The sequence below is a fragment of the Falco biarmicus genome, chromosome 7, assembly GCF_023638135.1.
Source record: "Falco biarmicus isolate bFalBia1 chromosome 7, bFalBia1.pri, whole genome shotgun sequence".
NCBI lineage: Eukaryota > Metazoa > Chordata > Aves > Falconiformes > Falconidae > Falco > Falco biarmicus.
In genome coordinates this window covers 33,753,500-33,897,678 of record NC_079294.1, presented here as the reverse complement: position 1 = coordinate 33,897,678, position 144,179 = coordinate 33,753,500, and the positions used below count along the sequence as shown (strand labels likewise).

Sequence of the window (144,179 nt, the reverse complement as noted above, 5' to 3'; positions counted from 1 at the left end):
TAAATATAAGTAGCATCCAGATTCTTTTATACCTTTGTCCTTATCTGAACATTCATCACAGAACTTTAAGATACCTCTGTAGGGGCACAGCAGCTCTGTCCCCTCACAGTGCCTATACTAGTAACACTCTACTCTAGCTGCCTTTAAATGAATAATGTGACAGAGTCTTTTCCTCTCCATGTAGGTGATTATTCCAAGGGGTGGGGTGTGGGGTGGGAATTCTGCCTCAGGTAAGGTGTGGTTGTTTTGTTATGGTTGGTTGTTTTTTCCTGGTATTTGTTTTTTCTTGATTCTGCCTTTCTATATTGTATTTTTATATAAAAGTACTAAGTATCATTCCCTCAAATAACCTCCTTTCAGAAAGTCTATAGCATGTTACCATGCCTCCTAAATTGAAGCCAGATCTTGAAACCCTAATTCTTCTAACCTTTCATCCCATAAATTATTACTGGTTTTCAATCCAGTACAATTGCTCTCGTGAAGCGATAATCCTTCCAAAATTGCCAGTACCTATCTGGTAAGGAGTTTGCCAGAAGCAAGCCAAGTAATTTAGGTGTGGCATGCTAGAGCTGTGTAAGAAGAACATATTGCTGCCCACTCTTCTACTTATTCTGTGGCAATGGAGTCCCTTCTACTCTCTCTTTTCCATTATTTCACTTAATCCTTGTGATAACTTGAAATATAAGTCATTTAAAAACAAATCAGGAAAATATTCAGGTTCTGTGTCAGCTTGTTTCGTGGTGTATGTAGTGAAAAAGTCTTAAAAAATCAAGGAGATTCTTCCCATGTCAAATCCAGTTGGACAGGAGCCTAAGGACGAACTGTCGATGCTACTGATTATGCAGCACAGCCCCAAAGTACCAAATCACCGTATAAAACCACACTGATGCATGATGTTCACTCACTGAGGTGAATATGATGGCTATATAGCGTAGTAGGTTCCTCTGTTGGATCTGCATTCCTGTGGGGATATTAACATTTGGAATTGCATTGAAAAGTCATTCTTTAGCTCTCAAGGGCATATGTCTGAAGTTGTATGGAAGATCTCATCCTTGCATTTTTCCAATGATGAATGAGCATGGTGTAATGAAAATCATAATATTTTTTATTGGCAGCCGCTATACTGGCAAAATTTTATACTGCAAGCTCTCTCCATGAGGTAGCATGCATTCCACCCTCATTTGAATGTGGTCAGAATGTTATGAGGGGTTAAGGCTTTCTCTTTTAATGGAAATGTTTTTAACTATGTTTACTTTAATTAAGAGCCAAAGCTGAACAGCTCCTTGACAATGCCTTGAACTCTCATTTTTTGTGCTGAAGATGATAGTTAAAGTTATCTGCTCTGCACTTTAACTGAATAGATGAAAGAAAACGATAAGGTGCTAACTGCTGACATCATTTACTGTTTCATTTCCAGATTTTGTTAACCTTTGTGTGCCAGCAGTCCAGGGAATGCATAGGTAGGGAAGTGAATCTCAGCTTTTTCTTTATTCTTTTCTTTTCTTTCCCTTTCCCTTTCCCTTTCCCTTCCCTTCCCTTCCCTTCCCTTCCCTTCCCTTCCCTTCCCTTCCTTTCCCTTCCCTTTTCCTTTTCCTTTTCCTTTTCCTTTTCCTTTTCCTTTTCCTTTTCCTTTTCCCTTTCCCTTTCCTTTTCCTTTCATAAAAAAATGAATGCATTTCTATTAGTGCAGTCAATGGCAACATATTTTGACTCTATGCAAAACATTCTGAGGACCCTGAAGGACTGTAGTGGTGTTTATTCATTTCCAGTAAGGTATTAAACTTAGTGTGTGGCTGGATTTTATCATTTTTAAAAATGGCATGTGATAGCTCATTCCCCAAAGAGTTCTAATGAGTCAGTGCAGATCCTCATAAATATTACACATCACTAAGAACAGAAAAATTAACTACTAAAATCAAGGTACTAATCAAGGTACAAAAAAGAAAGATGAGGGACAGACCTTTCTGAGAATATCTGTGAAATATTTGCTCTTTTTATTCACCAAAATTTTATATAGGAACATGCTGACATTTGCACCCAACCCCACAAAGGACGAGATTTTTACAAACTTAAAGATTCAGCTGAGTATGAATTCCAAGTACCTTGTATGAGTGCTCAAAACGATGGAAAATCAAGACATTTGTGAATAACCAAGAAACACACATTAAATCAGTGCTACATCCAAGTGCTACATCATTGTCATTATTAATGTATGGCTAAATGCAATGTATTCAACTGTGCTCAGAAAAATATGAATTACTGGGATGCTCAGAGCTGGAAAGATATTTGACTATTCGTCTCACTTTTTATTATGAATATTTTCAGTTAAGCTTTACAGCAACATCTCTAAAACCAAAATATTACAAGATGCCAAAGATGAACAGGAGCCTGTGAACCTAGTAATAAGAATTGGGCAGAGCAGACAGGATCTATCTAGCCACATCTGTTTGTATATTCTCTGTGATAAGTCTCTTATAAAATATTTTCAGCATTGTCTTTCTGTTTGGACAGCCTGAAAGCATATGAACATCCAAGAGAGTTACTCCTGCCAGTAAGATGCAGACTTTTGATGCATAGGTGGTAACTGGATATTTAAGTAGTGGACCTTTCTTTAATAGTTCTTGGTGCGACTTCCAATTCTTGATCCCAAGCTCAGACCTGAAAAAACCTGAAAGCACCTGAATGCTTCTACAGCAGGCCAGATCATGAAAAATGTAATGGGCCAACATTCATGTCTCAGGAAAGCCATTGTAAAAAAAGCTTCTTGTTGGTATGCTCCTCAGAATTAGCAGCAGCGGCAAAGGAAATCTATTTGTCGGAGGAGACCCTCCAGATCCGACTCAAGGAAGACTGGTAGAACAGGATAGAGGATACCAGCTGTTGAGTTCTGTTGTTTTTTAATCGGTAAACAGTGGACACCCATTTCCAATCTGTTAATTCAGTGCCTTTCACAGGCACTAATCACATTAAAATAATGTAGAGCAATGCTTTCTATTGAAATAGTATCATTCAATATATCAGAGGAATGCATTTGCTTTTCATGATTTTAGTTTATATCCTGGCAGCAGAGCAAATGTGATTTCTTTGACTGATGGCTTGTTGCATTTGTGTGCATATTTAATCAACAATAGACTCAAGATATAAACAGTATATATATCTATGGAGTTACAGCCAGCCACACTGCTGTCAGCTAAGCCAGGGTAATTCAATAATAAATGCCACTGAAATCAGTGGGATTTCTCTGGATTTACAATGAGGTAACAGGGAGCAGAATCTGTTCCCTTCTCTTTAGCTGCTGAAATGCAACCACAGCATACATGAATAAGGGCACCAAATTAAAATCCTTGGTCTTTAAGTACATTTGAATTTCCTACATCTACATTTTGGCTTTAAATAATTTAAAAAGATGAAAGAATTATGGTTTAGGTTAGTGCTTCATAATGATTTTAATAAACTAATTAACTGGGGGGCAGAGGGAGATTATCCTTTGAGTTTCTAAGGCACAAACAGCACAAGCCCTGGTGGCTCCATCACCTTTTTTTGGGGGGAAACTGTTCCTGATGCCTCCCTGACTCTCCTCAAGAACAAACCAGGTCGAGGAGTCAAAAAGCCCACTCCTTTCAGCCTTGCAAGCACAACTGGCAGAGCGAGGATGGCAATAAGTCACAGAGGGGATGTAGCACTGACTTCACTTCCCCTCCATCTAGGAGGTAGTATTTTTCCCCAAGAAAGGGATAAAGACTGGCCCTGAAATTGTGTTGTCCTTAAGTAGAACAACTTGGCCTTTCCTTTATTTATTTTAGAAGTGAACTTGAGCCATGTCTTGTAGCATTTTACCATGAAGCACCAAGCACACTGAGTGTTTTATAGTTCTGCAGCTCTACATGCTTTTTTAGTTCCAGTGCAGGCTGGTTCAATAAATTCCTTTTATTCGCTCCCAAGATTCACACTTAGCTATTCAATAAGGGCTTTAATGAAATGTTTTCATTGTAACAAATAAAAAAATAATAATGTAATGGGTATTGAGATATAAAATCCCATTTTCCATAATAAGGTCATTCAAATAAATCTAGCATGAAAGAAAGTAACTACTCTGTGAAGCCCCAGCAGGAACTTAAGAGGAGAGTTTGAGTTTACAGAACTGGTCTACATTTCTGACTGAAGTGCGATGTCTTCCCTTGCCTCACCCAAGCAGAGAATGTTTACTGCAGTGCTTACAGATCTGCCAGACACTATTTCTGGGTCTGGGTAGAGCAGGAGTTTCAGCTATTGATGTGTCATCTGTAAACAAAAACTTGCATTAATGGATGGATTGAGCAATTTATGTTGCAAAGTTAACCCTCTACAGGGAAGTCTAAATATCTTTAGAATTTTAGGTCAGCCATGACACAGTTTCTCACCAGCAACCAGCCCTCCCTGCCCTTTTCTAACCCTGCAACTCCCCCTCCTTCAGAGCAGAAACTTACAGGTGTAGAGAAATGAAGGCAGTGGGTTGATTAGGATTGATAACATGCATCTGTGGCCTTGCCTCAGCGGCAGTGGGTTGATTGACATGGATGATGTGCAGCTGTAGCTCATTCCTGCTAAGTGGTTAAATAGCCCTGAGGAGTGTGGGAGAAGGTGGTCAGATGGGGGAGGAGTGGTGTGGTTTGACCTCTGGAGGAAGGGGATACAGCACAGACAGTAGAATCTGACCAATGGTAAAAGCCTTGTTGCAGTCTACTGGTTTGATTGTACTGCAACATACAGACATATAAATGTGTGATAAAGTCTTCTAGCAACACTGATTTGTTAAGAACAGCATACTTGCATGTTTTCTTAGTGATTCAGTGGTACAGACTTCACTTAGTACCATTTTTAAAAGTCTTTGATGCAGACAAACATTGAAAAGACTGCACCAGGAAAACTTTCAGTGTCGTGGTGTCTATCAGAACATGAACACTAGGAAGTCTGTGCAGGACTCAGGCTTGATACCTTACATTCAGGCAAGTATGGCAAAAATAATTCTGTCCTGGCTTGAGGAGGGAGGGTGCACAAATAGTGTTCCTTATGCTTACCCTAGCTGTGATTTATTTACTATGTTTCTGGATCCAGGTTAACACACTTCACACAGCATGCAAGCAATGGGCCCTTGTGTGAAAAGATTTTCTGCACTCCAGTTATGCCTGATCAGTGCTTAACCAGCATCTGTCACTTTATCTTTGTTAGTGTCTTAGGTATGCCCTTGGTTAAAACTTTCCTGAACAGAAAATCAGTGTAAGTAATACTTTTCCGAGAACCAGATGAATTTATCGAGTGTTTCTAACACTTTCTTTCCCATTGTATCTTGTGCTTTTTAAGCTGGCACTCTAAAATACTGTAGTGAATGCTGCAGGGATTGCAAGCCTATTGCTCTACAATCTAACTCCCTCCTGAATCTAGATTTTAACTGTAAAATTTAATACTAGAGCTCTGTGAATAGATGCCTAGAGTATTGCTTTAGGGTACAGTGTTATGCCATGCTGATATGCCTTTAATGTGCTTATAGTGGCTAATGATCACAAGCTATATGTCAAAAACATCTTTACTAACGAATCCAAAGTGAGCCTGGCATGCACTGCTGTCCAGCTACTTCATTTTTCAGAAATGAAGGAGAGATCAAATATCTCATCACCCTTCTAGTCCTTGTCCTGACTGGCTACACATTTTTGCCAGTAGGACTCAACAACTTAGAGAAAAGTGAGAGATATAGATAAAACAGTATTCGTACTCCATCTCTTCTGTGTGGCACTGGCACTGTAGTGCCCATCTTTTCTGGTGAAAGCATCTGCCCTTGCTCCAGACTGTTGTCGCAACTGACTAAGCCACCCTCACCCTTCCCAGATCATGAGATCATAAACATTGGAAAACCACATTTCGGTTCCTGCTTTGTGAGTAGCTTATGTATGGGGGGACTGCACGGTTAAACAGATGATGCCACAAGATATCTGGATGCAGAGAAGTGAGGTTGGAGAAGGAAAAAAAGGACACAGAGGAGGAACCTGTAGTGGGGAACTGGATGTTGCATTTATTGTATGGCCAGTTATGTCTTCAGTGTCCATAGACTGCAGGTTATGATGCCATGATTGTATCCTGAGAGTAGACAGTAGTCAATGGAGAGCAGTGTTACTCCACCCACACATGCAGGAGAGGTCACACTCAGGTGCAGGATCATTCACTTACTGTACTAAAAATCTTAGGGTTTTGTTAAATGCCGCTGAGGTAGGTGTTTGCTTAAGACAAGTTTCCTCTCTTTTTCTCCCTCTCCATTTTATTAATTTATTGATTCACTATTTGAGGAGACTTGCCAAAAGATTAATCAACATAGTCCATATTTCTCATATATCGAGGATGATGTTGGCAAGGCAAATGGAGACAAATTGATACACACAAGCTTTGTAAAGAGGTCAGCTGGAAAAAGGTTGCATTACTCAGGAAGATATGTGATACTCCGCTCACCTCCCTTTTCAGAGAAAGGCAACTTCTCAGAAGTATGAAAACAAGAGCCATTGCACAGGTAAGCGAAACATTTCCTAATGTGAAGGTTGTTTTTTACTTATGCATAATGAATGCCATTAATTTCTTCTTTCTTCAGTGAAACATAAGCATCCTTCAATATTCTAGCAGGAAATCTTATGGAAAAGTTCCCTGAAGTTCTCTAATGACTTTATTTGAAGATTTATTTATTTGCAGCAACAGAAATCCAGCACATTGAGCCACTCTGGCTTTCTCTCAGTTAGGCCTTTGCCAGCATCATTCTTCGTGCATAGTGTGTGCCAGTTCTCCTCTACCTCCCTGGCTGACATACTTGATTACCTGCAAAATGTAATACCTCTACCTTCTCTCCCTCCTTTATCAGCCCTAGCAAATAATAATATCTCAGCACCTATGAGCTCACCTGGGGACTTAATTTTTTATGGTGCATTTCTCTGTAGCAAGAAGGTTTGCATTGACATTTCTTCTTCATATGTCTAGCTGAGTTGCTTTGTGTTAGTTTGGCTTTTTTGTTTCTCATTTGTTTTGTGACTAAGAAGAACAAAATGCACAGATTATGTCAAAATTGGTCATGCTGTCAACAGTGTGGTCTCCTCATCTCCACCAGTTTGTCCTCTTTTCACTGTCTTCCAGCAAAAGTTAGTCTGATTACTCCCCCTCTGATAATGTTTTACTTGATTGCCAGGTATTTTATGTATGGTTTCTTCAAAGCTGGTTATTCCCTGGATTAGTTGAGCATGTCACTAGCACTCACGCCCTCTGAGTCACCTCTGCTTCCAGCTTTTGTGGTGCTTCTAGATCGTGATAGTGCTTGGCATTGCTTTTCACTAAGCAAAGCATGGTCCCAAATCTTATGGGTTCCATGGAGCTTGTACTGTGTGAAGAGAGTCCAGAAGAAACTAATTCTGTAGCCCTGAAAGCCTTGGAAACACAAGGAAGATGCAAATCAAAAGGGTATGGTCTAAGAGGAAGGAATCCCAAGTTCCACTGATTTAAGGGATTAAAAAGCAAGAGAGAAGGGTCTTGGAGTATCTCTGGTTGTAAAGAGGCAGATTGCTGCTGGAAACTGTTTTGCACTGGCACCCGAAACCTTTGCTATGAGTTCTAACAGTCTGCACAGACTGAGGTCCAACTGCAAAGGCCTAAAATCCATCTAAACACTCACTGCTTTTTACCACAGCCTCTTGCTTTGCTTGTGCCTTCTGAATCCCTCAGAAGCGTTTAGCTCTCTTCACTACTCCAGCACAGGGTCATACTCAGAATACAGTCAAATATTTACATGTCATTCTGCCTAATTTTTGGATTTTAATGGCCATCATTTCCTATACCCATGTACCCGTTATTCTGAGATCAATGTGTGACCTCAAATTTTAAGGCCAGAAGGAGCTTTTAGATCATCCAGTCTGACCTTGTTTATGATTCAGACTAATTTCATCCCATTCTCCCTGTATGTGAAAGCGTGATGCACATTCTTAAGTAATTGCTATGCATAACATGCAGTGCTATGTAATTTAATAAATAATAATAAAATATATCCAAATAGTACCTCAGTATAAAAGAAGGCTGAATTCACCTTGCAATATTATTGGCCAACTGAGAATTTTAGGCATTTGCTGGAAAGTTTAATGCAAGCTTTGAAATTTGGAAAGCATGTTTCTTTGTGTAAGAAATCCTCCATTTCTCATCATGAGTTTCTCAGAAACCATTAACATTTTTTATTTAAAGTAATAAGCTCAGAAGAAGGGGATATAGCCATGAGATAATAGCCTTTGTGAAATCACTAGGTGTGCTGAGGTGAATCCATTGGTACTCAACATAATGACAGGATCATCAGCTAATGCCTACTTTTATAGAGTTTTAATATTCTAATCACTTTTCCAAGAAATAATCTTTATATTTAAAGGTATAAGGACAGTCTTAGAGCCAAAAATGTTAAAATAATATTATGTTACTCTACGAATCTTGTAGACAATTAGTTTTAATAGAACCTAATACACCAATCTGATTCACTAAGACAGTAAGGTTTTCAGCTAGAAGAATTACAGAGGCTATGCCTGCTCATTATATTTCAGCTCTAAGCCAATTCAGCTTCTCTTCCTCAGAGTCCTCAGGCATCTCTGCTTGGTGTCTTGATTAGGATGGCAAGGGAGCCCGACAGTCCCTTGTGGCTGGCATTATGATTAAGCCCCCGCTGTGGCTGTGGTTCCAGCATGACTGTGGAAATCAGGGGACACACATTTGACTCCAGACTCTCACTCACCTTCCATTCCTATACAGGTATCTCTATTCCTACCCATCTAAAAAACAGAGATTAAGCCATGCCTGAGTGCCAGAAGTCTTAATGAAGTGATGATTGTGCGGAATGTTTGAGACTGCCACCAATACAAATACATGTACAAAGCGCTGTCCTTAGGTGGCCTGCAAGGAAAAAGATGTTACTATTGAAAAATAATTTCTTCAAGCACTGCTAGTTTCTTGGCTGCTAGGGAACTGCTAAGGAGTTAACAGAATCTCACTGTGAAAAGGGGAAAGTAGAGTTTGAGAATACCAGTATATGCAACATATACAGCAGAACCTACTGTGTCAGAGCAAATACTTCCCCACTTTGCCAGCCATTTATTTCTTGCACGTGGGAGTTCACTGTTTTTGACAACTAATGCTGTTCAAACTACAGAGAAAGTAATTTTGCTAGTTTGCATGTTTTCTTGGTGTAGATGTGCTGTTTGGCATTCACTTATCCCAGGACAGTCCCAGAAATATCAGATGTACAGCTCACTGATTCTATGCAGGTAAAATATCTAACCTGATTTAGAGATGGACATCTCCAGTGAATATGGCATCTCTACCTGTTGTTATGTCTCTAACACAAGTGGGATAAATAGCTGCTTGAATAGCCTAGCAGGACTAAGTTAGATCAGCTGCCTAACTTTTAATGGGTATAATTAGGTGAAGGGAATATTTTAATTTTTCTTGAGGTCATGGTACCTGAAAAAACACTCTCACCTAGACCTACAGGCAAATCTCCAAACACATCAGTACATGCTACGTCTGGTTTAAAAGAGCTGTCAGAGATTGTCCTCATATATGAGACATTTCCAGTTTGTCCAAATAAGCTTTTGGAAAGGAACTAAGTGCTAAATTCATAAAACTACTAGTCAGGCTATAACCATTTCGCAAGTATCTAATAAATACAACTGTTAAAAATAAGAAGATATTTCAGGATGAGCAGGCAAACTTATTCTCTCATCATTTTGCAGATCACAAGATCATATAAATTTTCAAACAAGGAAGTTCACTGCATCTGGGATAAGGCTGCATATGACAGCACAAGAAAACATGACCAAGTAGGAGGGGTTTATTAAATGTATTCTATAACAAAGCTACAAAGTCATTTTTACTCATGTGCTTTCAGATATGATTAAATAGTAGCCATGGGGTTATTTTCTGATTATTTCTGACTGAAAATCCAAACATTTTCTGTATTATAATGAGGATATTACTACACTGCTTGTGATGTTACTGAAATCCAAGTACCCTTGTATTAAAGTAAGCAAGAAACATAATGTTACTCAAGTTACATTTTCCGCATGAACTGGCAATAAGATTGCGCATTCCTAAGCCACAAGAATAAAATCTTTGGAAACTAAAAGCTACCAACAGTACATACTGGGATATCAATGATCCATAAAGGCTATATATAGATTTATATAGCAGATAAATACTATGCTGTCATTAGACAGCAAGTAAGAGTTTAATATTTGGATCCTATGTCAGATTTCTGCAGAACATTACTCTCCAGCAGAGAGTATAAAAACCTCTTCAGGAGGACAGCAAATCAAAAGAGAGCATTCTCAACATCCAGGCAGCCAAGTCAACCACACAATTCAATGTTGGCCCCACAGGGGATCCAGTGAGAAGCTGGAGATGTAAAGGGATCAAGGAAGTTATCTCGATCCATTATGACAGTTCCTGGTAAAGCTAAGAGAGCAATACCACCAGTTCATGCCATAGCTGGCATTGCAAGTTCACATTAGGTGCTCAGGAAAAGTCATCTCTGTCGCTGCAGTATTTTTGCCCTGTATTCAGCGTCAGTTTATGGTTGCTTCCTATTATAGAATTAGTGACTGTCTTAAACAATGAATTCTTCTTTGGGCTTTTTCCCCCCTTTTCTGGCAATTTGCTGTGGGATTTCCCATTGTCCATTATGACTAAATTAGGGAGATATGCAGAGACTATTTCTGTTTTCCATAACCCAAAAGGGGTTAAGAAAGCTCATCACTGTAAAGGGTCAACCACTTAATTTATTTTCCTTCTATGAATATAAGCCCAAATCAGACTAATTTTTCCTTTAAGTTTTTCATTCTTCCTGTAGGCTGAACCACCCTTGCTGCCATGCACAGAAGATCCAAACAAATGTTGCTTTCATCAGGACTTTGTCTCCTGTAAATACTAAAAGACTTCTTTCTCTTATAATATGAGATGGCCAAAATTCTATTACCGAACACTCTTCCAGCTGTCAAACAATATAGATGCACGATCTTTGCTTCCAAACAGTGTACACATCCTAGTATTCCCCTATCTCTATTTAAACTATACGCATAGTGAGCAAGATGGTGATATCATGGGCTTTAAATGTACCAGTGGCTAAATTTTGTAGGCATCCTTGTTTCTGTTGTCAAACGTATCTGCCTCCTAACCGCTGAAGCTCACTTCGCTCCAGAAAGGTTCAGTTTGTGACTATTACATAATGCCTTTGCTATGTTCTATTTTGAGCTGTGGTCTCTGGGCTGTTTTCCATAGAAGATGTAAGCCTTGCAGAAGGTCTGCCTCTGTCCTACGCATGTGTTCCTGTCTTCCAGCAGTGGAGTCATTCTCCTCCTTCCTCACTCTTCGTTGACCTTATGAACCTTTACATAGCTTCCACAGGGAGATGGGCAGAGATCTTGTACTCAGAGCATTCCTACTAAATTACCCCTGTCTGAACACTTTGCAATACTTCTCAAGGGTATGGGCTGGGGAGGGGAGAGCCGGTAATTTTGTTGTTCAGAAAGGTCAAGCTGAATGTAAGAACACATGCTTTTACTGAGATAGTCTGAGTGTTAAAAACTAGCAATCTGGCTACAGGGCTATATTCCAGTAGTAAAGAAGGCCAACTATGCTGGCCTGGAGACCAAGGACTCTACCCTGTTCCAGGGCCACTTTAAATACTAGTTTAAACAATTAAATGGATCCTAACCAACGCATATAGCCTTGGCTGGTCTATCACACAGAAATCTATTGATGATGTACATAACGCAAAAGTTATTCTAGAACTATAACTTGAAGGACCTACACATAAGCCTTTTGCCATCATGTGTTGAAATCTTATCCCTTATCAGTGTTACCCACAACTGAAGTTAAGGTAATGGCATAATTTATTACTCATTTCCTGAACCAGTAACAAACCACAGACCAATACCTGGACAAAGCATATTTCACGGTTTGGTAATCAAGAATAGTAGTGTCACCTGGGCCTCACACATAGTCAAAGCTAAAAATCCCAGTCTGAAAGTGGTTAAAAAGGTGGAGGGAGATGAAGAGAATAAAAGCTTTCATGTTTTATCATTTGCTGCTTTAAAATGTAGGGTTTTTTTTCAGGAACAAAGTACTGAATTCCTTGACCTTTCACTCTGTTGTAAGAAAGATTCTTCACATTTAAGTGCTGAATCTATTTCTTGAAAGAGTTAAACATTGAATAAAATGAAAATGTAAATTATTTCCATTTTGTTTTCAAGTTATTTTGTTTTGCTGTGATGCATAAATCTTAGGACAATCAAATCATCATTTGATTCCCATACATTCACACACCACCATTTTGATTTGTGTTTCTTCAATGTACTTTTAGTGTCATATCAGAAACTATATATCTATTACTTAGATGCAGATTATCTCATTGATTACTCAGCTATTCTATCACCTCATGCAGCACCCTCAGTGCAGTAATACATGCTTATCAATACATCAATAAATACTCCCTGAGAAATTATTTCCCCCCTTTAGAAAATTTTACCTTGTCATCATGAAACCAAACCATATGTTTTAATCAAGACTTCTAAGACAGTAAGGTTTTGTTTTCTCAATTAAAAAAATCAAAATCTGAAGTTTGCAATAAGGTGTCTTTAATTTTAATATCCACATTGCCTCCACTGAGAATTAGTTTAAGAAAACTAGGAAGAGCCCACAATGTGAAATGCTAGATACGTCCACTTTTCTCTAGTAATATAGACATGCTGCTCTCTAAAATGCATTCTTTATTTCTTGGTGTGACATGGGTTGCGAACTTTGAGTAGGCAGGAAGGGATTATAACATTTGCTTCTCTCCCCTTAATTTTGTTTCTTCCAAAGATCAGGCTTTTGCTTAGGAATACACACTTATCTTCAGGATATATAAATAAAGGGCAAATAGTCCCTGAGTGTGTGACTCTTGCATGGTGAGGTCAGCACTAGCTGAAAGCTCTCATTGATATGTTGAGTCAGGCTGGAGAGTATGAAATTCCTCTTAAGTGTGAGCCAGCACCCTTCCATGCCCTCCAAAATCTTTGCCTTCAGTGAGCACTCAAAATAGGGAAAGATAGGCAAATATTTATGTAAATAAATATATATTAAATATCTTTTACTAACATACACTGAATAAACTTTATTCCCAGTTATATTTGTTATCAGAATTTCTTGATTAATTCATTATTTTTACTACATCCTATAAAAGCAATTCACCGCTCACATAACTAATAGAGGACTATTCACTTCCAAAACAGAGGAATTTGTTTGCCTATATAAACACTTCCTTTCCAGCTCACTATGTTACTAGTTTGTGTTATTATACAATTATTATATTATAATCATGGTCATTTTCAAAAGAGGTTGCCCTTTTACTTAGATACTGGTTCAATTTTAGACCTCTGGCTTTGGAACTATTTTTAAAGTTCTGGAATTTTTCAGAGAATTAAACCATGAAGGAGTACTGGGAATATGGACTGTGAACTAGTTATACCCAGTTTACTTTTCCAAATTTCTGAGTCATAAAGAGCAAACAAAGAAAGCTGTCATCATCATACCCCCATGTGGTCCCAGTCACTATATTAAACAAAATAACCACTGTTATCATTATATTATTATTAACTGAGGCACTATTTAGAGATTTGAGCAGAGAATGGGCAGTATTGTGCCATGTGTTGATGAAATAAAAATAAAATGTTTAAGGTTATGGATTTATTTTTTTAGAACATCCTTTTTTAATAAGAAGCCAGTAGTTTAGCTTTTTAGTCTCTATGTTCTAGTCTGAATCACCTAAACGTATTTAATTCAGATCATTTCCTGAGAGAGTTTTTTTTTGTTTGTTTGTTTGAATTTTCTGAGGTTTTTTAAAAGGAAGAAATAGATGGGGTTGTGGAAGCTGGAGGTTGCAGTGACCATGAAGTGGTGGAATTCTGGATCCTGAGGGAAGAGATCAAGGAAAAGCAGGATCACAGCACTGGACTTCAAGGGAACAGACTTTGGTCTGATCAGAGATCTACTCAGAAGGATCCTATGAGCTGCAGTCCTACAGAGAAAAGAGGTCAAGTAGAGCGTGTTGATTTTCAAGGATCACCTCCTCCAAGTTCAGGAATGGTCCATCCCTATGTACAGGAGGTGACAGGGAGCGGAATCAACAGGAAGCTCCAGAAAAATCTTCAGACATAAAAAGGAAGCATATATGAGGTGGAAACGGGAATGGGTGATGCAGAAGGAAGATAGAGACACTGTCTCAGTGTGCAGGGAAAGGATTAAGAAAACCGAAGTCCATCTGCAGTTAAATCTAGCATGGGATGTGGGGGGCAATAAGAAGGGCTTCTTACTTATATACAAGTATATAATCAGCAAAAAGAAACCCAGAGAAAGTGTGAGTCCACTGCTGAATGGGACAATTGACCTGTGATGAAGGCCACAGGAAAGGCCAAGGTATTCAGTGAATTCTTCATCAATGAACGTGTTTTTAGGAATTCCAGTCCTGAGAACAGTGAGAAAGTCTGGAGCAAGGAAGACCTACCCTCAGTGGAAGAGGATCAGGTTAGGCAATGTTTATACAAACTGGACATACACAAGTCTGTGGGATTCAAGAGCATGCAGCCACAAGTGCTGAGGGAGATGGCAGATATCATTGTGAGGCTGCTATACTGTCTTTGAAAGGTCAGGGTTATGAGGAAATGTTCCTGAGAACTGGAAGAAAATAAAAGTCACTCCTGTCTTGCAGAAAGGCAAGCAGAAGAAACTGAGGAACTATTGGTCTGTCAACCTCACCTCAGTCTTATGTCTCAAAAAATTCTGGAAGCTGTTTCCAAACTTAAGGAGAAGAAAAACACATTGAGGACAAGGAAGTGATTAGAAGTCAGCATGCATTTAAAAATGGGAGATAATGCCCGATGAACCTAATAACCTTCTATGGTCCTAACTTGATGGAAGAGGGAACAGTAGATGTTTATGTTGACTTCTAAGTCTCCCATAATATCCTCATAGACAAATTATAATGAAGTCCTGCTTGACTAACCTGATCTTCTATGACAAGGTGACCCACTTAGTAGATGAGGGAAAGGCTGTGGATATTGTCTACCCAGACTTTAGCAAAGCTTTTGACACCGTTTCCCACAGCATTCTCCTGGAGAAACTGGTTGCTTAGGGCTTGGGTAGGTATGCTCTATGCTGGGTAAAAAAATGGCTAGATGGCCAAGCCCAAAGAGAGGTGGTGAATGGAATTAAATCCAGTTGGTGGCCAATCAAAAGTGGTGTCCCCCAGGGCTCAGTACTGGGGCCAGTCTGTTTAGTATCTTTATCAGTGACCCGGACAAGGGGATTGAGTGCACCCACAGTCAGTTTGTAGATGACGCCAAGCTGGGCAAGACTGTTGATCCGCTTGAGGGTTGGAATGCTCTGCAGAGGGATCTGGACAGGCTGGATCAATGAGCCGAGGCCAACTGTATGAGGTTCAACAGGGCTCAGTACCGGGTCCTGCGCTGGGGTCACAACAGCCCCAAACAGTGGTACAGGCAAGAGTGGCTGGAGAGCTGCCTGGTGGGAAAGCGACTGGGGGTGCTGGTTGATGGCTGGCTGAACATGAACCAGCAGTGTGCCCAGGTGGCCAAGAAAGCCAATAGCATCCTGGTTTGTATCAGAAACAGCGTGGCCAGCAGTACCAGGGCAGTGATCATTCCCCTGCACTGGGCACTGGTGAGGTCACACCTTGAATCCTGTGTCCAGTTCTGGGCTCCTCACTACAAGACCGACATTGAGGTGCTGGAGCATGTCCAGGGAAGGGCAATGAAGCTGGTGAAGGGTCTAGAGCAGAAGTCCATGAGGAGCAACTGAGGGAACTGGGGTTGTGTAGTCTGGAGAAAAGGAGGCTCAGGAGAGACCTTATCGCTCTCTACAACTACCTGAAAGGAGGTTGTCGACAGGTGGGGGTAGATCTCTTCTCCCAGATAACTAGTAACCCAACAATAGGAAATGGCCTCATGTTACACCAGAGCATGTTTAGATTGGATATTAGAAAAAATTCCTTCACTGAAAGGGTGGTCAAGCACTGGAGCAGGCTGCCCAGGGAATTGATTGAGTCACCATCCCTGGAAGTATTTAAAAGATGCGTACGTATGGTACTTAGGGATATGGTGGATATGGCAGTGCTAGGGTAATGGCTGGACTTGATCTTAAAGGTCTTTTCCAACCTAAATGATTCTATGATTCTAAGTATTGTCTAGATAAGTGGGCAGTGAGGTTGACTGAAAACTGAACTGCTGGACTTGGAGGGTTGTGATCAGCAGCATTAAGTCTGGCTGGAGGCCAATCACTGGTGGTGTACCCCAGGGCTCAACACCAGGTCCTGTACTTCAGCATCTACTAATGTGGCCTCCTGGGCTGCATGAGGAACGGCATTTCTATCAGGTTGAGAGAGGAGAACTGTGCTCAGCAGATGTGAGACATCTGGAGTGCTGGGTCCAGTTCTAGGCTCCCTAGTGCACGAAGAACATGGACTTACTGGAGCAAGTTCACTAAAGTGGTGCAAAGTTTACTAAGGGTCTGGAGTATCCTTTATATGAAAAAGACTGAGAGAGCTAGGACCGTTTATCCTTGAGAAGAAAAGGCTTGGGGGTAATCTTATCAGTGTGTATAAATACTTGAGTTAGGGCGGGGAGCAAAGGCAGAGCCAGACTTCTCAGTGGTGCTCAGTGAAAAGAGAAGTGGCAACGGGCACAAGATGAAATGTAGAAAACCCCATTAATCATAAGAAAAAAGCCTTTTTTACTGTGAGGATGGTTGAACACAGGAAAGGGTTTCCAAGGAAGGTTAGGGAGTCTTCATCCTTGGAGATATTCAAAACCTGACTAGACACAGCACTGGGAGACCTGTTCTAGTTGACCCTGCTCAGTATAGGGGTTGGACTAGATGATCTCCAGAGGTCTTTTCCAACTTTGACTGTTGTATGATTCTGTGATACCCCCTAGGAAGTTTTAGTGCTAGAAAGTCTGATAGGATTTTTAAATGAGAGCACTGTGAACTTTGCAATATTTTCCACTTTAGGGAGGAAAAGGGAAAGAAAAATGAAAATGAAAAAAAAAAAAAAAAAGAAAAACAAGACCACACCATCACCACCCTCTTGGGTGCCTCTCAATTAAAAACTGATATTTGTTTGAAGTAATTCTTTCAGAAATCCCAGTGTGACTGAGGCTATTATAAAAGCTTTTGTTTACATGCATTAAATTACAACAGTTTTCCAAGAAATCTGTTTTCATTCAGTTATTTATTCTCAAAAACAGGTTTTTTGAGACCAGGGAGAAGGCTGCTTGTGACCATACGGAATCCTCTGACCATCACAACTTCCCCTTAGAAGTTCCCATCTACCTTTTGCAAATGCTAATAAATCTGACTCTGTAACACTTTGCAAGGCAATAAAAATTTATAATGCATTTGGAGGCTGCTACACAGGAGATATGAATACTTTCCCACCACATTCCCCCTTCTGTTTCACTCCCCCAAGCAAAATGAAAAAAAAAACCCAACACTATACATTTGTACTTGAACTAAAATGATATTGATGGTTACATGAGAGTGGAAAAGAGTCCTGGAATTGGAGCTAACTCCAAGCATTTAATGGTCATAAGTACTACGCAAGCCTGTAAATTGAAGTGTATAACTCATAAAGTCAGTACCCCCCTCCCATCTCTCTCTTTTTTTCTTTTCTTTTTTTAATTGAAGCCAAATTCCACTTTCAACCAGCAGAGATTCCCTGCTCCCACCACCCCATTGCTGGGAATCTCTGGAAAGGCCCGATGTTGGTGGCAGCAGTTCAAGGGATGGAGGAGTGCCTGTAGGATTCACTGCCCTCCGGAGGAGAGGAGTGCAGCTGTACCGCTGGAACCCTTCCGCCTGCGCGGGCTATAATGCATTGTATGCTTCTGTTGTGGTTTTGCCTAAGAAGAAATGAGGATTAAAACTGGAAACTACTTAATGGTGCAAAAAATTAACATAACCCCTAAAGGCTTGGAAATTTAAATCTGAGTTTGTACTCACTGATATTCTGTGGTGTGTCACGTTAATTCATGTCCTAATTTTATGTCTTATTATGAGAAATGTTGCTTATTATAGAAGGCAAAAATCTGTCAGATATGATCAATGTCTTCATGTCAAAGATAGTACCCTTGCTGTAGCCACACAGGCCTCAGATTTAAGAGAAACAAAGTTTGTAGGGAGACGGAATTTCTTCTGTTTAAAAAAACTGGCACAGGTGGAAAAAGCACATGCTTTTCAGGCACAGTTCTCTAGTTTTAAAATTCCGAGGTAGTGAAATGCATACAGATGAAGCAGGGCATAACTGATGAATATCTGTACTCATGTACTCAATAAACTGGAGGACCAAATTCAAACTTAATTTTTAAATAAAGATCCCCACACTATAAAAAAAGTGGAAAAACAATGAATGATGAGCAAGTCCTAAGTTGCTGAACAACTGTAAAATGTCATAACTCTTCAGATTTACAGAAATATTTTCAGGTACAAGTAAACCATAGTATTTCAGTTTTACAAATATAATTGTAAGACCACAAACAAAAAGTGTTTCCATATTTTACTTTTAAGTGCGGGTTCAAAAATTTAAAGAGGCAAAACTGTGTTACCAAATTGTAAGCCAAAGATTCCAGTATTGTTACATGAAAACTTAAGAGATAAATTGACTGTAAACAGTAGTAAAAATGATTGGCCTCTCTTTCATTATGGTAGATAATGAACAACCAGCACAAACGGCAGAAAAGAAATTTGATTTTTAATTTTTTTTTAAGTGACAAATTTTCCTAATTGCTATGAGTTAACATAAAAGATTTTCTTAAAAAATCATAGTCCTTGAAAAATAACATATTAAATATCCTGACAAACAAGATCTAATGAAAGGCATAAAGCCCTCTGTTTCATCCAACTTTGAAGTCATCCGTCATGATCCTAATACAACATATTAATAGAAAGCGATCTGCTCTGGTAAGGTCTAACATTTAAAACAGATGACTTGTACTGAAACTTTCCAAGATTCAATCTCTCAATCATGCTTCCCTCCCTCCGTTCCTGAAGCCTTTTTTAACTGATTGTGCAGATAAATGATCCACAAGCAACTTAGGATTCAACAAGATATATACAGCCACCAAGAACAGTAATACTCCCTCTCTCTCCCAAAATCTGCATGGCTTCTCTGTGGTTCCTTCTGCAATGCAGAGCTCTACTGAGACCTCATGGACCACTCCTACACACACACTGCTCTCCAAAACCTGCCCTGGCCTTTCTGGTTCCTCATCCACCATGCCTTTACTAGCTTCCCTCAGTCCTCAACACCTCCCTGCACACACTCCTTGAATATTCGGTGTCATTATCACAAAATTCAATTTTGCTCTTGGGGGAAGCCTTGGAAAAGAGGAAGTAAATGTTGCCTCCACAAGTGAAAAGCCTTGAGTGGGTCCTGATACTACATGAGAAATTGTATCATTCATTGAGGAATGAGATCTGAAGAGCCCCATTCAGTCTACGAATCATTTACTCAAAAGACTACAATAGACGCCAGGCAGAAATAGTATGAATAAAAAAAAAGTAGAAAAAAAAAATGGCAGCCTCAATCTTGCAAACATTTATGCGTGTACTTAATGTAATGTGGATGAATATTGATTTCAATGGGAGTGCTTATATGCATAAAGCAAGGCATATGCGTGCTTATAGGATCAAGGCCAAAATTGTTAAGTACTGCAAGCTGAGCTTTAATGACTGATGAAGCAACTTAGAAATACACAAAAATATGTCAAAGAAATATTCAGGATGCCTGGCTGGTTTCAGTGCTTATAAAATGGCATCTCTGCTTTCAGTTTGAACTAAGAAAAATAATTTTTTAGTAAATTAATGACAATCACTTAAAATTAGAATATAATATAATGTATAAGCAAAAGGAACATACATATGTGGCTGAATAATTCTACCTCCTGCTAGAATGCATCCATTTCTGTTAATATGGCAGCTATTGAAAAATGCACAAAAACATAACAGTTTATGTCAAGAAGGTGAATGATCCTCCCATTTGCAACCGCTAGGGAAAATTAAAGATGGAATGGAATTGCTCACAACAGAATTCATCCTGCAATTATACAGACTGAGAGTTGTGAAGCCAATGGGTGCTCATTTTAGGCTCCACTGTACAGCTCAAACAAGCTCAGTTTTAATGTAGGTGGACAGACTGGCCATACAAATTACCTCATGCTCTGTGTTGTACAACCTGAACCACTGATCTAATGTTTTACCAAAATTGATTTTTTCTTCAGCCTTCTATAGGAAAGAATGGATGCAAAATGCTTTGTGGAAATGCACGCTCTGGTTTTATTTTTAAATGTTTTCATGGAGACTGTCCAATTGCATAACACCAAAATGACAGTGCGGGACAGGGACTGGTAACTTAATGCTAGAGAAAAACCTTAGTCTTAGTTCCCCACTTGGTAACAACACAACTAATTTAGCAGTTATTAACATGGAAAACAGACCCTCAGCTCAGCCTGAATGCCTAACAGATACTGTTTTCAATTATGGTGACTGCTCTGGTCTTTAACGATCCTGAGAGAGAACGCAATGTTTGTGAGCAGTGCTGGATTGACAGTGGATGATATTTCAACTTTCCAAACCCTACAAGACACACACCTAAATTTTTTTAGAAGTATACTGCGTATTTCAAAAAGCCCAACTGAGGGGAACTCAAAGAGTAGCTCACGGGAAGGCAACAACGTCAGTGTCCCAGGGACAGAGGCTTGGCTGAGCACTTAAATAACGTGCACAGAGAGCCCTGTGATGAAAAGGCTGTGCTGTCTCGAGCCCTGAAGTTAGGTGGTGCAAGCTGACAAGCGGTGTGGTGCCCACACTGAATATAGTTCGGAGCTGTCAGGGAGGAATCTTGTCTAAATGTGAGATGATGGGTAGGTGTTTCTTCAGATCTGGTCAACTCTGCTACCACTACCAGTGACTATCAGTAGCTGGTAAACTTCAACTCCAGAAATTCCTCAGGGAACTACAGAAGACCAGGACTCCTGCACTCTGTCCACTTTGCTCCAGGATGACCAAAATAACAATAACCAAACATTGCAACAATTTGCTAGCTTTCCACCTACAGTGCCTCAGCATCGTTGGCCAAGGAGGTAGAATGTCCTCCACTGCACAGCCTGCTTATTCTTGCCTATCTAGGGGACTATTGTAGAGGCATACACTCATTTGCATTATTTTTGGCTCAAAGCTCTGGTCTCTAAAGACCTCAGAGCTGTTTGCACTCTGACTTATTTTTTCCCCCTGTCCCTGCCATGTGCCCTCTTGAGGACATTTCTGATTTTCCTTATTTGATTTAACAACAGCACAACTCTGTGACTGCTATTTATGTCTGCAATGTGGTGAGTATAAATATATATTAAAAAAAAAAACATTTAAAGGCAGAAAAGATCATGCTTTTCTCAGTATGCAAAGTGGCTACTCTAATAAAATTTTGTACTTCCCAGTGCAGAACTGCGGTGCTTTTCTTGTGAATCTACACTTTAACATAGTGTTCTTTGCCCTGGCCCTACAATTTTCATTATGTCTGTATTCTTCAAGAACAAGAAAAACATATAAGAACAATGCAGTGAAACTAAACTGTTACCCCAAAGAAAAAAGAAAAAACAACAACAAAAAAACAAACAAACCAACCAAACCCCACACCAAAAAGCAACCAGAACCTGTGAATTTTGAGGATGGGACTTCAAAATACTTATGTGCACTTTAAAACCAGATCTTTAGCTAATGAAAATCAGCATGCCTCCGCTGAAGCAAATGAAATGATGCCAAAACACGCCAGGCGAGTATTTGACACTCAGTTGTGCACAGCAGTTCCCTGGTCTGTGGCCACTTTAGGAACAGTTGAACTGGCAGTTTGCTCAGGCAGGTTTTCGACTTGTCCGTGGAACTGCAAGGATTTTCTCACCTCTTGTCAGAGTGGATCTGCAGCCAACATCTTTAAAAATCCATCCCAATCTTATTCAGCTCAAAGTTGTATATTGGAATAAGGCAAGCCCTGAGATGAATTAGAGGTGAAAGGCCTCATTGCACACTTGAACTCTATGTGCAGCTTTCGTTGACATCAGTGTGAGCTGTGTCTGCAAATCGGTGGCCCCCTTTTGTTATGGAGTAACAAATCTTTAGCACACAGCCTGCTTCTCACAGAGCCAAAGTCTTCCTTTGAACAAGCACATTCTTCCCTTAGATTCATGCAAAGACATCAACCAGCGTTGCCAGATGACACGCCCGGAAAGTCAGGATGCTGTCTTGGACCAGTAGGACAGAGACTGACTGACAAGGACTGTGCAAATCTGGAAGAATCAAGACTTTTACTACTTGTATGAGATATCAGGAAAAATACCACCAAAATAAGAACACCCTAATTTTGGTCATGGTGACTAAATACTAACACTAACTGATAGAAAGAGCAGTACAACAGAAATGTGTCTCAGGTATAGGCAAAGAGTAATGCAGGGTTGTAATTCAAATTTCTCAACACATATAGTTAAAGCCATATTTTGCAGGAACTCATTTAAGCACTTATAAAAGGATAGGATTTTTCAAGCATGCTAAGCATCTGAAAACTTCTGTTCCGGCTTTGTCCATAACCAGGTTTTCTGAAAGTCTCTGTTTCCCAGTGCTGAGAACTTTTGCAGAACTGAGTCTCCGTCTTAACGTTTCTGCAATGCTGACTGTATAACGTAACTTGCTCAGTCAAGAAAGGTCCATAGTACTGCTTTGGAGTCTGGGAAGTAAACCCCAGTCACAGAGCACACACTACTTAAATATAAAGAAAATCCATTTTGTTCTCTGAACTTCTAACCATTAAATGGTTAAAAATACTGAAGGGCCAGAACTACTAGCACTGAGAGAGAGAGAGAGAGAGAATGGAAGGAGTGTGGTGCTGCACTTTGCAAGCTCAGCAGTTCTTCAGATGTGGTCTGGCATCTAGTTCTTAAAGTCAAGCAAATTGCTCATTTCAGTCATATATACAGACACATATGCACCAGCAGAGATATATACATAGATTTTAAACTCTCTGAAGAGTAAAATAAAGCACTGTCGTGTGCATCTTTAATAGGTCAGCAGAAACAAATAAATGAAGTTTTAAAAAAAAATATTTTTTTTTTTAGTATTTCAGCACAAAAACACTAGCTGAGTTTCAGGTATGTGACAGCTAGGATAGGCATTTTCTAAGAGGAAACTGATGATGATATAATTTGAACTTTCTGCTTCACTTTGAGTTTCTCATGATTATATTTTTTACTGGAATTGATAGGAAAATGTTAACAGAAAATACCTTAATCCAAAACCCACTGTTTTGTCAGAGCACAGTAATTTCATTGAAACAGAGTAATTTGAATTTTTTTTGGCTAGAAACTTTTTGAGGTCTCTCTTGTTAATTCTGATTAGTGAGAGAAAAAGAGAAAAGCAGATGGAGAGAAAGAAAACCAGAGGAAGAGAGAAGGATGCATGTGCACATTCATGTAGGAAAAAGAATTTTGGCATACTTCTGGGGAAATGGATGAGAGATGAAGAAGCAAATTCCAGAATGTTGAAATACAGGCATGAAATTGGATTTTTCTCCCTAGGTCTGCTTCAGTTTTATCTTATTGGAGTGCAGGATTTCTCCTCCTCTGTGTTCTCTCTCTCAAATTTTCCATGGAATGTTGGATTTCTTGCATTGTGCCAGACTCAGTGATGCCCATGCAACCAGACATAACACAAATGTTAGGTTGGCCATAACGGCTATCTAGAACAAGTCACAGCAAGGACAGAATTTTTTTTTTTTTTTCGCCAGTGTGTGGCAGGAAAAAAAAATGTTCAAGTCTTAGAACTGGATAATAGGATTTGAGGTTATGACTTGGGATGGTCTTTTTCTAAGCAATATGAAGATATCCCAACTCAACAGTGGGGGATTTAGTGACAGACTATGAGGTGAACAGGTAAATCTCTGCAGGTTGAGAAAAACATTGGCTTATCAGTGTAGACAGTAGATCTCATTCCCTTTGCCTTTTGTCAAATGAATAATGAAAGAGGCATTTTTTAATACATAAGAAAACAAGATGTTTGGTAGATCCCTCTCCAGACTGGAGCTCTTATGAAAGATTTAGACAGAGTGAAAACGTGTGTGACTTTCTCAGTCTGCATGAAGCAGCATTTGATTTTTCACACTATATCATGCCAACTTAGAGTAATAAGAACCTATTGTTTCTGCAGAAAGTGGAAAATAGTATCTAACAACAAAATAAATGCATCTTTGGCTGAGAATGCCCACTGCCATGTTTTGGGTCATTCACGTCAACAAATGTACAGTCTTACACAGCCCTTCTGTAGTCTGTTGTTTTCTACCTGCTTGAAGCTGAGTGGTTATGTTATGCTATCTAAAGTAAATGTGGAAACTCAGAGCATCTGCACTTTTGGCATAGATGGGCCCAAGGGAAGACAAGTAAGTTCTGTCCTGCTTAAAGCAGGTTAGCAACTATGATGAGCCATAGCCATTTTTCTTACCTACTCTATCTATGCTGAGCCAGGCCAGATCATGTCTGGTTTTTCAGGGCCCTGAACCCTTCATGGTGTTACAATGCACACTGATGATGTCAATGGTGATGCCATAGCCTTAAAGATCAGTTTAGGAAGCTTGCTAAACCATGCCATCCTTTATCGCTCATGATTCGCACTTCCACTGCACAGGCCATAGGGCGAACATCGCTCAGGGCCAAGCTGCTGTAGCACAGGGGAGCTCAGACCCTCTGTAGACCCTCTTCCCTTGCGGCCTGGGACTGGGACTGCTGAGTCTTAAGACACTACAGGTTTCTTTCTGGCTAATACAGAGTGCCCTGCTGTCACCACCTGGGCAGGTGGGGTAGGGACAGACGGGCAGTGCAGGGGGAGGAAAGACCATGGCTGGACAATGCGAGGTGGTAATGAAAACCAGCCGAGGCATTCCTCAGAGGTTACCAACCTCCTGGACTTCAATCTAAGCCTGTGTCCAACCAGTGTTGAGATCAAATTCAAAATACACACGGCCTTCATCCTAAAACCTCTACTTAATTGTAACTAATGACAATTTTAAATCTAGTGTTCTGTGTCTTTCTACTTGATGAATTACCCTCTTTATTACCAGATTGAGATCCCCCATAAACTAGCTGCAAATTATCTATTGATACTTTCTTTTTCTTCTATTTCTTTTCCCCTGCAATGCAATTCTCTGCTGAACAGCAATTGTATTTTCCTGGGACTATGGAAAGAGTTAGGTAAATCAATTTTAAGCAAACCATATATTGTATGCTTATATAGTTTCATTTCCAATAAATAACCTGGAATAGCTAGTCAACTTTACATGCAATCTTAATTTGAGTTTCGTATGCATAACGGGAGCAAGGAAAAATGGGACAGACTTGAGAAGGGAAGAAAGATTGTATGGCTACAAGCATAGTGCGATGTAAACTCATTTACAAGGGCATCTGCATCTGTATGTCCAGTCAAGTGGCACAGTGAATTGCGAGGGGATTATTGATTTCAAAATGACTTAACTGCAGTCATGCAGTACTGAGAATACCTTATTGCTTCCCTTAGCCTCATGTACCAATTTGATCATATTTTGTGTATGTCTCAGCAGTCACACATGTAAGTTCTGAAAATAAGGTGATTAAAAGGGCAGCAACCACCCCCACCCCCCCACCCCCCACAATTAAAAAAAAAAAAAAAAAGAAGAAGAAGAAAAAAAAATGAAGGAAAGCAGCCTCTCACCACATAAAAGATCAGGTTTTCTCTTTATTTTCAAAAGCCAAAGATAGCATACTTACCTTTTTGGATACCTCTCTTGAAACAATTAAAATGCAACTTCGTACAGCAACGCTAAGCGTGAGTCCTCTGAAAATCAGCTCTCATCCAAACTGGAGCCACCCAAACAAATGTATGTCACTTTTAAGGTTTGAATTTTTAACTTCCAAAGTCAGTGATGAGTACAGCTTTCTGAATGTGTGCATAACATGGAGCTAAAAGAACTTTGGAGTAGCCCATTGCAAGCTTTTAAAACACACATATGCACCCCGGCCCGTTAACTTTTAAAAACTATATTTCAAGAGAAGAAGCAAGAAATAAACATCATCTCCCCTAACATATGGATTAAAATTTTTACACTGAAAGTAATTAAAATACCATGACAAATTAAGAGCTGATAAAAGGCCACAGCTAAAGATTTATGATTTTTTTTTAAAGCATCTTTAAGCTTTACCAAATGTACAGTGCTCCATCTACTTCATCTCTAACATCTGAATCCAGTTAGCAATGATTTTCAACTAACAGGGTGTTCCTTTGCATCAAAATGTGTAGCAAGATCTCTGTGTTACGCATGTCATCTTATGACAGTCAGTTAGCTCTCTTGCTGAAGTGCATTAGGAAACTGTTTTAAAGAGCTTGCACCTTTTGTCAGAGTGGTTAAAAAAAAAACAACATTGTTTAACAGCCCTGTATGTCTTACCGTTATACTCTCCACCTTTTGCAAAGGTCAGGGAAGTGTCATTTTGTGACTGTACTAATTTATTCAGAAAGCACAGCTTAACTCTTCCTGTGACTTGTTAAAATCATGACAACACCATATCGGGTGGGGGGAGGCAGGATTCAAAAGTGTAGACAACGCACGTTTAGTGAGTAGCTTTTTACTTGTGTCTTACATCAATCACTCCTGACATTTTCAAGGAGAAATCCTATCTGGACCCTAAAAATCTATTTCCTTTTCTTATGACAGCTGTGATTAAGGCAGGGCAGTTTGTACCACGCGATTCTCTGATGATGAAGGCAGCCCTTCATGTCAACTTCTTAAAGTAGCAGTTATCAGAAATATTCCGATGTGAAATATATCCCCTTTTATTTGTTCTGTGCACATTTCCAATGAAAATAGCTCTATCCGGATGGGTTACAGAACTGTCCCCAGAGGTCCACTGCAGCCAGTAAGAAATCAAACCTTCTGGTTTCCAAAAGGTAAAGCTGGTTGCCTCTCAGCACGGCACCTGGTATTTCTAAGGAATAGAAAAGGAACCGTAGTGTCAACTTGTCATCTGGAGCCACGCTCGCACTGCTTTGTGTAATGTGAATGGGACATGAGTGCACTTCAGTGCTTCGTGGTATATTAGTGTTCTGCTCAGGGCAGTGTAGACTCAGATCTCATTAAATATGGTCATTTGAAATGAATTAGGCATTGAATGGCATTGGGTCTGTACTATCAGCACTTACAGTAGGTCCAGAGCTCATTGTCTGGGTTGTATCAATGCACAGTTTCACTACCTTTTTTCACTTATCTGAGAAATACCCACACTAGTTAAAATTAGAAATGCTTTGACAGTGGATTATCTGCTGCTCACTCCTACCCACAGGTGATGGCAAAAAAGCCTTGCTTTTTATTGAGTTAATAATTACTAATCTTTTGGGGAAAGAAAATGATCTATCTTTATATTTCTGATATAATCCAACACAGGCTTCCTTGTCACGTGATCCAGCACTCAATAAGTAGACTTCAGGAGACCAGAAGAAGTACTGTGCTACATTAGAACTCAGAAAAGCTCCCTCCTTTCCCCCTCAAGTCTTGCTAGGCTACCAGAGTTTACACTGGAGCAATCCCCTGGTTACTGAAAACTTTCCAGCATTTAAGCTTCAGAAGTTTTTTCTCCTCTTTATGAAGGGCACTGTAATTCTGTCGGGCCTCAGAACGGGTTTTCAGTGTCAACCTGATGTCAAGTGTGTGAATCTCAAGACAAGATCAAGACACATCTGGAGGGCTGTGCATTACTGTCCTACCCTATTAAAAAGGAGCAACAACAGCAACTGCTTAGGAGTTCCTGGGGCTGAGCCTGACAGCGAAAACAGATGGATCACACTTCAGGATTTAATTTTCAGATGTTTCCCCCATGCAGATGAATGGTTGCCACAATTTATGATCTTAAAACAGGTTAATTTTGAAAAGTCAAATTCTGTTCTAAGATGTACGAGATGTCATAAGAAATTGTGATCGTCTCTTGTGTGTGACATCCTGTACTGCGGATCATGAACTCTATGTGGTGCAACATCTCCGTTGGAATAAACTCACAGAACCCCACTAGCTGTGACAATTTGGATAGTTGCTGACCTGGCTGCTCACCTTTCACCTATATAATAGAATTGCCTCCTTTTACCCATTAGGGCAAGCAGCGAACCAAAGCTCATCAACATTATAGCATTTTCATAAGTAACTAATAATTCTGACACAGTTTTAGACAATCAAAACTGAAAATAGGAAGCAAGAAAATATCCATACAAATGATTACATTCTGAGTGACTAGTTCACATACTTGCCTCCTTACATGTCGGTCAGAAAAGTTCTGTATTGCTTATGGAAGAAAGCCAGTGCCTTTTAAACGTTATTTATAACAAAATTCAACCTGCCAGTCAACCACATACCACTGTGCAGGTGAATTTAAAGCCTAGAGCTTGCACAGGTTTTTTGTTGGGTTGAGGTTTTTTTCCTTTTGGTTTATTTTTGGTTGTGGGTGGGGTTTCTGGTTTGGTTTTGGTTTGTTTGAGGTTTTTTGTTGGTTTTTGTTTTTTGTTTTTTTGTTTTTTGGTTTTTTTTGTGCTAGAGCTACGTACATGCTGAGTATAAATATCTAATAGAGAGACTGCTTGCTTAAATTCACCTATCACACTCACACCTACACATATACACCATGCACACACGCTGCTGCATGCATCGTTACCATACCATGGGGTAAGAAAAAGAACAGTGTGAATCTCTATGTATTTAACTGAAGAAATTTGGCTTATTTCATAAAATCCAGCAATTTATCCTGATGAGTGTTCTGCACTGTATTTCAAATTAGGTGCCCTAATGTTTTCTGAAGTTTCCACTCGTTCTTGATTAGAATAATTTTTTAGATCATGTTTTATTCACTTAAATACACTTTCCTGAAAGTTGTGCAAATAGGAAATATCAGATCAAATTCCTTATGTCTTTGGATTTTACAGTGACACTATAACTGCCATTTTTTTGCCTAATACTCACAAGGTCCTGGAAGCCAATGTGCATGCCTTGCACTTTGGTAAAATTGGTTCGGCTGTCATGCACACCTGTGTAATGACTGTTGGAGAGATGAAAGCACAGATGAGACATAAGCAAAGTCTAGATCTATAATCCCTTTTTTTTCCTGCTTCAGTTCTGCAGTAATTCAGCTCTCCATGACTCCATCCTGTTTTTACAGTGGCCCATGTGGAAACGCGAACTATTAAAACACTCAGATCCATATCTGTAGTTGCCTACCTTTCAAGTCAGTCAAGGGAAGCCAAAACGCAAAAATAAACAAAAAGTATCCAAGAAACTAGTTTTTGCAGCAGGCTAAAGGAAAGGATTATAATTTTGTTAACAGCAAGGTCTATCAGTTGTCACTTAAAAAAAAACCAAAAAACAAAACAAACATTTGTCAAAGAATTACCATCTGGGATATGCACTTTTAAACAGTCATCAGTGCGTGAAGAGTCTGTATAATCTTAACTCCCTTCAGTTTATCTAAGCACTATCACACTTGTATTGGATTTAAGGTGAAACAAGTCTTTTCTAAGTATTACCCATTATTCTTCATTTCCCGTTGTACCTGGTACTCCTTCAATTAGCCACATGTGTCAAAGCTAGACATAATGATAGCTAATCTTCAAGCAATGTCTGTTAATTTTATCTGTCTGTTTCTGGATCAAGACAGAGAGCAGGGAACTTCCCATTAGCTAATACATCTTTCAAGCTCAAAAGCTGAAGAAAAAAATACAAGAGAGAAATAGACTCAACTAAGGTTTTGTCATTTCTATCGGAGATCGTAGTCTCTGCTGCTGAAGTAGTATCATGTAATCATCTGCTCCAACCTGCATGAAATAGAAAGAAACAAAAATAATTATGAAGTATAATAAAAAAGGAATCTTGTTTAGTCAAATAAATAGCCAGAAAGTCAAGGCTTTCAGACTATATATTTCTTTTCAGTTTTCCCCCAAGTTTCCTATAGGAGAGGGAGTATTCCCAGTTTGGAGAAAGAACTAACAATTAAGGGAAATATCTTCAAGGTTTTTGTTATGAAAAGGAAAGGAGCTTTTCCCCTGTTTTCAAAACCTCTGGTATGGAGGTTGCATGAATAAGAAAATCAAGGTAGTCACAGAACTCCTCAACCTGCCACAAGTATTGTTCCCCAATGTAGTATTAAAAACAGATGTAAGTAAAATTTCTTTAACAAAGCACAATCATTCCCAAGCATCACTTGCAAATTGTTGGTGTCAACCCAGAACAGCTAAAGTCAAAGTCAAAGTCCCAAAGGCCTGCATAATCAAATTAATACCAAATCTATCATCTTTGCTCATGGTAAGAGTCTATCTTCTTCTGTCTGGAAGTACAGTATATTTTGTGGATTAGGTACAGTGAAATACAAATATATTTTGTGGATTCGCACATATTTCATGTAAAGTCTAACACGACAGTATTTATGAAAACCCCTATGTGTCTGAATGTTTGCAGTACTTGTTGCAGTTTGAAAAGAAAAAAAAAAAAAAAAAAGGAATTAAGGATCCACAAGACATTTATTAAAATTTAAGATGCAAATAACATCCTCAAACTTTTGTTTTCCTTGAGATGACATTTATTCTCATCAACAATAATATCTCACCAAGAATGCACTAGACATATGGCACTAAGGCAGAAGAAAAATGTCTTGTCCCTACCAACAATACAGTTTTACATTCATAAACCAGAGATAGACAACATTTTCTGAAAATAACAAACAGCTCCAGGTACCCAACTTGTGACACTGAAAAAGAATATGATTTTAAAAGTGCAGGTGCTCAAAGTCTTAAATTGCCTCCTTCCTCCAATCTCAGCCACCTCAGAAATGAAGTGCTCCTAGCTTATTTATCTACATTAAAAATTGTGCTCAAAATCACTTCCATCCCAGTTAATTTGGAAAGCAAGTTATTTGCAAGGCAAGTTGTATATCACAGCTACACCACTTAACCCTTAATTTTACAATGACAAACACAAGATATTTCTGACCTGCATAGAGTGGGCTCAAACCCCTCATATATCAGAACTAGGCTGGGGAGTTAGAAATGCACACGGCTGCATTTGATAAAGGGTTAGAAATAAACTGTTGCTGAAACAATATACCTGTGCAAATTTTCCAGGACTTATAGTTCTCTTGAAGGACTGCAGACATTAAGTATCTTCAGCTAAATTTCTCGGGCAGTAAAAGCTGACTCAAAGTGAGAATTAATAAATACACACCAAAGCAGACATCGTCTTGCCTATGAGCCCACTCAACATTTTTTCTTCCAGCTGAGCAATTCCTGTAAAGAACATTGTGACTTGCACTAATTAGTTAAATTGTCTCTCTCCCCTCTCTGTCTGTGTGTTGAAGTAGTTGCTATATTGTAAAGTAATTGGTTCAGGGGTTAATCCCTGGCTTCCTTTCTGTCTCAGAGGCAAGTGTATACAAATATGTCCACTCCTTAGAATGTTATCACAGTGCCCTCTCTTGTCAAAAGTAAATCAAGAGGGACTAACAACAGATAAAGGGTGTGCTTTTTTTTTTTTTTTTTTTTTTTTGGTGAGGGGGGAGGAGGGAGAGAGCTGTTTTGTTTTGGTTGGCTGTTTTCTGAGTGTTTCTTACACGCCAGATTCAAATGTAACTTTCTCTCTGAAGACTCACTAAGCAGAGACACCTTAATGAATTGCTCAAATGTGTTGCTAAGCTGCATATGAACAGACATTCAGGAAACTGACACCAGTATCACATATGTTTCATAGCATCACATTTTATCCTTAACCCTGAAATTCAATTATTTCCTTTAAACTGGAACAATAATTATGAGATTAATCCATGCCTATGATACAAATTCACTTAATTTGTCCACAGTTGTTTAGGAAATCATAAACTTTCAAGTGTATAAGCAGTTGTAAATGCTGGTAATAATTCAAAGACTGGTGGTTTGGAAATTTCCGTGTCAGTAGGTTATGTCAGAGAATTTAAAAGGAAATAAAGATAACTACAAATACCCATTTTCTTTTAGTGCATATAAACAGCAGAGTTTGAAACCAAAAAGAAGACTTTTTTATTTGTAAATTCTGCAAGGTAAACTTGCCACAATGATGACGTGTAAAATGAGAAGGAAGATAGATAACATGGAGTGACACATCTGAAGGAAACAGCTCCCTTTATGGAGAAATGAGGATTTAAGGTATAGTCTTTTTCCTGGGTTTCTGTTGGAATACAGAGAGGTGGACATGATTGAAATTTGCATTTAAATGGAAATGGTTAAAGGTAAAGGCACAATGTTTAGAAAAATGAGAGTATCCATTTTTCTAAGAGGGAGGCATACTGTTATTGTATACCATTAAGGTGTCAGAGAGCCTAAAAATGTTTAGAAATATTAGACACTGCTACAGAACAAAGAACAGCAAAATGCCATTTGCAAATGACTATACACTGTGAACAAATCTGTCCGAATACTACATCATATACAATTGTCTTTAATGCTTTCTGCTGCCATTACCTAATGTGAGTCCTGTTCACTAAACAGTAGAAGATCTATTAGATAGCTTTCTGATACTTTTCAACTGCAATAATATTCCAGAATCCATTCATCATTCTATCCTGGTGATTTCTGCAGGTCTTTCTCCATAGGACACCACCAGACCCTAAAATGTTTGCCTGGTACACTTTCTGAGAATGCACTGTGAATTTTAACTGTGTCACATGAAAACCCTGATGTGTTTCCGTGATACCAATGAGGAAATACACATTTTGCCGAAGATAATGAAATATCGGATGCAACGAGTCATGGAATTGTTCAAATCTCATGTTGATTAGAAAATGCCTTAGCAAATATTTGTGTGCGAATCTGAGACAGACACAAGAAAATATTGCCAAGAGGAGTGGCAGAAGATGGAGAATTCATCTCTGTCTTCCTTTCCCAAATAAGAAGAAAGCAAATAAGACTTGCATATATGTGGACTCTATGTTGATATACGCAGGCACAAATATGTGAATATTCTGTATTTGCATAAGTAGTAGACAGTATAAATGTGTGTGTATGGGTGCATACCCAGACATGAAATCATCCTATTTTAGAAGATTTGGATTTGTTCACGCCTATTTTTTTAAAGCAAGTGAATAATAACGAGACTTGAAAAGATTTTGGGGTTTTACATTTTTTTCACTATTATAATTTTCTGCATTTCTCTAGCCTTTCTCTCTCACTAGTTTTACAGTGATGTTAAACCTCTACTTTAAAATAACATTGATGCAGCTAAAATCAGAAGGTACTGAAAACTCAGTCAGCAGGATCATTTCTTATCTGGGAGAAAACGAAAAAGACCAGAATTGTCTGCAGTAAAGCTCCGAACATATTAGTCTTAGCTATCACAACCCAGTTCAGATTCATATCTACCCCAAATCTACTAAGGGATTTTAACAATCTTTCTTAGCCTTTCTGGATCCATAAAGGTGAGCTCCATTTCATTCACCTTTCTTTTGTCTGTACTAATATGAAAGGCTTCACCACTTTTCCAAGGCAGCGGCATTTGGGTTTTTTGAACTATTCTTCACCTAAGGGAAATAAACTCCAGTGCCTGGGTGGGGTTAGCTCATGAGAGACAGTGCTTCTTCTACCACCGGTCCCTCCCAGTCTCCCAGAGTCTCTTGATAATAATAAAGCCACAAAAATCTGCCCATCCGTGGTGCTCATGATAGAAATATAGGCAAAGGAAGGATGTTATGTCATCCTCCTGTTAAGCTAGGGTCCTTCTGAAGAACAAGATTCACTTGCATATCCTGCCTGTCCCATGAAACCAAGTTTATGGTTGTTGCCTGCTGAGCCATGAGAATATGTTGATAAATCAGTTCCAAACTATACCTGTGAGGTTCTCTGTTTGCAGGAATAAATGCTTTATTATTGAAGACAAACTAGCTATTTGCATACTCAGCAGTAGTGGTGGTGTCAGCTGACCGTTTTTGCACTGTTGGTACCAGTGAAGTTCAATTTCATATCTGTGATGAGAGCTTGTTCAGTCTTGGATGTCTTTGGTAATGCAGTTAGGATATACAGCACCAGCTGCAAAAGCAGCCGATGACATGGTAACACCTTCAGCAAGAATGAGACTTACATCATCATTGAACAGCTCAAAAAGAGATGGAAGTTTCTGGTCTTTACCCATGGACCCAGGTGCCCAAGAGCTGAGAGTTATTTGTCTCAAGACTTTGTCACCCAGTTCCCAGAAAACTGGATACAAATATGCACCATGGGCCCCAATGGAAGTTGGATCAAGTCCTTTGTGATTAAGTATTTTGGTCCTTGCACAACTGGTTTTGTTAGGTCTGACCCCTGGAATAAGCCAAACAGAGCTGCAGATTCTTAAACTAGGTCATTATTACTAAGAAAAAAAAAAAACAATCCCAAAAAAAAACCACCAAAAAAAAAAAAAAACAACAAAAACAAAACCACACAAAAAAGACAAAAAAAGGGAATCTTCAGGTGAACTCAGACAGATGGGTCCCTCCATAAAAGCCCACTTTAAAAAAAAAAATGTCATGTATACCCCACATGAAAAGCAACATAGTTCAAATATATACATCTCCACCATTAAAGATTCTTTTTTCGTACACCTGTGAGTGTTTCCACTTCCCAAGACTTCAACTGTCTGCACTGCCAGGGACCAAAAATAAAATTGTAATTGAAATACAGATAAGATAGAGACCTTTAATTTACCTTCTCCCTGAGCAACAGGACTTTTCTAGCTGCATCTGATATACTTTTCTTTTTCATGCCTGGGCTGGTGCAAAATTATCTTTAGATAAAATATTTTAGGGATTTGGGGATTTTGTGTGCCTCAGGACAAAGGACAGTGTTTGTGAGAAGATCACTGCCCTCTTTTTGAGGCAAAATTCCACCCTTATTGAAATTTCAGTGTAACAGAAAAGTATGCCATTTCATTACCATACTGTCATACATAGTAGTCACTTTTACTACAGGACTGCTTGAACATCAACAGCCAAGTGTCAAACAGAACTGGTAGTAGAAAATGACATATGTATTTTCCCAATAAATCCATTGGTCATTTTTTTTAACATTTTGATTTTCTTATCAAAGTGGACCTATTTTTTCACACACCAGAGAACTATATGCAAAACTCATTCCAGGAAAACAGGATTATGCAGTAACTTGCCTATCTTGTAACATTGGTTCTTTCAATATACATTTGTGAATCAATACAAAATAAAATCATAACGTACTGAAGAAAGAGGACACTGATATGACCCCCATTCAGGACTGAAAAATATTTTCTACTGAAACAATGAAGAGCTTGGAAATAAACTCCTGGAAGCAACTTGTAATGAAAATATGTGTCTGCAAACCTTTTCAGCTAAGGAAAATACAGACCTCAGCACCATTCTGTAAATATGGTAAACCCAGCTTTGTAGGAGCTATGTTGATTTATAGTACCTGATGATGCCAATAACTGAGCTCTGCATAATTTAATCTATTTCCCGTGCAAAATTTTTAGAAATTATTCTTAAGAAGTAGCTCCATACTCTCTCTTTATTTCTTGTTTTATAAATATAGACACCACTGCTGTAGGTAGGTTAGGTCTTTTCTTCACATGCTGCATTCTGGTTAATAATATCATGGACAATTCAAAGTGTGATGCTAACAAATACCTGTTCCTGGTTTTGAAGGACAGGAGCAGGTGGGTTTAGTAACTGTCTCAGTTTACTTCATACGTGTGTGCGATGCTGCATCTGATCAAAACTCTCTGCAAAGCAGTGGGAAGAACAATACTGGAACATCTAAGCTGGACTTGCTTGATCTTTTCAGGTCTCAAAACCACTGAGTTATGTGCATCTTCCCATTAGACACAGTATTAGAGGAGTATCCCTTCTTCCCATCCCCACCCTAATTCCTCTTGATTCCAGATAATAAAAATAAGAATGTTTTAATTATAAAATCTATGAGGAAAGGTTAATAATTAATTACTTTGTATACCACCTAGCATAATAAAGGTTACTTCTCAGATCGGGCAGTGCATGAGAACCGTGAAAATCAATACATGTAACTAGTGCATGACTCCCACTACTCAGGAAAGAAATGAAGGAAGAAATGAAATTTCATCCAGCATCTGAGCTGGATGGCTGGTGCTCCAGACTGCCTAACACCACAACTTCGAGTCATAGAAAAGATGAGAACACTCAGAATATTATAATTTCCCTGTTTATATCCACACTCTTATTCCTGCAGATATAGACTCATCACTTCCTCATGACATTTGGTGCTGAGTACTCCAGTGTTAATACCTGGATAACAAACAGCGCAGCTGTTTTAACCACTTACAGTCCTTCCAGAGCAAATAAAATTTCCTCCATTATTCACTATAGCAACTACAGCAAGGGAAAAAAAGTAAGGAAAAGCCTTCTGTCAAACACTTCAGCAGATTTCCCAGACAGTAGTTCAGACACACTGAGTAAGCAGCTCTGCTCAGCCTTTGTCCACGCATTCATCTTTTGGCCTGGAAGGTGAAGAACAGGACAGAAAGGTGTAACTGGAGGAGCCATGCCAAAGAAGTGGAAGAAGGGAAATACCTTTCCTGCTGGCAGACTGATGTAATAAATGCTTGCTGCCTTCGAAGGCATGTAAAGTACACTTGCGTGCCTACGTGTTTAAGTTCTGTGTGTTGATTTTAGAGGTATTTATGCACAAAAAAAGACAAAATGTTTAAAACCAAAATGTTAAGCATGAATGATACTGCACACTGTTCTAGAGTTTTTCAAAAAGGGTGTTTTGACTTCAGGCCTCCACACTTCAAAGTATCATTTCACTTTTTCCCTGAAACATCTTAGAACCAGTCTTTGTTTCCTATTTATGTGCTAATGTGCTCCCTGAACAGTCAAAAAGAGTCATTGCTGATTATTTGCACTCACTGAAAACTTAGCCTGTTAATAGCTGGAAAAAGAAGGGGAAAAAAAAAAAGGAGGGAGAGAAAGAGAGAGGGGATAATAGATAAATAGATAAAGTTTTGGGGAAAAGTTTATACAGAGAACAGGAAGAAAAGAAACAACAAAAAAACCAAATGACAGACTATTCTTCCTCCTGCTGTTTCAGTGATAGCTATTAATGCGTTTTAAAGTCTTCCAGATTGGTCTTAAGAAATCAGTTATCCTGGTCCTTGTTTCAGTAGGAAGACCCATGGGAGCTATTAGCAGTAATCTAAGTTAATAAACTGTAAACTAACTTTTTTTTTTAAAGGAAGAAAAAACCCTACAACCTTTGACAAAATAATTGTACCAGTTATAAAACAGCCAAATGCTGGTTAACAGTCACATCAAGCCACTGGGGTGGAAAGAAGATATCCATAACCAGGCCACTTCCAAAGAAACTGTTTGTTTTCTCTTATTTAAAGTGTTAAAAAAAACCCAACAAAACAAAAAAAAAAAAAAAAAGAAAAAGAAAAAAAGAATAATTCCTTTGCAAGCCATAAAATGTTTGAATAATGTCTGATGGTGCTTATCCACTGGCTAAAGTCTCCAGTTAAAATAAAGAGAGGATTTAGGGCTTGATTCACAAAACACTTATCTGCAACTTATAGAGCCCTTTATGTTAGAGAAACAGGGCATTTGCATGCAAAAAGTAACTACCACTCTGAATCCAAATATTTTCTATTCACAGAATAAAACCCATCATGTGCAACTCCTCTGATATCAGCTACAGTCTCTTGCCTACATATGTGAGGGAAAGGATAGACTACATACCCAAATTAGGTTGTTTTGGGCTCAAGAGAGGAAGGTCCCCATTGTCAAATATGCCATTTTCTTCTGTTCCAGACAGCAGCAATATTGACATGAACACAAGAGACTGCAGTGGTGGCAATCAGAGCAGACAGTACAACTTGTTCTTCTGATGATCCAAACAACAAGGAGAGAGAATTTTACCTCCCAAGCAACCTTTGACCTTTGTGTCTGAGTGAATTGTGGAATTGTATTTTTCTGACCTAGATAATTCCAGTGGAATTAGTATTTTTGGGTTTGGTCATCTAAAAAAGAATCCTTTGAGGGTAAAATTACATTTAGGTGAAAATTTCCCATTGAATAAACTACTTTTTTGGTTGTCTGAGTGCTTCACCTGGATACCCCTAATAATCTTTTGAACTTTAGCTGAGAGATAGGGATGTCTTCAGAAAAAGAGACCAAAAGGCTCAGTTCCTCTTCCTCCACCCCAACTTCAAAAGAGGGAGAATCCTCATTTTGTGGTTTTGGGAAACTCTGGGTGGAACTTGCTCATTTGGACATCTTCCACAAGGTCATGAGGGTAGAAACAATATAGACATGAATGGAAGTCAATCCTCCACCCAAGTAACTCCCCTTTGTGGTGTTCCAGTAGCACATACAAAAAAACCAAACCAAACCAAAAAAAAAACACACACAAAAAAAAACAACCAAAGAAACAAACAAAAGAAAAACTTGCAAACAGCTCATCTGGAAATTCCCCTGGCATTAATGCTAGGAGGGACTGCAAGTGGACAGGTGTTACAAGTGAAAAGCATCTGTTCATGGCCAAAGATGTATTATTCCTGGCATAACCTAAAGGATCCATTTAGTCTAAAGGAATTAAAGGTAAACTAAAGATCAGGACCCATTTTTCTTTCCCGTTTTGCTTACCTTTCTTTGTGCACCTACACAAAGGCTGTAAAACCAGGCTGATTTTTCCTCTCGTGCTGCGTATTTGACTTCTGTTTGTTGGACAGCAGCTGGCCAGTGCTCACCCAAAAGCTTTCAGGAGCCTTCTCAGAGAAAGAAAAAGATGGGGATAATTTCTAGTTGGTCACATAATGCTGGGCTGCACCCGTTCTGGCACTCCTGCAATATACAACAGCAATGAAGTTAGACATTGCTACCCATTGTTCCGTTGATTAACTCTGTGTTTGTATTGCATCCACAACAATCGGAGTGGACCTCAGAGCACTGCTGCCCTACACACAAGAGCTATATAAGTAACGAATAAAATAAGTTGAGGGCCAGTAGTTCATTAAATTGTTTGGAAGACTCCACTAATGTGATACTAAATTAAATTTAATTAATTAAAAATAAATAAAAATCTTTACCACGGTGCATGAAAGTAAATGTGTGAGGAGGATGGAGGAAATGTTATTGCTACTTTGTTCAAACACTATCCATAGTCAGTCATGTTGAGGAAATTATATCACAGCCTGGCATAGCCATGGTGAGACACTGTTGAAGGCCATGACATTGCAAGGCAAAATGGTCCTTACTCACTCAAATTTCAGCCTTTGTCTGATATTTGTATTTTTAGGCATCTACAATAACAAACACTTAACGCCGAGGCCCTGAGACCTGAAATTTTCTATTTATGGTCCAAACCAGGTAACAGGGCTATAGACACATGAGAGCCAGTTCTGCTGCTTACAGGCCCACAGGGACAATGCAAGCAGAAGACCCTCATCGGGGATATTTAATATGCAGAACAGCAAGTAAAATAAACTGGCCTGCTCATACAGGAGTAAAATTTGAAATCAACACATAGTCCATGGTAAAACTCTTACTGACTGTGATAAATAACAATTTTACCCCAGATGCATGTGCATTGAAGGACCTGTGGCGGCTTGCATGGGTTTAGGGGAAGGCAGGAGCATCTGCTAAACCAGGGCCCTCCAGTTCCCTGCAGCTGCCTCTCATCCAGCTTGCAGACATAAGGCTCAATAGAAAGCCCATCAAAATCAATGGGGTCTTTCAACTGGCTGCCGCTGGCTTTGGATTAGGACTACAGAGGGAAGGCAGATCATCAGTCTTCTTTATTAAAGTATTTAAAAGTTGTCCTTTAATAACACTAATTTAATACACACTGAATACTGATAAAATGCTGGTTATCCATATTTCCATCTGGCTCATACCCTGTGGAAGCACAGCTCAGACTTTGTATCACTCTTCCTGGGGGCTGAATGTTTTGCACTTCTTGTTGACTCGGGCCATTAATGTTAAATTATCTACAAGGGCCCGTTTGTTTTTAAAACTCCCCAGTCTGCAAGTGAACATGCAGATTTTAATCTCTGGTTCGAGAAGTCCGAAGTTTTCTATGGGGATTATTGCGTTTATACATCACAGCCAATCCGAGGGTTTCTAAAGCCCTCAAACAACTGACACCATATGTCTGGGTACAATGGAATCTACAGAATTATCAGCAACAGCAAAAATGTCTCATTACACACTGAGAGCTGCAAACACATAACAAGTGTATTGAGTAGCACGTATGCTTGCAGAGAAATTAATCGACTCAGATGCATACAAAGGGACTTCCAAAGTGCTAAAAACATATTTCAGGGAAGAAATGCACTACGCCAGGCTGTGATTTGCAATATAATAAATAATCCTCCTAAAATTCACTTAACTTTCACTCTGTCTAACGTGAGGCTTCACAGATTGTACAGAATATGCTTTGTGTGACACAACATACAGAAAATAGCACATGAGAAAAAAAAAAAATTAAATCCTTTTTCAGGTCAGTAAAAAATCTTCCCAGAATCCTGGCAAAATGTGCAGAATGAATTGTATTTGTATTTACTTTGTCTACGTATTTGTTTGTTTGTCACATGCTGGCAGTTTTCTACCAAACATTCACCTCAGATACTTAGCAATGTCTACAGAATTATAGCTGTGTTTTTGGGAGGGGTGGGGAACACAAAGTGATGAATCACATCTAGAAATCTGCTCTCATAAAAAAAAAAAAAAAAAAAGGAAAACAGGATAGGAAAGCACTAGCATTATTTATTCACTTATTATCATACAATCTGGACTAAGTCGTAGGAATAGAAATTTTTATGAGCAAGTTAAAAATAGTGAGATATAAATGGGAATAGTAACGGATAATAATAAATGGTAATTAGCAGTGTTTTTCACTGCGATATTATCTTTTATCCACAATTGTGCAGTACCTTAAAGAAAAAGGATATGAGTTCTGAACCCCTGAATATTTTATTCACACAAGTGAATGAACAGTCCATCCATAAAAAATGTGGGCATTGCTCTGAGTGAGTGCTCCCTAACATGAAATATGGGGTCCTCATTTGGCATAAAAGATGAACCCTCCAGTATTTCTCTGAGGGGTACACATTACTAACCCTTACAGGAGAGGCGAGGAATAAAAAAGGTAAATACCTTGTAGATCTGGTTCCTTTTTTTATTCTTTGTTTTAAATCAGAAGAGTATTAATTTGAACTGCTGTTTAAATTAAATCAAATGCTTCTTGAAAGCATACTAATTTTTACAAGTAGTTCATCGTTTGTGAAAGTTCATCATATTTATTTAATTCTTTTTGGTTTTAATTTGATTCACCAAACAGGTAAACTTTTACTTTTAACAATCTAAAATGACTCCAGAAAGTTCTGGGCTAGTCAGGGAACAAGGTAAGAATATAATTCACTCATTGAACAACATTGGCCAGTAAACTGTCCATTGTCTTTAAATTGTTTTGTGGGTTTTGATCATGACACAAGAGCCACAATTTCTAGTTCCAACCAGAGTAACTGATTCTGTAACACCAGACAAACTTCTGCCTTTCTCACTGTCACCTTAAATGAAGCCAGTAATAAAGATATGCCTTGCAAGAGTCATCTGTAAATTACTGTACAATTTGTTTTTAAAACTTTGCTATTAAATAATTATTCTAATTGATTAATTAGAATAAGAATTAATTGATTAGAATTATTGCATTAGTGCTACCACTGGTGGAAAATACCAGTTGGGGTCCAAACTGGTCTGATTCTTGATTTGCAAAGGTGAGGTGGCTAAAATAACCTGTTTGTTTTGCTTTTTGCTGCTTTGTCTATCAAAGTCTTAATTCAAACATTTAAGTACATACTTAAAGCCAAGCAGAATAAAAATGAAACATAAACATATGTAATTTTTAAACCCAGGTCCAGAAATAAAAGATCTTTATTGTCTATGAGAAGTAAAACTGATTTAAAATTTTTCTGACTGTTTTCATGGAACGGTGTATGAAGAATGTAATTAAAAAAAAAAAAAAAAAAAAAAAAGGATTTTTCCAAAAAATTCTCAGACAATTTGTAGCATGACAAATTTGGGGTAGTTGGAATAATTATCAAACGTACAGGTATTTACTTCTACGTGAACCAAGAGATCTTTTAAAGTGAATTTCCTAAAGATTTCAGCGTTATTTTCTTACCCATTACCGGTTAGCCCTCTACTGCTGTGTCTGAGCATAAATTTAATTGTTAAAGTGAAAATTTTCTTCTAATTGCAGTTTGCAAACATACAGCAAACTGACCTTGAAATAAAGCATCAGTTCACTCTGGATAGAAACCTCAGTAGATAAGAAGTATGAGCAGCACTTTATTTGTGCTGCTAGGGTGGGAGATGACTTGGTTTGCCCACAGCAATAACAGATTTCCTCAGGTCTTTTGTCAGTGTCTTGGGGCCAAAAAGAAAAATAGCCATGTAACTCACATGGCAACTAATAAGTGGCAAGAAAAAGTTGGGGTTTGGCCCTTGACAATGAATGAAATGAGTACTTTTAGATGAACAGAGATGTGTTTCACTGTGTGCTAGGGCAAATTTCCCATTTGAATTACCTTTAGAATGTGGCTGGGGAGATCACTGAGCCAGAAGTACTGGCTTCCTCTTCCGGCAGGAAGAAGAGAACAGCTGTGATGGGTTCCAGGTTCAACATTTCTGTCTGAAACATTTATTTGCAATGCTGTTGGGAGATCCTTCTTGTGGAGGGTGAGGCGGCTGTGCCTGAGTCTCAGGCTGGATGCTTCATGGTGCACTTCCAGAGCTGGAAGGCCACTTTGTTTATCCTCCACACCACGCAGAGAAAAGAGTGACAGCAATACGCTGGGGCAGGTTCTAGCTTCTGGTGTGCTGCCACACAGGTCAGAGAGGCTCTCACGTTTCGTCCCAGTGCCATGAGGGCAGCCTGGCATGCAGGAGCCGGGGGCTTATTTGGATAGAGACCCAGCCGTCCTCCTCCTGTTACTGCCCCTCTGCAGAGGCTGTTTCTTCCCCACAGCCCGCTACTGGAGCAGAGAGCAGGCATTTGAGGGTCTTCTCACTTTGGAATGAGGAAAGGAATCAACCACAGAGCCCATAAATAGGCACAAACCTAAACTGAAATTATATTGGAGAATGAAACAAAACACTACAAGTTGACCTTTAACATCAGGGCTTGAAAGAGGATGATAATCCTTCATGCAAAACAAGAACTTGGAATAATTTTTACTCTCTCACTGGACTGCGATGCTATGAAATAAGGTCAGAGGGGAACCCAGGTGAGTAACACACTCACAGAGAAAGGAATTTTCCTTACAGTGACCACAATGAATGTATTTGCTGAACCAAATATAAGCAGCAAGCAAACACCTGGATTGCTGATGTTGAAGGAAAAGCAGAACATAACCACAAACCTCAGTTCCTTTGGTTCTAACATTCTGGAAGCAAAAATCGTTCAGTTATAATTGTCTCTTCAAAAAATTACTTTTGTTTCCAAGGCTATTTTTTGGACAATAAAATAAAATAAAATATCTGATTTACAAAAACATTTCTAACTATACTGAAAGTGCTGGTGATTCTATATATCGGCTTTGAATTTTAAATTATGTAATCTAAACAGCAGTGTCTCAAAAGTAGATTGCCCTTATTGCATAGGCATTAGTGTTTGCCATGGCTGCTAGGATGATCAGTTGTTACTGCAATTTAGAAAGCCATACAAAGAAACCGGAGAACCCTCAGCTTTTGGTTTTACAAACTTACTGTATGGCACAGACTTTTCTGAGAAACTGTATATATAATTCAGACCCTTTGTACCCATGCAGATACCCCTTGTTGGTGCAAAGAGTTCGTGATATCATGGGACCACAAACTTTTAATATATACCTGCCAAATTATTATTTGATTTCCTTTTCATGACTTCCAAAATGCAGGGAGCTTGATACTCAAATCCCATTTCTTTACTTATGCTGTATAGCATGTTGCTTTTCATTGGTCTTCAAGTCACTGGTGGAGTGAGCCTCCTTTCCATTAAAACAAAGGTTGACAAGTGAAATGGCATTGTAATGGCATATGGCTATCCAGCACTGTTAGCTGGGTGACAGATTACAGCAGGACCTGTTGCAGATGGATGTGCTGAAGAGCCCACTGAATAGGGAATGTATTTATGTTTCACAACAGATACCCTATAAACCAGAAATTGATTGCTGCCTAATGGTTAGGCTAGATTTTGAGTAGTTATTTATATGACTACCACTGATTTCATCTCGAGATCTCAAATTCCTTTCAGACTCTAACCTTCACTGCTTTCATCATTTTTGAAAACAGAATTTAGACACTGAAAAATTCTTCCCACAGTTTGAAAGACAATGTTAATGTTAGGTCCAGAACTCAAGCTTAAAAATTCACTAGGACTTCATTTAAATTGACTTCTGAATACGTATTCGGGCATGACTCAAGGTATTGAGTGTCCACACCAGGGTTATGAATTTGGAGACAGAGATGTCCAGCAGCTGCATGGGCCATTAATTAACCTAGTCTTTTTGATTGCTCTGAGGGATCTCAGGGGAGAGGGGATTATTGCACCCGCAGAGATTTGTTGCTAATTCTGTGATGTTTGATAGTTTTCTAAATTCTAAAGACACTGTCAACACTGACAACTTTTTAAATAACAGATTTCTGGAGTATAAAATAATCTATTGTTTCCACTGCAGTTTGCATCAGAAAAGAATAAACTTCAGTTTAGCTTTCTTAACTTTGCTCTGGAGCTCTCAGAGACCAAGTGAACTCTTGGAAGGGCACATTCTTCCATGAAAAAGACTTGAAAACCACATGAAAAACTCCTCAACATTTTCTTTCTTCTTTTTCATTCTGCACAATGATTTTTTTTCCCCAATATCTTGACATGTTGAGGATGGGAAATGGTTTCCTGCCTACTCTACCCACTAGTAAATGGCTCCAATGGATTTCTGGATATGGAACTGGGGTAAAAACTGCAAAATTATCAATTAGAGTGCCATTGTGAGAGATTTCCTTGTGTATTCCACTTCATTTGGCTTAATTTTATTTTTTTTCCTTATAACTGCTTCCATTTTAGGGTATCTTGAAGTATTGCAATCTTTACTGGAATCTTAATCAAATTCCATAGTTTATTTGATTTTCTACTTATATATTTGCATTTTTCTTAGAAATCTTAAGGAAACACCTATTTTCAAAACAATATTCAATGCTCATGACATGTGAGTATCACTTTTTTATGCTTCTCTCTGCATTCCTCACTCTTCTGTCACAAATGAGACAAAAAACCAACAACACATGGTGGATCTGGACACTGGATTTATTCAAGAATCAACAAGATCAGAGCTTTTACCCAACTTGATTATTTCACACACTCAGTTATACATACTCTCCCCAGCATTATGTTTGCTAAAATTTTACTTCACTTCCAGCCAGGGATCACTGCTGGCCTGGAAGAGTTGGGCAGAAGAGCATGCTGGTCAGTCCTTGTGCCTGGGAATCCATTTGTTTTCATCTCCTTGACCCCCCCAGATTTTCCTCACTTCCAGGGTTTTTCCTCCAGTCTTCTTTCTGGGCCACCTTCTTCTTCCTGAGACTACTTCTTTCCAGCAACCCTTTGTTTTGGCACCAGGTCTTCTTTCTGCAACCCAAGTCCCCCATTTTTTCTACCTATAGAGTCTATATACAGAAGCACAACAGATGGGCAGCCATCTACTTTCTAGTTGTGTTTAATTCTTCTTTATTAAGTGGAGGATTCAAGATGTACCACTTTTATTTAGTCCAGATGCTATTAAAATTTACAGTCAGCCCATACAGATTGCAGCCAGCAAGTAGCAGGTTTCTGCTTGAGAGTTCAAAAGTTCAGTTTCAGACATTCACCCACACACCCACCCATGCACCCAATTATCTGCTGCCTGTTAACATTCATAATTTAAGCTATTTTTTTCACCCGCATCCCTTTCCCCCATGCTTTTGCTGACTTTCTCTGCATTGCAATACTTAAGAATAGTGGGATTTAGAGCCATGTAGCTAAGCCTGACCTTCTGTGGTCCAGAGCATTCCCTCCACCTGCTTTCAACAGAGAAAACAGAGGATGTTCAAAACACCTTAAAAAAGCAGCATCCCCATTCAGGCAACACACAGCCAGAGGTGGGGCTGCCCCAGCCACCACAGACTTGTCTGTGGCAACACAGGTGCAAAGCATAGCCTGCAGCCCGCAGCATTGCCAGCTCCCCTGCTGCAAGTGAAGGACTTGACCCACCTTATTTTGAAACCTGGTGAGTAAATCAACCGAAATTTATTCTACAGTAAAACATGCTTGGAGGACTCATGCTAAATGGGGATTCATACCAGTGTAACTATGCACATTTACAGCCAGACACTAATTGCAGAATGGAGACCTAAGCTACATTTCAGTGATTATCACTTGAGGATATATTTGAAAATACTAATATTGCATTTGCTAACTGAAGGATCATCTGAAGAGATAAGAAAAAAAAAAAAAAAAAGCGGGGTGTGGGGGGGAAATGAGACAGATGTCTCTTTTCCTGGTCATGGTTAACTAGCGATGCTCAGGGTACAAAACAACAAAACCACACAGAGTTGTCTTTATCTGCACAGATAACTTAAGTCTGTGGTCAAAGCCCACAGGGGCTTTACTGTAAAGCTCAGTAAGAAAACATATTCATGTTTTGATGTCTAACATACTTACTAAATAACATTTTTAGAATCTTTTTTCCCTTCCTGCAATAATGTTCACAATCTTTACAAATATTCCTTTCAGTCAAAGCTGAAAAGAAGGGAAGAAAAAAATGAAATAAAGCAACACGAAGAGAAACTTAAACAGAATGGGACATAAAAATTCAGGACATCTATGTTGGATGCCATAATTTAAAAAAAAAAAATAATAATAAAAGCGTGAGGAGGGATAGAGGGATGACAAAGTGAAAAGAAAAAATGCAGCAACTCTTTTATGTGAAGATTACGTTTAAAAATAACCAACTAACAGTCTGCACTTTTCAAAAGACTGACGTCCTGAAACGCATTTAGATTGATGCAGCCTGAGCCTGAAGTTCTCTTGCTGAGTAAACAGTCAAGTGTTCTTAATAGGAATTGCAGTTTCTCGACATCTGTTGGGGAAAAGGGAATGGTGAAACAACAATTTAGATTGAGATTGGTTTTGTTAAATGCATTTAAATTCCAAGATTAGTGGTGTTCTTTCTTTTTCAATTAGCATTTACTTGCAGAAAGGTTACAGATGAAGGGGCTGAGAAAGAGTTCTTTGGGGGAGGGGGTTAGCTCCCAGGGCAGTACAGAATGCACTAAAATGTGTAACACAGACTAGCATAGGACTTTAACGTAAACTTACAACTTATGCAAAAGCCAGTGCCTTTGAAAAGCTCTATGAAGGACCAAACAAAATTAAAAAACAATAACCATGACTTCACTTTGTTAAGCTCCTAAGAACTAAGCTGGAATTCATATATGAAAAAAAAAATTATTATTGCCTTGCAAAGGAATTTTCCAGCCCATTCATCCTGCAATTCCCCATGCTGATTAGACTATGGGAGGATTGTGACTTCTTAGGGGTCACAAAAAGGTAAAAAGAAAGGAAGGCTATAAAAATGTCCTACCTGCTTTGCCACTTTTCAAAAAACAAGCTCCCTCTGAGTTTTGTCAAGCAAAGGAAGATTCTTTTAGCCCAGTGAAAGAGTTGTTGCCATTTTGGGGAAACTGCAATAATAACAAAACCTGGAATGTTCTGAACTGTCTTGCCCTGTTTCACTCTGGAACGTATGTCAGGGCTTGAGTCATCATTCCAGACTGAGGCTGCTGCAACTGCTTTGTTTTCAGTGTGAAGACAAAGTGATGAAGAATAGTCCCAAACCCATACCATGCAAAAGATCCACTCCACACTCCCCTGCCCCCAGTATTATATGTTTTTCATCATATGAATTTCAAGTAATTCCATCTTTAATTTCTGTAGAACTTGTGACTGTGCTATGTTGCTTGGCTTTTCTAAGTTTGTTATCACTGTTCTTTCAAACCTCTGGAATCTGGATGTTGTGTTTGTTTTCTTCATCTGGAGCATTTTGGGTTCTTCTTTTTCCTTTGCAAAACTTGTAAATATACATTATCCCTTAGTCACTGACAATGCACTCAGAACTGGACAAAGATTATTCAGTCTGTGCTTGAATACCTGGGAAATGTAAAAAGAAATGCAAGGCAAGATAAAACTCAACCTTTTTGGAAAACTAAAGAAAAGGAAGAACTGCATAGATGCATTTTTTTTTCTATCACTGCATATTCAAACAATGTTTTAAACACTTATTCCAAAGCATCCATAAATCAACAGAAAGAGTGTTGTTGGCTTTGCTGTTTAAGTGCAAGAAGCATCATAAGGGGCAACACACGTGTTAGCATCAATACAATGTGTTTGGTGTTCTCTCTGCTGGTAAAGCAATGTCAGCCTACAGGAGTTCTGTTTAAATCTCTCTCTGGACACTTAAAACTAGCTGAGATTGATTGCACTATTTATTGATCTCATTTATATTGTCTTGGAGTTTTCAACCTAATGCTAATCTGATGAAGTGCAGATGAAGTAGGCTGTGGTGGTTAGCACTGTGTACGTTATTGCACAGAGCCATTAAAGGACCAGTGTGAATTGAAAGTATGAACAAATGAGTGCACGGTTGGCACTGTGGAATATTTAATTCTCTAACCACAGGTAGATGTGATCACAAGAGACTTTACAAGAAACTGGGTTTGGGACTCTTGCCCTTTCAAAGGGAGAGTCCCCCACCCCATCCCTTTTCTCCTACTCAGAAACCTTCACTTTTTTCTACATCTGTCTCACCTTGTTAAAACACAGATAGTAGCAGGCACATCCTCTGCTTTCTGCTTAACACCCTGGTTTCCAGTAGGCCTCCCCATCAGATGTAAATGCCTCCAGCCTGCCACCTCCTTTCAGTATTACAGCGATGCCCACCATGTGATAGCCTGGTCACCTACGGCAAAGCCGTATGTGGGGACAGAGGCACTTTTGTTGGTGGCAGTGGAGCTATGACAGGTTACACCAGCTGAGGACCAGGCACACAGGGCAGTGTTTTGTTTTGGAAAAAACAAGTAGCTTTAAGTAAACACAACTTTTCTTATGTAGCAATCTTGAGCCACACTTCAGGATGCTTGATCTATTTCCTTATCTTACATTTCCTATCACACAAAATAAAGGTTTAGTTAGACAAATTTTAATCCTGTAGCTAGTTCTACTATTGCTAGAAGAACTATTTAATATAAATAAAGTCTGTAAGCTCATGCTTTCAGTTATTTTGTTCAATACAAATGGTCAGGTAATTTGCCAAAAATAAAACTTACAAAAAATGGAAGCTGACAAGTCCTCTGTGTTTGTTTTAAGGAGAATTACTATGTCTACTTTTTTAAAAAACAAAACCAGAAACAAACAAAACAGAACAAAACAAAATATTTTAAAAAAACAAACAAACAAACAAAAAAACCCCAACCCAACCCAAACCAAACAAACAAAAAAGAAAAATATAAGTAAGGGCTGGGCTGAACCTTCAATTTCCATCTAAAGTGAATCCAGGAGGTGCTGTGTCACAGATATACTGCTCTGACACACACTTTTCCCCAACTTTTTTCCTGTGCTCAGTGCAGGAGGTATTTACATGAGGAGCAAATCTTAATGTACCATATGTTTGTCCAGCTGTGTACATTGCAGGGAAAAGGCAATCCCTGGTTTTACTCATTTGCCTGCCGTGGAACAGAAAACAGAGGTATTTGGCCACCGTAGATTTAGTGTTTCAGCTCAGGTTAGTTCACCCACTGCTTTAAAACAGACTCTTAGGGTTTTTGGTTGAGTGAGCATGTTCAAGACACTGTCCGGTCTATGGATACATTGCATTTTATATAATGCCAAAACACGCTGTGAATGATAAGGATCTAGACACACATTGACAGATAAATTTTAGTGTGCAGTTCTCTGTCTGGGGGGTGTTCGATAACAGCGTTGCATATTGTGCTACTTGGGAAAGAGCTGTGAGCAGCTTTGGATTTCTTCCTGTCTGGGAACTAGTTGAGTCCCAGTGATGTTCCTGTTGTTGGGGAAGGACACACTGCTGAACAAAAAGTATTCTTACCAGTAGCTGCAGGGATCAGGTCCTAATCAGCTCAGCTTTACTCATTTCAGACATACTGGGACTGCTCCCAGGAGAAGTTGCCCATGTGCAAAGATACTTAACTTTTTCTCAAGCCTGTGGCTCGACAGGATGAAACGTAAAGAACTGAAAGAGGAAAAACAATTTTCCACATAAAGGAGGAGTTGTGGCACAATGGATTGTGTTTTTTTTACACAGATTCCACTTGGTTATTTGAATTGAAAGGAAACACAGACCGAGATGCTGAAAAGAAGAGGCTGAGGAGGTAGAAAAATAAACCTGAATGAAACTGGGTCTGGAATTGGTACAAGTTGTCCCCTTTGGTTTGCTTGGGACTGAATGTATTGCATATTGAAGGCTTTAATCAAATGCTCTGGGTCATATGAATGTATTTTTAATGCTTTTATGGTGTGGCATGTTCTAAGGAAAAAGTGTCATCCCACATATATCACATTTGTCTAAATTTGCATTCTCCCAGATGGCCACATTTATTGACTTTGTGAAGTTAACTGTATCTCCCTGCTTCCAACCAATCAGGGTTTGCTGGAGGATCAAAGAGAGTGAATCCTTCATTGTTTCATCTACTGCTGAGAATGACCCAAAACCAAAATCTTTTGACACCAACGCCCCCAAATGTCAGTCCCAGATTAGCACAGAAAGTTCCTGGCCCAAATTCTATTTTCATTTTTTGCAATTTCCATGGAATTAAAAAATATTTTACCTGTAAACATGAGCCCTTCTCTTGCTATCATGTTATTTACAACCTCCAATATTAATCACATTTAGAGGTTAAAAAAAGCCCATTTCACACCTACTGAACAAACTAACTTTCCAGCTATTATTCCAAATATACTCATTTATGCTTATGTGACCCAGAACTCAAGAAAAGTACTCAATTCCTTGCATTCCTAGGAACTGAACTTTAAATAACTTGCAGGGGAGTAATTTTTTTCTGGTCCTTCTAAAACTGCTCTTTGCAGCTATCAATCTTTATTAATTAAAAATTCACAAAATTAAATCAAATTCCTTTCTTTTCAATCAAGCTAAAGGAAAATGAACAACAAAATGCCCACAGTCCAGGTAGCTGCCAATTCCTTTTCTAGTAAGTGTTTAATTACTGATTTTTTTTTAAGTCCTAGTGTAATATTATGGGAATTTAATCATCATTTCTATTAGTACAACTGCTTGAGAGAGTCTTGAAGACATTTCCTTTCACTTTAGTTTGCCCTGTGGATAAGTAGAGCACTTTGGTTCTGTATTGATTTGTCCTTTACTGCAGTGATCACCTTTCATTTTCAAGCATTCACCTTCCATTCATGAGCATTAAATCCCTATTTAAAAGAAATAATAGAACTGGAATGGTGGCTCAATAGGGCAATGATCAGTGGAAGAACCCAGATGACTTTATCTGGGTCAGAACTTTATTTTATTAAGTTGAATACTGATTTCTTGCTTTCCCCTTCTCTGTGTCTCAGGCCTTCCCTCTCCCTAAGGATGTGGAGACCAGCTGCCTTGAGATAAGAGAAAAGGAAGGGAAAGAAAGTGCATTTATAAAGGACACTGGTCTACACGTGCAGTTTGCAGCATATAAAAGCCCCCTGTGTGTGAATATGGGCTAACACATCAGCACATGTCTGTTTTGAAATGAAGAGCAGCAGGTACATTTTGACACAAATTCAAATCAAACGTGTGCCTTTGATATCATACTGGCAAAACTCGATCATATGCTTTGCTAATCGAGTGTGCCGAGTCTCCTATGCTTATGTTTTTTGGAATTAAATTGCATGACTGTGCTTTGCTCTGTAAAATGTGTAAATGTGTAAATTATGTCAGGACAGATTGCAAATGCCAGTTGAAGAAATAAAAAATATGCTGCACTCATTGTAAAGAGTGCAGGGGTGTGGCCTGGGAGATGGTGAGAAGGGGTTAATGCCTCCTAGCAAAATTCCTGGAAGAAACAGATTGATTTATTAACTGTTATTTGTATTAGTAGTATTACACAGCTCGTTGAAGAAACACCAGAAAACCCAGAAAAACCCATTCAGGACTTAGAGCTGGCAAGACTACTCTAGCAATAAATGTAGAGCCATGGCTTCTACCTGGAGGAGTATGTTGCACTATGGTCAAGACGAAATAAGTGACTGTAGTGAGAGAAGGCAGAGTATCTTAGTACAATGGCATGGACTTATATGTCGGCCCTGTTTCAAGAAAGCACTTAAATAGGAACTTAAGACCAATCCCTTTAAGAAAGCACTTAAGCAGAAGCTTACTCACAGTAATGAACTGCAAAGTGCCCTTGAAATAAGGCCAATATATACAGCTTGCTTGATACTTTATATTTACATATATGGAATTATTTGATCATCCTTTAATGTATTTTAATTATATTTTAATTATCAATTAAGTTACAATTCCCTCTGCTCCCTTATTACTTATCTCTATTCCACATTCTTTCTCCCTTGCAAAAGTGACTTGGGATTACTGTCCAGAGACTCCCCTATTCTAGTAACCTATCCTATTTAAAAGGAGCCCTAAAAACTGAGGACTGTATTTGAAATCAAGGCACATGAAGATCTCAGCAGATTGCTTCCTTTTTCAAAGTTTGATCTTTCTCATTTTAGAGAGTCAACAAATTCCTGTTCTCATTGAAATCAGGATCAGCAAGAATTTATCCCTGAGTTCAGCTATATTAGCATACATCCCACTGTGCAATGGAATTGTCACCCAGGAGTGATCTTGCACCTCAGACAAGATTCATTTAAATAGGTATCAGATGACTGTGCTGAAGCAGATATGAGTTGATAGTGAGATCAATTTAAACATATGTCATTCAGAGGACTGGGAATAAATACACTGATTTTACAAACTCTCTTTTTTAGCCCCAGCTATTTGTTTAAGTGGGTCATGTTTAACCTATGGAGTTATATAATCATTTATGTGGCTTTATTACTGAATGTTTAATATTTTATCTCAAACATATTTTGTAGTGATGTTTGAACTTTTTGCTTTGATGGCCTGAATTTCAGAACTGTACCTTTTCAAGAAGGGGGAAAATACTTTAAAACCGATGTGAAAAAAGTATTCCACGGAAAGGCTATTTGCTATAAATAACTTCCAACTAGATGCAACTTGGTATTACCAAATTTCTAGAAATCTCAGATTAAAGTTTCTCAGGGTTTATTTTTCAAGCAAGGATCTGTAAATCTCGTATGTGATAATTTTCCTTCCCCCAGGAGCAGGGCAGACTTACTGCTTTACAGCAAGCTTCCCAGTTGGTATGAAACTGCTCAACATCGGTATTCACATGGTCACGGGTCCATTTCAGCATCTAGACATACGACTTAGTGGTGCTTCATTTGAGAACTGGGATTCACACCATATTTGTACTTATTTGTATAGTACCCAGTAACCTAGAATACTTACTGAATTTTAAGCTTTGAAGGTTGTGGATAATATATGCAGATTACAATTATATAGTGTAAAAAGTTCCCAAGAACTTTCTCTCTACAGCATTAAAAGCGTGGGTATCACCTGTGATTTTCCACAGTCTTGAAACATAAGACATTTTCATAAATTTCATGCAGAAAAAACAGAGAGAAAGAAAATATGAACAGTCGCCGTAAGAAAATCTAAATATCTTCAATGTCTCAGAGCATCTCAGAGGAGAGTGCTGCAGCTATTGAAACAGATTAGAACTGAACAATTGTCACTAAATTTGCAGTAACCTATGGAGAGCATCATCAGCCTACAACTTCAGGGGCAAAAGAGGTTTCCTCCTCTTCCTGCATGTAGTTTACCATCTATCCAACGGTCTGACTACTTAAAGACCAGCTGCTCTTTCCCACCCACTTAATAGGAGGAATGAAGGACGCTATTAGATTCAGTAAAGGTAACCTGGCCCTATAGCAGTATACCAGACTGCTACGTATATTTCATCTTTTACCTTCAACTAGGTATTGTAACAATCAAGGTGACTACCTTTCTGAAAATAATGATTATATGAAAAATATTTCATTACACATTTTACAATGTCAGGTGCTTCCCTTTAACCTCTAGAATCTGATTTACACTGGCTTTGGTGATTACACCTATGCCTATGCCAAAACCTCTTCTATCATTACAAAAGGCTATTTTGTTTGACTTTATGAAATAAACCTGCTCTGTGGTGCTCGTTTCAGTGGGATTCATCAATTAGCTGTGGAGTTTGCTTCATTTTTAAAAAGGAATTGGTTGAAAGTGCTGGGAAGAGTCTACATGGTAGTAATCTGGGAGACTATAATAATAGAAATGTATTTACAAAGCATGTCTACTTAGGAAACACATATTCTGGAACCGAACATTTGAGTAAGTTGAGAAGGCTCTGTGTCTTTATAGGCAAGCAAAAACGATTGAAGGAGAGAATTTCAGATATAAAAAGAATGGAATTTCTTTTTTGGGAAAGAGTCTGATTTTTTTTTTTAAACTGGATATCCTTCAAATTGCAAAATCCTGAAGACTTCAAAATTTTCTGAGAATAAAAATTCTCAGGAGGAAGAATTATGTCAGCTTGGTCAAATCACTTATTTTTTATATTTTGATATTATAATTATATGATGGATTGTGACAGAAAATCAAAAATATTTTCTGAAATGCCACTTCAAAGAACAGAAATGTTTTGCTCAGAGAACACTGTTCTTTGTTGGGATTCTCACCCTTTTATTTTCATGTATGTCCACATGCTTGTATAATCACCTTCTTTCACAAAGCTTTTTATTTCAAGTGAGCTGCTTGTTCCAAAGGAAAATAATATTGTTTCTTATACCTATGCTACCATGAATCACATCTTCTAGATTTTTCTGCTGAATTCTGCTTTTGAAAATCTGACTTTTGTCTTTGATGTTTAGCTGGTCCCATTAGAATATTTGACCCTTCAGTCATAGGTCGGGCACCATCCCTCTCCTCGCAAACTGCCATTCCAAATTGCTTGGACTAATATAATTTATTGTTCTATTATTATTAACTAGGAATATCTACCGTGTTTTGCCCCTTGATGAAAGTCATTAATTTCTGTTGGCAGCCTTCAGGCAGCCCTGAAGATGGAGAGTGAGAATTTTTTACTCTTCTTAACTATAATGCTACAGTTGTGCTTTAAAGAGAACTTGGTTCTGTTTGTATGATCTTTGCTGAAAGGGACTATATGGAGCTCTGGGACTTCACACACACATGTCCATAACCCCCCCTATGGAAGCTGAAACATGACACTTCCTTTGTAAAGGATCCAAGAGTCCTGCCTCTAATCCATAGATATCATGTGTATGTAATCAACTTTTATTGGGTTTGTGAGGATGAAGCTTCCTCTTCCAATGTGAGCGCAATACAAACTTTGACAGTGTCATTGATGAAGAACTACATGGCTCAGATGAATAAGGGAAGATTATACAAAGCCTTTCTCCTGGTGCTTTCCGTGATATTTGTGTAGTCTTGCTACGGCAGCCTTGTTATGTCAGACCCTCAAATGCAAACTGCTTGGAAAAAGAGAGAAAGCTAGTGCTGTCAAAAAATCACACCACAGCTGAAAAAGTTGAGGGTTTCCTAAATATCTTTTTCTCCTGCTAATGCTAGAAACCTTTTGGGTCATGATAGTGAGCCTAATGAAGGCAATGGCAAAGAGCCAAATGATTGCAGTGGCACTAAATCAAGTCATTGCTGGGCAAATTTTGAGGTTTGGTGTTTTGAAACCTTGATGGTTTTTGTTCAGAAACTCAGGTCATTATCTGAAGCCCAGCAGAAACCCAGTTTGGAAATTCAAGTGGCTTTGGGGGCTCTTTTCACCATAACACATGCAATCCATCCTTTCAAACTCGGAGGCAGAACTATAAATATTACAAAAGGACACCAGGATTTTTTGGAAGCAAGCGTTCTGTGTGGGTATTAATTCATTCAAATCTCCAAATAAAAATACCAGGCACTGGATACTGTTCTCAGCAAATGGCTGTCTGAATCATAAGCCAATAAAAAATACAGCAAAGAATCACTTCTGCTTTCCGACACAGCATACCATTTTCCTTTCACAATCACTAGGATTTTACAGCTGTTCTTACTAAATACCAACCACATTCAGGTGAAAAAAGTATCCTTAATAGTACTCTCATCTCCTCTGAAAAGTAATAATAAAGGTAATGAGTTTCACATAAGCAATTATGCAAAAGTAAATTTTTAAAAAATAGTGGGTTTGCTCAGGTCTTTCTAAGTTATACTGTCTTGCTTTTATTCACAAATTTTTGCATTCTAACAATCACAGATTTCTTGAGCAATGGCTTCAGCAGTGCATTTAATGCACTTAATAAGCTTGGGTTCACCAGTGCACAAAGCTGGATGTTAATTCACAGGTTTTTAGTGAATATTTTTTTTAAAATTTGTGCTTAATCTTGAAATTTTTTTTGTGGAAATATTAGTTTATGAATAATTGGATAACTACAGAGATAGTTGTAAGTCCCTGTCATGAATATATATTTTTTTCTCTTCTGTTTTCTTTTCCTTCCACCCTTAACCAAAATCGCTGAAGAAGAAAAATAGCAAACCCAAATGAATCTTGGTTCTAGAAATTATATCTCAAGCTATACATTTTAACATTGGGGTTTTTTTTGTCTTTTAAATAAAATAAAATAAGTAAGAAAGTTACTTTCTTGTGAAATTATAGAATCATAGATTAATTTAGATTGTAAATGACATTTGAAAGTTGTTCGACTGCCAGCACTGATCAGGGCCAACCTCCAAGTTAGACCAGGTTTTTCAGGATCTTTTCCGGGAAAGTGTGAAAATTCCCAAGGATGGAAACCCCACAGCCTCTATCAGACACTTTTCCAGTGCTTAACCACTTTCCTTGTGAAAACTTTTTTTAATTGAATTTTCCCTTCCTGTAAGTTGTGACCTCTCATATATATGTCTCTCATCCTTTTGCTGTAACTCTCCGAGAAAAGTTTGACACTTCTCCATCACGTCCCTTCAGCTGCAGCTGAGCTGCATGTGTGCTCTAGCTGGATTCCCTCTTTAGCCTTTTCTTCTCCAGGTTAAACAAACAAAGTTCAATCAGCCTCTCTTCATACATTTTCAGCCCCGTTCCCTTAATCAGCTGAGTGACCCTCCACAGGTCTCCCTCCAACTTGTCAGTCTGTCTCTTGTGCTGGATCCCCAAAAGACAGACTCTGTCCCAGGTGTGACCTCCCAGGTACCCAACAGAGGGGAATAATTAATTCCACAGACCTGCTGGCTGCATTTTGCTCGCACAGTCTGTGGCTGGTGTTCTCTGTGGCGAGGGCATCCTGCTGACTCGTGTTCAGCTTGTCATCCACCAAGACACACACATCCATTTTGGAAGACCTGCTTCCTACTCAGTCAATTCTGCACTCCAGCCTGGAGTTATTTTCAACTAGGTGTAGGACTTTACCTATATATTTATTAAATGTCATGGTATTCCTGACAACTCTATCTAATTTAAGATCCTTCTGAATGGCAGTGAGACCATTCACCATATCAAGTGGCCCCCCAGTTTTGTGTCATCGTGACCTCGATGAGGGTGGACTTTATCCTACCATCCAAGTTGTTCACTGTCCCCAGAACCGACTGCTGAGGAGCTAGCTACAGACTTCGAACCGTTGATTACTATCCTTTATGTCTGATGACCCATTCAGTTTTCTCCCGCCTACCCTGTTCAGATAGCCCCTATTTGGATACAAGGATGCCATGGGAGACTGTCTTTAAAACTTTTCTGAAGCCAAGGTGAATGACATACACTGCTTTCCTTTCACCCACAGAGCCACTGGTCACTTTGTTATAGCCAGGTTCTTTGGACACAACTTGCCTGTGATAAGCCCATGCTGGCTGTTCCAAATGCTTGTTTTTCATGTACCTAAAAATGTCTTCCATGAGGATTTGCTTCATAGTCTTACCTAGGACTGAATTGAAGCTGATCAGCCTGTAGGTCCACAGATTCTTTCCCTTACCTTTTTTTGAAGATGGGCATGACATTTGGCATTTTCCAGTCATCAGGGACCTCCCTACATTGTCACAACCTCTAAAAGATGATAGGGTAGCCTCAAAGTAACATTGGCCCTATTTTATTTAGCTGAGAAATTTTTGAGTGTAACATTTTTGAATGCCTCTGCAGACAGTGGCAAACAGATTTGTCCCTCAGCTGTACTGCACACTGCAATAGTAACTGCTCTGAGGATGCAACAGGGGTACAGCACATGCAGATGCAATGAAGCCAGGAAGGTCTCAGTATCTGCTGAAAGGCTGCACTGTTCAGGGTCTTATTTTTCATGGGCAAATAAAAAACCAACCATATCTGAACAAGATTAGAAGTCTGTCTGTTAACATCTGACAAAAAGAAAAACAAGAAAAACCCAACAATCGTTCCAGAAACAGAGACTCATTTTTAATTACTTGTTTTCTAACCTTCACCACCCAGTAAGGAGAGATCTTATTTATAAAACAGTTTTTTGACATCCAATAAGACTTTTTTTAGCCACATGTCATCTAAGGGGGAAGGACAAAAAAGTGCTAAAAATGTACCTTCTAAGATGAAGGCTTAATATGTTTCCCTTTTGCAACTCTGTCTTGACTGAACATACAAGCACAAGTCACCATTGTAACTACCATACATCTTGAACTGCCTGTTTCAAAATTGTTAATATACATTGGTTGCTCTGGCTATCCTTTTACTTTTTTTTTAATTGTTGCATCTAACTCTCATTTTGATAGACCATAATAATTTTTTCTCTCGTGAAAATTCTCAAGAGACTTCTTGCTGAACCCTTTTCACATTACTTACTATTCAAAAGTTGTTACAGATGTCACTCAGAACACTCTCATTTTGATCAGTTTCTAGATTTCTCATCCTCTGATCAACAGATGCAGAAAAACAGTGAAGCTAACTTATCTCCAATATAATCTCTATAACCAGAGGAGAGGCACTCACTTAACATTGTCATAACTGACTAATGATACTGAGCGCCTTTGATACTGTCCTTTGGTAGTATCTTATAGCAAGTGCAGAAATACAGAACCTTCTATAACAAGTTACTGTTGAGAGTATAAAGCTGATAGGATTTAAATGATTTTGGCTGATTTTCACTGCTGAGACCAAGGGCTTTCTGCCCCTAACCAGGCTCCCCAGCTCAAAATGGCACTAAACTGTGGTCATAAATGATTGAGGCAGTGTGAGTGGCAGCTAGAAGCTGCAACAGTTTGAAACATTTAGATTTAAATGAATAGATGAACAAAATAAAGGGAAATTTAAAAGGGTTATCTAATGACTATACCTCTGGGTAAATGCTTTTGTGAGTGCATTCCTTCAGTTGTACTTTCACACAGCCAAGCAAATGAAAAATTATTCTACTTTGCAATAGTGTAAAGAGCAACAGACAGATTAATAAACATATATACTGCAATCTGCTACTAGGGTGGATTTTCTAATTATGGCAAGAAAACCAGCCAACATAAAAGGCAAAGAATTTAAAAGTTTTAACTTGTTTTCCACCACTTCTTTTGTTATTTTTCTTTTTGCAGTTCATTCAGCTCTGCCATTAAGATTACACTAGTCACCTCCTTGTTATTCATGTTTGAGTTTTTTGCCACTACAACAATGCTATGCTTCAGTGTAAAAAATGAACTGGATAATGTATTTAAAAAAGCAAAACCTTGGATTTTTTTTTTTTTAAATTAATTAGAAGTTCTTTCTCTGTATACATTTAATCCATTTTGGTTTACACTTCAAAAAGACTAAATTCCTGCTCTAAGAAGGGGAACAACACCCGGGTCAATATCTAAAAGACTATGAAAATCTACAGAAGCCATTTCACTAATATTCATTAATGGACAACTGCAGAAGGGCACAGGGAAATATCCTTGCCCTGAGTTGAGATGTAGAAACAACAACTGGCACCAGCATCCAATTCATTTGGGACTGAAAGCTTCCATCTGAGAGTCTTATAATCTCTTTCCAAGGAGTAAAATCCTTTTTACATAGGCTTAACATCATAGTTCATGAATTGCCTCAGCAGTCTTATTAAACTGGATGTTTTTTTCCCTTGTCCAGACCTAAATTGCAGGTTTCACATTATCTGACAATATTAATGACTCAGTATTATTAATTGTATATTTCTCACATTATTGAAAAAAATAAACAAACGACACACCTTGCTTCAACAATTTTTCATTGCCATCAGATACCAAACGGCCTTAGCACTGCCAACTTGATCAGCATAGATTATTAATTACGATACTGCTGGTACAGTTCAATTTAATCAGAAAAGAACATCAAGGAGTCCAAGAAGTAGGGTATATAATGCAATTTATCTTTGCCTTGTACTGATAGGATAACAATGATTTGCAAATTGCTTCAGCTACAAATACACAATTAAAAAGAGATAAATATCAAAAGATATGCCACATTTTAAACTCAAAGCCAAAAGTGCAGGTCTTAATCCTAGTAGTCAGTTTTAAAATCATGAGTTAATTCTTCCCTTGATGTGCACGCTTAACTCCCATTAAAATTAATGGGGGTTACACATGCTCATCGAGGAAGAAATAGACCCCATAGTGTGTATATTCTTCAAATAATAAGGATTTGGAAATTACTATATTATTTGTTCATTAATTTTCAATTTATCTTGTAAATGTGCACTCTTTGTGATCTTAGGTCCAATTATATACAGTAATTTGTGGGAAAAGGTCTAGTGGAGCATTATCCTCTTAAAGGACATGTGGTTTTACAGCACATATTGACAGTGCTCTAATTCTCAAACTTTATCACTTGCAGAATACACCAAAACAAGGGAATTTGACTCATAGCAGCCAAATTATCCTCCTCAATGTGGCCCAAGGTCATTTGAAATCACTGTGTATATTCCATTGACTTTAACCAGTTTTGGAAAGACCATTTTCCTTTAATTAGTCATTGCCCAAGTGCAAGATTTTTAGAGTGGCTGATGATATTCAGGTGCCTCAGTTCTGGATGCTCAAGCTGAAGGTTGTTTATGGAGACTGTTTTTCAGAAGGCAAGAACTAAGCAGTTTCTGAAATATATGTTTGGTTTCTTTTCTTTTTTTCTTTCAGAATATGGCAGAGAACTGAGGTGATTTGGATTAGTTGACAGCCTTAAAAAAATAGACGTGCTGCTCCCCAAAAGGCAACTCTTCATCAGTTTGTGGCATAAGGACATTGGACCTTCTAGCATTTCCTGAATGACAAAATACACATTGTTCTGGGGCAGAGACACATGTACCTGTACTCTCATCCAATCCATAAATTTAAATGTAAATGGTAAGGAATTATCCATAAATAATTAGTATACATTATGAACCTATACAAAAACCTTAATTATAAGTAATGGAATTTGTAGTTTGAATGGATTTAACACAGTTTATCCCAAACTACTAGCTGAATAGTTCAGAATATTCCGACTTTTACTAACACTCAGTCCTACTTTAACAGACAAGACAGATACCTATGAACCTGTCAATTTAGCAGACAGAACCTGGCCCAAAAACCACAACAGAATTTTGACCTACAAGCCAGTGCAGAAGGAATGAATGCAAAGAGATTCCCTGATCCCATAAAAAACTAGAAGATCCTGCAGCACAATCTACAGGCAACAAACATCAATATATTAGAGACATAGGGGAGAACTAAACTCTACAGCCCCAAACCTCCTCCTTTTTAACAGATAAGACTCTTATCTTACCTGATAAATTGGAGCATTTTCTCCATTATTAATGTGGCTTGAATTTTTTTAAAAAACAATCTCAAATTTCCTACAACCTGATTTCTCATTGCCATGTGTTTGAATGCTTAAGGATGGTCATGCAGCTAATGAATGCATTCTCTTTAGGAGTCTTTAGGTCTTTTCAAGATGCAGTCTTCCCTCTCTTGAAAAATCCTTTCCTAGTTCTCTTACCCATTTTTTCTATTTTAGCTACTTCCCAAATAAAGCTCCTAGTACTTATATTCTCCTCCCACTCCCCTGTTTTCTGGAACTGTGCCCTCCCCACTCCCTTTTTAACATAAAATAGATCCTCAGTGCCTGATTTTAGACTTCTTCAGTACAAATGAAGTACATGGACTTATCTGGTAAGGGAGTATTTCCTTTATGCACACCAAAGCAAATTCATGTTTGTTGGTTCACCTAGATGTGCCTGTGCCATTCCTACATGCTGCATTACCGATGTGGATGACTGTCGTGTGAGTTGGTTTATGTTTCAGTGAGGTAGCACAGATCCTATAAGCTAGCCTTCATACTGGGTAACTAGCAACAAGTGACTGTGCAAAAGTCACAAAAGTGTAAAACTCTTACGATCTATAGCCAGTGTGACCCAAGGAGAATCCCATGAAAGGTATGACGTGCTCTGGCAAATGTTTTCTACTTGCCAGTGTAACTTCAAGGAAGAGGCTGATGATTAAGTTCCATGAAAGCTGAATTCATGAGATGGCTGCCTTGTGACTAGCCATCAGGAAGTCAGGAGAAATTCAAGCTGACTTGAGCAGATATTTAAGGGCAAGGAGGAAGAATATGTAGTACCCAGTGTGGAAAGAGAACTATCAATGACATTCATTTTACCTAAAGTTTTTAATGCACAAGTAGCACAAAATAATTCCTACTTAAAAAAAAAAAAAAAGGAATTACAATTCAGGGAAGGGTTAAGGGTTAATTAAAGACCTTGGAGATTGGCTAAGCCTACCAGAATGACAGGACAGGAATGCAACACTGAAGCAACAGAATTTGTTCTGAGTAACTTCCAAGATCCTTTCAGATCAGCTGAGATTTACATCCCAGAGCCTTACAGGTTTGGAGATTTGGTAACAATTAGAACTCATTGGAAATGGTAATATTTTGTGATACAAAGTAATTTCTCGATTATACTTTTATATGACATTTAATTTCCCTAAATATGCCATGTTTTAACCAATTTTCTATAAAGCTTGAAATATTTACTTTTGGAGGAGGGAGTAATTTTGTAACTTGTCTTTTCACCTATCATGCTAATAAAAATTAGCAAATTTAAAAAGAAAATATATCTTTGTAAACAGAGAGGATATATTCCAACTCTGTGACGATTTTTTGTTGATAGAAATTTAGAAATTTTGTATGGCTGTCTTGATTTTTTAGTATTTTTAGTATGTCATAACTGGAAACACCACCAGACAAATTAATGAAGGTGTCTAGCAATAAGACAATCTTACAGAGATTATCTGTTTACAAAGTGTTTGCGCTTGAAAAAGCTACAGCCTGCAACTACCTGATTGCACAACAAGGAGACAGGCACCAAGTGGATCTGTAAATATCTCGTATTCCACATGCTTTGTATTTTCTAAAGGGTAACTTAGACCCTTCCCCTCTTTGCATGCTTCCTTTTTCAACTTCATTTCTTTAATACCCAATCAGGCACTGTGGAAGAGAGCGGGAGCGTGTCCCTGTGTGACCTTCGCCAGGCAGTATGGTACCTAAAAGCTCAGCACTGCAGTGGTTGGTATTGCAGCTTGCAGCCCCCTTGTCTCGTACTACAGCTCTCCATACCCTCACATACACATTTGTGAATCAAGGCCCATTATAGTGGTCTTGTGAGAAATTACTTGACAGGTCTCAGTCTAATTCAGAGTAGACACGTTCACGTAATCCAACCCAGCACCCCAACAGGCGTTGTTTAACACCCCCATGGCCTTTTTTAAAGAGGGGACCAAATGTTCTGCACAACAGTCAGGGTATACATCGGACAGGATGGATCTCGCTGGTTGGGGGTTGTAGTTCTTTTAACACAGATGCTAACTTTATTTTGCTACTGTTACATACTGCAGTGTATCTCAGATAGCTCTTTAAAAACTAGGTATTTTCATTCTGAGGCAACAGAGAGCTTCATTTGTCTGCTCTATAGATACAGACATTCATTATCCCCACAAGCAGCCTACCTGGCTTTTAAAGACAGCAGTCCAAGGAACAGTTTACAGGTTGATTAAAGTTACAAAGTCAGAGCAAATGCATGGCAATGATCTAGGTTTTCAGGCCCAAAAAGGGACATTTAGACAATTCTGACACCAGCATTTCCCTTTGATCTGTATCTACAATATATCTCTGCAGAAAAGTTCTGCAGGTACAGTGTATGCTGGGGAAGCTGAATGTAGGTCAATGAGATGCACTCTGCTTTTTTAAATAAAATCTTTCTGCAGAAATTGCATGATTTCCTGTTATGACTGTAGACTTCACAAAGAGTATCATACATTAGTTTTTAAAAAATGCTTTTCTACTTGTGCAAAAATCCCTCATTTTGTTCAGGGTGTACAAATACACACAGACACACACAAGTTTCTACATATATATATACCTATTTATGAATAATTTCTTTTCATGTATTTTCCATCTCTAATTTGTGGCTGACATGGCAGACCACAGAATTTCAAGATGCCTATTCTTGAGCAGTAAATGTTGTTAGCCAAAAAGGTTAGACGAAGGGCTCAATCCAGAGAAGACCTGCATACCTAAATCTTGTCTAACTTCAGCTTTTGATCTCCAAATCCCTAGCTCACTACCACCTAAGCTCAGCAAAACTAAAGCCCATAAGTGCCTAGTTTAAGCCACAAGAGTTATCTGGGTCCCCGGTTTCTGTGACCTGACGTAAATCTGTTAAGTGAGAACACTGATGTAAGAGCAGGGCTGTCAGGGCTTCCCGGGAGCACAGCAGGCACTGGCAAAGAGCATAGCAGGTCTCCAACACAGTGACCTGGCTCTGGAAGTACTTGGCCCTCCCACCAACTAGCCAAAGACCTCGCCATAGGGAGAAAGCCCAGGAGGCCATTATACTGGCAGTGCGGAGGAACTGCCTACCCACCTCATTCAGGGCAGCATTTCCCCAGAATAACTTTCCTTTGTACATTTGCAGCCCTTTGGATTTCTCTAAATGCACTTACTGCATCAAGCCTCGACCAGAAAACAGCTGAAAGAAAGTGAGGTGGGTCGGAGAGAGCAACTGAGCCAGGAGGAGCCAGTGTCACTGCAGCTTCCACAGCCAAGTGAATGTTTAGGCATTTGCCTGATTCAGAACCTGTAGGAATGTGAAACTCACGCTGCAAAATAAGTATTTTTCTGATGCAAGCTTCATATTATTAACTGTGATTGGACAAAGGATTTGGGATTTTAGATGAAGAGGGTTTTGAGAATGAAAATTCTCAAAAATTCTCACAGGAAAGCGCACGTGGGAAAATGCACTCTATGCCAGACCTTCTCCTGGATTTTACAATGTGATAAATGCAGTAAGTTTGGGGCAGGGGAAAAAAATCCACAAATAACCAAACAGATGAAAAATAAAATAAAGACTAAATACCTTAGTGAAATTTGTATGTAATCCCATGCCACCAACATCCTGATTTCTGCTTCAGCTACAGAGGAGGCGAGGGGCATCCTCACGCAGCTGGAGATATTTCTTCTCTGAGCTCCTAAAAACAGGGTGCTGGGGGTCGGTACTGGTTGGAATTATTTCTATTATGTTCCCCTGCGCTTTGGAGACTCGTGTTTCACAGGTCGTGAGCTGGGTGCGCGTTGGTACTGTGTTAGGCCACAGTGCTCCTGGAAAAGTACCTGGCAAGCACAGGCTCAGTCCGAAGTTAATGGAGTTTTGCCATTGCTTAGGCTGAAGCCTGTTTCCAACTCTGGTGTCAAAGAGGCTCTTCCCCCCCCTTCCCCCCTTCCTCCAGTTATGCTGCACGCACTGGCTGCGTGCTTAGTTTATCCCATGCCTATCACAAATATAGCAATGCAGACCTTGTTACCAGAAAGCTCAATTATTGTAATACCCTCTTCGCAGAGCTTAGAGCCAGGCTGCTCAGCCCTGCTCGCTGCTCGCTCCGAGCGCGGCAGCACGTGTGCTCAGCCCTGTGAGCCAGCAGGAACGCATTACACCACGCTGCATTCTTCACACTGCCTGCCTCCGAAGTGGCAGATTGATTTTAAGTTGGCCCTTTCGGATTTTAAAGCCTTAAATAATGCAGGCTCTGGCTATGACTGATCCCCTTCTCTCTGAGCCCTGTCCTAATGGGGAGCTGCGTTCCCACACCACCTGCTTTTCCTGGAACCCTACTGTCACATCGCAGATCTGCACCAGATTTTGACTTTTCTGCGCTGAACTGCACGACGTATCTCACCCCCTGTACCGTTTTTTTCCCATCAACCCTTTCCAATTATATACCACACTCAACCCAACGTTAGCGGAACCTCACAAAATGATCGCTGCCATCTCACAAATAGAGACCAGCCAGGTTTTTGAGGGAGGTGGCATTAGAGTGAGTTAGCCCACGTGGCTTTACGGTACCAGGTACTCGCTTTTTTCTCCCTGCAGCCAGAGAGGAGGCTTAGCCCTCTCATTAGACCTGAGGTAAGCTGGGTTTCATTTACCACAGGTTAAGAGCAGGCAAATAGGAAGTTAGAGAAGAGCAGCTGACTTTGTTAATCTATACTCTTAATTTAACTTGCGGTAACTTGTTTGTGCAGCCATACCCTTGGGTGACTCTGGCCACTGTACTTCATTACTCTGTGCCTCTTCCTCCTTCCTCTGCCTAATGGGGCTAATGATGCTTCCTTTGTTAGGCACTTGCAAATCTAGGCATAAGAAATGGAAGTTTCAGAAGAGATATTATAAATTATTATTTATAAGCCTGTCTGTGCTCTAATTGTCCCGCCATCTTTCAGTGCAGCACGCACTCCCTGTGATTTTATTGCAGCTGTATTCTCTTCTAGCAATTAATATAGTTATTGGCCCCACGGTAATCACTTTTTCTACCCCATCCCTTTTTTCACTTTAAGATATGCATTTGTTTGTTTTGAATTCTAACATGGTATGTGCTGTTTACATAACTTTGTTGTTAGTATATTTAATCTATTTTAATTACCATTTACACTGGCATATGTGCAGGGATTTTAATTAATAGGGCTATTAATAATATTAATAATAACAATACACTGGTTTTCTCTTAATTTTAAAACGTGATAGAAACATTACAAAACATGGACGCCTAAGGTTAGATAATTAACCCAAACTCAAGTTCTGGGGCAGTGAAATTCAAACTGCTTTTTATGAATTCCACCTTGGGATTTAAGGTTTAAACTCTAGGAACCCATGTTCGAAAATCTGGCTTTGATGTATGAACGTGTTTTTTTAATATCGGTGTGAATGAGAGATGGGATGGCTGCCATTTCTCCAGTCTCTTTTCCCACCTGTAACATGAAGGGCTAATAGTCACACAGCAGGGGGTAAGCAGCCTATTTATTCCCTGAGCAAGAGCCTTCGACTCACCCCATACCAGAGGATAGGAATGGGGGCTTAATACTTTAAGGCCTGATGTAAGCTATCTCCCTTCAGGTACTTAAATTAACGGCACGTTATACGCCCCTGGTTAATAGTCAGTGCAGAGGAACAGGCACCTCCGGGCATGATTCAGCCCACCTAAAATCTGAGTCACTCTGTGGAGGTGCCCCGCTCGCTCTCCCCTTCAATTGGGGTGGGTGCTGCTGCTCGACAGTCAGGTGTGCCCTCCAGGGCCCCTGCTGCAGTGGGGGGGATCTTGGCCAGGGTGCCTTTAGTTTCTTATGTTGCATCTTGAGTTCTTAGAAAGATGAGACCAACGTTTACACAAAGAAGAAAAAAAAAACCAAAACAGTAATGCCAGAGGTGGTTAATCTTGGTGCTATTTATCTAGCTACCTATGTATTTGCAATACTTATGGGTACTGTCTTGCTTTGATGTGCAGGGATTTACAGATGCAGTTCCATTAACATTAGTGGGAATTGGGTGCATAGATCCAGTACATCAAGATGAGAATATTTGGTAATAAATCTTTTAATATGCATGTAGCATTGACTGGATAATTTGAAACATTTTTAAAATCCAAATAAAAATTGAGTTTTCTACTACAAGAGAAGCTACCCCTAGAGACAGATAAGTGGAATCTATCTCCACATAGTCAGACCCTGTGTGATTTCATATTGTACATAGAACGATCCTTTTTTATCTTTATTGATTACTAGAAGAGTAATACAATTAAAGGTAGCAAAATGCTTTAAGGTTTTTGTTCTCTGGCAAAGAATCAAGAGTTCAAAGTGGGGCTCCTTTCTCATTATTAGAGAACACCCTAAGAGACAATCATTTCCAGCAATTCTCTCTTTCTCCTCCTCCCCTTTTCATTTCCCACTTTGTGATTTCGGGGATGCAGAGAAAAAAACACACCTCTGTGTGTGTGTTAGCACTAGTTAGTGATGTGCAGATATAAGAATAAAACCTATCCTTTTTTTTTACAATCACAGGTATAAAAGAAGTACCTATCATTATTTCATTAATGATCTGCAGCAGTATTTTCTTGCCTCCCTGGTCACATATATTCATGTATGCATGAGCACACACAAATACACATACACACACACACACACACAGAGTCTCATGCTTGAGTTTTCTGATGTAGAACACCCCTTGATAAGTACTGCTTATGCCAGGATTATGAATACAAGGAAATAGAAAAGACATTTAGAAACCATAGGAAAACAATTCTTTTGGTGTTTGAACTGCAGTGTTATTCAGATGTATATAACTACTGCTGGGCGGGGGAACTGCAGGAAATATGCCAAGGAAGAGAGACAAGGGGAGGCCATCAACAAGACAGAGAGAAAAAGACAGAAAATGCTTTTGTTTGCAGACTTGGCTGGTTGACTTGACTTGAAAATAATAATAGGTCCCCATTCTCTCTCACCAGCTCCCTCCCCTGATTCATTGGATATAACATAATTGATTCTCACTGGAGATGTATTTGGAATATATGTCTTGCTTGTTGCTATTGTTTATGTTTACACAGTACATTTACTGCTCGAGGAGTTTTGTTCCTCGTTTACTCACTGCCCTGTTGCAAACCCCTACTGCTTTTCCAGCTGCCACCAGTTCTTTTCTTTTTATCTCCTTCTTCATTCAGGGAGGTGAAGAAAGGGGGAACCACACTGTCCTGGGGACCATGACAGGGTGGGTTCTTGCAGGTTATGAAATTCTGCTTGTTCCAGGAAACTGTCTACTTACATTTGCCTGTGGACTCCTTTCAGAGAGTGGGGCTTATGTTCCTTCCCTGTTGCGTCTCTGCCCCAGCAGTGAGCTAAAACTTACAGGCAGTAAGAGGAGAAATTCCCACACCTGGCATTGGGCTCCAACTAGAAGATCATAAATTTTGCTAGCTGCCCATTTCAGTGGGGCACCTTCAGACAAAGAGCTGGTAACTGCCCAGGACAAACCATTTTTTTCCAGTCTGAGTACTATGGAGGAGAACACTACACAGAAGATCACCTGGCGGTACTGATCAGGGATTGCCAGACCCTGGGGTGCTGAAGAAGACTCATGGGGGACATCTGACAGGCACCAGGAAGCAGCTTGGAGAAGAGCAACAGCCTAGCCATTTCCTTCATTTCAGTCATGAGGCTATGAAGAGATAGCTGTGGGAAAAGAGGAACTGGAAAGAGGAAAACAGTGCATAGCAAGAATAGAGAGGAGGAGTCCATGTGGGGGCTAGGGAAGAAAGATCAACAAAGCCTAATGGCAAGTGGGTGGCTAAGATGATATGTTTTAGCAGAGGAGGCATTATTTTTAAAGTACTCCTGAAGTTTTTATGGCTCTAGGCCTCTATTTCATCTTAATTCATCCTTGGGGATAAAGACTCAGCTGGATGGATCTCAATCACTCCCTTCCCTTTCTCACCCCTTGTCATCATGTTCTCTTCCTTCAGTACATTTTCACCATGGTTAGAAATTCCGACTCTCACTCCCCTTCCCAAGCGACTACCGTGGCGCCCTTTGGAAGGTGCGCAGTGCCCCGACTCCCACGGAGTCGAGTTCCATTGGAACTGCTGGTAGTGCATTCATCAGCCATCTGTCATTGCAGCTGCTTGTTGAAGAAATCAACTTCTTTTTTTTTTTTTTTCCCTCTCTTTTTTTTTTTTTTTAATACTTTGGCTAGAAGGGGAAAAAAAACCCTCAACCACCAAAAATTAAACAACAACAATAATGGCCCGACTGTTTCCCTGACAATCCAAACACAATCTGCTGCCCAAGTTGCAGCAAAGTGTCATTGAGGGGAAGTGATATTCTCATGGCATGGTGGATTTGAGTACGTCTATATGGGCTTTGTTTTGTTCTCCTTTTCTGTAATAGCTGTAATACCCTTTTCTGATGGAAGGATAACTCCTGTGGAGTTTCTATGACTCAAAAAGACCGAGCTATGGCACGTCAAACTTTATCAACCAGTTGTCAATGTAACTTTTAGCTTAGAGTCTCAGAAAAAAAAAAAACCCAACAAACCAGGAATGCTTTTTAAAATCCCACCATGTGTTTTTTATTTCATTGTATTTTCCATGATTGAACAGAAACATTGCAGAGAGGTGATAAAAACTGTGCAAACATAGGGTAATATTTAATGGTGTCAAGAATCTAGGCTACAGGCCTTCTAGCTTTTCAGTCTTCTTGCTATCTAATTTGATCTCTTTTCTGTAACTGTCTTTTAAAAGATAGTGAAGATGAATCTATCTTCACTTTATTTTCATCCTGAGATCTTTATACATTCAGACACCTTTGTGGGTTCCAGGTCGCGCTGTCAGCCTTGTTCACGGCCATTTTAGTGGTGACAACGAAGGAACCAGAGATCACTGCACCTCCCCAAGTGGGTGGCAGGCAGCCCTAGCACAACGCTTTTGTACGATGTTTGAAACAGAGCTGACATGTCCTGACAAAGCAGAGTAGTGTCCACAGTTACACTATGGCACATAAATTTTCCTGTGCTTTTCTTTTAATTTGCCTTTGGAAAGAGAGAAAGGAGAAGGTTACCTCTCCATGTCTCCCGTGTTCCTCCTGAAAGAGAAGCTGGATATAATGACTAGACTAAATAACTGGTAAAATTAAAACACAAAACCATTAAAACATTTAAAGGGTAGAAAAAAAGAGCACTCATGGCATCTGTTTTAGGTCAGCACCTAAGGAGTTCCTTACAGCCGATATGGGAACTCTTAAGAAACATGAATGTTGTTATACACAATACCATCTTTATCAAAAGCAGCAAAACTCACAGAGGGAGGCCATGGCACTTACACTGTGGGAATGTGAGTCTATCAAGTGCGAAAACAGTGAAAGCAGCAGAGAAAAGCCCTGACATGGTCTCTTGTGCTGGTGGCACAGGCTGGTGTGTTTGAGCTCCTGGACAGTGCATCTGGCACTCCCAGCAGTAAAATCAGAATTGACAGGTTTATGTCTCCATTTATACAATACCACTGCACCACTGAAAACTGATGTGTAACGTTGCACATATTTTATACTTTTGCTTGTATGTGTATGCAATTGTCCCTGGAGTCACAGAGATACAGACCTCTTCTTTCCTTCTCCATTTTATTTTTTAAATGAAAAGAACAATTGTCTTCCAGTCTTCCCAATCACCTCCTGGCAAAGGCAGGGAGATAGACAGACTTCAAGTCCAACTCAATAACTGGCTTTTTACTTTTTTTATCAAGTTCTTTTTCAGTTTCCCATACTGACATTCTCAGCCTTTTGATTCGACTCATGTAGTAAAGAGGGCTCAAAATGAAATGGAAAGTAAACGGGCCTCATTAATCTCAAAAGGCTTTGGATTTTTATGTAAAGCTATCTTATTAAGATAGGTAGGTATTTCCAAGTGGGAATTCTTTAATGTTTTCTTTCTTTATTAAGTGCACTGTTCCTCAAAATCACCTGCCAATAAACTAGAGTCAAGCTTAAACACCTGCCTGAATCCCACGTATGTGAAAGACCGTATAGCTTTCTCCAGGAAAGAAACTGGGTTTATAACAGGAGTAAATATTTCACATAGTGACTTTTCTGACTGTTGTTTTACAATAACTAAATGTGCATGTGTTGGAGGCCTCTGTCATGCATAACTCCAAAAGCTCCATTGAGGTCCACTAACCATCGTTTCTCCCGGCTATGAAAAAAGTTTTATATTGTGCCATCTCTACAAAGCAAAGCCAGTCCCCTGCCTGTGCTTGTGGACATCCCACCTAGAAACTGAAGGAATACATTTGCCTAATGCAATCAGAGTATTTAAGCAGAAGGTTTAACTTTTGCACAGGTAAGATCATCTTGACTCAAAACATTTGCTGACTTGCATGTGTGCCCCTTTTCCCTATAAATAATTTCTAATTGCCCATGGAAGCTAAACACTTTGTTTTCAAACTTTGAAATGACAAATTTTTGCTTTGAATTTATTTTAAAATTTTCTAGTTGAATTTTGTTTCTATCAAATTTTATTTTAAAGATTGTCTAAATTAATAGCAAAACCTACCCTCAACCTCCAATCCTTTTGCTCAGAGACAGTCCATGTGCTAGTTTCAGCCAATGTTTATCTTTCTGAATTTATGTCTAGCTGCATCTTAGCATTTTGGCACCTGTTATTATGAGCCCTAAAGATTTACACTATTTGCAATTTCTTCTGTACAGAACTCATCACCATCTTCATGTCTCAGGATATGTATTCTTATATTGATACATGGAATAAAAGGTGTTGTGTAGTCTACATGCAGTTGTTGCTGTTGTCAAAAATAGTTGCTTTGCATGGGACTTGATGTCAGATGTGGATGTGACATTCCACTTGCATGAGCTTTTGCAAGTGTTTACTATGGAAAAGAAGCTCAGAACTAAACTACCCCAGAGAGCGCTATCCCAAAATCAGAATGAAGAAAAAAACCCAGTCCAAGCTGGAAATGGCCCTCTCCTTGCTCATGAAGTAGATAGCTAGCCAAGTGGTTGTAATTCCACGTGCAGGAAGTGAATGGTTTTCAAAGGAAAATTAATCTTTTTTTCATATCTTGCCCTCTAGGGATAAGGCTCTGTTCATACTCAAGGGAAACTTTACATCTGAGAACACATAATCCGAAGAACTACCTGTCTAGAGAGGAGCTTCTAACCACAGGGATCACAGCCCAGGACCTGAAAATTGTGTTAGCAGAAAAGGGAATGTAATATAAAAGCAGTCCAGCCTCAGAAAGAAATAAACTCTAATGGAAGTACAGATACGCAGGATTTCACCCAGCATGCTTGTCTGTCTCCTTCCATGACCAACCTTTGTTTCCATATTGCTAATATTCCTCAGTGTGTCAGTCAAAGTCAGTTGGGAACTAAACATATGAGTCAGCCAAAGGCATTAGTGCAGATTATCAGCCTTTTGTCAAAGAAATGAGCAAAGTCACTACATGCTGATGAAAAGCTTTATAACTGCAGCCTAAAAGCCACATGGAGGAAAAGATATTTAATTCCTGAAACAGGTCCAGTTTTCAGAAGAGTTAAAGTAGAGAAGAATCTCAGCCCAAGCTGTGAATATTACTCATCCTATTATTTGAATAATCTAAACAAATAAGACCAAGGATTCTGTTCTTGTAGCTTCCCAGCTACACTGCTATTAAATTAAAAGACCAGTTCCATAATCTGGTGGAGCAATAGTCTGTTCTAGTACTTACACCATAATTCTTTTTCTTGCTGTATGAAGTATTCGAGTCTGCACTTAATGCACAGGTACAACATCAATGAATGCTGGGGAAGCAAAGTCTCTGGTTTTTTATTTTTACATTAAAGAATCATATGCAAAAATAATGACTTGACCTTTTGGTCTCCCACAATAATTTAAACAAGTCTGTTCTGTTGATTTAACATGGCTTCAGTGTCTGGAGCACTGCTCAGCATATCTCTATAATCAGAAATAATTTACAAAGGTAGTACTTAACAATGTTAAGCAAGGCATGCTTTGGCAGCCTTAGAGCCACCCTTACAACTAGGAATCTGCTAGTGAGAATGGAAGCTGTGTTCCATAAAGGCTTCTTGTCAAGTTAATCCACTGGATTGGTGTTGGGAGGAATAGTCTTACAGCACTCAGAATGATGGCGCTGGTGGTACCCTCTGTGTTGCTAACTGCCTTATCTGTCTAGGATAACCTCTTCTTTAACCCCTTGTCTATTATAAACACAATGTTAAAGGAGGTTAGTGCTGGTCTAAAATCACCTAAATGGCTATGTTTTGTTTGACTTAACTTGAATGAACTATAGTGTTTTGGCCTGAGAGGCTATTGTGCTATTTATTGGCACTAGAGTATCATGCCATCATAAGGTTCCACTCAGAATGCACTCAAAATGCAAATTTTCAATTAAATTTCTTACATTCGTGTCAATATAAGCTGGTAAAATTTTCAAATTTTTTTTTCTAATGCACAGATATAAAATCTTTATAGCACCGAAATCAGGAGCTAAAGACCTTTTCCAAAAGTGTTCACAATTATTTTATCCATATTTTTAATATTCATAAAAGTGGCAAGAACAAAGTGAGGCAAATTTGCATTTCATATCGCACTAAAGCTACTCCACATATACACGATAACACATCCTGAGAACAATGAGATATCCTGTCACATGTATGCATTTTCTAAAACTGCACAAAAGGAGGATTTCAGGGATGCATAAATTAACTTCCTACCTTTAAATTATTAACCCAGGCTGTTCCCTGAATATGAACCAAAATCAAAGGACAGCTTTCCCCCACTTTTGCTCCCCACAAAAAGAGCACACGTATTGTCAATCTTTCCTCACTTGAAGCTGATGACTTCAGAAATTGAGTTACTTGGATACTGAAAACTGGTTTTAAGAGAGGGGTTTTTACAGTTCTCCTATTTATGCTATTTTTAGAGTGGGATGGTAGCTATTTGTAAGAAGCCACTTCAGCTGCCCTAACATGTTTCTTTCGAATGACCTCTCCAAACTTTGATATGTGGGGAGAAACAAAGTTTAAATCAAATTTCAATGAGTTCTTGAAGCAGAAGAGATTAATGAAGCCTTTATCTAAGATGCTGTCAGTAATCAGGGCGTCCCAGAAGCACTTCCTTGTAGGCTCTGCAGAAGTAGATGAACCTGCACATACATTTCCCTGAACTGGTGTTGTTAAACTTGGCCCTCACCGGAGCCGAAGTAGACAGTTGTGATAGACGGTTACATTTATTACATCTATTGAAATCTGCTTTCCAAATGTCAGAAATAGGCAATATAATCTGCTAAAGCATTTTTGCTGACACCATTTTTTGCAAAACCTTCAGCCTGATTGCAGCTCTTTTCAGAAGGAGACAAAAAAGGTCAAATTTATAGACAAATAGATATGAAGTATTAACTCCCTTCTAGTAACAGGTGATATTAAAAATAAAATGTTAATTAATTCCTTTAGGGACACATTTATAAATTAGAACCATATATGCAAAACTTTCTGTGAGAAAACAACTTAGATTGATTAAAGTAGGAACTAAAGAGGAAACATTCCCAACAGCAGCCATGCTGGACGTGGATGAGTGCATTTTACTTGGGCAGCTAGTAACTTGACAGCTACTTTCGCTCTTACTTTTTAAGCCTTGTTTGCAGATTGCCCTGAAGCGATCTTACACTTACTTTTTCCGTTAAAACTGTAGTGCTAAGAACATGTTAGTAGTACTGTTTCCACAGTGTCTTGTAAAAAATCTAGCAAACCAATAGCTATCATAAAGTACAAATGTGTGTGTTCTCCATAATTACACAAAAATAGTGATTTAATAGCCCTAACTTCCTACTTTAACAAATTGAATCCATCGCACTTAACATGATCTAGTAAAAGACTGTATAATAATGCAAAAATTACTATTTTCCTCACCTGATTCAGACAAAAATCAGCAACAAACACATTCCAGACATTGCTCAGGGTTTTATAGTTATCGTCATACAAAAAAAGTAATTGCCTTTTATTGACCTGAACTGACATGCATTTAAATCAAGGGAATACTGCCAGTGATATGGGACCAGGTCTTAAATCCCATATGTTAAATTTGCACTCCAATCACCAGTTCTTTAGTCTATATTTGAACTGATTTCTAAGCAAACATTTTGTGCTGTGTTCAACATTGCTTAGCTATCTCACTGTTTCATTAGTTTTTGCACATTGTGTAGGCTCCTACTCAGACTCAGAGTGCTGAAATACCAGAAGAAAAATTCCTTCTTCTAAGTTTTGCAGTCTGCTCATATGGAATTATTACAAAAAATGTGATGTCACCTTCTTTCATTCCCATCTTGTAGAACTAAAGATCTGGATAATTCTTTTAGGGACCCAAACTTCTGGATGATTATGTGAAATAAAATGAATCTTCATAAGTTCAATTATAATTATCCACAAGACTGAGTTAATTTGCAGCAACATAACTAAATAGGGAAATAAATAGAAAAAAAAAGTTTAGTAAACTATTTCCTTTTGTAACATAACTGTAAGGTATCAACATGTGAACTGAACAGTTTGGGTGTGCTGATTACCCCAAGAGATTTTCATGGTAGCCTGAGACTCCACACATAAGAAAATGCAAAACCACATCTGTTTTCTCAGTTTAAATTGCTGCATGATGCTCACTCAGCCTCTGTACTCTGGCATGTGCCAAACCCTTGGCTGAATAAAGAGAACGCCTGCCAAATATATCCACTTTCTAAAACTATGCAAATGGAGGACTTTGGGGATGCATAACTCAACCTCCCTTCTCAAAGTTTCATTAACAATATCCCTTTTTGTTATTGGAGCAATGTAAACATTTGCAGTTAAAAAAAGAGGCAAATCCCTATCTACGTCATTATACTTTCTCACAGAATTTTGGTAAATTGGTTGTAGTCATAAAAAAAGGGGGCCTTTCTAAATTGTTTTGCAAGTCTATATTACAACAAACATGATATGGTGAGCATGGCTCAGCCAAAACAGACCGTGGCCACCCTGAACTGGGCTGAGGAAGGGCTGTGCTGTGGTTGAGAAACTGAACCAGGACTAAAGATTCAGTTCAAGCATTCAACCCTTCCAGAGACATTCTGTGTGATCTTGGGCTGCTCAGTACCAATAGCTTTCAGATCCTGAGCTATAAAAAGGTAGTCACTATACTTCTTTTCTCCCATCCTTTGGCTGTCTGATGTGTGTAGACTGTCTTTTGCTTTGTCCAGAACCAAGTACAGCATCACCCTGAGCTCACCCGCTACCTCTAGGATTTCACTATAGGGGCTTTCTATTGTAATTGGTCATCATGTTTTACCAGAAGACTCCTCACGCACAGACAACATAGGATTTCTCAAAATATTTTTGTAACCTCTGAAGTCAGAACAAATAACCACACACAAGGTTCTTGGGAATTCACAAGCATCAGTCCAGTAAATACACAACACAGAAAATGTAGAAACGACGTGAGCTGAAGGCTCTCAGTGTCTTTGCATGTCAGAACATCAACCTACAAGAGCTGCTTTCCCCTTCCCAGCTAGCAGATCCCCTCTATTTACCATGAGATCTTTTGAGCAAAGTCAGTGCTCTCCTCTGTGTTCCTCCTAGTCAATCTCTCCAGCACCCCTACATTTCATTATTGCTATTCTGCTACATAGACAACCATTCAGAAGTAAAGTGTCCTCAATTTTAAATTAATTGATTTGCATGAGGATTCTCACCCAGTGTAGTACAGAATAGATGGCTGGATAACTGGGTTTTCAAACTCGGTCTCATAACAGCATATGGATAACTTTGCCACATACATTTAGCACACAGCAGTCCATAATCCTCCTACCAGGCACATCCAGCTGCCTGAAGTTTTATGGCAGGCTTAGGATCTTTAATAGAAAAGCTACAGTGTATCAAAAGCAGCATTCAGGAGAGGCTGGGCAGATCACCCAAATATGATAAAAATCTTTCCTAACCCCACACTGGGCAACACCTTAACCTAAGACTCTGTGCAGTTCCAAGTTTGGTGTTTTCAGGACTGCCTCGAAGCAGCCACCCTTTATCATCTACACCTGAATCTTAAAATGAATCAGTTCCAGATGTGACTGTGCCACTGATTGTATGGGAGAGACATAGCAGAGAGTTAGCTAAATAGATACTGCCGGTTATTCTTAAAGCACTTTGAAAAAAAAAGAGTGAAAAACTTTCCCTTCAGCTGTCGATATGATGCAGCAAACAAGGGAAGCAAATGGCAGGAGAAACAGAAGACGAAGATTAAAATTCTATGGACATATCACTGTGTGGACTTGGCACTTAGTGGTATTTAATTTTTTTCAAACTTTTACATACAACTTCAGTAATTCCTCTTTTATTGCCACCTGAATGGAAAAGATCTAGGATTCTACAAGCATATTGGTCTTACTAGAAAGAGCTCTTTAGGAAAAATGTGAAAGACGAGAAAGTGGACTGCCTGACATTCAGACTGTCCATGAGCTTTCCAGAAAAGAAGCCAAAGTCTTTCCACCAGCAAAGCGCTGAGTAATTCCGTTGAGCTGCTAAGCACTCCCACGCTACCGAAAGCAGAGTGCTCAGCAGCATTCATAGCTTCTCTAGAGATGCTCAACACATTGAAGGATGCATCCAGAAGGAAGCAATCTCAAAAAGCAGGTTCACAGAAACAGACCTACTCTCTTGCCCTGTGGCAAGAGTTGCCCCAGTAGTTAATTTATACAGAATTAAAAATTCAGTTAGGATAGTGATCAAACACAATCCTTTCTGGAGAAGAACAAGGTAATTACAAGCAAGGAACTGTGTTCATGCAGCACTGTGATTGCAGTGAATGCCCAAAATGGTCAGAGCTGCAAATGTGAAGGACCCGAGAATAACAATAACATGGCCATAATGAGTACAAATAGTATTTCTCACTCCTACTTCCCCCATCCAAAAAAACCTGAAATAATGTTCACATAGAGGCAATTTTTCCCCAGAACACAAGACAGTCACAGCAGAGTCAGCATCGCTGCAGGAGCCCCTGAGCTGGTATTGCTGGTCATGTTTCTATGTGAGACCTGACATACAGCAGGTAGCAGGGAGCTGGTTATTTTTTAACGTTCATTTTGAGTGAGGCTGCTCTGACTCTACACCCAGCCTTCAGCTCTCAAATTCAACACATGCTCATATTGGACAAACCTTTACTAACTGCAGAGTAATTAGGCAGCAGAGCGCGTGTTTCTGCATGTATGCTCAAATGCACAAAGCCTCCGTATATGTGCTGCATGTGTGCACATGCATACGTGCAAGCACTGCTCTGCATATATATTTTGATTTTTCTTTCCCTCAGAGGGCCACAGTGGATACCTAATGCCGCCCTCCCTCCCCGACCCCCCATGCTCACCAACACATGCACACCCATCAGATCCGAGGGACCTTGCAGGAGTCAAGGCCAGGGCTTTAATGCTTTGCTACCATTTTTGACAAGACAGCCTCCTTCTCTGAAAAGGACGAGCTGGAGCCATCTTTCAGGAGTTTTCTTTCCCTGACAGAAATCAGCAGGGTTAGAATAAACTGCATAAGTTATCAGCTCCTCAGGAAAGAACATGAAAAAAGCCCTTCTATCACTTAATGAAAAATAGCTTCTTTTTTGGACAGAACTTCATAGGCTTGCAATCAAGCCATGGCTCCCCCCTCCCTTCCTTCCTTGACGTGCCATAGAGGCAAATCAAGTCGGCATCTATTAATAATATTTTCCCCTGCTCCTTTCATTTCTCTGCATGTCCTACCACTGTCAGGCCCCGTGATGGAGCAGCGCCTTTATCTCGTCCGAGTCTGGTCTGTCAGGGTGATAAACAATTCTAACAAGAATCAGAATAAAGATCTTCCCAGTAGACTCGGCGGAGAGATAGAGGCTTTTCTCATTTTCTCGACGGAAAAAAAAAAAAAATTTAATCTAGCAGCTCCGGCTTTTTTCAAGCGTCACATTCAAAGAGATGCAAATTTGTCAGAGCTGAGACCCCGGCTGACTCTCAGCACTGCGTGAATGTCAAAGGGGGGACTCGAAGCCTTTGACATCCCTGCCTTTTTTGGGGGCTATCTGCTGAAATAAAAAAAAAAAAAAAAAAAAAAAAGAAAGGGGAAAAAAAGCAAATGCTTTGTAGTATGTGTTTCAACAATTTTCATAAGTTTTCTTCTGAAATAAAATAGTGCCGTTGGGAAGGTAAAGTGAGAGAGAGAAGGAGAGGCAGAGAGAGGGAATGAGAAACAGAAAGAAGGGGGCAGAAGGGAACATAAACTTGTCCATTTGAATTTCAACGTGTCATGTTAATAGTAAGATTTTTATTATTTGGAAAGAGTTAATTTAAGATTGTGGATATTTGTTTTACCTGACACACACACACGTGCGCAAAGCAACCGATTTGCATAACCCTGGGATGGGTGCTATGATGATAGCGTTGCATGTGCGTGCGTCTGTCCTCATTTGTTTACATGTGTGATTTTAAATGTGTGAGCAACCATCCACACATTCAGATTTATAGCCATTTAAGAAGTACACATGGTGTGTGTATCTGCACCTATCACAAATCTGTGTATTATTAGGTGTTCTTTTGCTATATGCTGACCATGTACTCTCTGCTGAATGAATCAGAAATTAAGCTAGTACTCTGAAGACCATGCCATCTGAAGGACAAATACAGAAAATATATAACATGGTTAAGAGCTCAAGCACGAAAACGATCTGGGAGGATTTTTGTTGTTGTTGTTTCTGTTTAATTGGATTATATATTTATGATTTTATTAATTATTTACTTAGGGGGTTTTATTATTATTTTTAACCTGTACTTTAAGCATTATAGAAGAAATTAATCTTTAAAAGAGTCTTGGATAAGGAAAGACAGCTGTATAACTGTCACAGGGTGGATGAAATGTGTCCTAAATGTGTCCCTTTAGAATATAATCTTGTAGGAAAAAGGAGGACTTTCTAAATGTTGAAGTCTTGGAGTCATGTGAATTTTCAATCATCTCTGGTTTCATTAAAATAAATAAACATGCCTACTGCTGTAAGCATGAAAATGTGACCACAGTAAATCCTGAAGCTTCAGAATTTAGCAGATCCCCTCAAAGCAGAGTATTAAAGAGCTGTTTCCAAGCCACTTCTCCACCGTGCATATCTATATATGTACAATGGTATTTGTTTAGCACCACAGCCTGACCATTTCTACCCAGAGCATCATGGCAGGACGAAGACAAGGGTGGGCTTTTCCAGTTGTATCTGTGTATTTCCTCCAGACTTTGGCTATCAGATACGTTTCTTCACCCTCTCCGTATGCGTTATGACCACTCACAGCAATTCCCAGGAGGCTTTTGGGCCAACTGCTTTCCTCTGTAAAATATTCTGGGATCTACTGATAATAAGCAGCATATAAGGGCTGAAAACTACTGTGTCAACTCAGATCAAAAGGGCCTAGTTTAATCCACTTGTCATTTAAGAGTACTTGAGATCTGTGACAAAATATTGGCAATGGGTTATGGGAATGTCCTGCTCTTCATTGCCCTTGTCTTCAGGCTCATTCTGAATTCAGTTAAAACCTCCTCAGTCATACCTATTTGGGTACATTGCACTCTCTCCTCAAGACTGTTGCTGAAAACTCTGATCATTAATTACTAGACTCTTACTTACAATCAATGCAAGTGCTAATACTCTCCAGTCTCCACTCAGCCTGAATTGGTTAAATAATAAACTGGCTTTTACCGCTGTAATGATCCATTTGGAAGGGAGTTGTCCTAGAAACTCCAATACATCGCATAAGGATCTATTCAAATGAGGTACTGAAGGGCTTTTCTCAGAGGCTCCCAGATCACTCACTTTTTTCGTTCTCTAAGAAAAAGGCATCCAAGTCATTATCCTAGCTGGAAGTGGACTTGCTGGGAGCTAGGGGCCTAATTCAGAACCAAACATGTAGGCTATGCTGAACCTACTAGGCTGTGTTTAGTCACCGTCCCGCATTAGCTGGCTTGGTGCTGTGGCAAGGGGGTTGCTGCACACCCCAGCTTTCCTGCTCCATGGAGGTGCATGCCTGGGTGGGACTGGCATGCTTTTCTTCCATCAGCAAGGATGCACTTGGCAGGTCCCACTGCTATCCAAGTGCTACAGTCCCAGAGGCTGATAGCATGCTCCAAGAAGTAAAATGCCACACTCAGGTGCTGTCTCTGAAAGTAGGGAATGACATGAAGGAACAGGCAGGAACAATGTGCAGAGCATCAGGGCAAGCATGGGTGGGAGCTGGCCTGAGACCACTGAGGGAGCAGCTGGATTCAAGAGGGGAAAACACAGCTACCAAAAGTAAGGGATGTTGAAAGGTGTGAGAAAATGTGGGTGGATAAATAAAGCTTATATAAAAGCTTTAAACCATTTGGCTGATGAAAAGGAGTAATTTCCTCATCTGAAGAGAGAATACTTCTGTGTCTGCAACTGAAATGCCACGGTGTCAGCTGAAGCAAACAGAGCTGAATGAGACCCTGATATGATGGTAAGAGTCTGAGGTTAAGATGCTCAGGATCAGTTTTCAGTAACTGGACACATAGTACAGTCCTTTAAAAAGTATTCTGTACACCTCACTGTTCCTATGAACATCAACAGGAGCTTTGTTGCGTTCCTAGATAGATATTTTTCCTTTTTTTCTCCAGAAAGTTAGGCGACTTCTTCAGATGCTTAGATACATTTAATAACTGGATTGTTTAGTACTGGCAGTCTCCAACGCTGTTATTCCTCTGCTAAGTATATCATCAATCTGCTCTCCTGAGTTATTTCAAGAGACACATGTTGGGCTAAATCGGAACCCAAGTGACTGAGTTAAAGCTGCAGGATGCATCACTAAGTCCCAACTACAGATCACATTTCATTCTAATGTAATGTGATCTGCCAGAAAATTATAAGAACCCAGCAAGGAAATAAAAATAAAAAAGGAAAAACTACCTATATGTGATTTTTCATAACTTATGCTGTGTACAGAGTTTGCAAACAATTTTTGTGTAAGGAAAAAAACCCACGTTCACACACAACATCTCCTACTGGCTCTGGGTATGATCTTTGTTATAAACACATTTCACATATACTGAAGGAACAAAAAGTAAAGCATTGAGGGATTCTTCTCCTGGCTTACAAAAAAAATGTTTATTCTGCTTTAGAAATCCCCAAAATAATGAGACTCCTGTAGTAGAAAATGTAGATACAAGGGAGGGGTATTAAGTTTTGTTGTAAAATCTGGTATGTTTTCAAGCACTAGCCTTCTTTAATAATGCAAGGAAAACAGCAGTGTACTTGGGATTTCTTCAATGAATGTTAAAACAAAGTTTACATTCAACATCTCTGAAAAGTTTTTTTCCTGAGATGGTTATATATTTGGGAGTTGTCATAAATACTTAGCAAGTAAGCAGAATCCATATTACAGGCTTCCATAAAGCTCTAAATAGTTGCCTCTACACCCTTTAATTCGTCATTAACTGAAACAATTCCACACCTAAACCAGTGCCAAATCCTGCCCTCACCCTTCCTGCCACAAGTCCACAGGAGTCAGCGGTGTCATCGTTGACTTAATGCAGGATAAGTCAGCCTGAACCACAGCAGCAGCTCATTAGATAATTCATACTTTAGTAGATTTTGTTCAATGGGCAATCAGTTTATTATTTTTGTGGGTTCACTATAATCATTATTCTGCCTGCTGTCCTCTATAGCAAGGTTTCAGCTACATAGCTGGGCCCACTTGTGCAAACCTGCAGCACTCGTGCATACAAATGGCAGAGAGAGGGTTTGTAGAATTTAGCCCCTGGTTTATAAACTGCGTAAATTATTTTAGAAGTCATGTCAGGTATAGTTTATTCCAAGGTTTGCTTGCAAATTTTAATCAGAAAACACAGAAGGGGTATGCAGTTAAATTGAAATATTCTTTCACCTTGTACTCTGCCCAGGTTGACTTACTGTGGGCTGATATAACCGGCACAAGTTACAGCATGCATGATAGAGGAAGGCTGGACACAAACTAGAGAAAACACATAAAGAAACATTTATTTAAAAAAAGTAAATCAACCATAAAGATCCTCCCAGTAGACCTGGGAGATGGAAGCCTTTCTCATTTTCTCCATGGCAAAATTTAATCTAGCGGCTTGGCTTTTCAAGCGTCATATTCAAAGAGATGCAAATTTGTCAGAGCTGAGACCCCAGCTGACTTTTAGCACTTTGTGAATGTCAAAGGGGCTTAAAGGTTGAAGTGTCTTTACCTCCCTCCATCCTTAGTAATTCAAAACCAGACTGAAAATACAAAGCACCCACCTCTACCTGTTTGTTCAGGCCTCTTTATGTCATGCATACCTGCTGGCTATAAAAGTGTTTGTTTCAGGTGTTGTTATCTGTTTTAACTAAAAGCACATATAGAAATGAGCATGCAATTGAAAAATGTTCCACCGGAGAATCCGGTAACAGAAGAAAAACCTTCCCCTTCGGAGAGCTACCCTGTCCCCCAATGCACATATACACATTTTAGAGGTTCTTGCAACATAGCCTATTCCCAATTGACTGATTTCAGAACCGCTATTAACTGAGTAGTAATCTCACCCAGTGACATGGTTCACTTCATACAGTCTCAGGAGGTAATATGTCTAATAAAAATAAAAGTAATAAAAATAAAAGCAGCCCTAATGAATACTCCATACCATATAAGGTATATACTGTATTACATAGCAGGGGGCACCTGAAAGCAATGGCAATGGCTTTTTTTTTTTTCACCTGCCTCCTGTATGATGTAGATATCAATCTACTAATGGAGTTCCCATTGATGAAGGATAAAGGAGTGGTGGGGTGGGGGGGTGGGGGTAAGAAAAAAATGGCATTGAACAGATTGAGACAGATTAATCTTGTTTGTCTAAAAATGACAAAAAAGAAAAGTATATGTAAGCAAAAGCGAGAGGATTTAAGCTCAATTCTATGGGTAAGATATTTATTAAATTAAATTACATTAATATATACATGATCAGTGTGAAGGGAAGCCCCCAACAGCCTCTACTGAATGACAGATTCATTGAGTGAACTGGGGCTCTAAGGCTAGACCTAGAGTAACAGTTTCAGAGAAGTGTTTCTTCTCATTTAACGATTTATCAGTCCTCTTGATGATGAATTTTCTGGAAAAGGATAACTGTCTCTTTAAAAAAGTAGTTTGGGCAGTGCTTTTTGGTTTTAAAGTCTGGAGACAGTGGCATTAGATTGATTAGGTGTGTACATGCTGGCTGAGAAAGCTGTAGAAAGGGGAATGGAAGTGTTTGACAAGATGAAAGACTATTCAACATGTTAGACAGCTGGTTGAGTGAAAAGATCTATAACAGCACAGTAAAATATACCCAACAGTAAATGATACCTTCACTGCAAAAGCTACTACAAGTTGGGTCACACAATTTTAGCCTAGGATGACAAGTTCAACCAAACAAAGTTTTAAAACACACAATTAATGTGCATGTGCCTGGTAACATACAGATAGCACTTGAGAAATTGAGACAGACAGGGGTTTCCTTTTCCAAATTTAATAGTGAATATGCAAAGTTCCCGAGCCAGATTCTGATCTCCATTGCTTATTCAGAGCAACTGCACTGATCTCAGAGGAGCTGTTTCTAGTTTACATCAAGGTAAGAGAGATGAGGATCTGTGCCCTTCCTCAGTCCATTACCTTGCTATAGAAAACTAATACTTTTGAGAAATAATGTGAGGGGAATCGTGAGCTTTCTTTCTGAGATCCTGCAGTGACTGACACATGCAGTATATGGCTATTTGTATCTGTGCATCATGTTTTCTGATTTGCACATGAAGGCTTTGTAATCACCATGTGATTTTCATAATTAACAAAGCACAAAACATACCAGGATGATAGGGATAGTGTACCGTCATGAACGCTACAGATAGACAGCAGATAAACAAGAATGGATAAAGAACATTCAAAATTTTAAGGAAAAAAAAAAAAACACCAGAATTTGGACGGTTTTCTGGTGATTGGCTAGCAGGGATTATGGTAGTAGACTATAAAGTAGTCTAAAATCAAAGGATGTTTTTTTTCTGTAGACAATAATAGGACAATTGGACCTGGACACAGTTGGCTAATCTCATTTGATTATTCATGATGCAGTGATCACTCCGGTTAGCAGAGGTTGCACCAAAAAGCCTTTCAGTCAGATGTAAATATAGCATGTGAAACTGAAAACATTGTCAGAAGAACTCATATTACTTTATTTTTCCTACTGAGTTTAAGTATTAAGAAATCTAGAAGGTAACATTGAAGCAATATCTATTTCCCAGACTTTTAAGACCTTTTGGGGCCATTACGAAAGAGAATATTAACATATACCCACATTTCCAGGTTCCTTTACGCTGCCAGGAAAGCGCAAAGAGGCTATGGTTCAAATGCTAATTAGGTCTGAGGTGATTAGGACTTTCAAAATAAAAAAAATAAATTTTCTTTTTTTAAAACTTGCATCCTTTTCTAGGCTTACTTATTGACTGATGATGTAGTGCTTCAAACATTTTTAAATTTTATTTAGAAGAGTTTTAAAAATAATCTTTATTTTTTATGAAATCAGTCCTTTCATTCAATATCCTGTTTGAGCTGTTTTCATCACTCTTTGTCAGGGACAGCAAGGCGAGCATTTGTTAACTTGATTCTACTGAATATTTGACAAAAAAATATATTTTTAATAGTAATGTTAACACATATTTTCTTAATTATAAAGCCCAAAAGGTACTTAAAACTATATAAACCATTAGACTTTCAGAACATTAATAATCTATTAGTGCTCATGCAGTGCAATGGGCCAGTGGGGTTTGCTTCAGGATTGGTAATCAATGCATAAGGGTATCTATTGCTAGCTCCACCAGGAAAATATAGAGTGACCTTGAAAATGCAGCCTCATGAGTTATCTGCCTCAGTTTGCCCACTTGTAAAAGCTGAAATGCTTTGAGGTCTTCAGATGAAAGATGCTATTACATGCGCAAAGTATTTACTTGATATTTTGCTGAGAAAAAGACGTTTGTGTTTCTAAGTGTAAATAACACATTAACATCCCCCCATAATACCAGAAGTGCTTCTTCATAAGCAGATATTTATAAATTAGATGGTGAACTGAGAAATTATTTAAGTAATCCAAACGATTAAATATAAGACATGATTTCTGTGGGAGGGCCCCAAACATACAAAACACTTCACCTGCTTGGCTGTATCCACAATGCTTTGTTTTCTTTTTCTGGGATAGGAGGATGGAGGTTACCCGTATCTCTCTATAGGAATGTTAATGATACTGGACAGAGTTTTTTTCTGGGGATTTAGAAGTAAAATTTCAGGGTCAACATTCTAATATACGTATTAATATAACCAACTCCTCCCCCCCAGTCATTATTCTCAGGAAAATCCTTTTGCATACACAGTTACTGCTTTAATTGCTTTGCAGCATTGCCTTAGCTGGAATTCTAAGATCTTTCAAGTCTCTTTTGACTCAGTTCAGCTATTATATGTTATAGATACTGTATCGCTGAAATGGAATGTACAATGCAAAACACAGGAACTTCAAAGACGGGAGTTGTTGAGCAGAGAGAGAACACCCTATATTTTTCATGCAAACCATTTCAGGCTATAAGCATTCTGAAAAAAAAGAAGTGCTGAACTTTACTCATTAATACAATAAGTAAGGTTAGGTTTATGTCATGCCCCAAGTACCAAGTGACTTATGAATCACAAACTACGTATGATTTGTTTCAAAGATAGCTTTACCTTCTGCATTGAAAGTGGAGCAAGTTGTCCATGCTAGACGTCCAGACCTGAAAAAGCTAAATGAAGACAACCAACTGTAGTTGTTTGGCTCTTGGAAGAAAGGATCAACACCAATGACTTTTCTTTTCAGGACAAATGGATTAACAACCACAGCAGCTTTAAGATCAGTTTCAGGTGCCAAATGTGGCAAACTACAAGCAGCATAACGTTTTGGTTGTGCTACAGGGAGTCTGAACTCTGATCTCCCGTCTCCAAAGGAAGGCTGCTTTTTGTATCAGAAAATGATAGCGGCTCTTCCATTACCCCTAAAGCATCCTCTGCCAGCAAGGTTGCCTCCCCTGCCTGTAGTCCAAGCTGAAGAGAAGCAGAGGGCTCTTCTGGGCCTTTCTTCTCCTGCATTGGGATTTTCTCCCATTCATTTAGGAGGCTGAGCTAAGCAGTGGACAACTCTGTTCCTCAAAATGTAGCATTGGTGCCTAATGGCTGAAATACATAATCTTGACTGAGTACCCTGCTCTGTTTGTGTTCAAGACAAGGAAGGTAGCTATGCTCTACGCAGTGATAGACTCCTGCACAGCCTTTGCTGGGGATAGCAGCAGGAAGACTACTCTGGGCTGGGGGGATTCAAGGTGTAGCTGAACCATGAGTTTGTTTCCATGTGACCCTACACTTCTGTGTGGTGAAGGACAAGGTCTGTGGATCCAGGCTGAGCCAGCTAGACAGTTTTGTTTGAAAAAGTGCTGCACTCAGGTATGTATGGGCTTTCCTAACCTAGTGCTAGTTATCCAAGCCAATGTGCAGAGTGCTAAGGAGCGCTACTGGCAGTGTTTGAGTAGTAGAAAAAAAAAAATCAGCAGTAACAGAAAAGTAGTTAAAAGAAGACTTCAGATTTAACTAGTTTATATATAGAAAGTATATAGCTATTATATACATAGTTTACAGAGAAAGACACAAGGGTTTTTTAGCATTTATTGGCTGTTCACATTAAAATGAACATTTGTGCGTTTCTTTAATAAATAGTACAGTTAATTATATTTTATTAGATTCTATTTTATGGAATGAAGTATCAGACTGACTTCAACTTTGACTTTGTTAACCTTATTGTACGCCTCAATTAAAGTCTACCAATTTATCACTTCACGGGGGTAAAATCATCCATCACAAAGTTTCTTGGTTACAGATCACTAATTAATTGGTAACTGAGATAGAGTTTAATCATTGTTAAATACCCAGAATTTCTCACATCGTTGTTGCAGAACTGCATAGCAATTAAGCAACAAGAACCTGCCTATTTTACTTGGTTTATTATACTAATGCCCTAGGATGTTTGCATGAAATACATAAATTCTCTTGTATCGTAGTTAATTAAATCCAAGACCATGGTCTGTAAAAGTCACCTGTCTGACATCTGGAGAATGAGTGGGAATCAATGCCAAAGACCAAACCAAAGCAGCTACTGCTTAAACTAACAAAGTAATTTACGTCCTTCAAACAGCAGAAACAGAGAGAATGCAATATTTTTTAGTTCCTTTAAGTTTTATTATGACTTTATGATACCATTCTTGCTGGCAGAGAAGAGGTTGGTGTCAGGGGACTGGTGCTGCTTCCAAGTGTAACTGCCTCAACCAAGTCAGACAAGAATGACAAAAAAGACTTTTTTTGTCATTCTTTGCGCAAATGAAAGAAACTTGTCATTCCAACTTCACAAAACAGCACTAGAGATGAAATGCTCAACTCCACTGGGACAGCCATTTTTTTGCTGTTATTACAGAAGAAAATTATAACCATAAAAATGTCCAATTTAGAAAAAAGGTGCCACTTTAGTGTCATTTGCATAAAAGCTGTTACATACAAATTGTTATAAAGACAAATGTGTACTACTCTTGTTGAAAATTGCTTATATCTTAGGTGCTTTGCCTGAAACGACATAAAGGCCTCTTCAAACTGAAATTCATTCTCAGGTAAATAAAGCTGAAAAAGAATTTTCACCTATTTGTATGTACGTGAGCAGTTTTTCATATTGTCTTAAACAGATTTTGACATGCATTTTTCCCAAACTTCTAAATTCCTTCCCTTCTTAGCCTGCTGGTGGCCTCCATTACAGTAACTTGACTTCACAGATGAGGGCAGATGAAAAGCTTGTCCTGAGTGCAAGCCAATAAATCAGGTAAGATAACTTTCTGTAAATGAAGTGCAGCTGTTACTTTCTTCAGTTAGCAAGTGCTTGCATATACTCCTCTGCAATGAGATGATCACTGTCTGGGCCTGAGATGGGTTACTGATGTCTCTGTCACTATCACTGTCACCTACCAACTCATAGAAATTTATTCATCCCTTCTCAGAAAGTGAACCAGATGTTGCTGTCCCTACTGATAGTAGGCTAATTTGCAACGATCAAATCTGATTATTACTATTTTTTACTTCTTACAATCAATATCTGAGACAGTTGTTTGTATTTGGTGTTAAACACTGATACAAGGTAGATTAACAAGAAATCCAGATTAAGTTTTGCAATAAAGTGAATCATCAGGCATATATTACTATAATTGAGAATGTTACTCTAATATGAATGAGAATGCTGGTAGAGGATTTTCAAGTGGTCTGGTAATTTTTCTATGTAGTTGTAGAATCATTAAATTAGTGTAACTCGCTTGTAAACAGGAGAAACAACTAACAGTAGAATGCCAAGTTAAGGTGTCTGACTCATCAAACCCTCTACGTGCTATCATGCCAATACAACACTGTATTCACAAACAATCCATAGTGTCTGAGATGAAGAATCAAAGAAAAATTTATTATGGTACAGAATCCATAAGCTTTTTTACCCCTGACAATGAGACCTAAGCGCACTCGTGATCCACTGAGACACTGTACACTGCAGCACTACTAACAGTTTATGTTATACGGAATCATACACAGCAAAATTAAAAATAAGTTGTTCTCTAGAACTTTAGACAGTACAGAGCCAACAGCAACATTTTCTGTGCTTTTGCAACAGATTAATTACTTTCTCAAGCAAAATAAATTAATAAAATAAAGAGAAAAGGCTTGTTGCTATGAAATCTGATGTTTAATTGTTTAAATATACTGCAAGCACTAAATTGAAAAAGATCTGTTTTGCCATGTTAGAGCATCCATAATTTCAGATGTACATGTAGATGTACTTCAAACATCTGAACACTAACTGTTAATGTGTAATTTTATAATTTAAAAGCAGTGAAGCACAGAAGTTGTAACTAATTTTCCTCCTCTTTTGTTCTTAGCATGAAAAAATACTAATACCTTGCTTAGCCTTTCTCAGACCCAGATCCTGATGCCTTCTGGATCAAGGGTTCTTGCAAGCTGTGTGGCCACTTACAGGTTATGTGAGCTGGAGCGTCAGCTTAGCTGGCCTCTCCCCCCACTATCTGTGCCTCCTTCTGCACTATAATGGAAAGGTATTTGCTTCCTAGGCAATGAAGTTATATGTTTTTCAAAGGAAAACTAGGTAAACACAAATAAATAAAAAGTATTTAGCTCTCATTTATATTCTCATTAATTTGTTAGAAAGAAGCAATATTTCTAACAAATGGTGTCTTCCCAAAGCAATCATCTTATGGTGAATATTTATTTTTGTTACTTTCTGAGACAACCAAGTTACATGTGCTTGTAACTGCCTTGAAATGGCAAATTCCTTAAACAGGAGCAACCACCACTTCCTCTGAGTTCAGAAAGACACAATCTAGTCAGCAAAGAGTTGATGTTAATCCATTTTCAATACCTACACACAGTAAAATTTTGCTATGCACACAAAAAAGAATAAATGGAACATTTTTGCACTAGTCTGTTAACAAGAATTACACCCCTAATTGTGATTCTCAGCCTTGCCTCAGGTATCTGTCCAAAATGGAGGCTTTCTACCTGATCTATCTAATCCTGAAAACTCTTCCATAATATTTATTCTTCTTTCAAGTTTTAAAAATGGCAGATAACTGCAAACAACCAATTCTGTCCATTAAAAGCTCTGCTGGAGAAACGACCAGTGGATAACCAGCCACACAAACTTTCTGATGCTCCTGTGTTCAAGAGTGCACCATAACAGCTGCCTTGATGACTGTTCTTTGCCCTTCCAAGGTGCAAAGAGAAAGCAGAAATATTCTCCAGTTTCTTATTAAGAACGCTAATGCAGTAAATTTCAAGCTAAAGATATGATGTAAATCTAAGTCCCTTGCCTCACACAAAGACCTTCTAGATGTCAAAACTGACCACGAGGCATGGTGTCAAGATGAGAAACCATATGGAGGAAAGAATTTCCCCTTAAAAACTTCTCAAATAACTTTTTTTTTTTACGTTGCTCTGTAGTTGGTGTTGATGTGGAGCACCTCTTAGAGGTTTATAGTTCAGACTATCTCACTTTTTTTTCTTTTTTTTTTCTGCACTGAGTAAAGGAAAAGGAGGGAAAGATTTATCTTTGTGCCCTACTGTTTTGTCCTGGGTCTTTGTCCTTGGCCTGGATTCATAACAAGCTCTGTGAGCAACATAAGCTGAATTGCTGGAAAAGATCTATTTTCAGCCACTTTTTTTTTCCTGTTTTCTCCTCCTCCAAATTTCTGGCATACTCATAAATATTTACTGCAAATGATCTATCAGTAGGGAACCCATGGTTGGCTTTGTCTCAGCCTTCTTTCTCCTTTTTATGTATCTTTTTTGCACTATTTCTGCAATCTTTATGTCACTGCAGTAGCAAATATACAACAGTATTATGTGCACAAGTCCTCATGTATGTTTATTGCTCAGTTGATGGAATTCAGATACAGTTCACTTACACTGAACTATTTTCTGTTTTTCCAAACAAAATACAGGAAGAGGGAGAAAAGGAAGACAATAAGATGCTGACATTAATGAAACCTTCTTGAAAATCTAGAGTGACAATGAACTGAAAGAGAGAACATATTAATGGAACTGAAAATTTGAGCTGAAAGCTGGATGAAAACATTTGAATCCAAACAATAAAAGTTTGCTACTAATACAATTATGAGGCTTATTGCAATAGCTCTTTGGTCTGAAATCACTTCATTTTCTGTTAAAATGAAACCAGAAAAATTTACTGCCCTTTGATGTGGCTTTTTCACAGAGTCATGGATATGAGAAATATCAGGCAACTTTTCTCAATTCTGATAAAAATATTTAAATTAGAAATAAATATATTTTTGCCAAGACCCTTAATGAATCTATCAAATATTAGGTAGCAATAATTTTATCTCATTAGTAGAATTCACCTTTTTCACAATATCTGGAGGAGACCAGGGAAGCAATGACATTTGGTGTTCTTGGTTGTTCGAGAATACCTAACAATCTTGTATTTCTGTTACTTTGTCTCACTTACTCTGTTCCAAATAACCTACTTGTTTGCTTCTTTTATTTGTTGTGTCTCCTGCTATGTTTTCTGAGAAAGGAAAATGGAAAATAATATAAACTGTAGCAACCTAAACAGAAAACCAAAAGAATGCAGGAGATACGAAATTTTGAAGAATAACTTGCTAAAGGCATAAAAATAATAGTACCTTTTTTTTTTTCTTCTTTTTTCCCCCAAATACATCAGTAGTAGGAAACCTGCCAGGGAGTCAATCAGGCCTACAGGTGTAAGAAGAACACTCAAGGAAGATAAGGCCATGTCAGAAAAGCTAAATGAATTCTTTGCATCAGTGTTCACTGCAGAGATGCTTAGGGAGGTTTCCACACTGGAACTATTCTTTATGGGGGGACAAATCTAAGGAACTGTCTTAAATTGATGTGTCAGTAGAGGAGGTTTAAGAACAAATCGATAAAATGAATAGTGACAAATCATCAGGACCAGATGGTATTCATGCAAGAGCTCTAAAGGAACTCAAATATGAAATTGCCAAACTACTCACTGTGGTGTGTAACCTAGTGCTTAAATTGGCCTCAGTACCAAAGGAATGGAGGTGGGAAATATGATACAAATTTTTTAAGGCATTTTGTAGTGCGGAGGGGGATCCAGGAAGCTGCAGAGCAGTAAGTCTAATTTATCTGCTGGGCAGATTGGTTGGAAATATTGCAAAAAAACCTCCAGAATTAGCAACCTTATAGATAAATTAATTAACAGAGATGCTATAAGCAGTGAATAAAACAAAGGCATTTTCAGCCAAATATCCACTGTGTTTCTCTTACATGCCTATCGTAGGGCAGATCTAGCTTAGATTAGGTATCTGGTAATCAGAGGGTTGAGTTTAGATAAGAAGAATATGATGCTGAGTTGTTAGGTAGTGAAATGGCAAGTAAAATCAAATGCAAGTCTATATAAAGAAAAAAATTCTGAAGTACAAATAACTGATGACAGGTCCTAAACTAGCTATTATAATAAAAAAAAAATAAAATTAAAAAAACCAAAACAAGAACCAAAGTAATTTGGATGGCCAATCTGAAGTGAAATATTAAGTTTAAGTTTTAAAAATAACCAAAGGAAGTATCTCTTTTGATGTAACTGCAGAACTCCTTGCCAGAATATGTTTTGGATGATACAAGTATAAACAGTTTCAGAGAACAGTTGGAAACAATGAAAGAGAAGTCTCTCAAGGGACATCACTCATCCCATTCAGCTCAGAATCCCCTTGAACAACACGTTACCAAAACCTGGAGACTTGTATTTGGGAAAAATCTACTTTGCTTTCTTCTAATTGGTTTTTTTGTTTGTTTTAAACATCTATTGCAGGTTATTTTTAAAAGACAGTAGACTGATGAACCTATGATTTTTTTCCACTCGTATTAGATTTTATGTAATTTGGTATGATATGACCAAGTAAAACTTTCAAGTAAAATGCACATTGTACAAGGATTCCCTATATCAAATATTTGCTCCATTGGACCAGTGTTGTGCTAAACACTTCTTTTAAAGAATGAGCTTTTCCTTAAGTCGGAGAATCTCGTAGCAATCTTGCTTAATGCCACTGGAATAGCCAGTGAGGCTCTTACCAGTTCTCAAATAGGTTCAAGCCAAAGCCAGAAGACTTGCTGCTCACCCCCTTCACAGTGTGCTTTCACCAATCTTTTAGCTGCGTTCATCACCTACGATTTCATCTCTGTCTGCTTTGAAATAATGAAAAGGAAGGAGCCTTTCTCAGGGCTACCAATAATTCATCATCCCAGACAGAAACTGTGAAGTACCTAACCATGGATTGCATTTTCTTCTTATAGATAATTCTTTAATGATTAGCAGTTTCTCTAATGTGTGACAGTAAATACCTTTGAAAGAAAGCTATCTTCCTTTTAGGATCATTTAGCCCTGAGTCTCCCACAGGTCCAGTTAGCCATGTCTTTCTAGGTAGCTTGCTGATATCTCTAGCTACCCAGGAAGTTAGATGGCTTGCCACACATCCATCTGTCCTCTCAAAACCTGTAACTACTCACTCCATTTGGCAGCATGGATGAATATTTTGTTCAATTACATTAAAGGTTTGATTTTAATTGCTTAATATTTCCATTAATAATATCTCCTTAAGTCATCTGTTCAGATTTTGCAATGTTAAGATGTCTTTGAAACTTAGAACAAATTAAAATTAAAAAAAGGGCTAGTTAGCTCTCACCTGGCTTATGATGAAATGTTTCTGTATGTTAATGTTTTGGTTATTAAAATGTATAAGGAAAGGAAAAAAGCATGGAACAGACAGCATCAGGGATTGCCTTGAGAGTATCTCTCTGTGGAGGAACAGCACTTTGGATCTCTCTGACAGCAGTGACAGATATTCATGGCTGAGATGGCCCAGGTCACTGTAAGCCTAGAAGAGAACAAAGGCAATGTGCTGCACCTGTAAAGAAAGTACAGGGCAATGAAATATGTACCCAAAGCAAAGCTGAGAAGATGGCAATTAGCCACCACGAAGCTGATCTTACTAGCACACAGGCAGAGGGGAGCGGGTGTTGAAGGCAGGAGATGGTTTGTTCTGGATAAACTTCCCTGAGTTTCCTCAGGGAAATGAAGAACTTAACCAAAACTACTTCCACAAAACTGAGATGGAGCAAAGGAGAAACAACCTGTGGTCCTTTCCTCTGAAAAGGGGAAGCTGGAAAATGAGGAGTGCAAGCAGCTGTCTCCAGCTCATGCAGGAGCTGGAAACTGAATGCTGCGTTCCTGTTTTCCAGGACTGCTGACCACATCCACAAAGTGGGGAGTTTGCTTATGTTTATATCATTCAAATGAAGATTTTTTTTTAAAAAAATATGCCATTAAATTGCATCCCCACACATTGCTAAAAACATAAATGGAAAAATATGATGGATGCTCGAAGTGTGAAAAACCACATATGTCAAGGTGCCAGGTTTCTGGGAACTCTTGTTGGAGCTCTTGGCAAATAAGGTCTGGACAAAACCATTTTACAATGTAAGCTGTTGCTCTCTTTGTAGGTTTTGGTAGCATATCTCTAAGGCCAGCCCTTTTTTGGTTTTAAGTCTCTAGATTTTTAGAAAGATGGAGACGTCTCTGGGGAAATGAGGGGGAAAAAAGGACCTGAAACTCAGAAAGGTTTGAGGTGGATTCTGAGAAACAAGAAAAATGGAGAGGAAAAGATGGAATAGGAAGGAGAGGGGACAAATAGGATAAGAACAGGAAAAACAGTACCTGTGAGTAGTGAGAAGTTTATATATATGCATACATATATGTGCACGCATGTGTGTGTATATACATTAAATACATGTATCAAAACCACATATATTATTACTCAAACCCCAGACTGAAGGCTTTTTCTTGGAGACAGACATCAATGCTACTGACAGATTTGACACTATCCAAAGGGAATTGCTGCTTTGGAGGCTCAAAGTCCAAGGCTAGTCCAAGGCGCCTCTCACAAGATGCAGTGGGAGCCAGAGGATTAGCCCCTTGGTGTGCCCACAGCAGTGACTCTTTAAAGTTTTATGATTCGGAAATGAAACTGGCTAAAGAAAATTCACCCCAATAAAGTGAATGTAAAATGCCCAAATGTAAAAAACAAACAAACAAACCAGGGCGGTGAGGAAGAGAGTGTCCTGGAGGGTTTTTTGACAAATATTCATACCTTGTGCTCAGAATAACTGTGAGCCGACAGCCTAGAATATCGCTGAGCTACTTCTTTAAACACAATGCCCTTTCCCCTTTTTTCATTTAGTTATCTCCTTCTCTGCTCTGTGGCTCAATCTGCATATGTTATTGGCCTCGATTCCCAGGGCTGCCACCTTAATCTGTAGTAGCTAATAGTACAACCTCACACATGGCCTGGGACCAGGCTCAGGTTAACAAGAAATCCAAAAGCAAATGGCTGGGGGAGGTTGCTATAAAATAACCACTTGAAAATTCAGGCTGTGATTTTTTTTCACATTTGCATGGAGGAAGCAAAGCTTTTAGTCTCAGAGGTTCAGTCAAATGCATTAAAAAGATGAACATTTTAGTTAATGTTCTAAGAAGATTTCTAAAAGCAGTTTTGATTGTGTACTATTAACATTAATTAATTTTTATACTGAGACCAGCCGTTATATTAGTAGAATGCATATTTTAATCAATTTCTACTTGCTGTTTTATGCAAGTTAAAGGTAGCTTTGTGGTTTGTGCCTAGTTTATACAGTGCATTTAACTCAATGTGCCTTAGGTAATGCTCATCTGAGGTTCAATGTATACTCTAATCAGAGCATGATACAAGAATTATGAATGAAACCCTGACAAGTAATGGGGTTGTTTTCATTTTGGACCATAGTGGAATATACCTTCTCTAAACAGGTGCTTGAATGCATTATTAAATAACACAATACTCAACTGCACTATCATCAAAAGCAGGCATAAACAGTTAGGATTAAATCTCTTTTCAATAGCAGCTTACCTGCATCTGAAGCAGCTGTTTGATATACATTTGCAATCATCCTGTCATGGGTAAATTTTAAAGGATCATGTCAAGTCATTTTTTTAAACAATTTTCAGGTTGTCATTTAGAAATATTTTATCCTTTGTTAAGGGCAATTAGAAAACAGTAAAAATTAATTAATTTCACAGTTATTATTTTTTTTCCTCATTCTTATTTGACAAACAGTGAGACTTTCTGCTCAGGACTGCTAAACAGAGTTAGAAATCCGTAGTGTACTGATGTTTATTTCTTTAGTCATAAGCAGGACTGATGATTCGTGTAACCAGACGCTTGGATCGGGAAGTGCTCAGTGGAGCACCCACCCCACACTGTCCAGTCCCAGCAATCCCTCTTCTCCCTTGTCCCCTGGCACTTCCCTCCCAACCACCCGAGACAAAACTCACGTGGGGTCTCAGCAGCAGAGAAAGAGGAGACCAACGGGAGCTCAGATTTTGTTAGAACAGAAGAGAAAACCCAGTCCCATAAAATGTTGTCCTGCTTTCAGCAATTACCTCCTCAGGCCTTTCTGATCCTAAACACAGCGGCTTTTCTGAAAGTATTGGTTCAGGAGATATGAAGTCTTAAAAGGGAAAAAGACAGTAGACGTTGAAAAGACATAAAAGGAGAAGATGTAATGGATGTTAAGCGATATTTGGAGGGTATTGATACAGGGAAACATCTGAAAACCAGTTTTTCAAAACAGATCCACTTTCACTGTATCTCTACTGTACCCTATCGTGACAGCCCTCCGCTTGTTCCCACAGTGCCCAGGGCCTGCCATGTTGTACCACCAGTTAAGGGTTTGGTTCATCCCCATTAAGCATAGCCATACCAGAAGATATTATTAAGCACAGCCATATCAGAGGATACCAGTTCTCACTTAATTCCTCTCAATAGGCTTGCCCCTTGTGTGCCTTGGAAACTCATTCCTCACACCCAAATGGGATGGTCCCATGGTCCTGTCCCTCCCACGGCGTCAGTCTCTGCACACTACACCTTGAGTTTTTTCTCCTTTTGTAGCCATTGCAGGACATTTTGTTCTTTAGCACTTCTTGGAGGTTCAAATGGAGGTTCAGTTCACTGTGTCAGGAGCTGTATAAAGACACTGTAAGAAACATTCTATGCCTCTATCTGGTCTCAGGATAAACGGACTGGACAAACAAATGTTGGAGGGGAAAATGGAGGCACAACTTCACAAATTGACAGCAGTATCTCATGCTGGTCTCCTGCCTTTCAGATCAGAAGTGCTCAGCTAGACTAAGCCAAATGCCTGCCCACAACTAACCATCCCATGTTCCCCACCCCCACAAATGTCATAGTGCAAAGACTTCTCTTCCAAAAGTACAGATGTCAATGAATGTGGCAGAAAGAAAGGCTGCAAGGCTGTTGTATGGATGGACTGAAAAAGAGTTTCAGATAAAATGAGTGTATAAGCAATATAGGTACAGTTCCCTGTTAGGTCATCTTCTAACTCACCTAGCAAACATGAACCAGGCTTATATTGGCATATTGTCTCTAGCAGCACTGTCCTGGCAGGAGCAGAGTCCAGTGCTGCTGCCCTCCAAATCAGCACATCCATGATTTAGGCTTCAAACTAACCTGTTCTAAAGATCCTGATAAGAAGAAGTGATTATTTCAGTTTCCATCATAGCATAAAACAACGTCATCAGTCCCTGTCTTTCTGTTGTTCAGTAGATCTCAAAACGTAAGTATTGTTAGTTAAAGTTTTTCCTGTGTTGGTAACTCATATTACTGATTACAGATAAGATCACCATATGTGTGCTGCAGGTATTTGGCATAAACAAGCACCAGTGGATTGCACATTGGCAAGCCTATGGCGATGTTAGGTATTTAGAAAACACGAGAAGAGGGAAAAAGCAGTGTAAGTGATGCCAGAAAAAGTGAAAAACCCAGGAAAAATTCAATGACTATATGAGCAACCTACCCATTACCATTCAGACCGTTCAGGCTCGAAGGATATTGCATGCCTGTCCTTGCTAGCATCTGCCAAAACTGCTTTGATGTCCATTCACTCCTGGGCTCCCAGCTGAGAGGAAGACCTGGCTTGTGAAAGCAGGGCCCAGTCACTGCTGCACACAGGCTTACACAAATGACTTTCTAGTCTTTTCTAGATGCAATTGCAATCAATCACTTAGAGATGAAGACTTCACTAGTTCATTACAAGTTCCCTGAGCCATCCAGCCTCCCCAAACGCTTCATAAAACTTCTGGTTTTCTAATATTTGAATTAAGTATTTCAATTACCTAATACTTAGCAATGTTGCTTATGTTTCTCTTGATTTTTCTTTTTCTACATGGACTTGGTTGGAAAAACTTCTGTATCAAACGTGTATCTTAATAAAAGATAAGATGTTTTAAATGAAATAGAATTTAAAAGTTTCAAAGTTATCATTTTTCTCTCTGTTTCAAAGATGCAAATACCAGAAAGAGAGCAGTTAGACTTTAAAAGAAAAATTTATGAGTATTTCCCTCTTGGTACTCCTTCCAGTGCTTCCTAATTAAGGACAAGCCAATACAGTATCATGTACCAATCTGGTATTTATTAACAAAGCTAGTCATGATTTTTAACTGATTATTGCTCAGAGGATCCTCCCCTCATTAATATAAATGAATTAGGAGGAATAGTGCCAAATGTTTCAAATGGGAATTAACATGAGACTGCAAGGTATAATTAGTTGAAAACGCTAAATACATCAAAGTATTAATTTGTGTGTGCATATATACATATGCCTATATAGGTACTGCATTTTTATATTATCTAAAAGTATTATGTATATGTATACACAGTGCACATATCAGATTAAGTGCAACTCACAGATGGATGCATCCCTGTTTTATTATATTATACTCTACAGCTAAGAAAAACGAGGTTTCAAGCTGAAAGAGGATTACAAAATTTGGGGAACAAAAGTAGAGAGATCCATACAGGATAACTTTGATAATATGTCATTTAAAGCAAGAAGCCTCTGAATCAAACACCATTGCAGGTACAACAGTACAATCCTATCGTCTTGTTTTCCGTTAGTCTAGTAATTGTGTAATTTACTTTCTGCTCCCCCTGCCATTCCTGTGCTTGCATGTGTGTTTGTGTGTGCCTGTGTCTGTGTGTGCTTGTGTCCATGCAGACTTGCTGGTGTGCCAGTGCAAACACAGTGAGGCTGAATCACCACAGCCCAGACAATAATTTTACCCTCCATTTCAGATATTTAGATGTATATGTAAGCATATGTGTGCTGCAGGTATTTGGCATAAACAAGCACCAGTGGATTGCACATTGGCAAGCCTATGGCGATGTTAGGTATTTAGAAAACACGAGGAGGGGGAAAAAACAGTGCAAGTGATGCCAGAAAAAGTGAAAAACCCAGGAAAAATTCAATGACTACATGAGCAACCTACTCATTACCATTCAGACCATTCAGGCTCGAAGGATTTTGCATGCCTGTGATTTTCCAGTGATTATGTCATTTTCCAGTGATTATGACACCTTCTGCAACTATTTAGGGGAGTCTCAAGTTATTTGGGAGGCAGAACAGCGGGGTCAGAATATCAAAGAACATAGAGGCAAATAACAGAATTATGCCCGCCTTTACTTCTCAGCTGTACTCTGCACTCAGCTGGGGAAACAGCCTCTTTTCCCATCACCTAAAACCAAATCACAAGTTAGTCGGTGAGGTTTAATAGTTACAATCCAAGCAAGCTGAAAGATGAACAACTACCAGTCTTGGGGCTGTTGGGGCTGTGAATTCTACACAAAGGTGTAAGACCAGGCTAATACAGCAGGTGGCCAAATGCTGCTGCAAAGAAAAGCTCTGTTCAGCTTCCTGGGTTAATTTTCACGTTTCAGAAGTCACATTTACTATGAACCAGAGAAGGCAGGGGCAGACACAGACACAATTTAAAGGGGGAGAGGAGGATGGATGGCCCAGCTCCACGGCTGCAACCTCATGTCACATTGCAGGAATATTTGCTCTACTAACTCTTCTATTCTCAGACCACTCTAGCTTTGGACTAAGGTCTTTAAAATGTATTCACAGAGTGAAAAAAAGGACTAAACCTTATCACCACTATTCACATGGGCTGTCAGCCACAACTATACACAGGGATCAGTGTCTTGTGTAAAAGAGCTGCTAAATTGGATTAGACCAAAGGTCCATGTGTCCTTTCTTTGACCACTGATAGTATCAGATGTTTAGAGAAGAAATGTAATAGGATAGTCATTCCCTAAGTATACCCTCCCTGCTTCCATGATTTGGCAACTTACAAATTCCTTTTAGGTAGTTACACGAGGCCTCTAATAATCCCAAAAGGAAGACACAATAACTCTGTGTTTGACCTACATGACTTTGTCAAATCTTTTTTTTTAAGCCAATCCTCCTGTTGGTCCTCACAATATTCTCTAATACCAGTCACAATTTTGTGGGAAAGTACAAGCAGCTCTCCTCTTTTTGCTTTGTAAATTGTTCCCCAGTCCTTTAACTGATTGCCTCCTAGTTCCTCTTCTTTGAACGTATCTTCCATCTCCACCTTCTCCAAGCCATTCATGACATAGTAGACTTTCTCTCCTTGGTCATCTTTTTTGCCCAGATAAAGTTATCCCAGTGTACACTCAAGTTTGCAGGATATGGAAAATGTTACATGAAAATAATAAAAAAAAATAAATAAAAATCTTTTCATGTCATGCCCACATTCATTCTACATCATTAGTAACATTTATCTGCTATCTTAAAATAAGCCTTGGAATATATTTGTAAACTGAAAGGTTAAGAGATTACAAGCAATTTAAGGTAGAGACTGTATTTTCATGCGTGCAGTAACAGGTACGATGGTGGGGGCTTTAAATACAACTGTGAAAAAGATAATAAATGAAAACAAATGTACGGAATAGTAGCACACACATAAAAACATGTAACAGTCTGAGCTGTTCTGCTATAAAAGAAATGTAGGGATCATAGCGTTTGCTTTCACCAGTGAAGAAAGCCCATTATGGGCTTACTTATGTCACACACTTGCGGTCATAACTGCTTCACTGGTATTTTAACCTTCAGGATTTCTAGTCCTCTAAATATCTAATTAGTACTGCTTTTTAAATGGTTTTATAAAAGCATCTTGGCATGTATGCACAGAATGGCCTAGTGCCAAAGTACCATAACATGCAGGAACAGTAATGACTCTGTCTCTGCACTGACTCTCTGTGATAGAATATGATCGGAAAAAAATCAAATGCAAAGCTGACAGGACAGCTCACATTTCTGCTAAATCTCATAAACCCTACTCAGAGTAAGACTTCCATATCTTTGACTGCCCTTTAGGTTTTTTTAGACATAGAGCATATAATTTGTTCCTTTTTTGCCTTTTCTCTCTTCCTGTCGTCCTTGATGTACACATATATATTGGTCAAATCCCGTCAGGCCTGTGAGACAACTGCAGGGGAAGAAGACCACAGCACAAAGGAGCTTGTCAAAGGGACACTGTATAGATTGGTCAGAAGAGATTATCTAGAGCAGAACATCTGAGAAGTTTGATTTTCTTCTGCAGCCACAGCCTAATGCACTGCATGGAATGTTCAGCAGATTCAGTACCCACTCCACTCAGACAGTAGCAGGAGTTAAAGCACTGCTCTATATCCGAACAGAGAACCTTTTATGTTCATCAATACCTACTGCAAAGAGCCCTTTATCTAAGCCTCTGAACAATTTTAAGACTTAAGTGAAAGCAGAAACCCCAATAAAGGGCTTAGGTTTCGACCTAATGCTTCCTCCCACTTGTCCAAACTAGTCCCTATTCCATTCTCAAAATCAAAGTATGATGTTCTCCACTTCTGCTTCCTGGCAGATAACATACAGATTTGAGTAACTATGTCTCACACACCAGCAAGGCCTGGCTAACATAACGGTCCTTTGGTGCCACTAGCAGTCCACATAATTTACAGTCAACCTCAGATTGCTCTAACTCATGGCAAGGGACAAAAGCCAGCTAATGATCAGTCAGTGTGAGGTGGCATCTTTGCTCACACCTCCCTCCCAATTAGCACTCCTTGCTCCTTGCCTGCAGCAGAAAATCTGGGCCTTTATATTATTTTCCCACAACAGCAGCCTCCATCATTAATTAGTGTATGGAAGCTCTGGAGATCCATTGGGAACAGAGGAAAAAACATCCTCCTGTGACAGTGCTACTCATGCTAACAACTCCAGTTCCCCTCAAGCTGTCAGTGACACATCCTTGAGCTTCTGGTGACCTTGCACAAGACCTTCCTTTGGACTCGCAGAAGGAAACAATGAGATATACAACTCATGAAGCTGATGGCTTCCTGACTTATGTTTGTATTATCTAATGGGGTTCAAGCTGAGTCTGAAGCTTTTACTGTAACTGGGTCATTGGTAATGTCTCTATCCTATGCGTAGTTTCTGTTGACTAAAAATGCATTTTAGCTTATAAAGGTGTATCTTTCTCAGTAGGGACCTGATTTGGGTATCCCGTCTCTGTTTTTCCACTTATTTTCCTAAAACTTGTGGGAATGCAATGTCTTTGGACCTTAAAATCACTATCATCTGGCTTATAATATGAAAACAAAAAGACAAAAGCCACCTTGGGAGGGAAAAAAAAATAAAACCAAAGTAAATTTGAGAAAGGTCTGTTCTTGTGCTTTGATTCCAGTAGAAATCAGGCAAAACTAGAGGTTTCTCAAGAAAGCTGGAAATTATTATTATTATTATTAAAATATTTTGAAATAACTATGGATATGATAAGAAATTTTAGATAGCTGATGAAATTTTATGTGGTTTCTTAGTCACTCATAATGTCACATTTACTTTCTGTATGACACTAGGTGCAAGAAGAGAGTATACATGTGGCATATTGCAGTATCAATCAAAAACACTATTAAAAATACATTAAGAAACAAAAAAAATAGTTTCCTCGCTAACAATTAGTTTTCCATATCTATGTAGCTTTTGTACAGCTGTAAATATTAGTCCAGCTTTACAAACACTTTTGCCCAGCAAAGAACAGCTCAGGAATATATGGTTTTCTTTCTCTGTAGTTTCATTACAGAAGGTAATAAAAGGTCCGGGTGAACTCAGCATCTGCCCAGTTCAGATCATGGCTGTACTACCAGACTGTGCACCTTGTACTGATTAGGCTCCCAAAGTCCTAGTTTGACATCCAGTTGGTTCAGTTTAAATCTGCAAATGGTCCGAGGTCAGGCCTTTGGCTGTTGTAAGGTGCCGATCAGCAATCTGAAGGGGATATCCCCAGGATATTAAATCTATTGACCTATTGACACAAAATCTCTGATGGCTGAAAAGAGCTGTCAGTCAGTAGCAGTGGAGTCTCTGCTAAGCAGGATATGAAGTAAAACAAGCACGTTTTGGGATTATTCCCTAACAGTATCGCCGCTCAGATTTTTATTGACCTTGAGCAGGAGTTAACTCCTGTGATAAGGGTCTGCCAGTAAAAGGCAGAGTCATCAGTCCAGATCACAAGGGAAAATTAAGCTCAAATATCAACTTTGTTCTTCAAAAGTTAAATAATGCTTCTGGCATCAACAAGTTCCAAGTAAAATTCTGGTCTTTTTCTGTTCACATTCTTTCTCATCGTTGTCCTATTAATGAAGGGCACACACCTAATGGTCTGGTATTATCACATATAGAATATGTCACCTCCAGTCTCCCTCCGTCTGCCATCTAAGCACATATGCCATAGGGCAGAATAACTCATACTATCTCCTCTCCCCACCCCACCCCCCCCCCCCGGCCCGCCCATAAGTAAAGGATTGAAAAAGAAAGTTTTGCATTTTACATAAACAGCCATATGGAGGGCTGCAGATGAGAGAAGGATGGAGAGGGGTTAAGGATCAGGTCAAAAGAAAATATAGAGAAGGCAAAATATTTCAGCTGCATTTTAAAATATAGAAAGTTAAGTCAGATCAAATTGATTCCAGAACAGTATTCATTCTATTCCAGCAATATCTATTGCCATATGGGACTTTTAAATACTGGGTTTGGAAAGGAAAGAAAAGAACACAAGGTAGCCTAGTTAAAAACGCACCAGAAGTATGAAGACAGCAGCCCAGTCTGTTACTTGATATTCAAACCTTCTCAAAACTTTACTGGAATATTTTTTCTTCTTTCTTCTTGGGGATTCTACACTGCTATGATCAAACACTTGACAGCCATTTTCAAGTAATTTTGCATGATTTTCATACTGAAGAAGTATTAAACATAAGATTCCAAGAAACGAGACAGACTGCATTTTGCTATTTTCTCCAGCACAGATACCCTAACCACTGCCCCTAAGTATAGTACACCATACTATTTTTCCATATTTTCTTTTCCTTATAGAAAATTGAAAGCTTTTATATGTTTTCATATTTGTTATACATTTGGATCAAATATCTCCTGAATATGTAGAAGGAAACAATGAACAACAATACTTTGGAGTGTATTTGGTGATGAATGTTTGGGTACATCTACCTATCCCGTGATGCATATAAGTTCTTTTCATGAACAGCTTAGAATAAATAGGGGGTTTAGCACTACGTCTGGAGTTTAAAAATACACAAAACAAGTAAATTATGTTAAAAAGTAAAGTGCAACTGTGAAATAACAAAATACATTTCAAAAGGAGGAAGCGATATAGTCTAACTGCAAATGAGTCATCTTAATGGCATAACAATAAGAAAAACATACATGAATTTGTCATTACAGTCAGCAACACAATTGTTCTGGTAAGAAAGGAAGGGGAGAGAAGGAGAGGCTGAGTTTAGATGGCTAAGTGCTGCCCATTAACAGGGAAACAAGTACTCCGTAAAAGTTACCTTTTTATAAGATTTTGCAACTTTTCAGCTGATAAATGTAAATATTAATCAGTCTTCCAAACTACTACACTAAATTTCTATTTCACTTATATTCCAGAGCAAGACATTTATATAGAAACAGTTGCACTCCGTTCATTAGTTTGAAACCATGCTGCAGTGATTAACATGTGAAGTCTGCCAAAGCATTTTCAGGATTGTTTTTGCACTTGTGTGTGTGTGTGTAGTTAAGATCACCAGAAAATGCTGTGAGTAACTGAACATCACGTAACACTGAAGTATCTTTATCATTCCTTAAAACCAGTGTAAAAATGTTTTTAAAGTATAAGCATGCCTCATATAAAACACAGAAAATGTATTTGTCATTTCATTTCAGGGGATGCATTACTATCTCAGGAGCTTCTTTAAAAGGTGACCTACGAATAATTTACCCAGAGTTAGTTTTATATAGCTCATACTTCATGATAAATGAATGAAGAATGCCAAAAAGTTTATTTTTTTTCTTGTTACTTGAGTGAGGTTTGGGGGTTTTGTTTCTTTGAGGTATTTTTAAATGTCAGTTTTGGTTTTCCTGTATTTTAATCACTGAATTGATTAGCGATTTAAAAATACATATCAGGATGACTGAAGAGGATGCTGAAAGAAGAAAGAATTTAAACTTACCTTCTCCAAAAGGTTATACTGCAGTACAGCTCAGTGGTGTTAACAAAAGAAAAAAACAAAAAGTAACATAAATTATCACTAAAACTCCTTTACTTTCCTTGATTGATTCCTCTCTTTATCTTTTAGACTGTTATGATGTCATCATTTCACCAGCATTTCAGGCATAGATGATAGTAAATGGAATTGGATATATAACAGGGAAAAGAAGGTACAGAAAGTGGGGAAAAAACCCCACCACAATCCACAACTGTCAAGCCTTTTTACATCTAAAAAAGTACCCAAAATGTAATCTAAGCTGACATTCACTTTTTCCTTGTTTATCTTTAAATCACTGAAAAAAAACCCCAAACCTACAGCCTAAAGTATAGAGATATGATGTCAAGAAGTTCAATTTTAAGTTGTTAAATGAATACTCCTTTCTAATTAGGGAGGGACTGAAGGACTATGGCACTGATTTGCAACAGCAAAAGATGTGACAATTCATATTCAATTCTGTTTAACCGAGCATGTTATGCATGATGTGCAAGAGAGTCACCTTGCTCCTTTACATCAACACCTGGAACAGGTATGGAGACAGCATGCTTAGACATTGGCAAGGAAGGAGCATCCTGTCTTATTTTATAAGGTCCCCATCTGTCCGTCTTGGAAGCAACAGCACAGAATGTTTGGCATGGACCCTAGTTCAAGGACTGTAATGAGGATGTCTTATTCACCCGACCAAGAGTGTTTTTTGTGTACCTTCCCCATATCTGCAGCCAGAAGCCTGAGACCACCAGGCCTGAATAGCCATTTACTTCATAGTTACTACTTAAGATTATGTATTTATGAAGTAAAGGAAAAACATTATGAGATAGGGAGGCAAGGTAAACAACATCCAGAGATATCATGAGCCTGCGAGAAATGCAGGGGACTAGTGGCATTCTTGTTGCTTGTTTTCACTGTTGTAGAAAATCTTTTTGCAATATATATATATAAAACTAAGTTAATCAGTTTTGTAAGGCTTTGCAGATAAAGGTCCACAGCTGCGACAAATACTGCAGCTCTGGATTGAGATACATTGGCAAAGCTGTGTGAAGCTGTTTTGCATAAACTCACGCCTGTAATATCCTAGCTGCTAGCTGGTGTTACCTGTTGTGCAAATGCTGCACATCCCTTCCTCTTACCTGTCTTAGTGCTTTGAACAAGTCAGAACACAAGTGTATGTTTCTTGCCTGTTTTAGTCCCACGCTCTTGCTTTATCCTCAAGTATCACCTAAAAACCTCTCTAGCTGAAGCCATATCAGCATCAATAGATTAGAAAGAACTGCCTGCTACTTGTTCCAAGCTACGAATCTCTCTGAAGAAAGAAGCGGTTGATGTGAATTTCCTGGATTATTTTCATTACCATCAAAAGAGATGGTAAGAAGGGGGGGGGGGGGGGGAAGAGGGAGAAGAGGGAGAGAAGGAAGGCAGCTCAGTCCCCTGACCAGCTCTCACTTATACTTGGTTCCTCAGGGTGCGACAGTCTTCAGTGCAAGGCCTATGGATTTATGCCATTATGAAAGGGAACTGAGTGCTGCCAGTCATGAAGATACATATTTTTAATGGCAGCCTTTCTGGGTTCTAAGTCCTTAGGCTTGCATTAAGAAAGATTTACCCCACAAAGGTTAAACCACGACAAAGGTAAAGGTGGAAAGGACAGCAATGCATTACCCTCCTTTCTGTCAGCCACCCACCTTTGCCTCTCACACATCCTCCTGAAGCAGGACAGAAACGCAGCACTGGTTCACTTACTCTGAGCTATATGCTGCTCCTTCTCCACCCTACCAAGCTGTTTGTGGTTGTTCACTGGAGCCATCTTGAGTGTATTTGCCACCAGCTGCTTCCCACAACCTCGTTGCTCCCCTACCCACCTCCAGAGTGTTGCACCACACTGCAGGAGCCCACAGTGCCATTTGCCAACACCATCTGCTGGACCTCCTGAGCCAAGATTACCTCCTCCTAAACCCACACCCTTCCTATCAGGGTTTCAAAGCCTGCAAACAAGGGGTCACAATCTGAAAAGAAAGGCTCAGAAAATCTGAAGCTGCTGTTCTTATTCCCAGCATCTTTTCTCTTTCCTTCAAGCACACAAACATCCTCCTCATCTTGCAGTAATTGTTAAGGGGGAAAAAGAAAATTCTGGCACAATTTTTGACTGCTCTTTTAAGCATACGACCAGCCACATCAAAGCTGTGAGGTGATAGTTCTAATAATATCTTTTCTTATCTCCCGACTGTCCTGGTCCAAAGAACTGAAACTAAAGAGGCAGATGGTGGTCATGTACACTTGTACCTGAACCCCAGTCTCTCTTTTTCTCAGAAAGTCTTTTAATGATAGAAATTAGAAGTTGCCTATTCCTGTATCTCATGCTTGTAAGATACTTACTGCTCCCTACACATCCTTAACCTCCAGAAATTCCTTGTTTACACATTTCTCCCTTTCACCTGAAAGTATCTGCATTGGATTGACCCCTCCTAGCAGTACTGAAGTACTGCAGTCTTCCTCTGTTGCTGTTCCCTCTGCTGAAAAGCCTTCTGCTTGCAGCCCCAGGCGTCACCACATCTTGCAGTAGAAATGTTTCTCAGGGGCCCCCCATACTCTCGTTGTGGGCCGTGCTCCCTCCACAGCTGCACTGCGCACAAGGGCAGATCTTTGACCCAGTTTATGAGGAGGAAGCCTACAAAAACTAGCCTTTACATGGAGAAAGCCATCAGGTTACTACGGTGAAACCAAGGGGTCTTTCTTCCATTTTGCAGTTCAAACAGATCTAAAAATGCAAAAAGTAGCTTTTCCAAAGGTTTGGGTCTGCTGCTGGAGAAAGGAGGCCAGGATCCCCAGGTTCTACTCCTGCATGTGACTCCCCACCAGCTGCATGTTCTCTCAGTTCCCTCAGTCAAAGCATTCCTCAGTTTACCAATTTGCAAAGCTGATACAATAACGGAACACAGAAAGTAAAAGCAACTGTTTGCAAAATACTTCAATACCGGCAAAAGAAAATATTGGATAACTTGTTCTTTCAAATTAAAAATGTGACAGGTTATTCACTTATCTATACATAAACTCAAGCCGTGAATCTGCTTGTAAGTGAACCACTCCTACATGAACCCTGCACTGTGTTTATAAGGCACATCGTTTCCTTTATAAAGCCTACAGAAGCCAGACTTTGATTTGAATATAATAAAATTGCAGAAACAGCAGAAGCTGGCCATGTAACTCCTATTTTAATGAATACCTAAAGTAACAGTCCTCTAAGCCATTGTGTCATCTTTCAACTACTGTCCCTCCCTCCCCCTTTCTGCACCAAACTCAAGGAAAAGAAAAACTGATTGGCAGGTACTGTAGCTGGTGTGAATAACCACGACTATATATCTTGTCAAAAATCAGCATGTACTTTAAAAAAGAAGAAAGTAAAATATGAAGATAAGAGGAATAATCTGAGGCTCTCCCATATTCTCATTCAAATTTTTCTATTTAGATTTCACTATATTTCCTTTTTTAACCTTCTCCTGCAGGTCTTTATATATAGGACAAAAAAATCCACTTCTGTCATTTAAAGCATGATGAAAGTACAAAGAAAAATCTATTTTCAGCTGTTTCTCGTTAGAGCACTTTTTTGCCACTGTGATGAAAGTCGATGCAAAGAAAGAAAGACGAGTCACTGATGAAGATGAAGAAGCATTTCTGATCAGCCATCTGTTCAACCAATTAAACCCCTCACAAATAAAGTTGCGTATACGTATATAGCTAACCCATAAAGATATACATATCTATGTGTACACTGGCATGCGAACACATACATATAAATACCATGTAAAGTCTACTTTGTATATACTAAGCTCTGCTTACATGCTGAGCATAGCTAATTAAATGCACACATAGAGAAACAGTGCAAATGCAAAATAGAATTTGGCCCTGTTGGAGAACAAAGCCTTCTCTATTAGCATCCTTTTCTCTTAATGGTCCTTATGCAGTAAAAATAAAGTCCAAACACTATAATTTCATTCCCAGAAAAGTTACAAATACTGTAGGTATCTTTAGAAACAGCTGCAAAAGTGGATTCACTTCTGACAAGATTGGTGTTAATTACCAGTAAGGACTTCAGTATAATACTATTTAAATCATTTTAAATTATCCCTCTCAAAAATTAATTTTTCATCAAAGATTACACAAAAAAATCATGATATCATCTCTGCAGCTGCGATTTAGTAATAATTTCATCTATTATTACCAATGTCAGTTAGATAAAAGAAAAATGGCATCCTACTGTGCTGATTCCAGCATAGGCCATATATAGAAATTTTTAACTATCACTTATAATCGCCTTGATGAGCTTAAACCTCCTCTCAATTAACACCCTAAATGACACTGAGACATCTTAATGGAGGATGTAAGTAAAGGAAAAAGACTTTAATCAAAGAATAAAAAGAGAAGTGGCAAGCAAAAGGAGAAAGTCTGGTACACCTCTCAGTGTCCAATCATACGAGGGTCCTTTATCTTGTCATGAACTTCTTGTCGTCTTTATATTGCTACTGTAACTTCACAGCAGCCATAAGAAAAAAAAAAAAAAAGTGTGCACACCCTTACCTACAGTTTGCATCCACGTCTGGGAAAGACAGTGGGGGTATACATCAAGCAGGCAAACACTGTGAGACTGTGAAAAATAAAATGATGATAAGTTACAATGAGCCTTACTCCACTTGGGTTTCTACTTCAATAGTGGATCAGGGCAAATCTTAAAGACTGAAATATAGTGATTCACATACTACTCAATAAAACTGGAAAGAGCATGTTCTGGTCCTAACATCCTGACCTGAATAAAAGTTCTGCTTTCACATAAAGATCTCAGTTGCCAGAGAAACACATAAATGTTTGCTCAAACGGCACCTGCAGTTGATATTATTAAGGGCATTCATGTCTCTTTTAGCACACCTCTAAGACTCCCAATACAAGCATTTAAAAGCATACACATACTGGGTGGTTGTGATCGCACTCTTCACATTTCAGGAAGGTTGAGAAATAAGTCTCCTGTTTACTGTTTCCCAAACTTGTGAACCCAACTTTCTAGCCATCAGAGTAACCACACAGATTTAGTAAGCTGATAACCTTCAGTTAGCCTCTGCAGACATCTTGTTATACCATTGTGTAAAACCACTGGGCAATGACAACAGCCTGGGAACTGCTGGTTTAGGCTACACGTGGCTGAAGGGATGGGTAGTGGGTTGTTTTGCCCTGGTAGGTGACTGTTCCCATTTCTGTAATACAATAAATAAATAAATAAATAAATAAATAAATAAATAGTTTCACAGCTCATATTTTTTCAGTTAATTCACTCATAATGAGAAGCAAATTAATATCTCTGGGTGCATTAATAGTAAAAAAAAAAAAAATCTAATTAAAATCAGCCATGGTATTTCATTTCTTTCGAGTGTTTGTTTGCCCGTTAGAGCTTCACAAACTGTTAGCTACAAATTATGCCAGTTAAGGATTCAGTTCGTTTTGATTAACAAATGATTTGCAAATGGATTTTGCTTTTATTTGTTATAGGTATTTGTTGAATAGTTCACCCAGCCACTTCAGACTGTGGGTTGTTTGCTTCACCTTTTCGCTAGTCACTCTTATTCTGGTGCTGAGCACATAGCATTTGTGGCACATAAAGTACCATTTAAAAGAGCCCCTCAGTTAAAGGTAAGGAATACCCTGACCTCTGCTCCATAACAGGCACAGCATCCACCAAATTTAGTCACTGCTGTTATGGAGAAATTGGTCAAACCCACTCATGCTGGATGATTTTAGATGCATGAGTATTACATAGCAACTAATAATAACCAATGGACTGTATATTGTTAGGGGGAAGTTTGCAGATGTGCAGTGATTCTTATTAATATCTGTGCAACTTCCAGCATTCACAAATATTACCCTGCCATGGGGCAGCTGCCTGAATATTTCCAACCAAAGAGTTTTCTGGGACTAACAAAAAAATCAACCTTCTATTATTTACTCTCCAAACTGTTTTCTGTTCAGACTTTTTTTACCCCCATTTGGACTTCAAGCCAAACACATTAAATTCGCCAATTAAAATTTAAGGAGGGTTGATTTTGCATACATAACAAACAAGGTAGCAGCAAAGTAATGCATGCAATTAAAAAAATCCCTAAGTATTCACTGATGTGAAGGTTGACAGTCTATCAGTTTACAGAAAAAAACAAAGCTAATAGCTTTATGGGAAGAGAATACCTTGCATGGAAAAGAGGCATCACTTTCTGCAACTGCCGCTCCAACAGAAACTGCTGCATGGTCCACTGATAAATGTTAAGCACACCATCTTAAAGACAACAGTCCCTTTTCTGTATGATCAAGGAAACACTTACTTTATTATCCAGCAGAAGCACTCAAAGTACAGTGCTTTTAACTTGGTCTCCATTTTACTGTTTTACTAGTACAACAACAATTCCTGTTGATTACACGAGCCTGAAAAGAAATGCCTTTTCTGATCAAAATGGCTGTGGCAACAAGGAGCCTAAGGCAGACTTGGTGATGTTGATATCAAAAGGAAGTCCTTTTCCTGGAATTGGGTTTGAGCTGCCTCAGCAAGTGACTTTCATAAACTGCATCTCTTCAGAGAGATGGGAGAGTACCAGTCAAGCCACACTGAGAAATACTTTCTAGTGCAGACAGGCTTAAGGAGTCCTGATATTCAGAATGAGCTGGAAAAATGCACTTTTCAGTGTGGATGGACATTCTTATGCTGGTTTATCATTTTGTGACCCAGGTTTAAGCCAGCATTAGGAAGTTTTGCAAGACAGTTAAATTAATCTAATGCTGATGAAAAAAAAAAGAAAAAAAGAATGTTTCAACTCATATCCCTTGATCTCAGATGTACGCTGCTGCTTCTTGCTTTGCAGAGACACTGGTGCTCATCTGATCTCCATGCTAACCAATTTGGTTCACTAAACTGGCAGAAAAATGTGCATCATTATTTGCTGCATTCATTTTCTGCCTGTACAGTGAACTGGAATAGCTTACTGGGGCATCAAACAAGCTCCAGAGCAAGCATAAGAAGGAGGGAGGAAGGCAGGTTGTTTTCTTTCAGTATCAGCAGGATTTTAGGATTGTCCTCTGGGGAAACCACCTCCTTAAACAGTGTTATGTCACTATACTTGGAGTTATCACTTTAGCCACACCAGAGCTATTGTTCTGACCGAATACAGGGATCTCCGGTAAGAAAAAAAGGCAAGACTTGCACAAAAACAGCTGGCTTTTTTCAGGGTGGAATAAATTACATAGAGAAAGACACCAGCCTGGCAGTTGAGTTTTGCTGGCTTTGCTATGTTGATTAAGATTGTGAAGAGAAAAAAAAAAGACAAAGAGCAAGGAAACCGCACTTTCCTCTCCTAACCAGCACCGCTATGGCAGCAACTCCCCTGATGTATATGCCATTTTATCTACAAAAGAGTACTGTTGCCCTATACTTATCTTGTTCAGGAAGTTGTATCAGTTTATCAGCTTTCTGTGCCAGTATAAACTTAGCCTCCAATGGAAGTGTCTGACAGTCTAGCTATATCAGAAGCCCTTTCTAGCTAGGATATGGTCATAACAGGAACCTTTCAGCTTTTGGTTACAAAGAGAGCTTATATTTCAGTGGATGCCCTGCCATGAAACTGCACAACTGCTATGAGGGTGCTATTTTTGCTTCTTCAGTCACCACCTTTCCAGACAAAAAAGAAATTCTGTGTGTGCTGTGAATAACAATATATATATATAAAAACCTATTCAAAATTACTATGCTGCATTTGTGTCCCTTTATTTCTTTGCCAACAATAAAGGAGTTCACTCTAAAATCCCCAACATTCTGCAATTGCTCAAGAGCCAGGACAGCTCTCAAGCCAGGTCTAAATTATAAAGTGTTGTTGACAAAGCTGTTTCAGTCACAAGCATGAAAAAAATCACACCCTTAATTGATATAGATACGACAGCAACACCCTCTGTATAGATGCAAGAATCCCTTTACTGGCATGGCTTATGTCACTCAAAAAGGTAGTTAGAAGAAAAAAGACTCCTTTTGCCAATATATATTCTTCCCCTGATTACGGCTTCACCAACAAATCCCAAATTTTCTGTAGTTAAGCCTTGCTTGAGAATATCGGCGATCTGTAACACCCCTCTGTATCCAGCTCCCTTCCCCCAAACTGGGCTTGTAGTTCCACCTTGTGTCCCTCTTCTTGCTTCCTATCTCTCTGTCACTTGTTCTATGCCCCCCTGTCTCCCTCCCACCTCTTGGGTCCCCTCCTCTTCATGGGATTGTTTCTGTCTAGAGTCACGCAGACATGGTCACCCCATATCTCCCGGCACTTCTGCTTTTGGCTGAAGTTGCTGGTTGGGAAACCCTGGTGCAAACTGTCACAGAGCCTGTCAAAATGAAAGCAAGGAAACATTACCATTTAGTTTTGTCATTCTTACCACTGACAGTCACCAAATCTCCGCATGGCTGAGATTGACAAAGACCTCTGAAGATCATCCGGTCCAACCCATGGTCAAAACAGAGTCAGCTAGAGCAGGTTGCCCAGGATTTTTTCCAGTCAGGTTTGAAATATCTCCAAGGATGGAGGCAATGAGGAACGCCATGTTGGAACCAGCATCATATAAACCATTCCCCCATGGAAAACATCTAGACTCTACACAGACTCTAGCAAGTTTTCCTCATTTAGTTCCAATACCGTATAACTGGCAGAGAGACAATTACAGACAGAGAACATGCACAGGGGAGAAAACAAAACTGGAGGTGCTATTTTGATGAACGAATATACATTTTAAAAGCAGGCGTCATTTGGAGGGTTAAAGCTGAATAATTCCCTGTAGTTCCTCTATTTTTCTTCATAGTCTTGAGTGACTGGAAGACTGTGTCCTCTGTTTCTATGTATTGAGGTTGTTACCTGACCCTTAGTAAGTTTAAATCTACTGATACTTTAGGGGAAATTAACAGGTCTAGCAGGAAGGACTGATTCTTATTTTGCATTACAGTCATGTATTTCTATTGAGTAGACTGAGGTTGTTCTTATTTTATATATTAGACTGAAAAATATACCAATGGCTTAGAAGTACAAGGAAATCAGTATGAAATACAGAGTTGTCTCTAGGTTGTAGACATAGCCTTATGAAGACATGCTTATGCCCTCCTCCTTCTTTTCTCTTTAACTTACTCTCAGTGAGATAGCTTCCTAGACACACCCTAAGCCACTTCAGGTTCATTTAACTGAAGATTTAATCTTGCAGAATGGAATCCTCCTACACTATATCTTATGCTTGGATGGATCTATGCCTAACTGGACAGGTACAAGGATGAATGATAATACGTCATTATATTAGCAAATGCTGCCTTCACATATAACTTTCTGAAGGAAGCTCTGGCCTATAACGATTCTTCATTTACTTTGGAGTTAAATATTGCACTTCACTGATGTCCATGGAGTTACATTAGTTTGGGTTGGGTTTTTTTTTAACAAAAAGGCAAATTAAAAGAAAAATAAGTTCTGCAAAGCTAAGCCTAAGAGAACAATATTGTGGTTTGGTTTCTGAAACTGTCTTTGGTATTAAAAGTACAAGGGTAGTAAATATGATTTAACAATAACATTATCTTAGTATTTATATGAAGAATTGACTGAGCATTACCCAGAACCTAACTTTAGAAGCATTATTTGAGAAAGTAAGGAAAATATTCTTGATTTCTTCTTCAAAATTAATCAACTATGTAAAATAATTTTGCTGTCTCTCTGTTACTTATGCCACAGTATTGCAGCAAACCAGCAAGAACACATATTTAATATATATACATTCGAGAATTTCTTTCCAAAAGACCACAAAGCTCTGTGTAGGCAATGGAAGTTCTTTGGCTACTCCTGAAAATCAGCTTCATCAGAGGTGAAACAGAGCAAGCAACACATAAAAAAGGATGACTCTAAGTGAAGAAGAAGATTGTACCCAATTGAAATTTCAGGGAAAGTAAGTAGGGACAATGTAATCACCCAGCCAGAAGTTGATTAAGATACCACTTTTTCAGCTGTGAGATCTTTAGGTTTTGTAAGTGGCTAGGACCAAGTTAACATTTCATTCAAAAGGTGCTACCTTGCAAACAGCATAGTCTTTCCAAAAAGGCAGAGACAGCCATGCAGAGGAAAAAGCCATCATTAGCTGAAATCCTAATACCACACAAGTTCAGGTTCTGGATTCTCCATCTCTCTTGCTCCTAGAGCTACACTAAATTTAGAAAGAAATCTTGTAAGGTAAGAAAATAAAGTGTTTAGTACAGAAGAATTCATCCTAGGCCTGCAAGATTCCTGAAAACAGCATGAGTTTCCTATGCAGATTGCTTCAGTAAATATTAAGTAGTAACAGCATTTTTATGTTTACCATATTTTTCACTGTCCATCAATTACTCATGTTCTAATAGACTATTTTTCTCATCAAAATTCTCAGTAACAGTTGAGAACTGCAAAATCAGCCGAAGAAAAGCACAGAACAGGCTCAAACTGATGTAGAACATTTTCTGGAACCTGAATCTCAGTTCTGGTTTGTCCTTGGGCTCATGCCATAACAATCCAAAAAAGTCTTTAATCCGTACAAGTATTTGGCCTTTAAGGCTACACATACATAGTGCCCTGCACCTCCTGCACCTGCAACAAAACAAAAGCAAAAAAAAAAAAGCCATGGTCTTATCTATAGTGTCTCAGCCACAGAGTTGCTAAAGCATCACCAAAGCTTCTCCCTGCAGGAGAAAGACTACAAAACCAGCCTTAGGGCAGCTGTTTCCCCAGGAGCAGCACAAGACTGCCAAGAGGTCACAGTCCAGAGCACGTTCATGTCTCCTCCATGCCCTCTTAACGCTTCTTGTGAAAGACGGGCACTCATTTAGCAAAAAGTTATGCCAGCAGCAGATGAGTGCAAACTGCTGCCTTCCAATAATTTTAATGCTAGATCACAATCCAATAAGATATCAGGTAGACTGTAAAGTATAGCATGACACTGCCCTACTGTTAAGCCTTAATTAGTTAAAGCAGCACAGACCCTCCCTGGAACAAGATGCTCGTATTTCTTAGAAATGCAGACATTCTTTTACAGAAATATGAATTAAGGATAACTTTTTTTTTTTTATATGCAAGGTAAAGGTAGGGGAGGGAATTACTGCATGAAATCCTCAAGGACAGCTCATAAACTTTCTCTTCTGGGAGCTATTTAAAATATAAGTGCTCCTTGAAGAACAGCAACAAGTAACAGTCTAGATACAACAGTATAAGTACCAGGCAGTGTTATACCATATATGACACAAGTGCAGTGTGTGCAACAGGAAAGAGAAAAAGGATTAAAATTGCTTGTGTTTTTACTATTTCCTGCCTCTGCCACAGATGCTCTGTGAGATCTTTAGTCATGCACGTCACTTCCTACCAAAACTGAAAATAAAATATGTGTGCCATAAAGGTAGTGAGTGTTTTAACTATCTGCAAAAGCATTTTAATCCGTGGATTGAAAACCCATAAAAGAAACTGAATCTCAGGGCTGAATACAGGAGAAACACTGGGAGCGAAAAAACCCAAAACTGTTAACATTCACTTGCCTAATTATGGGAACGTCTCCTGCAGCAAACTGGCAGTGATGACATGTGCCTGTTTCAGACAGGGAGTGCGGCATATAAAATGTTGACCAATAATGTTATGGCTTGAAATGTTAACACATTCTTACAATAAAATGTTGTATTAAATTTCTGTGTTGGAATTTTAAGTCTATGGGTATGCAGAACAGAAAAATTTCAAACGAACGGCAGAGTTTATCCTAAGTATAGTCACTTCAGTCAAAAAATGAATGGGTCTGCAGGCATGTGGTGGAGAATAGTTAAAAATGGCTGGAGTACTCTTCAGATTATTGAAGCAATCTAGGAAATCTAAATTGGTCTGCAGTGCCCCGTGCCCAGAGCACTCTATTCACTTCCAAAATGAAGTGCTCTTAAAAAAAAAAAAAAAAAGTAAAAAAAAAAAGTTAAGCATTGCATTTGGAAAGGATGGAACACTTCAGTTTCTTTTTTTTTTTTTTTAACACACGCTTCTTTTTGGAAGCAAATCAAAAAGCATTCTATCAGTGTAGGCAAACTCATGAATGATTTAAAAATTGAACCCTATGTAAAACAAAAGGAGGAGAATAATTAAAATAATAACACTAACCACCTCCTATCCTGAAATCCAATGAAAGTGAAAGGGAGATGGAGAAAAAAGTAGGCAAGAAAAGAAAAAAATCCATACCTTCAAGGGATTCAAAAGAATTATAGGGACATCTCTGACCTGGTCTGTATGCTTTGCAGAGATCCACAAATCAATACACCACTGGAGCGATAGGATGGTCTTGGGAATAGACCATGGTGACCCTATCTCCTCACCTTTAGCTACATGAACTTCCTTCACATCACAGAAAATGCCTCCTCTCCTTCCTGGTTGTATCTGAGTGCCTGCTCCCTTAACAGTTGCACTTGCCCAGGACTCCATAACAACTTTTTTTGTATGGATTTTTCTTTCTTTGGTGAGAGATACCTTGCACAGGCCAATTCTAAAGATTTTGTTGTGATTTAGTCAGGGTTAAAGCTCCAGATCTTCAGTGTGTAGGACTAGGGGGAATTTCAGCTTTCATTTAAACAAAAGTGTGTTTTCTAGCCTCTGTAGTTAATCATAAAAACTTGGAAATGGATCCCCAGGAAACTATAGACTCCAAATCCCAGCAGGCAAATAGAGAGATCTCCCCATTCTCACCCCTCCCCACAGAAACCAAATGATTTTTAAAGCTCAGTATTTAGAAACTATCTTTGCGGCTATGGAACATTTGGGTCTGGCAATCTCCCTTTGCTTTGCCTCCCTCCTGGTATGCAACATTTCCTTGCAAGCTAAGATTAAATCAAGAACCGGGAGAGGGTCTGGGATTTGACCTGCATCGAATTGGAGGCAGCGAGTCGAGCCCAGAGCCAGGAGCTCGGTCTCCCTGAGCATCAAGGCAGAGGCGTTGCCCCTTCCAGAGCAGCTGCCGAGGGCGAACACACAGCCTGGCAGCCCGCCGCCACACTGGGAGAAATCCAGGGAGGGTTTATGTCTGTGGGACTGAGGAATGCTGCAGGCCCCACTCCGAGGAAAGAAGGAGAGTCAGCTTCGCTGCCAACAAAATTAGGGCTCTCTTCCAGCATTCAGAAACGTACATACTTTTATATATTTGCCACATGGCTTTGCTGTGCAGCAGCACATGTGTTGTGGCTGCATAATGCTAAGTGAAAAGAGCACCCAAATCAAGGACTTTTGTGGGTGGGGAGTTGGCACCACGTGGCGCTGCATGCATGGCGGTACCTGAGGTCAGGGGACAGCTAGAAACACTCATCTTCTGCCTGCCAAAGAAAAGGTTTGTGCCTGATCACCTTCGTGCAAGAGCAGGAAACCCATTACCATCAAAGGTGCTTGGGAAGCTCTAGTCATTATTTTCTTTCCCTGATTTTGTTACTGCCAGTATGTGCCCTGGTGTTGCTGTCTGCAGCACAAAAGCCTTAATGGAGACCAGGCCCCACTGAACCAGGCAACAAAACCATAGGAGATAATCATAAAGAGCTTACATTGAAATCTGACAAGAGGGGCAAAGGGTAGAAGGAATGCAACATTATAATTCCAATCTCAGGTCCCCAAAGTCCCACACCAGGGACTTTTATAGTCTTAACTATAAAAGATATCCCTCCTCCTATGACTTTAATCAACAGGGGAGCAACCATTGAAAAATCAGACTATGTTTTCCCACTGCTCTCCTGAAAACAATCCACAACATAATTTCCTGCATACATCTGTGTTTAAGAGGAAAAATTCTACAAAAGGGGACGTTCTTGACAAACACACCTCTTCATAAATAGCCTTGGAAAACAAGGAGGCAATTTAGGGAGAGTCAGTTATGAATGCAAAAGATGACCACAGCCACTCTTTGCTCAGCAGAGAAGCAGGTGACACAAGACAATCTGCATGCAGCCGAAGGCTGATGGAAAGCTTGTTTGTGCTCAGCACACCAGAGAAGTTGTCCGGGAACAGTTACGTAAAGATTAGCCCTGTAATGCTGCCAAATACTTTGTGTTATTATGTGCTGTGTTTGTGCCAGGCAGCCCCACATGTCAGAGCTGCCTCATAGGGCAGTTTTAACATGCACACCCACATTTTCAGAGTGCTCAGAAGAATAAAAAAGCCACAGAATAACCAACACTGACCTCGTTCGCATGGCTGCTGCTGCCGATTCCCGTCAGCTTGTACCTGCTGGAGTGCAACCAGCATAGAGCCAGAAAGACATGTCCACTGCATTTTGGAGATGGCTGTCCTCGCCTCCCCTCCTCCTCCCAACCCATCATGTTCCCTCAGAGTATCTCAGCTGCATGGATAATAAAAGTAGCAACTCAACCATGTGGGAGCATACAAATTTAATGTTGGCTAAATAGGAAAGCTGTCTAAATAACACAATGATTGAAGTTATGCAGGTCATAAGTCTAGGGAGTAAGGAGCCCACAGTGTTTCTTTTCTCTCTCGCTCTGTTTTCTTCACAAAAGTTCATTAAACAATGATTCTTTCCCCTTTAAAAATTTATGAATGAATTATGTGTTCATGAAAATGAGAGAGCAAAATGCCTTGGCCATAGTCAGGTGCAGCACAGTCTGGCACTTTGCAACCTCCCCCATGCACACTCCTCCCCCAAGGTACCTCAAAGCCTGACCCAAAATGTTTATCCCCATGACACCCACAATCCCTCACAGAGGGAGAGACTTGTCAACAATATGTACAGGTACTACATGTGTGGGATTTACCTGTCCTGGCAGGGGGTGGACATGGAGACCCAGACCCAGAGGAAAACATTGCTTCACCAGTCCAGCAAACTCCTTTCATTTGCACTGTGCAGGTCTGTTATAAGGATGCCACACCACCAAGGAAAATAAGATTCTCTCTGCAAACATAAACATAGACCTCTTTATCTAAACTAGCATCAGAAGTGGCACCATCCTTTTCCAAGGCCTGGACATAACTACATCAGTGTAGCTTGCCTGATGAGAAAGGAGCCATAAATAACCAACAGTAATGACAAGTTTTTATATAGCCCTTTTTATGGGAAGGCTTGCAGTACTTTAGAAAAAAGAAAACTGCCCTTAGTTCCCACTCATATTCTCTCTCCATCTCCACAGAATTTCTTTCTTTCTGTCTTTCTTTTTCTTTTATTTTAAATATATTTTCTACAGTTATTTCTTTATTGGGCCTTCTTTTTACATGTTTTTCTTTTCCATCCTCTTTGTCCTCACTTAGCTTCAAATTTGGACTTTCTGAGGTTTCAATCTCTCTCCAGTTTTTCTAATATTTTCCTTCTTTTGATTACTCTGTGTTTCTACATCTCCTCTTCTCTGTTCTTTGCCTGTGTGCTTGCACTTTCCCTACATCTCTTCCTCTTTATCCATTGTCTTCTGTCTTCATCCCATGCAATAGTGATTCTTTTCCTTCCCAGCTCTGTTTCAAAGTCCTCTTCTCACACCCTGATCCTTACCATGATTATTTCACATCCTCCATTCCCTTTCTCTTGTCCTGTTGTTATTATTATTTATATAACTTACTGCAATAATGCCCAGAGATCTAATCTTGACTGCCCTTTCACCACCCCCACCAGCACCCTCTCCCTTCTCAGTGATCTACTTAAACAGTCAGGGTCGTTCCCTGTCTCAAGCATCTTCTCTTTTCGAGATTTTTTTTTTTTTTTTTTTAACATGTGCAGATAGGGTCTGGCTAGCTATGGAAATGCTAGGATTAGCTTGTTCTTGCAGTACGTTGGTCAGTCTGCCCTGGAGTCTGTGGAGAAGGGGCCACACCACGACAAGATCTCCAGGAAGAAAGCCAACTCAGTTATTGCACAGTACTTGCCAGTAGTTTCAAAGGACACAAACTCCTCCAGCAACTCCAACTCTTCCATAATCAGGTTGGCAGGTGACTGTAGAGAGAAAACAAGCAGGCTGCAGACTGTCTTCACTGACTGGGCGGCTGTCACCAGCAGCACGTTCCCCTAGGACTGCCCTCAAGGTGAACCCTGAAAGTGAAGATATCTTGGCATGCCTGGCACAGCAGACCCCACCACAATAAGGATAATCCCCACTGGGACAGGAGGCAAAATGACTCAGAGCACCTCATGGTTGGACAGCGGGACATTTTTCTGGGTACTTTTAAAGGAGTAAGTCTGATAATAATTAGGTTTAAAAAAAAAACAAACAAGGCCACTGTGGAGCTTTCTGGGCTGCAGTGGGAATATTTCAAGCTGCTGCTTAGCTGTGGTGAGGTACAGCTTGATGGAAGCCTTTGACTCACTTCCATTTGCCTTGAGCTGAATAGTGTTTTCAGACAGAAAACTTTGGCCTTAGGAGGCTGAATCTTTTTGTGGATTTCTATGTCTTTGAGAAACTGAACCTCAGAGCTTTGCTGGATGGGAATTGTATCCAGGACCTCAACAGGAGAGACAGTATCTGTTTCTTTCTATAAGGATAAAGCATTGACAACGATTAGTTGTACCACCACCAAAGGAACCCCAGGCAAGCGGGGCAGGTTGAACTTCCCTTACTTTGACAGACTGCATTGTGTGCCATAAGAGAGGTCTTCAATCCAGAGGGCTGTGAAAGCCAGAGGAACAAAGCAAAAAAAGGGAGTGACTAAGGAAAAAAGTGGCTTCGGGAACACTGAAACAAGGCGGGAAGGGAGAGGGAAGAGAGATGCAGAGGGCAGAAGGAAATCGAGAGCAGTGCCATTGTTTAAAAAAATGCTACTTATGAAAAAAGATCCAAAAGCTGGCCCTGCAGTCACTAGGTTTTTTCTTTTCTTTTAATTTCTCTTTCTTTCATCTTTCCTTGGTCTTTACACTTGCCAGGTCTCTGGCCACGTACAAAGTTATAACATGGTCAGAACATATTGGTCAGAAGAGCTATTAACTCTGAGATATATTGCATCAACTTTTACGTTTTCAGTCACCAATATCTCTCTCAGGCTTGTTCCATCCCCAGATGCAAATTATATTAAGCTGGCTACTTCTACACGCTTCCATCCTTTTTTGTAACAAATTATGGACATTTAAATCCTTTCCACACAAATCTGGGAGGTTAAATCAGCAGCCAAATCTACACTGTCTGGCCAGTAGCAAAGAAAGTTTTTTTGATATGATTTTGTTTCCTGTGTCATGCAGTGTGTGTGAGTTTTACCTGGGAATGTTGGAGGTCATTAAACATCTTGGGGAGCAGATCCCCAGTCATCCCATAGACCAGAACAATGGGAAGATTGATTGGGTTTTTTGGAGGGGTAGGGGGAAATTTTATACTAATAAAATAGTTTTTTTATACTAGTTTGATGCCACTAGCAGGGATATTTATCCATGCTGTGCATCCTCAGCTGAATAAAAAATAGATCAAGAGGATTTTTTTTTAATTATTTTGGAAAGAGAAATAAAAAGAATGAAACTTAATATGTTTGAAATGTTTGTAAATTTTTAAACATAAAAACCCAACAACCCCATATCCCTATCAACCTGTAGCTCAAATTACTAACTTGGCATACAACATTAAAAGAAGTACAGTTATTATTGCACCCAGGAAACAGGGACAGATGGGGAAAGAGAAGAGATATTAAAGGGGAAAGACTATTATTTTCATGTACTCAAGTTCTGACATAAAAATTGGGATTTTGTCTGTTAAATGTTGATGTGCACAAAATCATAGCCAGGTCTAAATGCCTTAGTCATGGCAGGGGGTTAAAAAAGAGAATATTTGAGAATAATGTGAATTAAAAAGGCAAGTTAGTTTAAATTTCTGTTTGGTAGGGCCTGAGGCCTACAACTCCGATGGGAATACACTGTAGCCTGAGGGCTGATGAATGCCCTTAATGAAGTTGGACAACCTGGAATACATGCATAAAATGATTTTAAATATTGATATGATGTCATTGTGTGTCTGAAGATATTGAAATGTTCATTTTCAGAGCTAGACAGGTTGTGTCTAATTTATTATGGGGAGGGGAATGATTATTTACATTTTTTAATGTAGCAATAAAACAATTATGGGATTTAGGGAAAGAGAAAATATTCATGCTTCTCTGAGAGCAAAAATGTGCTGCGATGGAAATGGCATAGAGGAGCTTATACCAGCAGATATTAAGAAATACACTTTCCCTTTTTCCTTCCTGATAATTGTGGTAATACATTCATAAAGTATGTAAAGAAAAAAGACCCTTTGACCAACGTTAATTATATTTAACCTGCTCTATGTATAGTAGAAGGAACAGCTTAAATACATCATTGGGGACAACTAATTCACCCATATATTCTGAATGTGTCTATTATAACACTTCCATGACATTTTCTGGTTTTCAGAACAATTCTTACCACGAAGAAGAGGAGACGTGGCGTTATAATGGTACGTTCAGTTCTGTTGTGATATGAAAGTTTTTACAGAGAATGCCTCAGGGCAGCTGTCTGTCTCGTGTGTTCAGTATTACAGCTGTATAACACACAGGGGTGGAAGTGTATTGAAGGCAGAGACATTGCAGTCTGCTGGAGGTTGCTAGTGTTAAGGTCCAATCCTGATGATCCCGCAGACCAACCTAAAAACAGAAATTCTTTGCAAAAATTGCCTAGGATACTTCTTTCACTTGTTCTTTTGTTCTTAGTTGATACTCACAGCTACCTGCTCAGAAGAACTTAGATTACATTTCAGCTCTCGTGCAAATTGGAGCAGCTCCCTTATACATGGAGGCATTTGTAGGGGTGATTTTCTGTTTCTCTGAAGCATAAGTTTGGCATTGTCCACACTTATATGTGCTAGCAAGCAGGAATCAAAGTTTTCACATCTCTCTGGTCCCATGTGCACCTTTTACATCAGTGGTTTAAAACAATTTGCATAGTTAAGCACATGTCTAACTCAAAGCATCTCACTAAGGCTGTTTCTCTGCACAAAGATGGATAATTTCATGCTGAATCATGACCCGTTTGATTACAGACACAGTGTAACATCAAATAGGTCCTTTAAAGGAGATACACACTGCACTGTCTTGTTCCACTTTAGCAGATCACAGACACTAGAAATACTGCTTATAATATGGGCAGAGCTCTTTCTGTGTCCAGCCTTCAGATAAGCTTCAGAATGGGCAAAATACTTCCAGGAATACAGTGGCAAAATTGCCAGAGAAGTCCTCTTCCTGCAACACGGATAACAACGACTGGACAGGCAAATAAGACAGAGGAAGGAAAACCTTGAACAATATGCCTGGACCCAGTCATCAAATATGAAAAAGAGCTAGAAAAAGACGAGGGAAGGGCACCATGGCTGAGAACAAATGTAAGAAATTCACACTTTTTAGTGAGCAAGATTGAGAACTGAGGGGGACTTGACAGAGATGTGTAAGGCTACAAACTGCCCAGCAGAAGCATGCAGGCATTGATTATTCCTCTTAGAATCATACCATAGAATCATGAATGCTTTGGGTTGGAAGGGACTTTAAAGATCATCTAGTTCCAACTCCTCTGCCCTGGACAGGGACATCATTCACTAGACCAGGTTGCTCAAAACCCCATCCAACCTGGCCTTGAACACTTCCAGGGATGGGGCACCCACAGCTTCTCTGGGCAACCTGTGCCAGTTTCTTGCCACCCTCACAGTAAAGAATTTCTTCCTAATATCTAATCTAAATCTATCCTCTTTCAGCTCAAAGCCATTCGCCCTTGTCCTATAACTATAGGCCCTTGTAAAAAGTCCCTCTCCAGCTTTATTGTACTTCCCCTTAGGTATTGAGAGGCTGCTGTAAAGTCTCCCCAGAGCTTTCTCTTCTCCAGCCTGAACAACCCCAACTTTCTCAGCCTGTCTTCATAGGAGAGGCACTCCAGCCCTCTGGTTATCTTCATGGCCCTCCTCTGGACTTCCTCCATGCTGGGGGCCCCAGAGCTGGATGCAGCACTCCACAGGTAGGATCTCACAAGAGCAAAGTAGAGAGGGAGAATCACCTCCCTCGACCTACTGTTCATGCTTCTTTTGATGCAGCCCAGAATATAGTTGGTACTCTTCCCACAGTGTCAGAAGGAAGGAGCACCCAATGAAATGAGCAAGCACCACATTTACAAGAGGAAGCCATTTTTTCCTCAGAGCATATAATTGTGCACATTTTCTGCTGCAGTATAAGAGGCCAAAAATACTTACAGATTTAAAGAGACTGGACAAATTCACAGAGGATAGCTTCTTAAGTCTGGATGTAACCTCTGATTCAGGAAATTGCTAAACCATTGATTGTCAGGAAAAAAAAAATCACTTTATAAGTCTCCTGTTTCCTCTGCTTTTCCCCTAGCTATCCATTTCTGTTAATGCTAGATAGTAAACAGCACTAGAGAGGTTGCCCATGCTCTTATGAAGGTGTACAAGGTACATACAACCCTCGGATGTGTGTCTAATTCATCTCCACTGGATAATCACTGGGAAGTGAGCTGATTCCTGGCATTCTTGACCCATTTCATCTGAACAGGAGTAACTATCAATAGAGAGTAAGAGAGTAAGAGCACAGCAGCCAGGGAAGTGTCTCTGCAGGCTTATTCCCAGTGCACACGTGTGTGAAACTCCACATGCACATTCACAGGTTAGCCCAACTCCCAGTCCTTATCCCTGTGGCCTCAGCTTCCCTGAAAAGCCATGTTTCACATGTCTCAGCAACTATTTGCTTCTTGGGTTTTACATCCCATGTGTTACAGCTATTTAAAATTAATTTAAATTAAGGAATGGATCAGATCTCATGACGATTCCAGCTACCCTCTTTTCTGAAGTGATTGCTTGGAAGGAGCAGTGTTTGGATCTCAATTTGGTAATCAAATAGCCAAACTATGTGATTAGACTATATCAAATTAGGCACCGTTCACCAGCTGACACTCCCAACTAATGCCTCTTGCCTCTAATTGACTTTATTTCCACTTCCTTTAATGTGGCTACCCGTTTTCAAGCTGTTAAATGGATTTACGTGCCTTCCAGATTGGTCCTTCTGATCAACATCCTGCAGCCCTCCTGCTCTTCACCTACCCCTACCAGCATCAGTACTGTCTCCTTCCACCCCTCTCCTCTCTTTTGTCTTGCACATACTTCTATTCTTAAACTTCATCTCTCAGATAAACAGGCAGCATCGTTTGGCCAGTATACAATGAAACACTGAAAATCTGGGGTGAGAAGGCAGGTGGAGCCCTACCTTTGGGTAGAAATGTGTCCCCAACACACACACACCAAAAAAAAAAAAAAAAAAAAAAAATCTGGGCCAGCTGAGTGGTCATAGTGAGAGAGAGGTCAGGACTCCCTGACTGCAGGGAGCTTCCTAAACATCGCCTGCTCAGGTTTGAGGGATGGAGCACGGCTGGCAACAGGGAATCATGCCTGAGTCTTGCATATCCTCAGTTTGGCCTCGTTTAACATGGCCACTCAGAAATACCGCCTCTCCTGTGCCTGCCCCTTGCATTGCCTACGTGCATGGAGCACGCGTAAGGCAATCCAGGGAAGGCACCCTCTGCTGGGACAGCACTCCTGCCCCACAGGGTGCTGGCAGCACTTTTCTCTGTGGGAATATATAATGTGATATAGTTTTGCCCACAGTACATGCTCTAGGTTATCTAGCACAAACCAGAGCAACCCCCAGGCAGCTGTAAATGGTGCAAGTGGAGCCGATTACCGCAATTCTTTCTAAGTTGTACTGAGGAACACAGCAGCTTTGCCCTCTCTACTTGTGACAGGTTGGCTACATACACAGTCTGCATCACGCTGCACCGCGCATTAGGCTAAAGACTTTTGGGGTTAATGAATATCAATCACCATTCACAGAAAGTTTGACTATACAATATACATTGCTAAGAAAAACAATTGTATGTTAGCATCATTCACTGCTAATATGGGATACAAAGGAATATTAAAAGCATTGCAGTAATGACAACTTCTCCTGGGAAGAACATAAGCATGGTAAGAAATCTTTTTATAAAAAAAGCTTTTAAATGTTTCTACATATCAAAATTATTTTAAAATATTGTAACATTTCCAGAATAGAAATGTGATCTTAGTTGTCTAAAAATGCATTCACAAAACAGAAAAGTAGCATTATTTAAATGCTCTTAAAATTGAGGGAATAAACTTTAGTTCATTTATGCAGCTGAAAAAATTATCTGAATACAATTGTAATTCAGAGTAAGTGAAAATATGTCTCAATTCATATTTAACTTTTTGACACTTTTGTATTGTACCATATACAATTCCAAAATTATTTAATGTATTTTGTTTCTTCTTTTACAAGACAAATGAAAAGCTTTCTACAATACGGGTCAAAGCAGAATTCTCATTCCTAAGCTTCCTAAAGGATTGTCTTCACTCAGCTGATCTTTTTTTATGTGTCTAAAAATCACCTCTATATTTGTTTTCTGCTAATCAGCAATCATCATTACACATGATGGACAGCAGGATTTGGCTGAAGAGCTGCAAAATTTTTAGAATACATTTGAAGGCTGATTTAAAAATCACATAGTATAATATATATTACAACATATTGTCTAGGCCACCTTAGAAGAAATCATTGATACAACTGAGTAAGCCAGCACTGGCCTCGATGGAATAGCATTGGCACAAAAGAAGTAATGCAGTAATGCACTCCCAAGAACTGAGAGCTAATAGAGAGCAACATAATGGATATTACCCAGGATGTAATACCCTTTTTCTCATACATACCACTTCATTTCACATCAGGATGCAGACAAGATCAGAAGAGAACCTATGGGAGGAAAGGCGGAGGATGAGTGATGGGGGTTTGTCCATGATCAGGTGAAACTGATTCACCAATGAAACCTCTCAGGCCCAAGTGCAAGGCACAGATTCAGTGACACCAGGTGTGAATTTTAAGGAACTCTCAAGCTAACCAGTTTTCTAGCACTCCAGATCTCTGCCCTTGAGTTTTGTTCCTACTCTCTCTTCTCACCTCCTTGCTCCCTTCTCATCTTGAGCAGGAAAGTCCCACGCTGGTAAATGTCTGAGGGTAGTAACCCTAGAGACAGATCCGAATTGGTTCAAACAACTGTTGATCGCTCCTGAGAAATTTGTCTGGATCTGGATAATTTAGCAAAAGGATGTTTGGGGGGCATTTTGTCACGTTCATTACACTTACTTGTGTTGCTCTTGTGCAGCAGCCCCACCATTCTATAACTTCTCAGGAGCACAACAACCCCTACCCCAGATCTCGCAGCAAGTGTTCCTGGCCAAGAAATGCAAAATCACATTGAAAGAGGGAAAGGCAGGTTTCTTGGCCTCTGCAAGCTCCTATATTTTGCTTAGTTTTTTCCCTCCCAATATCTGCCCTGTAAAAAACTCAGATTTCTGAATCAGCAACTCCAGAATCTTAGTTTACGAGTGTCACTCATTTACCACCCTTTCACAGAAACAGTTCCGTGTGTGTGTGTGTGTGTGTGCACATGTGCACCCATATCCCCACATACTTCCCATCATCTGAATCTCTCTACATTGTAGGACAGAGGTCTGCATCTCTGTTGTCCTGCACCTTCAGGCAGGCATTTACATCACGGGGATACATATGCTAAACATTACTATTGTTATCAGGTACTGACTTGCGCCCATGCTGCACTCACCGAAACGGCTGCGTAAGATGGACAATCAGCCCCCAGGTTTCTGGGCGAAGTACATACCTCTCGATTCTGCCATTGATTTGTCAGGAGATGTATACTCAAGTAGATGGTTCTGAAGAGGATCCTTTAGGAAGAGTGTGGTCAGATTGACCTCACTTTCACTGAGCTGACAGCCTGGTGAAGAAAGTTAAACTGAATATCAAAATCATCAGCAAAACCCTCCACTTTCTTTGATTGTACAGTTTAAGAGGAGCCATTCGAGCTCAATTTATTCTCTACACAGGAACTTCATTGATTATCTCAGACATTCATGCAGGAAGGAAGATGAGATAAGAAGAAAGTTGTTTTTTTTTTTTTTTTTCTTTAAAGTGATTGCAAGATGGAGAAAACTGCTTTGTGAGTGTAATATATACCATAAAGTTCCCTTTGTGTAATCTGCTACTGAAAAGTGAGAAGAGTTTACCTTTTCTGAACAAAAGAAACATTAGAGATGGGCTCATGATTACGGAGGGCAGAGATATGAATACTAGGATTAGGGTATATATTCAGATACAAGATTAGCATACGAAAAATAAGTTTTCTTGAGGAAAATATTGTGGAGGTTCTCCCATTGTCTTGTACTGTCAATCACCAACATTGGGAAGAGAGACTGATCACTATTCATTTTTTTTTTCCCCAAAGAATATTCTGGTTTGATCTCAGGCTATCAACCATAATGGGGATTTCCACTGACTTTGAGAAGGAATCAATCCTGATTCAAGACTGCTGCCATGAATGAAGGTGGGTGTTCAGTTATGTTCTACCAAAGTCAAATGGATACTCCATCAGTCCCGCTCTGGTGGGGAGGGAACGTGGGACTGCAAATCCCAGCTGTGGGAGCACGCGGAGGTGCTGCATCGCAGCTTCACACGCTGGTAGGTTACTGCAAAGGGTGAGGCGGCAGCATGCATTTTATCTGAACTTTGGTGGTTGTAGCATATATTGAATGGATTAAGTATCAGCATACCCTGGGAGGGTCTCTGCTCTCAAGTCAGGTGCTCAAATGCAGTTATTCCCCTCACAGAAAACATCGCACTTCCTAAGGAGCCAAGGCATACACTTTCGCGTGAGGGCAGTTACTGTGCATTGATTGATGCAGAAACTAAGTTTATAGATTTGTTGGGTCCATTTACAAAGTACCAAATATCTTCAAAGGCAACATCCTGTGCAGACAAGCTTTTATCAGCACACACTTTGAAACAGCTGTTTCAACTGAGGACAATTAGTCATCATATGCGAAAAAACTGAAGGGGGCAACAAGGCTCAGGCAAAACACCTTTGTGTGGGTTTTTTATTTATTTATTTATTTCAGGATTTCTCCCTATCAGTCTAGTCCTCTAGTGTAAGCCGAAGTGACATGTGAAATATATCAGTCATGAGTTGCACTAAAAAGTTGTTACAATTTGTGTTCTTATTCATAACATCTCTGCTGACAGTAGCTGAGGACTAGCATGGGGACCCCTAGAATAGCTGCACCAGAAAAATAACCACACCAAGATCTCCATGACTAGCTGAGCAGCCTTTAAGTCTCCTTTATGAAACACCTGGGAAAAGAAATTAATCTCTATCTTAAAACAAAGAGTATCTCTACCATCACAGCTAGACAAACATGAATTAAAACAGCAGAATCATTCTTACTTTGCAGGTCACTTCAACAGGGTCACAGCAGAGCTGGTTGTAGTTACTTCAAGAATTAAAAGCTGCAAAAGCAACTGGAAGTATGCCTTGGGGAGGAGCTAAGCAGATCAGTATGCATACCACCTCTTCTATATCTGCTTATACCGGTGTTAGATTTTGGTGTAAGTCTAGGTTATAGAGCACAGAAGTGAGGGATCCTCCAATTCTAATATCCTTTCTTACATGAAACACTTTGGCCTTGGGCAAATCTCCTAACTTTTTTGACTGCTATTATTTATCTTCACAAATGCAAATAAAACTATACCGCTTATGTCATATTAGTGCTGTGTGTTTGTATACCACTACTGATTTTAACCACAGATTTATGCAGAAGTAGTATTTCCCAGAAAGAGCTTGTAGAGAAGCTGTATCGTGACACACCTTTTGAAAGCTCGGTACAAGGTAGAATATTCACGTTTTGCATTTCTCTGGCGTATGCATGCAGGGTGGGATGCTTCTAATATTTATTGTCTCCCAAACGCTCTGAAGCTGACAAATCAAGCATTATTAAATAGACACTTAAAAAAATTACTCAGCTGCTAAACCAATCACTGTAGGTTGCAGCTCAAAATGAAGTTGGAAATCTGCACCTTTTAATAAAACAATCTGCTTGAGAGCTGATGATATTTGGTTATGGAATTTATCTGTAAATATAATTAAAAATTCAACGAGAGAGTGCTCTGAACTGAGGGGTAAATATTCAGCACGATGCAGAGTGCTCAAGCTACATGATTCCCATTATCGTTAATGGGAGTCCTACAGCTAAATCCCTAAGCATCACGCTAAAAATTTACCCCCTAGTGTTTGCAGATGGAACAAAAGGATTATTGTACATACCAGCAGAAAATAAAGTTACCACTGACATTTTGACCAGAAAGCTTCCATCACGATTGATCAGTGAAAGATTTAGCCTACTAATTCCCCCACTGACTGTTTCTTTGGGGTTTCGCCCATCTGAAAAGGCATTCTTGATTTTTATTTAATTAATTTCTATTTCCTGGTTTTCATGTTGTTGTATCTCTCAAATTCCTCTTCTTCTGGCTTCCTACCAGAACACTTCTCTTTACTTCACCCCAGGCCTCCTGGCTTCAGCGTGCACAATTTCAGGTCCCTGAATCTTAAACATAATGGACCTAAAGACAGAGGAAAAGTATGTATGCCAATGACCTTTCAGCTGAGTTAGCTGAGTGTGCAAATTGCCCAGCAATGAAATGCTGCAGGGGGACTTTGGGAGTGATTAAAAAGTTGAGGGGAGACGGGAAATTGCACAAGCAACTTCGTTCTTTCCTGGGTTGCACCTTACGCTCTTCTTGGGTTGGGGCTACCAGCTTTCAGCTGCCCTTCGCCTTGTTGAAATCAATGACAATTTGGGAGTTTAAGCCTGATCCTGCCTGAAGATTTAGCATATTTAATTAGGTATGGGCTGGAGCAAAACAATGCAATCTGTTAATTTTTTTAGGTGCTTTTTGGTAACACTTTCTTAAATAATAGAAACCATGCTTCTAACCCATCTTTTAAAATGTAATTATATATATACACACATGCGCATACCAAAATGAGAGGAAACCTCTAAAAGCCTAATTTCCATTCTTGATTTCACTTATTCTAACTTAAAAATAGCTATAGGGGTTTGTTTATCCTTTGTAGACCGTGCTTCAGTCCTGAGTGGGTTTTTATGGGTGAGTTTTAAAGCCCTCAACAATAGGAGCTTATAATGGAAACACTGATAGGCCGTTATTATAGTGCTGGTCATAAATACAATGCAATTTCATTTTATATAACATTCTTCATAAAAAGTATCACAAAATGTTTTACAGTAAGCATCAATTGCAAGCTAAAGCAAAAGGAAAGAGAATTTAAAGGCAAAATTTCATGGACTTTAGCAAGGGGGAAAGAATTCCTTACAGGATAACACAGCTAAAAGCACAAGATTTCTCCTGCCAGACCTTTCTGCAGAAAGCTTTTAGAAGGCTGAGAATACATCTAAAAAACATACCCTTCTCTCCAAAATTCAAGATTTCAACTCCTAGATCTTCCCTTTAGCTTTGCGCGCTTGTGAGACTCCATTGCAAAGGACACTTGTTAAATATTCTGGCAGGATCGGGCCTAAACTCCGGAATTGTCATTGATTTCAGCAGGGCTAAGGGCACCTGACAGCTTGCAGCCTTGTAGCCTGACCCAAGAAGAGCAGAATGTGCAAACCAGGAAAGAATGAAGTTGCTTGTACGAGTTCCCCTCCCCCTCAACTTTTTAATCACCCCCAAAGTCCCCTGCAGCATTTTATTGCTGGGTAAATAATATAATGAAAAAGTGCCTACATGACACAAGCCACATGGGTACAGACAGCTATTAAAACTGAAATGATTTATTTCGTAACAATCCGAGGTAGCACACTTTAACTCTAGGTATAGCAACCCCTCCATTTCTGCTTGCCTCATTTGCATAGGTAATTGACAGCTTGTTAACAGCTCATTAGGAACACTGAAAACCATGTGACAGATACAAACCTAGTGCTAGAGGGGAGAAAATCTGTGAATTACAGTATATTGAAAACTCAATCAGATTCAGAATTACAGGTCACAAAACAAGTTGGTTATTTTATTAGGTTAAAAAAAAATAAAAGGTTAACATACCGGTTTTTGACCTGTATTTTTAAGATAGCCAGCTACAAGGTAATTAATTAAGAATCTGATTGTGATGTGAGCTACTCTCCAAACCCATGGGTAGGTTGAGAAATGATACTAGGTTGATACAGTAGGACAAGTAATAATTGCTGAGAATTTTTAAAAACATTAAAAAGTCTTGATGTGGTATTCAATTTTGGGTTTGGAATATACCTTTCTCAAAAAACCAAGTAATTTACACACACTGCATTCTAATATTCTGTAACTGAGAAAAATGTGAGGAATAATTTGATTTTAGTCTATAAAAAGAAGATAAGTGTTCTGATTTGCACACTCTTACTATCCGTAAATTTTGATGATGCCTTTTTTTAAAGGACATTTGAATATAAACAGTGCAAATAACAGTTATATCAGCAAATCTACTTTTTGTATTAAATACGCACACACCATAATCTTGCTTTTCTAGCACTGCTAGCAGAAATACAGTAACCTGTAGAAATAAAGTTATCTTCTTGGAAAAGCTCTCCCTTTCCTTGAAACCTGACATGGATTCCCTGTAACTTGAGTGACATTTGCTGATGAGGACAGAGCTGACCAACTGCATGTCAGTCTGTAGAGGAAACCGGTAAGCTGGGTGATTTCAGATCTTCTTTCAGACACCAGTGGTTTATAGATTCTTCCCTCAGCTCTGTCAAAAAAAAAACAAAAAAACAACCCAACAAAATGTGAACAGATCTAAACCCCTGTTTAGCAGAAGGAACAACAATGTCAAGGTGCGGGAATATCAAAATCCCCTAGTGCTTGTTCACAGGGAGGGTTGCGATGTTTCAGTTCAAGGGGTGCAACTGCTGCAATATGGATGCCTATGTTATTTAGATACATCTCGTAAAAATAACTTTTGATAGAGTTTCTTAGCTGAAACCATGGATCTACATAGCCATATGACTACAGTACTCTGGCTAGTGGGGATAAAATCTCCTTGTGTAGTCATTGTTTAAGGGTGATTAATGATTCCGTGACCTTCAATACAATGAAAGTCGCACTTGTAAGTCACTTCAGCACTTTTGAAAGCTCCATCTTTAGTCTTCATTATGAATAAAGCCAATAGGGCTGTTGTTCCCCCTGCGTTAATTACACTGACTCCTGCACCAGTGAAGTTACGCTGTTGTAACTACAGCAATATAAACTTCTAATGCAGACATGCTCCAACAGTATAAAGAGAGCTTTACACATAGTACAACTGACCGGAGATTTATACTGAGCTTAGGTAAGGCACAATTCACATACACTGAAGAAAAATTGGCTTTTTTTTTTGCCCTTGTGCTCATATCAACTGAGGTGTTTTTTCCAAAGAAAAAGTCAGTGCGTGACTGGCAAGAAGCAATGGAAGAACAAAGTTCAAGATCATAATTAACAAAGCCATCATATCACAGCAAAGAAAAGAGATGGTAAACTCACCACAGGGAAGAAAAAGAAATAGGTAAAACCTAGACCCCCAAACAAAAATACCAATGAATTTTACTTACATGCCCTTTTCTTTGACCATACCAGCACAAAGAGCAATGCAAATGTTGTGTTTGACAATGGGTCTCGTACTTGAGTACTGAGCCAAAGGTCTCAGGAAAAAGGGTTTGATCTTGGGATTTTCCCCACGCCATGCTTCAGTTGTGTATATGACTTACTGGCAACATTCTTTGAGGCCTGAGCTTTGTCTTCAACTACTTGGGTCTTTTTTTCCTCCTTGGTTTTTACATGTAAGAAACCTACTTTGATTTAGTTCCTGTAGCACAAAGATAAACACTGAAAATCTGTAACTAAACTTTTTCAAAATGCAAACCACTTTCCAGTTAGGCTGGACTGAATTACAACTGAAATTCTGGGAATATATTCTTTTTCTGTATTAACCACTCAGTCAACCCTTATAAGCAGATGACATGATTAAAATGAAGTTTGAACTTTTTCTGTAGATTAATTCTCTGACTTATGACAAGAGTCTTCTAGTTTTCATTAACTTAAGTGCCATTTCGTTAGGACTCTTATTTTTACAGTTTCTAATCTACAGCTTTGTAATGACCTGGTCTCAGGGACACATTATGCTATATTTCCCTTCCTTCAGTCTTCAAGCAAGGGGCACACAGGCTTTTCAGAAAAGGAAAAGGGCTGCTTCACTTTAGCTTCCAGCTTGTGAGCACATGAGATACAGGATTTTGCTACTGAGAGTGCTTGATGGTCAACTTGCACCTGCAGTCCTTTCAGCTGCTTAGGAAGTGTCCAGGTTTCAGTGTCACTGGCAAAAGGTCTCCAGCTCATTAATTGTTCCCTGTTCTTGTAGCACATTCCTACACCCTTCCTTACAGAGAGTACGCTGCCCATCACTGCTGTTAACTAAAGGTTAATTTCTAGAGCACAAACAAGCTGCTTTGGCATCCAGGTCTCCAAGTGCACTACTATACTTGAGGGAACAGAAATGACCTGGAAGCCTCTTTAGGAAGCATGAGGGTAGAGTTTTGGCTTTGCACCTGCACGGCACTGTTGTTTTGAGCAAAACCAAGTCTTTCTTCATCTGTTCACATCATAAGCTCATACAACAGCATCTGCTCTCTAGTGTCTTTATACAGCCCTTGCCACAGTGGCAAGTATGTTTGCTCACCAGCTTTCTTCTGGTTTTTCAGTTTCCAGCTGTGAACTTAAAATGACCTCAATACAGATAATAATATGAGCTCTTTCTTATCAATATACATTGTTTGATTATTGACAACAAGAAGAATTAAAATACATCTGTAAAGTTACCTTTTCTTAACTCTTCTAGTGCAGTGCTAAGCAATAAAAACATTTGTACATAGGCTTCCATGCTGCCAGTTCTACAGGACAGTTACTGATATGGGATAGTTACTGAAGACAAGATTTCATTTTTTACATGGCTGGAATGTACTGTAAGTGACACTGTAATTTTAGCTCAATGCCTGATGCACTTCCACCATGTTGCTAAAGTATGCCTGGGCCAAGAAATCAGAGGAAAGAATTTTCATATTTAGAAGCTATGGATTCAAACCTGCAAGTCCATTCTTCAGGTATCCAACTTCTTCCAAGCTAGACAGCTGTAAACATCTCATGCTTTCCTAAATATTCTTCCTGTTTAAACAAATCACGTAAATAGCCATAATATGTGCAAAGGGTCTCTCTAGGAATCTAGGTGAGAGAAAGAGCTTCCTCAAAGCTTGGGAAATAAGAACAGGTATCAATACTGACTGACAAATTGATAACAAAACAAATGAGCCCTTTCTAAGAAGACCTGATCATCCAAATTTGCAAAAGCCATGAGATATCTTGCAATGTCAGAATTCACATTTTGTGGTTTGGGTTTTGTTTTGGGGGAGGGGATTTCAACTTGGAGCAATTTTTGCATGTGTTCTTTCATAAATTATGGCATCACATCAGCTTTACAGTGTGACACCCTATGGACGGCCACCACTTTGAGCACCTTACAAAGTACACCAATTCTTTCATTAAATCTGAAATGAAACTGTAACTATAAATGCTGTGTTCTGGGGACGAGAACAGTATCTCTCCAATAAATCATTCAAAACAAACTCTTTGAGTCGCTATATCTATATAGGTAATAGGCAGCAGGTAAGTTGAACACATAATCAAATCCACCAGTGACATTTTCTCTAGACTGTTATCTTTCTGCTGCACTTCTACTGGACATTGTTTCCTGTTTAAGATTGTTTTACTTATAAGGCTCTAAGAACACAGCATAGGAATGAACAACAAAAAGAAGCAGAAAAAATGCCAGGTTGCAAATAAGTTGCACACAGGGAAGGGCTGTGAAAGCATGTTTCTGAAGCAGTCCACCTACAGATGTTTTAATATGTTCCTGAAAATGTAGATGCACCAGAAATACCTCTGTTTATACTCACTAATGTAAATGGTTGGGTAAACGTGTATAAAGAAAAAGCCAGGCATTCAAACATCCTTCCAGCCTTTGAAAATAGTACCATTCCAGAGAACTGCAGTTAGCAAATCTCATACATACACAGATTTGGACAAATTTATGTGGTGGTGTGTTTTTTGTGGTTTTTTTGTTGTTGTTGTTGTGTTTGGGGTTTGTTGGTTTTTTTTTTAAGTAACTTGCCCTATTAGATACATGTTATCGTGTGTGCCATAAATTAGAGCCAGAATATAATTTGCCTGGTTTTATCCACAAAACTTCTGAGCCACTGCACTAAAGTTCCCCATGCCTCACTAAGCACCACAGGGGCATGTAAAACAAAAGCAGATGGAGCAGGCACATACATAGATTTTATATATGTTAACACACAGAAAAAAAACCCAAATAAGTTTTAGCCTTTTGTACACTCAAGCCAAAAGCAAGTAAACTCCTGAGATAGATAACATCACTCAGAATAGGCTTCTGCATCTTTACTTCTGTTCTAGATCCTAACATATTATTTCTTTTGCTAAGCTCCTTTCCTAACTGAAATTGTGATAGCAAAGTGGGATTCACTACACCAAAACTACCCACTACCTTGAAAAATTCATAATACATGCATATCACAAAATATCTCAAAACAATGTTATATTTTCACATTGCCCATGTGTGGTGCAGTTGTACATGTCTGACTCTCCCCACCAAGCACACAGACAATTTGGTTCTAGTAATAGTAATAGGTAATAATTTACTAGTTACTATCTTCTATCAAATATAAGTTATTATTTCAAGATAAGGCTTCTTTACCAACACCAGCTTTAAATACAGCCATATTTTTAGGAATGGGTGTGTTTATGTGGATATTTGTATAAGCGTGTGTCTGTGCGTATCTGTATTTCCACACACAAATACACAAAATCTCTGCTTCAGGTACAAAGCTACAGAAAAATGCTGTCTTTTGACATCATCTGTCTGTAGAGTAGGTACCACAGGCAGTTACCTCAGTTACTCTGGAGTGCCCACAAGCCCTACTCTGAGACTACGCTACTGATGGGATGCTATTTTCTTTTAATTCCCTTCTTTGATTCAGAAGCATCTGCAACAAAGTTCCTGGGCAATCCCTAATGACATCTCTCTTTTTAGGCAGAAAAATCAAGGGTATTTCCATAAATGTGCCCCCCCCCCCCCCTTTTTTTTTTTTTTTTTTTTTAAGGTGTAACTGCTAAATGTTGCCTTGCAGGTTTCAAAAGCCATTTATTTATATGGCAGGTGTGGAAAAATCTAAAGCTCCTCTAGTTTCTTGGACATAAATTTTTTGTCTTGTCATCATTTGCTAATTCAGCCACAATGAACAGGGGGAGTATTACAGTGATTGACCTAAAATTGGAGGATTAGGTCCTATGAACATTTCAGACAGCACAGATCACTGGACAGGGATATCTCCATCCAGAATTATTCTTAGCTCCACACATCACAGTCAAAACTCCTAATACTGCTATAGTATAAAGTTACTGCTCATTAACATATTTTTTAGTCTCTGCTTTCATTAGGAATAGGTCTAATTAAAGGTCATTTAGCCCCACCTGGGAACCCCTTGTGATTGTCTGAATGAAACACTTCAAAACTCAGTCCTTTTCCACTTCCATTTCATTCAAGTAATGACAGGGTTAAATTGCTAATAGAGGTTTCATGAGGTCTGCCAGAGCCCACTCTCCAACACTTACATCTGTTCAACAATTATTACAGCATTTTTGTCATAAAAAATTCAACACCCTGAGTGTCGTGCTAGCAAAACCTGAAAATTTATGCAGTGAATAGAATAGCTAATTTCTCTGAGGAAATGCAGGGGGGAAAATTACAGATTTAACTTAAATTCTCAAGTACTGTAGAGCACACATCTGACTCCCTCTTTAGGTTTTGTCACAGCGTAGCATAAGTAGGAATACCATCTACAGCAGGTCAAGAAACCTTTGCAAAGCGAATTTATGCCTTCGAAGAAACAATGTTTAAAACTCAGAGGGGGGCTGTACTGGATCCATCGTTTTACCTCACAAAATCTCATTGAAATAATAAATTATTCAGATTATTCTCAGGATAGGTTTATTCTCTCAGTACTTCTTGCTGTCACAGAGTGAGTCACACCCTTCACAGGATACAGGTAAACGACACAGATGCAGAGGCAAAAAGGCAACAGGAAAACACCATTTAATTTCATGAACTTTGTGACAGGCTGCTTGATGGTTTTGGTAAAAGGAAAAAGAAAACAGAACCCACCTCGCCCCTCCATAAGGTTAGAAATATGGATTTTATGCTAAAACTAACGCTGTCTTGTTAAGACAGCAGTGGACTGGAACAACATGCTAGAGGCTATAGCCTTCTATTCTCAAGGGCCAGACTCTTATTTCCAGTGCTGGTGGTTCAGCCATAATGATAATTGCAGCCAAGATGAGCAGGGAGCTCTTTCAGCATCACAAGAGTGAGAAATACAACAAATGGTTTGGAAGTGTATGTGTGGGGGGGGTCATTTTCAAAATGTAAGGTGCAAAGAGGATGCTGGCTCAAGTGAGGACATGTACTGCACGTTCCCTTTCTTCAGGCTGTCCTGCTGGGATGGTGAGAGCTGGACAAATGTTGCTGCTGCTGCTGCTGCAGAGGCATTTGTATGTAGATTGGTTCAGAGGATATTCACAGGCATTTTTGCTGGTTTTCACAAGAAATATTAGCACAACAAGATCATGAAAGTACATGCTCAATCAAAGGCATGTAGAGGCTGTACCTACCAGACCAGGTTTTCACTCAGCCATCAGACAGCACAGGCACAAGCACCCAGTTGTTTCCCTCAGGGAGTTCATAGGGCCTGATTCAGTAGCAAAAAAAAAAAAAAAAACCCACAAACCCACACCATCCAAAAAAGCTTTGACATTGGAATTAAGTGCTGGATCAAGATTTCAAATAACCAACATACTCCGAGACAAAATTTGCAATTTTCAAACTGTCAGGTGATCAGACTTCCAATGGGTTTAGGCTGTCCACAGTAAGTGAGGTATTAGAGAATACCAGGCCATGTGCAAGCTTCAGCTGTTCACAACATCTCAGCTGAAAAGTCACTTCTCAAAATGGAAATGGCTTCCAGTCTTGCCCGTTTCCCAAATATCAGTGATGTCTGCATAGGAAATGCCAAGATTTAGTTCATTCTTACTACTGTGTTTTGTCTGATGTTCAGATTACCGGTCTGACTGCAAACAGGAAAAATGTGTATGAAAACCAAACACTTTGCTTAGATAAGAATAATTTTCACCCTAGAAATCAGCAACTAGTGCTAGCACAGGGTCAGGTCACATATGCTCTGTGAAGACTGGGATCTGCAAAAATACCATTTCAATGATTGTTGTCACTCACTATGTTATACCTATAAAATCAAAAGTTCCTAGAATATTTTTCAAATACATATTTTTGATACCTCCTTTTTTGTAAATAAAAATAACAAATATGCATAGCCAGAACTGTTTGTGTTTCTAAGTCCAAACTCTAAATTTCCGTGAAAATTTTCACTTCACATGAGAAATAATTCTCTGCTACCGCTCTCCTTTCCTCCTTTTTCCAGTAGTGGAGTTCAGTACCCATAAAGGATGGTTGGCCATCACAGGGCACAGATGCCAAGTTCTGGCAGATATTATTCCAGTGTCAGAATCTTTTTCCTTGTCAAACTCCCCAGGCAGTTGTGTTAATGGCTCTGGAGCTGCCTCTGGGTCTGTCACGTGGGGTAGCAGCTGATGGGTTGTTTTCTACAGTGTCCTCCCGCATGACATCTTCCTTTAACTCATCTTTGGTCCTGAGGAATTTGTACACTATTACCTACTTGGAAATAAGCTCCTATAAATTTTGCATTAAGGCTATGATTTCTTCACAGAATTCCTCACTGCCATTGGAGCTCACATGCACATGTTTTCTTCTGTAGTACAACCTCTCTAAAACTTTAAATTCCATGCAGTTAAATTACACCCCGACAAAAAAAAAAAAAAAAAAAAAGGAACATTTGAGCAAACAGAACTATTTGCTAAGAAAATTTGTTTCTCCTCACCATCACCAGCCTGTCCTCTCCTCCCCCCATCTTGTTTATGATTAATGAGTCTTTCTTTGTGAACTGAAGCCAGTCTTCTTCTGCGTTTGTTACTTCATCCACAGGCCACGAGCAAGAGCTTTCAGCCTTTAGGTTGTTCACAGACTGGTTATATAGATTATTTGCCACTCACACTGCATGAGCTAGTCACTTAAATTTCAGGATCTTAATCCTGAAAAGATTAGCTTGAACTCAGATGGGTTGTTCAGAATGCATGGAAATCTTTGCTGTACTGCAGCCTTTGAGGACCAACTCCTATAAAGTCTTTAGGGTAAGGAGTCCCAGACCTGCGCTGCAAGGTGCTGATCATCTGTGTTCCCATCCAGTAGAGAACCCCAAGCGTGAGGGTAGCTCTGCTATAAGAACCAGATCAGGACAAAAGCACTCAGCAATTTGCTCTGGAGGCAGTGAATAGAGATCAGTTCCTGAGGAGAGCTGCTATGCTTGACTGCAATATAAATACTGAATGTAAACAAATATGTAAAGCTAATCCACGTCATACTATCATTGCTGTTACTTGACTGAAATATTTCAAGAAGGAAAATAACGATTAACAAGAGGGAAATTGCACACTCTCATGCAAATTTTGAGAAATGTTCATTGAAAACTCTGTGAATCTTTCCATTTTTGCAGGCGCTTTCAGAAAGAAGGCAGTTGCCCTACATATTCACAGCTAGCAAATTGTCTCCTACAAAACAAAATCAGCAATTTTATTCACAGTTTATTTGTGAGATATACA

At 39.1% G+C, this 144,179-nt stretch overlaps 3 long non-coding RNA genes across 8 annotated transcripts; 1 reads left to right on the top strand and 2 right to left on the bottom strand.

The window, feature by feature from the left end:
- Nucleotides 1-45,626: 45,626 nt before the first annotated feature.
- Nucleotides 45,627-112,325, top strand: LOC130152654 (uncharacterized). 5 transcript variants are annotated; one of them, XR_008823066.1, is made up of 8 exons: nt 45,627-46,480; nt 61,475-61,681; nt 63,801-66,777; nt 89,885-89,937; nt 90,058-90,143; nt 100,715-100,846; nt 107,048-108,732; nt 108,829-112,325. It is a non-coding gene; the product is annotated as an uncharacterized LOC130152654 (long non-coding RNA). The 5 variants fall into 5 exon arrangements; XR_008823067.1 differs by lacking the exon at nt 100,715-100,846 and having other exon boundaries at nt 45,629-46,480; nt 107,048-107,082; nt 107,762-112,325; XR_008823064.1 differs by lacking the exons at nt 100,715-100,846; nt 107,048-108,732; nt 108,829-112,325 and adding exons at nt 51,853-52,035; nt 92,818-94,362 and having other exon boundaries at nt 45,629-46,480.
- Nucleotides 47,100-51,846, bottom strand: LOC130152655 (uncharacterized). Its single transcript, XR_008823068.1, has 2 exons — nt 50,360-51,846; nt 47,100-48,402 (listed from the first exon to the last, which is right to left on the bottom strand). It is a non-coding gene; the product is annotated as an uncharacterized LOC130152655 (long non-coding RNA).
- A 9,082-nt stretch (nt 112,326-121,407) lies between the features above and the next one.
- LOC130152789 (uncharacterized) lies at nt 121,408-131,357 on the bottom strand. 2 transcript variants are annotated; one of them, XR_008823110.1, is made up of 4 exons: nt 131,110-131,357; nt 130,142-130,184; nt 123,296-123,366; nt 121,408-122,336 (listed from the first exon to the last, which is right to left on the bottom strand). It is a non-coding gene; the product is annotated as an uncharacterized LOC130152789 (long non-coding RNA). The 2 variants fall into 2 exon arrangements; XR_008823109.1 differs by lacking the exon at nt 123,296-123,366 and having other exon boundaries at nt 121,408-122,340.
- Between the last annotated feature and the right edge of the window lie 12,822 nt (nt 131,358-144,179).